General features: G+C 41.0%; 10 protein-coding genes and 1 long non-coding RNA gene across 17 annotated transcripts in view; 5 read left to right on the forward strand and 6 right to left on the reverse strand.

Annotated features, from left to right (window-relative positions):
- Positions 1-1093, reverse strand: part of LOC146717627 (toll-like receptor 1) — a 2474-nt gene extending 1381 nt beyond the window's left edge. The window contains exon 1 of the mRNA XM_085478610.1: positions 1-1093. This exon is cut by the window's left edge and continues 1381 nt beyond it. Coding sequence (XP_085334736.1) covers positions 1-1093 — 1093 coding nt within the window.
- A 9157-nt stretch (positions 1094-10250) lies between these two features.
- On the reverse strand, positions 10251-23123 carry LOC146717628 (toll-like receptor 1). Of its 3 annotated transcripts, none has more exons than XM_085478604.1 (2): positions 22889-23123; positions 10251-14226 (listed from the first exon to the last, which is right to left on the reverse strand). In XM_085478604.1, the coding sequence occupies exon 2, from the start codon at positions 14218-14220 to the stop codon at positions 11764-11766; it is 2457 nt and encodes an 818-aa protein (XP_085334730.1). In that variant the 5' UTR covers positions 14221-14226; positions 22889-23123; the 3' UTR covers positions 10251-11763. The 3 variants fall into 3 exon arrangements, with proteins under 3 accessions (XP_085334730.1, XP_085334719.1, XP_085334735.1); XM_085478593.1 differs by lacking the exon at positions 22889-23123 and adding an exon at positions 19890-20057; XM_085478609.1 differs by lacking the exon at positions 22889-23123 and adding an exon at positions 18797-19332.
- Positions 23124-24559: 1436 nt separating this feature from the next.
- klb (klotho beta) lies at positions 24560-30736 on the forward strand. Its single transcript, XM_085478581.1, has 6 exons — positions 24560-25464; positions 26266-26779; positions 26888-27156; positions 27258-27514; positions 27684-28615; positions 29002-30736. Exons 1-6 carry the CDS (start codon positions 24709-24711, stop codon positions 29421-29423), a joined length of 3150 nt encoding a protein of 1049 aa, XP_085334707.1. The 5' UTR covers positions 24560-24708; the 3' UTR covers positions 29424-30736.
- Positions 30737-31842: 1106 nt separating this feature from the next.
- On the forward strand, positions 31843-38019 carry ube2ka (ubiquitin-conjugating enzyme E2Ka (UBC1 homolog, yeast)). Its single transcript, XM_085478649.1, has 7 exons — positions 31843-32201; positions 32784-32877; positions 33036-33094; positions 33215-33297; positions 33618-33717; positions 36381-36509; positions 36609-38019. The coding sequence occupies exons 1-7, from the start codon at positions 32139-32141 to the stop codon at positions 36681-36683; spliced, it is 603 nt and encodes a 200-aa protein (XP_085334775.1). The 5' UTR covers positions 31843-32138; the 3' UTR covers positions 36684-38019.
- Positions 38020-39945: 1926 nt separating this feature from the next.
- Positions 39946-45056, forward strand: LOC146717631 (neuronal acetylcholine receptor subunit alpha-9-II). Its single transcript, XM_085466147.1, has 6 exons — positions 39946-40006; positions 40307-40452; positions 42213-42367; positions 42622-42802; positions 43149-43500; positions 44284-45056. The coding sequence occupies exons 1-6, from the start codon at positions 39967-39969 to the stop codon at positions 45054-45056; spliced, it is 1647 nt and encodes a 548-aa protein (XP_085322273.1). The 5' UTR covers positions 39946-39966.
- A 4651-nt stretch (positions 45057-49707) lies between these two features.
- Positions 49708-72102, forward strand: LOC146717632 (protein NSUN7). Of its 3 annotated transcripts, none has more exons than XM_085478661.1 (13): positions 49708-50221; positions 51297-51677; positions 57677-57735; positions 60097-60224; positions 60801-60953; positions 61609-61792; positions 62339-62573; positions 63038-63181; positions 63639-63764; positions 64894-65029; positions 65711-65834; positions 70968-71232; positions 71613-72102. In XM_085478661.1, exons 2-13 carry the CDS (start codon positions 51326-51328, stop codon positions 72050-72052), a joined length of 2346 nt encoding a protein of 781 aa, XP_085334787.1. In that variant the 5' UTR covers positions 49708-50221; positions 51297-51325; the 3' UTR covers positions 72053-72102. The 3 variants fall into 3 exon arrangements, with proteins under 3 accessions (XP_085334787.1, XP_085334791.1, XP_085334796.1); XM_085478665.1 differs by having other exon boundaries at positions 49712-50221; positions 63639-63740; XM_085478670.1 differs by lacking the exon at positions 51297-51677 and having other exon boundaries at positions 49713-50221.
- apbb2a (amyloid beta (A4) precursor protein-binding, family B, member 2a) lies at positions 71889-111710 on the reverse strand. 2 transcript variants are annotated; one of them, XM_085478655.1, is made up of 14 exons: positions 111460-111710; positions 107281-108566; positions 106545-106741; positions 105775-105927; positions 105577-105662; positions 105374-105434; positions 103711-103857; positions 102238-102365; positions 83957-84071; positions 81235-81310; positions 74714-74794; positions 74513-74628; positions 74254-74436; positions 71889-74104 (listed from the first exon to the last, which is right to left on the reverse strand). In XM_085478655.1, the coding sequence occupies exons 2-14, from the start codon at positions 108533-108535 to the stop codon at positions 73928-73930; spliced, it is 2775 nt and encodes a 924-aa protein (XP_085334781.1). In that variant the 5' UTR covers positions 108536-108566; positions 111460-111710; the 3' UTR covers positions 71889-73927. The 2 variants fall into 2 exon arrangements, with proteins under 2 accessions (XP_085334781.1, XP_085334776.1); XM_085478650.1 differs by having other exon boundaries at positions 106545-106744.
- A 330-nt stretch (positions 111711-112040) lies between these two features.
- On the reverse strand, positions 112041-117956 carry dele1 (DAP3 binding cell death enhancer 1). The gene is made up of 12 exons (XM_085478676.1): positions 117763-117956; positions 117082-117199; positions 116295-116397; positions 115533-115677; positions 115180-115365; positions 114977-115059; positions 114760-114853; positions 114459-114601; positions 114155-114313; positions 113488-113580; positions 113017-113170; positions 112041-112900 (listed from the first exon to the last, which is right to left on the reverse strand). Exons 1-12 carry the CDS (start codon positions 117791-117793, stop codon positions 112665-112667), a joined length of 1545 nt encoding a protein of 514 aa, XP_085334802.1. The 5' UTR covers positions 117794-117956; the 3' UTR covers positions 112041-112664.
- Positions 117957-119900: 1944 nt separating this feature from the next.
- Positions 119901-122104, reverse strand: LOC146717635 (uncharacterized). Its single transcript, XR_014921942.1, has 2 exons — positions 121979-122104; positions 119901-120531 (listed from the first exon to the last, which is right to left on the reverse strand). It is a non-coding gene; the product is annotated as an uncharacterized LOC146717635 (long non-coding RNA).
- Positions 122105-122260: 156 nt separating this feature from the next.
- bicc2 (bicaudal C homolog 2) lies at positions 122261-131949 on the forward strand. The gene is made up of 19 exons (XM_085478696.1): positions 122261-122604; positions 123748-123794; positions 124160-124229; positions 124353-124432; positions 124583-124744; positions 124837-124890; positions 125141-125356; positions 125438-125689; positions 125817-125948; positions 126146-126335; positions 126444-126577; positions 126654-126856; positions 127209-127314; positions 127783-127822; positions 129165-129328; positions 130368-130578; positions 130673-130842; positions 130980-131079; positions 131194-131949. Exons 1-19 carry the CDS (start codon positions 122328-122330, stop codon positions 131322-131324), a joined length of 2739 nt encoding a protein of 912 aa, XP_085334822.1. The 5' UTR covers positions 122261-122327; the 3' UTR covers positions 131325-131949.
- A 3708-nt stretch (positions 131950-135657) lies between these two features.
- Positions 135658-141376, reverse strand: part of spock1 (SPARC (osteonectin), cwcv and kazal like domains proteoglycan 1) — a 131726-nt gene continuing 126007 nt past the window's right edge. For both annotated transcript variants that reach the window (XM_085478710.1, XM_085478703.1), the window contains exons 9-12: positions 140191-140412; positions 139695-139757; positions 138974-139111; positions 135658-137097 (exon numbers count right to left, since the gene is read on the reverse strand). In XM_085478710.1, the coding sequence (XP_085334836.1) occupies positions 136901-137097; positions 138974-139111; positions 139695-139757; positions 140191-140412 (620 nt within the window). In that variant the 3' untranslated portion in view covers positions 135658-136900. The remainder of the gene's footprint in view (positions 137098-138973; positions 139112-139694; positions 139758-140190; positions 140413-141376) is intronic.

The following is a 141376-nucleotide window of genomic DNA, read 5'->3' on the forward strand; positions in this document are numbered from 1 at the left end:
CCGCACTTGAGAAGATGGAATCAGACATAGCACCAAAGGAAAAATCCAGCTGGCGTATTGGACTCTGTGACTTGGGACAGGTCATGTGTATCATTGGTGCGTCAGTAATCGCAACACTCTCCACTGGCATGCTGATGAAAAAGTTGTATAAAGCCTCCTGTGAGAATTGGAAACTTGTTACCACTGCCTGGCTGGCTGTGAAAGAAATCACCTGTGATGTTTTGATCACTTCAGTTGTGTAGTGAGGAGGATTCTTTACATTCATTTCAGAAACACGAACATGTTTCAAAGTTGTATTTAGAGCCACATTTACATATTCAGTTAAGTCGTGCCATTTAATTGTTATGTTGGTGAGATAAAAACTCGTTGTGTGGATTTTCACCGTCTCTCTTAGCTGCTTACTTAGGTCTTTGTAGCCATTTATCATATTCATCATCTCCACTTCAGCAAACAGAGACAGAGCATCAGCAGTCAGATTACGGTCAATTTTTTGATTATGTCCAAAGGCTATCTGCAGCCTTTGAGCATGAACATCCTCCAGGCTGCCTGCTTCATAATAAAGTCCATCCTCTAGTAATAACGTCAATGTACGTAGTTTCACTTTAGCAATGTTCTTGAAGTCACCCACGCTGATGTTTTTTGCTCCAACTGTTAATCTTTCCAGTTTTACAAGAGAGCTGAACTCACTCCCCAATGTCATGGTAAGAAATCTGTTAAAGGCCAAGTTTAGCACCAGGAGGTTCACTGTGTGTAGCAGGTATTGTTGACCTGAGAGATTCTTGAGATTGTTGTGCGACAGGTCCAGATGTTCCAGGAGAGGCGTGTCAAGAAAAGTCTGTGGATCGATCTCCTCCAAATTATTCCATGACACATTCAGGAACCTGAGGTGAGTGGTTTTTTGAAAGTCTCCATTGTGAAGCTGACGTATGTAGTTGCGAGAGAGGTCTAAAAACTCAGTCGTCTGTGGCAGGTCAGTTGGGACAGAGGAGAGGTTTTGGGATGATCGGTCTACAAAGTTGTCAGGTGATGAAGTGCTCTTCTGAAGTCCCACCAACACGGCTGCTGTCCAGAGTACGGCTGCTGTGACCCTCATTGTAGCTTGTATAAGAAAATATAGCCATTAAACGGGTAGCATTTGTCTGTGTGTCATTCTGTCTGTAAATATATAATAGCTTAAAATGATTTGAATAAATTCTGATAAATGTTTGTAATGTTAAAAAGTGGAGTCATGTTAACAATACATTATAATTTGGTTACATATACCAGGGTTATCAAGGTCAACTTAATAATAATTAACAATATTGATCAAAAATTTAAAAAAAAAGGAGATTCTAAATATCACGTTACCTTGGATGTCTGACACTGAAGAAGAAGTCAGAAGATATGTTTAAAATTCTACTGCTTTTGTTCGTATTGCCAACATTTAGGGGAAGATACTGATGTTGTGGGATTTTAACGATCACATTATAGTTTGCATCCAAATTTCATTGCAAATTTGACCTCTGATCTCACATTTACATTTCACATCTGCCTTTCTTTTCAAGAGTTTTGGAGTCAATACAGCATTGGCTCCAAAATGCATATAATAATAATGCTCGGAGTCAAGTTCGTGACATATATAATGTAGTATAATGTCATATAATATGATTAAGTGATTTGTGTCCAGTCAATTGCAAATAACTAACTTTAAATTTTAATAAACAACAAAAATAAATGCCACACATGTACTGCACCTACATGAATACAAATAAGAAAAAATAATTATACTCAAAAAAATGTCAGGTATATTAAAATGGGTTTCAAACTAAACAAATATATACAAAACACAATATTATATCCTTAAAAGTAAGAAACTACCCAGAGAGTGAGCTGCCTTAGTGGAGGTTTGCACTCTTGGAGTAGTTTTTGTTTAAAATAAATGCTGTCTACCTTTTTGTTGGCTACAATTCTCAGAAACTGCTGGGGAGAAGTAAGGATTTGACTTAACGATCACTTTATAGGAAGCAGTGTGTAACAGTATCCTTTCTAAACTTGTTTAAATAAGACAGGATTGATAAAAGCACAAATCAGGTTTTTATCATCTGAGTGATAACAAAAATCTGGTATTTGGAAATCATCATCATGTGTCTGTCATGAATAAATAAATGTGTAAAATTAAATAAATGGTTCTAGTAGCTCATCGGTCAGATGTCATGCAAATATAAAACAAAGTTTTTGTTAATTGACAGATGTCCCTTTTTCAGAATTGTCTGTAGTAGATAATGAAAAAATAAGAACTTTTCTCCCATTTATTTGTTGATCTATCAGTTAATGACTCTGGTGTAGTATGAAGTACCATGGTGGAGGTCTTTATACAGCTGACATTTCACAGAGCCACCCAGTGTGATGGATTGGTGTCTTTACTGGGTCGATTCTGCCCAGAATTTGATTTTATTTATTTCAATCTAAATCTTAAAATAAAGAAAACCCAAAACCACATTCACATTAATTCAAAGGAAAACACAATTTTATTCAAAGATGGTTAAGAGTCCACTAACCTGTGTTGCCGTCTGATGGTCACATTTTGAAGTCTCAAGTACCAAAAATATCAGAGTCACAATGGTTCAAAATCTCTATATGGGAAAAGAAATGGAAATCAGTCAAACAAAACTGACTGATAGAGGAACATGTAGCAGCAAATGAAGTCTGGCTCAAATGTGACCAAAAGGCAAGCATCAGCACTGAGTCAACAGTTGCTAATTTTAGTTTCTAAGTAACAGTAAAAAAAACATGAAGTTGAGCAGAAACAGGCACAGAAATAAAAATAAGTTCCCAGGCTCTTCATCCTCTTTTACCTTCCCTTTTTATGCAACAGTGCATTTTATGGAGAGAAACTTATACAATAATGTATATTAAAAAATAGAGATGGACCGATCCGATATTACGTATCGGTATCGGTCCGATACTGACCTAAATGACTGGATCGGATATCGGAGAAAAATAAAAAATGTAATCCGATCCATTAAATATCACGAAAGCACCTCACAAAACTTGCAACACGCCGTAACTCACCTCAGAACGTTAGCACGTCGGAGCAGTGTGGTCACGTGATAGAGCGGCTGTGGCATGCGGGACCTGTGGTCTGGATAGCATTTGGAGCTTCGCTAGCAACCTGGCATTTCATCTCCGACAAAGTTATCCCCGAGAGAAGTAAAGCAAGTGTGCAAGTCCATCTCTGAATGTTTAACGAGCGACTGCCTCTCGCTCTCCGGCTGCTACTTCAATCGTGAAACTGCTTAAATGATCAGCTGATCGGCTTTTCTGTCACGAGTCCGTCTTTGTTTTTGGCCCACTTTGCACCAGAAAGAGGAAACCAGCGGCTGAACAACAGCAGCACGTTTAAGCTTGATAAGCTGTTGTTAGAATTTATTTAATATTACTTTCTACACCAGGATCTTTTTCTACGTAGCTGACGCTGGTAACTGTGCAGGGGCGGATCTAGCAAAGTTTAGCCAGGGGGGCCGATAGGGCATTAACAGGGAAAAGTGGGCACAAAGACATACTTTTCTTTCTTATTCTCATTTAAAATGTCTAGCTTTTAATAAATAATTATCTGACACACAAAGTTTTAATTTGATGTAAAATGAATAGAAGTCAATTACTGTATATAGTGACTATTAAGTCTAATATATATACCCTAGTAAGCTATAGTACTTTTTCCTTTGGGAAGGTACCATCTGTGCAGTCTGCAATTTTGTTGAAGAAAGATGTTGAATCTATTTAATATTTCTTGAAAAATAATTGATTTCTGTGCATTTTTTTCACACTGCATCAAATTAAGGTTGATTACGTCGATTAAGCATCATGAGGTGGCGCGTGAGGGGTGGTTCCCTATTTTTTATTTATTTATTTTTGTTGTTGCTGGGAGTTGGAACCCTATTAGTTAGGTTGCTTAATATTTCTGCTAAGTACTCTTTAAAATACCAGAATAGGGAGGATGGTGTAGGTCTAAGTTTATTAGATTGATCAGTATTGCTGAACTATGAAATATTTTTTTTGTATACAGGTATAACAGAATAGCTTTAGTGTAGTTGTTGTTTTAAACTTGAGTATGAACTTGCAGACTTGCAAAATGCAGCAAGATATTTAAAAAAAACAGTTTTGTTGATTAAAAAACACTATATCGGATTCATATCGGTATCGGCAGATATCCAAATTTATGATATCGGTATCGGTATCGGACATAAAAAAGTGGTATCGTGCCATCTCTATTAAAAAATGGAGATAAAGTCCAGAAATTGGATTCAGTGTATATTATTGCCTTGAGGAGGGTTTTGCTCCTGGTCTCTAGACACATTTTTGTTTGTTTGTTTGGTTTTTAACACATTTTTTTTTGTGATGGGGAAGCTATGTGTGTGTGCAGACAGATAAACAGACACACACTCGCATTAACCCAGTTCCGAGCAATGTTTTTACTCTGGCAGTGCCAATCTTGCCTTGGGTCAGCGACTGCTACGCAAAAAGCAATAGGAGCTCAATTGAATATCATCTTATAAGCCAGTGTCACTAATCTCACCTGGAACAGTTTGATCAAATTCTAAAAGAACACTGCTGATTCGGTTATAGCAGCTTCTGGCTATAAGATAACAGAAAACTGGCTGTCTTTGTACAGCAAATGTAGTTATTTTGTCTTTTCATAACACTTGATTTCATTTGATATGTGAACATGTTTCATGTGGGTTTCATTATCATGATGCCATATTTTTCTTTTTTTAATTTGAAAACATCACGTTTTGCTAATTATGTGTGTGTATAAGGAAAATGGATCCTGCAGTATTTCTGACTTACTTTTATTGCATGGGCCATATAAATTTAAGCCTCTGTTTATTTTAAGCCAGCTCATAAAACCAGATTTCTGCTCATGTCTGTTTTCATTTATTACATGTATTTTTTTTTTTTATCCTTTTCCTCCTCCAGAGAACACACAGTGACTTGATGAATTACCAAGACTCAAGAAGGATTTCTGTTTCTGTGAGAGTGACTCAAGTGACTCATTATGCAAATGTCCTGTTTATCAGACCCGTTGCCCTGACTTCACACCTGATGAAGACCATGGAGAGTGTTATGTATTTAGTAAAATCAGTTTATAGTTTGTGGTACTACTTTCTGTTACAAAGTAGAGAACACAAAGTGTGGTGTATGTGCGCATTGATATGCCTGCGCCTTTCCTTAGACTGGTTATTAAAGTAAATTACTACAACTAAAGAAGGCGTCGTTACTTACCAGTTAAGTTATAAGAGAGAATATAACAGACTGGCGACGAGGATTAAAACGGATCCCTGATGTGCATTGGACGACAGAGAGGGGGAAATCCTTGCCAAAAAGACACGAAAAAGGTTAGGGCCAAAACAACTAACCCTCCGTGTGGATGCTAGCTCACCTGCCTGGCTAAAGAGAGGACGTGAGTAACATCAATTCTTTTAAGTGAAGGACGCTTATAAAAATACCGAGAAAATGTCAGGAGGCGTTGGACAAATGGACGTTTTTGATAATGGCACAGAGGATTGGACAACATATGTAGAGAGAGTTGAACAGTATTGTCGGGCTAACAAAGTAGAGGATGAGAGGAAAGTTGCTGTGTTACTGAGTGTGATGGGAGCGAAAACATACAACTTGTTGCGCAGCCTCATCACACCGACCAAACCAGCTGACAAAAGTTTCAAGGAGATCACAGAAGTGCTCCAAAAACATTTCCAACCGAAGCCACTGGTTATAGCCGAACGTTTCCGATTTCATAAACGAAATCAATTAAAGAATGGATTTGGCATGCCTGGAACTGTACACAATGCAAGAGAAAGATAATGATGCAATATGGCTCACACCTAAAATACAAGGGATTGAGTTACAGATGGAACTGGACACTGGGTGTGCTCTCTCACTGATTTCATATGAAGATTACAGAAACAAATTCCCAATCTGAAACTGAAGCACACCTCAGTGAAACTGAAAACGTACACAGGTGAAAGAATAACTCCTCTGGGAAAACTAAAAGTGAAAGTGGAATATGAGAAAAAGAAATGCAACCTGGAACTTTATGTTCTGAAAAATGGAGGTGTGCCATTATTTGGGCGTGACTGGTTGAAACACATCCACCTCAACTGGAAAGAAATAAAGTCAATGAGACTAGAACGAGGCCTGAGTGCAAATTCTGTAGATGAAAGACTGAAACAGATCCTTAATAACCATGCCCAGGTGTTCAAAGATGGAATCGGCACCCTGAAAAATATTAAAGCACAGATCATACTAGAGGACAATGCAAAACCAAGATTCCACAAGGCACGCCCTGTACCTTATGCTTTACGCCCTAAAGTTGAAGCAGAGCTCCAACGCTTGGAAGAGCAAGGAATACTTACCAAGGTGGAATGGTCAGATTGGGCTACACCAATAGTATCAGTAAGCAAGAAAGCAAGTGACAGTGTGCGGATCTGTGATGATTTTAAGGTTTCAGTGAACCCAGTTCTCCGCATAGATCAGTACCCACTTCCACGGATAGAAGACATATTCACAGCAGTAGCAGGTGGCAAACACTTTTCAAAAATTGACCTTGCCCAGGCTTATCTCCAGATGGAAGTAGAAGAGACATCCAGGAAATATCTGGTAATAAACACTCACAAAGGCCTATATCAGTACAACAGACTGGTATTTGGTATCGCCAGTGCCCCAGCAGTATGGCAACGTGCCATGGATCAGGTCCTACAAGGCATTCCAGGAACACAGTGTTTTCTGGATGACATAATCGTCACTGGTGTTGATGAGGAGACTCATCTGGCTAACCTAACAGCAGTCCTGGCCAGGCTAGAAAAATATGGAATGAGAGCAAACAAAAACAAATGTAAGTTCTTTAAGGATGCCATTGAGTATTGTGGACACAAGATCGACAGACATGGGCTCCACAAAACCAAGGACAAAGTTGAAGCAGTCCTGAAGGCACCAGAACCTAAAAATGTGAGTCAGCTACGCTCTTTCTTGGGCTTAGTTAATTATTACCACAAGTTTCTACCAAACCTTTCAACAGTCCTTCAAGCGGTCAATGAAAGCCAGTCGCACAGAGGGGAAGCCGCTACAACAGAAAATAGACAATTTCTTACTGGCTTACAGGAACGCCACTCATGCAACAACTGGACACACACCTGCAATGCTCTTCATGGGAATCTGAGATCACGTCTAGATTTGCTGAAACCAGACATTCGCAAGGATGTCCAAGATAAACAGTCTTCCATGGTGGAAGCAACAAGAAACAAAACTAGATTCTTCAATGTTGGACAAAAAGTTCTCGCCAGGGACTACAGAGACCCAAGTCAGAAATGGCAGCCTGGCACGATTCTGTCACGGACCGGACCACTGACATACACTGTAAATGTTGGAGCCAACTTAGTCTGGCGTAGACATGTTGATCAGATTGTAGATGCGGAAAGTCACATGGTTCCACAGCAACCTGAGAGCACATCTACACCTCAAGATTCAGAAGAGTTTGCCCTCGCTTCACCACCTGAGGTTCAGGATTTACGTAAAACTACCAATGCTCAAACACCTGAACTTCCCACACAGAGCACTATGGAGTCTGACCAAACAGGCAGACGGTACCCTGAGAGAAATCGCAGAGCACCTCAGAGACTGAACTTATAGGTTTCAAGTTAATTTTGTAGGAAAGCAGTTCAAATGTTTAAGAGGAAACAACCTACCTCCATGTTGTAAATCACTGAGTAGGTGTCATATTTCAGTTCAAGTTAAATTATTGGTTTACAGCATTTATCTGAAAATATTTTGATTGTTTGGTACCTATTGTGTTCATCAAAGTTGGATGGGAGGAACTGTTATGTATTTAGTAAAATCAGTTTATAGTTTGTGGTACTACTTTCTGTTACAAAGTAGAGAACACAAAGTGTGGTGTATGTGCGCATTGATATGCCTGCGCCTTTCCTTAGACTGGTTATTAAAGTAAATTACTACAACTAAAGAAGGCGTCGTTACTTACCAGTTAAGTTATAAGAGAGAATATAACAGAGAGTATCATTCTACACCACCTTTGCCCACTAGTCGGGAGAGATCTAGACTCGCTGCAGTTTACCTACCAGCTGAACATCGGGGCGGATGACGCTGTCACGTACCTGCTGCATCGGGCCTTCTCTCATCTGGAGAGCACCAGGTGCACACTGAGTCATGTTTTTTGATTTCTCCAGTGCCTTCAATACAATCCAACCCTTAGTGCTAAGGGAGAAGATGCAGGGAGCTGGAGTGGACCATCAGCTGTCCTCATGGATTATTGACTACCTCACCAGTAGACCCCAGTATGTGAGGCTGCGGGACTGTGTTTCTGAGGTGGTAGTCTGTAGCACGGGGGCCCCACAAGGAACAGTACTCGCCCCTTTTCGCTTCACCCTGTACACTGCGGACTACAGTTATAACACGGACACTTGCCATCTCCAGAAGTTGTCAGATGACACCGCCATTGTGGGTCAGGTGTCGGAGGGAAATACAGTGGGGTCGTCAATGACTTCGTCAACTGGTGCGAACAGAACAGATCTTTGCATCAATGCCAGCAAGACAAAGGAGCTGGTGATTGACTTCAGCAAGAAGCCACCCCCTATTACACCAGTGAACATCCAGGAATTGGACATTGAAACGGTGGAGGAGTACAAATACCTGGGTGTTCACCTCAACTACAAACTGGACTGGTCCACAAACACAAATGCACTTTACAAAAAGGGTTTAAGTCGTCTCCACCTGCTACGGCGGGTGAGATCCTTCAGGGTGAACAGGACACTCATGAGGACATTTTCCGACACTGTGGTGGTGTCTGCTATTTTCTATGCTGTGGTCTGCATGAGTGGTGGAATGGCAGAGAGGGACAGGGGGAAACTCAACAAACTAGTCAGGAGGGCCAGCTCTGTCCTGGACTGTCCACTGAAGTCCATCGAGCAGGTTGGGGAGGAGAGGATGTTGTCTAAGCTAATATCCATCATGGACAACACCTCCCACCCCCTGCATGAAACTGTATGAGCACTGAGCAGCTCATTCAGCAGTCGAGTTTTACACCCACAGTGTAGGAAGGAGCGCTACCGCAAGTCATTCTTACCAGCAGCTGTCAGACTCTATAATGCAGCTTAACATTCTTTTGGTCATCTTACTCACCAGCTTGTTTGTTTACCACCTTGTGTCTTCCTTTTATATTTTATTGTCCTTTGCTGTAAGAGTTCTGTAACACCGAAATTTCTCATCCGTGGGATAATAAAGGTTTATTCTATTCTATTCACACCCCGTTCTCTGTTTACCATCGGGGAAGGGGGTGTACGGAGGAATTGGCCATCTGATTGGGGTCTGGATGTGGGGCCTCCCTGCTGCTGGGGGCGGGGGCGGCCTGCTTGTCTCCACCCCAGGGAACAGGGTATCATCTCCTGGGTCTAGGTACCATCACCTCTCTGAGGGTGAAGGTGCCTGGACCTAGGGTATAGAGTATGTTTAGGGATTGTGAGTGTGTGTACAGTGTCCATTTATGTTTGTCTCCACGTTTGGCGAGTGACAAGTATTTGTATATGTGCGCATGAGAGTGGGAATGTACACTTGTGTCTGTGTGTGCCTGTTTGTCTGTGTCTATATGTCAGGTCAAGTCTTAGACTCCACCTCTCTGGGAACATCTCAGGCCCTCCCAGGTGTGGGGGCCTATCTCCCCCACCACACTATCTGTCGTTGGCTGATGCCCTCAGACATTGGTGCATTGGTGGTTCTGGGTGTCTGGGGCCGGGCGCTCAGGTATGTACCGGCTCACTCCCGGTGGCTACCTAGCGTGTAAACCAACTGATTACATTTTAACATTCTACTAGAGTTTATTCATTCATTCAAGTGTTAAAGTCTAATGTGAACTTCAAAGAAAGTTTCAATGACGCTGGCCAGCAGCAATTGACAGTAGCGTTGAGCAACTGAAAAGTTAAGGATATCCTCAACAACTTACCTTGGTACCAGAAAAGAGTCATTTTTGTTGCATCTTTGTGCTGCCATCCTGCCCTGGTTAATATATCATGATGACCATGCTATCTTACCATTTTTGACAACAAAAGTTTCTCATTCAACTTGAGGGGGTTTTTTTTGTCAGAAGATGCATGATTCTTCATGACTCTTCCATGGCAGCTGATATTTCACACACATGGTCTGGAACTGATTAGTTTCAAATTCACTGCACAGCAGGAACTGCAAAATGACACTGACCCTGATAATAACTCTTTCTTCAACATTAAAATCTGTTTTTATTACTCCCTGGACGACCAGTTTAATAGCACCATCACACAAGATAAATTTTCAATACTTCACAGTTTTACACTTTAATAACAACAGAAGCCTGTAGGCCAACTTTCACAACATCAAACATTACCCCAGTCACTTTGCACATATTTTAATACAATAGCTATATCATTTGAAATGTGTCACAACTGAAATTTTTATATGAAAAAAGAAAAAGGTTATTGTAATTTGTAGAACAACAGGCTCTAGTATAGTTGCATTTAATAGTTGGAAGAAAGACCTGGAATAAAATTTTACCAAAAACACCCACAAAAATAATGTTTATCTTTGGCAATGTCGATACTGATTTGTTGAATCCAAATTAGCACAAATCAACAGATGATTTTATCAACATATACAATATATACAGACTCAACTTATGTCCTAACCTCATTAGACCCGGCTGAATTCCTTCTCATTGTGTAACATATATTTACTAATAAAGAACATTCTAGAGAATAATATACTGAGTGCATTATTTAAAAAATTATATCAGTTACAACGTACCAGTATTTAAACGAACTGTTTTTAATGTAGCAATTTTCTACTCTGCTTGAGCACTCAAAGCACTTAGTACAACACATGCAGGCATCCATATAATCTAACATTCACTCACACTCCAGTGAATGCATTGCAGTTCAGTATCTTGCAGAATGATACTTTGGCATGATTTATTGGCAATGATTTATTGAATCCAAACAAGCACAATTTGACAGCCAAGCATCGAACCACCAGCTTTCCAATTGGCAGACAACTTGTCAGGGATATCCTTGTAAAGTAATTTCCCCTTGTGTTCTACATAGTTGTTAAATTCGCAATTTACAGTTTACAGGTGAAGATTTTTCCGCAATTTTTGTGAATCGCCTGTTTTTAACTTAAATAACTTATAGAATGCTAATAAAATAGTAAATCAATCAATCAACATTTCATAATTTATGTATATCATGTCAGAGCTTCATTGACTAGAAAAAAAAAACTATAATTTTTTATATTTTTTATATTATTATTTCTTCTTTTAATTCATGCTACCTAGAAGAGTGGCATGGTGGTGAACACTGTTGCCTCACAGAAAGGTTCTGGGTTCAAATCAACCATCTAACTGGGGCCTTCCTGTGTGGTGCTTACTTTTTCTACCTGTGTCTGCATAGGTTCTCTCTGGGTATTCCAGCTTCCTCTCACAGTCCAAAGTCAAGCAGTTATTGGTGTTAAATGGTGAATCGAAATTGTGTTTATGAGTATGAATGATTGTCTATCTCTATGTGTTAGTCCTGTGACAGGCTAGTGACTTGTACCCAGCATCTCACCCTATTTCAGCTGGGATATAGGGTAAACCTGAATTGGATAAGAGGAATAGATGGAATAGATAGGGTATTAGGTGACCATGTCTTTAAAGATTCAGGGTAGCTACGATGTATTTCCAGTGTATCCAAATGCTTTTGATGCCTCTTTTTACCCTATTAACCCCTGTCTCTCTTCAAGTCTTTCCTCTGCCCAATGCTCCTGTACTTGTGTGACTGGAGCATTGGGCAAGTCAGTCTGTAGGGCAGCTCTGAGGTTAGCCCAGAATAACCTTTGTTTTGCCCTGTCTTGAGGCCACTCCAGATATGTGTGGCGGTTCATCATGGACTTCAGCTGGTAGTACTTGGATGGGATTAGGTATTGAGGCAGAGGCTCAAGCAGTACCAGCACAATGCTGTCTGAGCCCAGAGTGAGACGTTGGTGGGTGGCGAAGTAGAGCTCGTAATGACACCACTCGCTCTTGACAAAGTGAGCAGAGAGGACAAACACAGAGCGCCTGCATTTCTCCACACAGCTGATGATGTTCTCAATGATCGTCTTTCCCGGCACAAAATCTTTCTCGTGATGACAGATTCTAAGCCCTCCTGCGGGGCCTTCGAGGTTGGGAAGAAGGGAATTGCGCACCCAGTCAACATCGTGCTGGCTATAAGACACAAACGCGTGGAACTCCAGACCCACCAGATCCTCGGGCCGAGCTTGTTGCAGTCTTGCACGATGTTTGGCTCTTGTCCACTGCCAGATCATGCCCGTGTACCAGGGAACATCCAAACAGTGACACAGAATCACAATGGAAATAATCAGTGTCCCTGCTGGAACCAAAATTGCAACCACTAGAAGGCCAATGCTGCAGGAGACCTCTGGGATCGAGATGTCTCTTAAAGTTGAGTTTCTAACGTCCTCGGGGTATGTGCAGTAATAGCCCTGTGGCCAATTCAGCAGCTTAATACCTGATTGGTTGTTGTTGCTCTTTTCAGAATTGATAGCGAGCTTTATGAAACCTCTGAGAGTGCAGGTACAGGTGAAGGGGTTAAAACTGACATCTAGGATATGCAGTTCGGGACAGCTTTCCAATATGTTCACAGATGGGGCATGGAGAGAATTTGACCTGAGCAGAAGCTTGTGGAGTGTGGGGAAAGTGCCACAACCTGGCAGGTCCCGCAGCCGGTTAGCATTTAGATTCAGAGTTGAAAGGTTTCTCAGTTTAAAGATGGATTGCGGAACCACCGAAATCTGGTTGTTCTGGAGGTCCAGTATCTGTGTCCCATTTGGTAGACATTGAAAAACTGACTCAGTCAAACTATTAGAAGACAGATTTATATTGGTGATGCTTGCTGGCCAGATGCAAGGTGATGACTGGTCATACCCTATGGAGTTGACGCTGAGGTCCAGATGTTGCAGGGACGACATATATCGAAAACGTTGGCTCAGTATCTCAAGTTTTTTAAGACTGTTGCCTATCAGAGTCAAGTTCTTCAGGTTACGCAGGTTCTGACATTCTACAAATTTATCATCCACCACACTTGAGAAGATGGTGTCAGACATAGCACAATTAGAAAAATCCAGCTGGCGTATTGGACTCTGTGACTTGGGACAGGTCATGTGTATTATTGGCGTGTCAGTAATCGCAACACTCTCCACTGGCATGCTGATGAAAAAGTTGTATAAAGCCTCCTGTGAGAAGAAGAAACTTGTTACCACTGCCTGGCTGGCTGTGAAAGAAATCACCTGTGATGTTTTGATCACTTCTGTTTCAACTCGAGGAGGCTGCATTATGTGCACATCAGAGGCATCAAGATGTTTCAAAGTTGTATTTAGAGCCACATTTACATATTCAGTTAAGTCGTGCCATTTAATTGTTATGTTGGTGAGATAAAAACTCGTTGTGTGGATTTTCACCGTCTCTCTTAGCTGCTTACTTAGGTCTTTGTAGCCATTTATCATATTCATCATCTCCACTTCAGCAAACAGAGACAGAGCATCAGCAGTCAGATTACGGTCAATTTTTTGATTATGTCCAAAGGCTATCTGCAGCCTTTGAGCATGAACATCCTCCAGGCTGCCTGCTTCATAATAAAGTCCATCCTCTAGTAATAACGTCAATGTACGTAGTTTCATTTTAGCAATGTTCTTGAAGTCACCCACGCTGATGTTTTTTGCTCCAACTGTTAATCTTTCCAGTTTTACAAGAGAGCTGAACTCACTCCCCAATGTCATGGTAAGAAATCTGTTAAAGGCCAAGTTTAGCACCAGGAGGTTCACTGTGTGTAGCAGGTATCGTTGACTTGAGAGGTTCTTGAGATTGTTGTGCGACAGGTCCAGATGTTCCAGGAGAGGCGTGTTAAGAAAAGTCTGTGGATCGATCTCCTCCAAATTATTCCATGACACATTCAGGAACCTGAGGTGAGTGGTTTTTTGAAAGTCTCCATTGTGAAGCTGACGTATGTAGTTGCGAGAGAGGTCTAAAAACTCAGTCGTCTGTGGCAGGTCAGTTGGGACAGAGGAGAGGTTTTGGGATGATCGGTCTACAAAGTTGTCAGGTGATGAAGTGCTCTTCTGAAGTCCCACCAACACGGCTGCTGTCCAGAGTACGGCTGCTGTGACCCTCATTGTTGCCTAAATAAAAGATATAGGTATTAGCTTTCATAATATTATTTATTTTTACCATCAGTTGTCAGAGTGTTGGATACATCAAAAAGAAATGTTCAAAAGTCCTACAATAAATTCTTTGTGGTGGTTATAATGCTTAGTAATTGCTGTAGAGAGGTGTGGATTTGATGTAATCATTTTAAAGGATTCAGTGTGCAATGCCTTAATTAAACAGTTTAAGTTTTTAATTAGGGTAGACAAATTGATAAATGTACAAATTAGGTTTTTATCAACTGAATAATGCAAAAATTGGAAACTGAAACTTCAGTAGAGTGTTAGAAATAATTGTTACGTCTCAAATTAAAACATTTTAATTTGAAGTCAGACTTGCACTGTTAGAAAAATCTGTAATTTCAGAATTTTCATATAAATTTTACAGCATTTTCCTGTCATTTTAAACACATGAAATATCAGTAAAATTACAAGAAATATTCTCTGCATTAACATATCTGATTTAATAAAAAATAAATAGAGAAGTGTACTTATGAATAAACATGTTTTTTTACATGCATTTACAGAAAATGTATTCATTTTTACACATAAAAAGAGTGTAAAAATACAGTTGCAAGCTTAACATGATTTATAGAAGAGAATAGAATAGAACAGAATGCCTTTATTGTCTCTATACATTTGTACAATGAGATACAGAGCATCTCCTACTCACTTGGTGGGGGGTGGGGTGGGGGCACAGTTCTGCAGCACTATATACAAATATACAAGCCAGTTTTAAAAAGTAATATGTAATAAATAGTGTTATTGCACATAGAATTTGGTATTGCACAGTGGGGAAACTGTTTTTGAAGAAAAAGAAACTGTGGGGAGTCGGTGCTCAGTGTGTGAGAGGAGGAGAGATAAGCTATGATACTGATCACTTATAAGCTATGTTTATTTAAAAAATATTACAGCTAAATTCTAATTTAATTCTAGAACTACATCCAAATTTTGATTCATTTAGTATAAAATTACACAAAACTGACTGATGAATGATGCAGGGTTACTTTACAGATAAATATGACAAGTACTGTAGTTAATGTCGTCTTGATAATAGACTTCAGGTTCTTCCCTCAGTGTTTTTCACTCTCCATGAGGTCCTTTGGTGTTAATTGTTATCATTATTATTACGTATTGTTATAATCTCTGTGTATTCCTGTTTCAAATGATTCTCTCTTCCAGTTTTTTGTTTTTGTTTTTTGGGGGGTAGTCATTTCTCTCCTGTGTCTTGCATTTAGTTTTGCTTCCTTTGTATCATTTCCTTTGTTCATGTTCAGGTCATTCTTTAACCTCCACTCATGTGCTCCCTGTTCTCCAGATGTTTTTATTTTTTCCCCGTGGATATTCTGCATACATTCTAATTAAATTGTAGGTTTCACTTTCATTTGAAGTACTGCATTTCTATGCCTCTCACTCGATCCTTCATGACAGATCACACATGCATATGCAAATGCTGCTCACGCTGTTACACAATATAATTAATTTAGACTTTCCACTTAACCTAAACTCTTTACATACACACTACTCTAGTGCAAGAATAACTCTACAAAAACTTTGCAAACTCTCAATGATTTGCTTGGTGATATATCAAAAAAATATATATTAATGTCAGTATCAATGTAATTGTAACCTGGACGTGTGTCCCTCTATCTATAAAGAGATGATCTATACTGCTCACCCAAGTGCAATGTCTACAATATCCGAATCTAGGTTTGGGAAGGAGATTGGCGGTAGCAACTCTGTAAGAGCAATAAGACTTCCAACCCACATAACACGCACAACCACAGGTTTATGAAACAAAGTTTGCTTTATATATATTTCCTTTGGATCAGTTCCCTTTACTCATCCTCAATGTAGGGATAACTTCAAATGCAGTAACTATCTCAAATGCATCACAAAAATAATTGAAACAATCAAAATAGATGTAAGACAAGAAACAATATTTCAACACCCCAAAGAAAAGGAAAAAGAAAAGAAAATAGCATGTGAGTGTCCAGTTCTTTATGGTGTCAGTTTATTCAGTTACCCACTGTCCTGGGTTAAGAACTGAAAACGACCTGAATCTCAGGCGGGGAAAAATTAGCAAAAGAAAATGATAAGGTATCTCTCAGGTGGGCTTCCTTTTGTTTTTTTCCCTACCGCCCTCCTAGTACGGCAGGCATCAACGTGTCGGCGTCCTGACACACAGAAGGCCTCCACAACAGCAACAGTGTCTTAGACTCATGATACCAGCTCCTCACTCGGCACACATGGAACTGTACCTCAAAAAAAAAAAAAAAAAAACAGTCTGCACACAAATACGCAGAATGTTAGATGTCCACATTCCTTAAATGTCCTTGTTCCTAATGTCCTTGGTTCTTTTTAAATATTAAAATAAATTTGCATCTTGTGACACCTTAAAAGTAAATACACCGGTATTACTGTGCATCACCCGCAGTTACAGCTACAGCACAGCTATTGCACGTGAACTGCGCATAACCACTTAGCTGGCCGCGGCTGAACTAGCAGGCCCAAGAAAAGAAAAACACTAGACACTCATAATAAACAAAACTGTCACAACGTCACAATACTATAAAAACACATCTTAAACATCATTAAACACATTTACTACTATTCTGACTGGTTAGTTATTTTTTTCAGTGCATTGAACTGCAATCCGGTTCTTCAGTCTGACGTCACTAGCCGTGTCTGGGTCTAAACTCCGCTGTAGGTCCATATATCAAATGATCACTATGGCATTACTGAGAGTTGAAAAACTGTCTAAAGTCTTTCATCTTTAATAAAATGATCAGCGTTCTGCTCTACCAGGTGTAACAATTGAGTTTAACATCCAGGCATCCATGAAAACGGAATTTATGACATTTAACGGAGTTAGAAGTTAGCAGGGAGTTAGCTCGCTAGCTTCTATCTAAATACAATATAGCATGTCCTGACTGCGGGGTTTTGGAAACAAATTAAAACGTACAGCTCTGTTATCACTTCCAGCATAAATGAAGACAGAAAACTAAACAGCAGTGACGTTTGTAGGGTTACTGAAGTTGGGCTAGCTGGTATATAATGATGTGCTACGTGACCGCTAGCGACACAGCTATGTTAGCATAATATAAACAAGCTAACCTTTTTTCCACTCGATAAAAGTTAACGTGAGTGTTCTCGGTGGTCAGGAACAAATGTAATCGCATGGCAGGATGCTGTAAAATGACCAAACTTCAGCCAGGAGAACAACTGAGATAATCCATCCACAATACGAGGTTAGTCCACATCTCCTCAGACCTGACATGGGCTGCCCACATTCAGGTCCAGACCAAAAAGGCTAGGCAGCGCCTGTATCACCTACGACAACTGAGGAAGTTCAGGGTCTCTCCAAAGATCCTCAGGATTTTCTATACAGGCGCTGTGGAGAGCATCCTCACACAGAACATGACATCGTGGTTTGGGAACAGCTGTGTGAAGGACCAAAAAGCTCTCCAGAGAGTGATCCGTACAGCAGAACGCTGCTGCAGGATTGCTCTCCCCCCGCTTCAGGACACCTACACCAGGAGATGCCGGACTAGAGCAGCGCAGATACTGAAGGACCCGTCCCATCCTGGCAACAAACTGTTCCAACTTCTGCAATCTGGTAGAAGGTTCCGCATCTTCCGGGCAAGGACAGAGAGACTCAAGAGGAGCTTCTATCCCCAAGCCATCCGTGCCCTAAACACACACACCCGCCCTCTCACATCATCTATAATTGACTGAGTCAGGACTCTTCCAGACACTAAACCAAGGCACAATGTACATTTCAATTCCTTTAATTTTAAATATGTTTATATTGTCTATCCTGTAAAATAGTCAGATGTCTATTCATATTAATGTACAGAATTCACCTGCTTGCTGCTACTACTGCACATTCACCCAATGTATATACTATATACTATATATATATATAATGTTCTTCCTCTACACCCCCCCCCCCCCCAATTTTTTTGCACATGTCGAGGAGCGTGTCAGGCTACATTTCACTGTGTGTTATACTTGTATAACTATGCATGTGACAAATAAAGAACCTTGAACCTAGTCATTCATATACTGCTGCATGGGATGGGCTGTAGTTAGGGCTGCTCAATTAATCGAATTTTAATCACGATTACGATCTGGGCTTTCAACGATCATTAAAAATGACTGAGCCGATTATTAGCCCCTCCCTCATTTATCCGCGACACCTTAAAGGCCGGTCCGTGAAAATATTGTCGGGCATAAACCGTCCGTGGCGCAAAAAAGGTTGGAGACCGCTGATTAAGAGGACCCGAGGGAAGCTCGGAAAGCTAAGCAGAAGTTATTTGGAGAGGAGAGTGACTGCCGTTGGTTGAAAAGAGAGGTAAAAAAAACTTCAGTGGTGTTGCACACTATTTTATATTATTTTTTAAAGTCATTGTTAACCCTTTAGATCTGGTCAGAGCAGCACGCTCCGTTTTGCATAACTATTTTTAAATCCCTGTAGAACCTGGACCGTGTAAGCTAGCGCAATAATTTGTTTTGCATATGAAACCGGAGGAGTTGTACTTACATCTGATGCCATCAGTTTGTCCTCGGTCACGGTTTCCTTCCACATAAAGCTTTGCAAAAACTGCATAAAAAGCGCTTGCAGGAACAAAAGCATAATATTCCAGAAACAGGCTTTGCCGATCCGATCAGCTGTTCGTAACACTTCCCACAGTTAAACAGACGTCAGCGCGAACTGTCACATGTCCGCCATTTCCTGCCCGAAACCGGAAGTGACGTCATTTTCGCGGAAATTGTAGTTTTTTTACTTGTAGGCCTTAAAAGCCTATACTGGTCATGTTTGACTTTTCTGAATAGTTTCTGGGATGCTTAGAACTTGAATTGCACTGCTGGAAATAGTTTATTTTGATGCTGTTTTCTTTGCAAATTTGCATCATAGGATTGTTTTTTCGTTTTTCCTGCAGTATATAAAAATTGATGTATCTCCAAAATAAAACTATGAAGACACTCAAAATAAATTTCCTGTTGTAAACTATTTTTTGCAACTTTTTTGTATTTAAAGTTTTGAAGGATAAGCCTCTTAAATTTCTCCAAGTAGAAATATATGCAAAAAAAACCAAAAAAAATTTTTTGTAGTTTATTGCACTTTTTTGCAATTAATGTAGTTACTATGGACTTAATGCATACATATTATTAAAATATGGGCTATAATAGTTGTATAGCAACTTGAAATGCTCCCACAAATGGCACTACAACATGTAAAAATATAATATAAGCTCTGGCGGACTTGGTTCTATGGTAGGTCTTAAAGGGTTAAATAAATATCGTCAAATAATCGAGATCTCAATTTCAGTGAAAATAATCGTGATTATCATTTTTGCCATAATCGAGCAGCCCTAGCTGTAGTTACATCGTAAGGTTTTAAAAACTGAGCTTAAATAAATGATTAGCGGTAATAAAAGCAGAGGGAGGTCAACAGTGATCACTGACTGTTTTAGGAGCTTTTTGAGATTAAATAGAAGAAAATACATAACATTAAACATGTTAACAACACAAAAGCCATATTAAACGCAGACTACTTTAGGCCCGGAAGTAGGATTCCTCACGTCATCACTTAACAATCGGATAGCGGTGCTAAGTGAGCTAGGCTAACTCACCAGAATAGTTCAAAAAGTTCAAAACACTCCGACTCCTTTGAGGTAGGTACCCGTCTGTGGTTCACCGCTAACGACAGCGCTCTCACAAATGTTAATAGAATCTCTTTTCTCTCTTTCAACTGGGAAAAACCGTGCTCGCGGCAGCATGGAGTTTTTCCTTGCCGTCCTTTCCCCCCTACACGTGGGCCAAGGTGGAATCGAACCCACGACCTTTGGTCTGAAGAGCCGTGTGATTACCAATCGCGCCACCTCTAACGGTGTTTCCCCCCTACACCACACCTTCACGCGCACCGAGCTGCAGATGATGTCTTCAGGGCAAGCCCGGAAATTAAACTATCAAACAAGAACTACGATGCATTCAAAGAACCCTGTACTTCTGATTGCTGTAAATCTTACCAGGGTTACATAATTAAAGTCAATGTTTACTTACTAACTACAAATTATTTTTTTGTTTGTTTTTTGTATTTAATTCAAATGATGCTTCTTGAAGATAAATCCTAGCACAAGATGATATAGAGAAGAACACTTTCAGCAGCCATCTTCCCTGAAATGAGAACATTTTCTCATCTTTAAGGAGAACTGGATGCTAGTCTGGTTCTGATATTCTTTGGAGAATGTCAGATGATTTTCACAGTGCGGTACTGTGAGCACGAGTCCCACTAAAAGGCTGCCAGCATTTATTCTGTACCTTTTTGCACAAAGAGATAGGTCCTAAGGCTCAGTCCTGTCCTGTCCTGCTTCCCTCATGCAATAGCCTCTCCCCTGGTATCCCCTCTACCACATGCAAAGCTTTTAAGAAAAAAAAAACTAAAAGCACAGAGCTGCAAAAAAAAAGAACTAGGTTGCAGGGCTGGCATTACCAAACTGTTAAATGGTGCGTTATACCCATTTCCCGGTGTGTACATTCACATGCATCTGAGGGAATTTTACCACACGTGCCTAGCCCCCACAACAAGCGACTGTGCCGCCACTAAAGCAAAATCAAAAAGAACCTAGAAGTTGTGGCATACAAAACAGCAAACAACTCAGGAAATAAAATATAAGGAGACAAGAACAAATGCACACACTCTAAAATACAACTCCTTTTAAAAGCACAATTACAATATAACAAACAGTTAAGATGAAAACACCATAAAACAATGAACCAGTCAATGCCAGTCCATAAATAACAGCAAAGCAACAACAAGGCTACAACAAGACAGCAGCAGTGTGTAGGCCTGTAACAAGAGAGGGAAAACAATCATCCAGTGTCCACCCTACGATAGATAACCCATGAGGATCCTACTTACCCTTTAATAGTTATACATATTATTATTATAGTATTATTATTATATTCCTCCCTGCAGCTGTCAGACTGTACAATCAGAACTGTACTGTACAATCAGAACTGCTCCCAAAAAACATAGATGTTTACATCTGCGCTGTAACTGCAATAAGTTAATTAACCGATTCGCACTACAACCTGGTTTGCCTCTTACCTGTAGTTATTTTTATTTAATTTAATAACTGTACAGTACTCTGTTTATAGTAACCATTGTCCTTAATGTAAGAAAAATTGTGTATGTTCTGTTCCGTGTCCTGTGTACTGTTTGTTTGTATATGTGTCTTTTTGGCTGCTGTTACAACCAAATTTCCCCTTGTGGGACAATTAAAGGATTATTCTATTCTATTCTATTCTATTCTATTCTATTCTATTCTATTCTATATTAACCAGTTGCCAGGGGAAATGAATGCGGTCTGCAATACTTAACAGGCTGTGATCTTTGCCACCTTGAACAGAAATTAGTGCAAACTGCCAGAGCTCAGGAGTAGACTACAGTTGTTCCTTATAACCAACATCTGATTAACAGCTAAGGGAGAGGTTAATGTTCATGCTGCATTCACAGAAAGCATGTTTGAACCAACATCCACCACATCTAACCCACTACATTTACTTTTACAAATTGTTAGGAGTTTTCTGTATTAGTGCATTACAGCAGTATTATGAAATTATTACACAAAGTAAATTTAGTGTTTTATTTAGCTAAACTCTTTCAATATTCACATCCATCAGTATGCACTTGATAAGATCTGTAATGTAATTACAATAACATTTTCTGTATATTTCTAATATTGTTTAATTTCCATTTACACCTAAAAGAACTGTATTTTAATGTAATACAACGTAAAAAAAAAAAGGACTTTTTTGTGTATTTTAATTATAGACAATTTCTGTGTTTTTACATGATGACAAATGTAAACACGGTAAATTTCAGTTATTGTGCGCTATTTTTCTGCTGCTAGAATATTACTGGGTTTTATGGGTTTAAAAAAAAATAGTTTATGTAACACTTTTTGATTTTAGTCAGTATACTAAAAATATGCCAGACGTGTATTAAAAGCATCAAGGCTAAAAAGAAATTTGGCTGAGCAGAAAGATGAAAGAAATTTAAGGAACAGGCCAGAGTGATGTGAAAACATCATTTTGAAAGGAAATTACCTGGAACAACACTGGTTACTTTCTTTAAGATCAGACTTACTTTTAATTTTTTTGAACTGGTTAAATTCTAATTGGTTTGGTTTACCGTTTTTTCTGGAAGTGAGTTTTTCCTTTGTGAATGTGGCTTGCTGTGTGCTTATCATGGAATTGTTGCTCTGTTTTCTTTAATTCCCGTGGTTTTCTTGGTGTCAGTTTTGTTGGAATCTTTATATATATATATATATATATATATATATTAGTGTGAGCAAAAAGGGAATGTTAATACTGTCATAAATATAAAATACTGCCATTTCATATCATGGTATGAGTTTATGATTATTTATGCATTCATAAATCCCACCAAAACTTTAAAAGCAGACATTTGACATCGTCATATTTTAGATTACTTTCAATTAAGTGTTTTTCTTGACTCATGTAATCTAGATATTAAAATAAAATAAAAAAATCCAAAACCACAATAAAAAAACCACTCTGGAAAACACCATTTAGTTCATAGACGGATAAAAAAAAGAGCACTAACCTTTATTGTGGTCTGATGGTCACGTTTTTAAGTCTCACGTACAAAATCATCAGAGTCACAGTGGTTCCAAATCTCTGGATATGGGGAAAAAAGGAAATCAGTAAGACAAAACTGACTGATCGAGAAAGGTATACCACCAAATAAAATTTGGATTAAATGTGACCAAAAGTCATGCGTTAGCACTGCTCCAGCAGTAGTTGCTAATAGTTTTTAAGTTACAGTAAAAACAACATGAAGCTGAGCGGAAACAGGCATAGAAATGAAAGCAATTCCCAGACTACTTATGCTTTTCTCACTTCAACATCCTCTTTTCACTTCCCTTTTTATGTAACAGTGTATTTTATAGAAGTAAACTGTGATAAAAATGTATAAATAAGCGGAGCTAGTGAAAGTAATGAAATCAGTTCCTTGGATTTAGTTTACGTTATTGTTTTAAGCAAACTAATAGTTCAGATTTTGTTTTGTTTTTTGTTTTGGCACCCTAAAAGACGTTGGTCTGTAGTTTGAGAAACATGAACTGATTTTAAAATATTCTAAAAATCAATGAAATGGGCCTTTACTAAGCAATGCCATGAGTATACTGTATCTTTAGTTTGTTCTACTATGTTGTGAAAAGTATGAATGAGAAGGCTAAACTACAGTGTTTCTGAGGTAGCTCTCTTGTATCATAGCGACCACACCGAGGTCACCTGGGTAGTACATGAACATTTTCCAACTCAATTGACTTATCGCACTAATGCCTTGAGGCAGAGTGGCTTCAGGTCCACTGTGTTGTTTACTCTAGACACTGTGTTAATGAAGGATGATGAGAAAGGGTTTCTTTTAAAATGGCTTTTTATTGTGATAGGGAAGCTATGTGTATATACAGACACACAGACACACACACACACACACACACATATGCATGAACCTTCTTCCCAGCAGTGTTTCTAGCCTGGCAGTACTAATCTTGCCTTGGGTCAGCGACTGCTACGCATACAGCAAGTGGAGCTTAATTAAATATTGTCTTATAAGCCAGTGTCACTAATCCCACCTGGCACAGTTTGATCAAATCCTAAAAGAACACTGATGTGATTAGAAGCTTCTGGCTGTAAGAAAACAGAAAACAGCCTGTTTTTTCAGTGTCACAGTGTAAGATTATCTCTTATTTAATAAATGTGTCAAAATGTGCCGTTGCTGATTTGTTAGAAAGCTGAAATCCCCTAATGCAAGTGATTACAAAATACAGTGTGTGTGTTTGTAATGTGCAGTAAGTCTTTCTTATGAAGCTAAGATCAGAGTACAAGCTAATTATTGACACAAATGTTCTTTACAGCAATCAGCATGTGCCTGAGAGCTCTGAGTCAGTCTCTATGCACCCTTTGAAAGATAGCTCACTATTATCTTTATTAGCTGTGTTGAATTATGACTCTTTATTTATTTATTTTTATTAATTTGGCTGAGATCCAAGAATAATCAAGCGCTTTTTGAAGGACGGGTTAAATTAATGAGCCGGAATGGCCTCGGTAGTAAAACAAGTATGTGAGGACATGAGTCAACCTTTGTATGTGTGAACGTTATGTGGTAGGGAGGGGTTGAGTGGGAGCAGAAGTACACTGGGAGTGAGAGATAGGGACGCAGGGTGTCAGATGGAGAGCGCAAAACCTCGAAGCTTCAAATGTTCCACTCTGCTCGCTTTGATCACTTCAGCCTCTTCTTCACCCACATTATGGATCTCTTATCGGTCATAAAGGAATGCATTATTTTCAAACGTGCGCTGACGGACTGACATCAGCTGTCTCATTAAGGTGGATTTTGGAATCAAGGTAGAAACCTTCAGTATGCTGAACCAGCCCAAATGTCACTTCCTCTTGTCTTCTCTCCTGTTTTCCTTATATTCTTGGAACAAGGCAACCTGCTCTCTTGGGAAGGGCAGGGATATTTGGCAGCAGCCCAAACCGGATCCCACACTCAAAGGGCAATCTTTTCTACATGACACCTTCCCTCTAGGCTTCCTCTGGGGCTCTGGAACTTCTGCTTTCCAGACAGAAGGAGCCTGGAACCAGAATGGGAAAGGTGCCTCAATTTGGGACAGTTTCACCCACTCCTCTGTCAGTGGCAGCTTGGACAGAGAGGCTGCCAATGTGGCAAGTGACAGCTACAACAGATGGGAAGAAGATGTGAAAGCATTGGAGTATCTAGGTGTAAGGTCATACTCTTTTTCTCTCTCCTGGCCCAGACTCTTTCCTGATGGAAATGCCAGAGGTCAGCCCAATACTGCCTCTGTGAAGCATTACAGCTACCTCATAGAGAGGCTTCTGGAAAAGAAAATTGAGCCCATCGTCACTCTCCATCACTGGGACCTGCCACAGGTGCTGCAAGAGGATTATGGAGGCTGGAAGAACGAAACTGTGGTGGAACTTTTCGAGGAGTATGCTACTTTTTGTTTCCACACTTTTGGGAGTCGTGTTAGGTATTGGCTCACAATGCATAATCCCTACCTGGTGGCTGTACAGGGATACGGGACAGGAGTCCATGCTCCTGGAGAAAAAGGGGGACCTGCCACCTCTCTTACTGTGGCACACAATCTGATAAAGGTCAGTTACACATGGGGACCTAGCAGATTTTGTCAAATTTCTCACAAGTATGTAATTTTTACTCTTCGTGTTCCTCATCTGTTTTGGTTGCAACGCCAGCGATATGAAGAATATCTCCAGTTACACACATACACAAACTGTGTAAACTTTGAACTCTCACAGCTTTATCATTTTACGATAGACAGTGAATCTGTATATTGCTCGAGTGATTTTAGGTCAGAGGACAGTGAAGCAAGAAAGCCCTGATATTTCATTTTAATACAATCAAATTGGTCAGGGCGTATAAAACTAGTGCAAACAAGTGCAAAACCTGGCTGCTTGCTTTGTTTTGTTTTTTTGTTTTATCTCCTTGATGACTCGTCAATTTTATTTATATTGATTGGCTTGTGATAAACACGACAGTTAAAGAGACACTGCGGTCAAAGTCCACCACATCAGCACTTGTCTACTGGAGAAAAATGGTGTGTGTCAGGAAGTCGGGGAGACATGCCTCATTAATAATCACTTTCAGTTTACGCAAAGAAGCACAGATGGTGTACCTGCAGCGCCCAGTGAGCAAACAAAACCAAAAAAAATTCAAATAAAATAACCATTTATATGTAATTGTTTTCATAATTACTCTCTTATCTCTCATTTTCCCTCTCCTTATCCAGAATTAACTATGTTATGTATACCTGTGCTTTTCATAGAGACACAGTAAATTTTGCTGAGTCAAATAAGTTTATTTTACAGTGAATATGTTCAGGAAAAAAAACAACAAAACTAAAAACATCATACTAATGTGTCTGCTGTTATTTCCAGGCTCACGCTAAAGCATGGCATGCCTACAACGCCAACTTCCGCACAACTCAGAAGGGTAAAGTGTCCATTGTTTTGGGCTCCCACTGGGTGGAACCTCAAAGAGGCAAAGCCATTGATGCAAGTGCTGAGCTCTGTCAGGAGTCAATAGAGGCAGCACTGGGCTGGTTTGCCAGTCCCATCTTTGGTGATGGGGACTACCCAGTCTCTTTAAAAACCAAGCTTGGGGCTCTTCTGCCAGCATTCACCCCTGAAGAGAAGCTCTGGGTGCAGAAGACAGCTGACTTTTTCGCCCTATCCTTTGGGCCTAACAACCTCCGTTTGGGGCAGAGTGTAATCAGCTACGGGCAGACGGTGACTCCAGACCTAAGACGACTCCTGGGCTGGATAAAGTTGGAATATGGGAATCCAAGTGTCTTAGTAGCTGAGGGAGGCTGGTTCTCTGAAGCCACTGTAGGAAAGGAAGACACAGTGGGCATCTATCTGATGAAAAGCTTTATCAACCAAGTCTTGCGAGGTAAGCAGAACGCTGGGAAGAACAAATAAATATGAGTTAGACAATAAAGTCATTGAGACACAAACATTTGTCTATCTTACTCTATTATTACTTTGTTTTCTTTCATAGCCATTAACCTTGACGGTGTACGGGTGTTTGGATACATGGCCTGGTCTTTAGTGGATGGATTTGAGTGGAATTATGGGTATAGTATTAGACGAGGCCTTTTTTATGTGGACTTCAGCCAACCAAACAGAACTAGGAGCCCCAAGAGCACCGCTCAGTACTACAGAGAAATAGTTAATGATAATGGCTTCCCAAGTGATGAAACCTCGCAAGAGGTGAAAGGCTATTTCCCCTGCAACTTTCACTGGGGTATTGCAGACTCCACTTTACAGGTAACATGACTTTATGATTATCAGCTAGGGAAGATGTTCAATAATGCTCCGGACGCCTAAAGAACACATTTTAATTGTATTGTTTTGTTTTGTTTTTGTAGGTCAACTTCTACCCTTTCTCCCCACAGTTTACTGACCCTCATTTGTACAGTTGGAACTTGACAGGTGACGGATCGTTGCATCAGGTCCCAGGGGTGAAGCTCCAGACCAGGCGAGCACAGTGCACAGACTATTTGGCTATCCGTGATCATCTTAACCTGCTGGAATCGACAAGGGCATCTCACTATCGCTTCGCTCTAAACTGGTCTCTGATTTTACCCCAAGGAGACCTCTCTAATGTAAACACAGAAGCTCTGAGGTAAAGATGCGCACACACACACAGTGACAATTCAAATAACACAATTCATGTTATACCTGTAACTTTACCTGAGTCACACCCCGGTTATTGACAGAGCAATTTCGAGTTCATACGCACTTACTTTGCCTGAATCAGTCTCTCTGTGTCTACACTCTTTACTTTTACAAAGATACTACCGCTGTATCGTGACCGAACTCAAGAAGCGGGATCTCGAGGCTCTTGTGGTTATTTATTACCCAACACACCGATCTCCAAATCTGGGTTTACCTGTGCCGCTGCATGCCTCAGGTGGTTGGCTCAATTACAGCACAGTGAACGCTTTTCAGGAATATGCAGCACTTTGTTACCAGGAGCTGGGTCCCTGGGTTCAGAACTGGATCACTATTAATGAGCCAAACAGACTTGTAGACGTTTATTCGAGTGGGGAAGACAAGCATCTGGCAGCTCATAACCTTCTTCTGGCTCATGCAAAAGCCTGGAGGTTATATGAGAAGGAACATTACAGTCAACAGCAAGGACTGGTATCGTTAGCACTACATGCTGACTGGGCCAAACCTGCTAACCCCTTCCTGGAGTCACACACAGTGGCAGCTGAAAGATTCCTTCTGTTTGAACTTGGTCGCTTCTTAGACCCATTGTTGGGGACTAGACGTGAGGAGAAGCACAACATGGGGGACTACCCACAAGAAATGAGAACGTATCTAGAAGAGAGAGCTCGAGTAATGGGCCTTCCTGGATCTCCTCTTCCTAATTTTACTGAGACTGAGAGAGAGGAACTGAGAGGGGCCTTGAGTTTTATCGCACTAAACCATTTTACTACCCGTTTGGTCTCCCCGCGTTCCCACACACAGGACAGTTTTCAGCAGAAACCACCTCCTGATCATGACTGTCTGATTCTTTCTGATCCAACATGGCCCTCTTCTAGCCTGCGGCAAGCTATTGTGCCGTGGGGCTTGCGTAAGATGCTAAAGTGGATTAGCCAGAGGTATGATGGAGCTATACCTATCATTGTCACCGGGAGTGGGATTGACGATCAGGCTCCTGTTGAGGATAAACTCCGGCAACACTACCTAAGGAGTTACCTGCAGGAGGCACTCAAAGGTAGGGCAAACATTTTAGACAATTTTCTACCTCAGTCCAGGATGTGTTGTGTAACAATATTTGGCAAGAATCAAAATAGAGTCTGCAGTGTTCAGGATGTTGAGACAGAGATACAGTTCCACATGTGATACAGGCTTAATGACCTTATTGCTTCCTACTATAAAAAGCTTTATATACTGAGAAACCATGAAAACCATAAAAGCAGAAACGAGGGACGAGGACAAACAGTGCCATAAAGGCCATATTGCCCTTTATGGCACTGCCCTTTATGACTCACCTGTATTTGCACATGGAAGCAGTGTAGTTTTCTAACACAATAAAAGCCGTGTTTTTTAGATAAAGTATTCATCTTACTTTTCTGTTGTTATATTTCTATTTCTTTGCAGCTTACCATCTTGATGGAGTCAACTTGCACGGCTTCTACGTGTGGAAACTCCAAGATCGACACGTACCGCAGTATGGCCTCTTCACCTCAGCCCAACACCAATCCAAAGCCAAAGCCTCCATTAATGTGTACAGAGAAATCATTGCTCTCAGCGGATCCCCTAACAATGACTCAGTGCAGCCCTGCAGGTTTAGCGAGCTGCATGAGCCTTGCTCTATATGCGCATGGATGTTCACAAACAAAGCAATGCTGGTTTTTGGGGGGTGCCTCCTAATAACAGCTGCAATGCTGGCAGCGCTAGTGGTTTTTGTCATAGTCACCAAAAGAAACCAAAGACATGGCAGAGGAAAAGCGAAAGTTGGGTTGAGCAGGAGGAGAAGAAAGGAAGGAGTGTGTTTGTGTCCACCTGGTGTAAAGCGATAACACTAGGAAAGACTGACTCATTCGTGTGTCATAAAAAACCCTGTGGCTCACTGACTGGGAAGGGCAACGACTTGTGTACGCTCCATTTGTGTCTGTTTCTGCTCATGTGACGAATGTGTGATTAGTTGTGTAAAATGTAAATAAAAGCAGAATGCAATGATTTGCAAATCTCATAAGTTTTATTCACAGCAGAGCACAGGAAATATATTAAATATTTAACAGTCCATTAAGATCTAGAAATCGAGAAGACCAGCTGTTCATCATTTAGGAGAGGAATATTGTCCCATTCATGTCTGATATAGCATTGTCTTGCTGAAATATGCAAGGCCTGACGTCATCTGGACGGGATCATATGTTGCCATAAAACTGTATATACCTTTCTTGTTTGATGGTACTTTTCCATACGCACTAATACACTTTCATACCATATGAGATGCAGGCTTTTTAAACTGAGAGCTGACAACAATACGATACTATTGGATATGTGAAGATCACGGGTCTTGTCTCTTGCACATAGGGATTTCTCCAAATTTTCTGAATCTTTTGATGATATGTAGTATAGATCAGTAGATATTCAAAACTTTCTGTATTTTACCTTGAGGAAAAATATTCTGAAATTGTGCCACAATTTGTAATCACAGTTCTTTTCCAGAGTGGTGAACTTCTACCCATTTTTACTTCTGAGAAACTGCCACTTTAAGATGTTCTTTTTATATCCAGTCATGTTACTTAACTGTTGCCAATGAAGTTAAACAGTTGTATCATGTTTCTCTACCTGTTTCTTAGTGGTACCACTTATTTTTCCGGCCTTTTGTTGTCACTCTCCCAACTTTTTGGGACTTGTTGCATTTTCACAAAATTGTAAAGTGTCTCAGTTTAAATGTCGGATATTGCCAAATCATTGCATTCTGTTTTTATTTACATTTTACACAACATCCCAATATTTTCAGAATTGTTTTTGTGAAGCTATTTTGTTTTATTGTTTCTACATATTTAAAAGACTGTAAAATGGCAACAGATTTAATGACTGTTGCAGTGAGAAGCTAGGGCATGTGTGAGTTTTTTATAACCTTACGTAAGTGATTACGTCAGCTCTATGTTTTATAATAAACAAATATGAGAAAACATACCAGTGCAAAACATCTCATAACAATAAAATCTAATAAAAACATGATCTCAAATCACCAATCAGTTTTATAAAAGTGGCTTTCTTTTCATAAGACAACAAAGGCATTTATTATAACATGTTTTTTTCATAGACTGGATGTTCATGGGGCAATGATGCCCCCTAGTGTGACTGTTTGCAGGTATGATGAAACACTATGAAACACTTCTCTGTTATTTGTTTAAAAAAACATGCATATTTCTCATGTGTGTCCTGTGATAAAGCAGTGTGGCTACAGAATGGGGTTTGTGTCTGATTGCTGCACAGCGCAGTTTAACTGACAAAAAAGTCACAAAAGCACAGTGGGGTACTTTTGGTGTTATTATATATATACATACATATACAATATTATACATGAAGATTAAAGATAAGTATTCCACCCTGATTACAGCATTTAGCCATGTTAGTCTGTAAAGGTTTGCTGATGCAGATATTTAAGACTATAACATAGTAGTTAATTTTGATCTGATTTTAACTGGGTTTTGACTCTTTTCTGAAGATATAATGAAAGTCCGATTTGACCAAAACGGAGCATAGCATTTTCCTTCTCATTAATAAACATATATTTTTTTAATGTTCCTATATAAAAATCACTTCTTTTTTAAAAAAAATAAAAGATGTAACGATCTTGTTTCTGATAAATTATGGTCCTAGGTACTTTGGACTATTCGTTGGGCTCATTTCAAACAAGTTACATTTGACTGATTGGTTTATAACTTTGTTAAGTTTTGAGTTATTAGTAAAAAGAATATTTTCGGTCTTCCTCAGATGAAGTGACAGCTTATTTTCCTCAAGCCAAATGTTAAGAGATTCTAATTCCTGACACAATTTGATATCCTTAGGATTTCTTCCCACTAACTCTAAAAGCAGAATTAGAATACAGCTAAGCAGGATCACATCTGAATGGCCACAGTGGCCTTTTAGTTGTTTCATTTTTGTTTTTTATTCTTTCTACACTTTTTCTACGCATATGTTTGTGTCGCCAAAATGCATAAGAGCTTTGCTCTGATCATCAGATGAAAACACCTCCTCATTTCTGTAATGTGTTAGAGGCAGTTTTCATACTGCATGTGGTGCTTTAACAGTAATAGTTATCAACAGCAGAGTTGTCAATTTTGACTAAAAGGAAGTTATCACATTTTACTGATTAAATGTAACCGTAAATGCATGCCCCCCACGGACACCCTAATATATTCATTGTAAGCCGATGAACCAATAGCAGAAGGGATTCGGGATGGCAATACTGATCACATGACCCCTCTCCTCCAGACTGCATGCAGTTTGGTATTAAAATGTTTTCAGTAGCCCCAACCATTGTGTTCTTATACATTTGAGATGACAGACAGACGTTGAGACATTTTGGCGAATTATAACTTTGTATAAATAGCGAGGACTGACGGCGCTCGGCGGCCAGCAGCCTTCCTGTTGTTATTTTTCAGAGTGTATTTAAAACGTGCAAAGGTACTGTAGGCAGAGCAAGCTAGCTTTAGCTTACGTTAGTCAGGTCGGACGGCGACGAGGCCCAAGCCGGACGGGAACACGGGTGAGCCATGGCTAACATCGCAGTTCAGAGGATAAAACGGGAATTCAAGGAAGTGCTTAAAAGTGAAGAGGTGGGTTGTCATGTTTGCCACTCGAAGCTGTGGCTTTAATTCTTTTCTTTCCTCTTTCCGTGACTGCGGGGGCTGAATGAGAGTGACGCGTCGCTGGCTCAGCTGTCAGACTGCTAATCACCGAACTGCTAGCTTGAGCTAGCAGCCTCGCCGATAGTTATTAATACACCACAGCGTGGAAGATAAAGCCAAGAAATTAACTTTTGCTCCAATTTGGAAGCATGACCGCATTAAATCATCCACAACTTCTTGTTGCTAGCAGTACTCGGTAGCTTACCATGCCTTCTGTGATGGTAAAGCTAATCGGGATAGCCATAGCAAAGAGTGTAAGGTGGTGTCCGCATGTTTTATTGAAGGTGTTCTTTGCACATTTACCCTGTACAAGCTCTTCCCTATTTAGATTAGTGTGTATATCAAACCTAAATCCAAAGGATTTGCGCAACAAGTTGATCAACTTTAGTTAACGCCTGTGGGGGGTGTTAACTTGTGCTGCATAGTCTTGTTTTATATTTGGTGACTTAACACCTTGCGTTTTCCTTTTCTACTTAAGCCATAACGCACATTTGGTTTTCCACCTTTCAGACTAGCAAAAACCAGATAAAGGTGGACCTGGTGGACGAAAACTTCACAGAACTTAAAGGAGAGATAGCAGGGCCACCTGACACGCCATATGAAGGTGAGGAGCTTTGGGGGACACGCTCTCGGCTCTCGTGAATACATGGTTGCATAACTTTTGTGATATTTATCATCACTGAGAAAAGGTTGATCCTGAAGTCTGCCAAACTCTTTAAATGCTTGAATTGTTCTGTATGATATCCCCATATTTTCTTCCAGGAGGTAGATATCAACTAGAAATTAAAATCCCAGAGACGTATCCATTCAATCCACCCAAGGTAGGGCTCAATGTCTCCTTCTCATACAGTATGAAATACTCTTGAAAGTATTCCCCTCAGAAGTTCTCATTTACTGTAAGAATCCAGCAATGCTTTTCTTCTGCGTTTTTCTCATCTCAGGTTCGGTTTATCACGAAGATCTGGCATCCCAATATCAGCTCAGTCACAGGTGCAATATGTCTGGACATTCTTAAAGACCAGTGGTGAGTAAATGTGCTCCAAGATTCTTGACATTCTTCATCTGTCAGACATCCATTATGAAATATTTTGTGAAATTTAAGGCCAACTGCAGGTTGCTTCTAATGCCTACATGATCAACAGTTGAAATTAGCACAAAGCTTTTGGATGGTAATTTAGGGAAAATGACTAGATATAAATAGGATTAAATAAAAGATTGTTTAATGCATTTTTTTTTTAGTCATAATATTTAGGCCTTCTAAGAAAACTTGCAAGTGTCAGAGGCCACGGTGTATAGGTACTATGAATAGTGGTTGCTTTAAAAACTGCGTGCATGTCATTTCAGGGCGGCAGCTATGACACTGAGGACAGTTCTCTTGTCATTACAAGCCTTACTGGCAGCCGCAGAACCAGATGATCCACAGGATGCTGTGGTAGCTAATCAGGTGGGTGTGTATTTATGTTTTCACTTCTTTTCCTGCTTGAACATGATGCATCTCTACTAGCAATTGTTACTAAATATGTATTCACATGTATACCATACTACAGACGTGCCTCATAGTGACTAACAGTACTACAGTATTGCTGTAATTTGGCTGATATATATGCAGTATGTTATTTATACTGAAAATTGAAAAAATGTGGGGTCATTGTGTAATTTTGTAGCGTTCTATTTAACTATTTAGCTACGTACTTTGAGGCCTGGTTGATTCTGCACCTTCTGATCACTTGCAGTGGAGAGTGTGTTCAGAATATATCAGTTTTGTTTTTAGCCACTTGTGTTAGCTTTACAGTTTGAAGCCCTGGATTCTTCCCTCAAAGACACAGTTTGGTGTTTTCTTACTGGTTGAGCAATGTTCAGTGGTATACCAATACTGCATGTAGGTTTAGTTTCTTTTTTGGTTGTCATAGTAAATAAAGTTTGCTACCAAAAACAGAGTATTATAAAACATGATCATTTTGGGAATACAGTCAAAATTTTAAGAAGAAATGAAATTGTATCCAGAAAAAGTCAAAATGTGCAGATTTCTTTTTGTTTATGTGCTGAAATAAAATTTTGTGTAACTGATTCTGTAATATGATTTCACTAACTCTCTAATCCACCTTGTAGAGGGTATAGCAGCCATGCTCTAATCTCCACATATAGGCTTTGTTTTTTCTCAAAATGGTATTTTCTTAATGTGGCCCTAATACTCTGTAATTTACTGGGATTTTTTAGAGAAAAGGAGGGGAAAAAAGGCCTCCCAAGCCCTTGGACTTTACATTATTTTGGCTTTGTATCAAATACTTTTATTCTTCCCATACACGGAAAATAGCAGCCAAACCCTGTAAAACTTGGCAGTTGATCCCTTCAAAGTTGATCGCAGTTATTTTTTAAGTGTAGGAAATGCATTATCCTGCGATCCTGTGAGAGGTTAGTGGGCAGTGTCTTGTCTTTTTATTTTAAAAGATTTCATTTTCTAGTAATCAGTGTAGCAATGGCATCCAGCCTATAATCTTTGGAAGGTATGTTCCTTCACCAGCTATTCCAGTTTTATAGTTAATAGCTTTTCTAGTTAACAAATGCAATCCTACTCTGAGCACATTACTAAACCTACTGTTACTAATCACTTGTACAGTTAATTTATCCTTTGGTGAACAAAATGCACTCCAATGAGAAACAAAGTAATGAAATGAGGTTAAATAAGAGGAGTGGTATAAACGTTTTTGATATGTATATCACAACAGTGAGTTTTTCTTTTTTAAGTTTACACTAAAAAGCGTTTCAAAGTTGATCGTCTCTTATAGTACACCAGTTTCAATGGCAAAGATTAATTTCTGTGATGTACAGTAACGGAAGTATCAGTTCCCTGAAATTGTTTATGACTAAAGAAAACTTCTAAAGTGCATCTGGGTAAACTTTAAAGAATCATATTACCATGTGGGATAGGTGACTCGTCAAAGCGCGTTAAAGGGATATGAATGCGCTCCCTATATGTATTTTATTACCCGACCCATCTACCAGCCACAATTGCATCAAACGATTTCAATAATAATCATGTTTTAACATTCACCAGACGTGAAGTTTGTGGTCTTGTTTTGTTTTTTGTTTTTTTTTCCGATTTTATTCATGAGATTAGAATTATTGTATTGCTTGAAAAAAGCGTGACATACTGCGCTGCTTCATCATGACTACATTCCTGCCTCCTTCACCTTTGCACTGTGGTGCATACTTGAATGCTTCTATTTTGATAGAGGTGCTTAACTTTCAATTTTGAGGAAGTGGAACTGGCAGAGAAAGAAGTCTAGTAAGCAGAGCTGATGGCAAATGATTATGCTGGTGGCCCTGGGAGACATAACTTGGTGATTGTCAGTACACACACCTAAAAGGACAAGCATCCTGATCATACTTCTGCTAACCTAAATCGACTTTAGAAACTGAAACTTCATAGCTAGGGACCTGGCTCTCCTCACCAGCAACAATCCTCTACATGTTAGTTGGATTAGCTTCAAAGAGAAGTTGTTTTCTTGCTGTTTGAGGTAAATGCTGAAAATGCATTTTTGCAAGTATTGATACAGATCCTCTAGAGAGCAAGAGATAAATGTCCTCACCATTGTTGGGTATTACCAAAAGTTTCCAATCCCCCCCCCCCCCCCCCCCCCCCCCCCCAAAAAAGAAAGAAAAGAAATTGTATTAACAGGAACCTGCGTCTAATGTCTTATTCACTTAGCAGCTTCGTTGTTAATAGTTTATAGTGATGAGAAATCTACACTCTAAATTTCAGCTGAATAATGCCTACACAGCATGGAAACGGAGCGCTTGGCAGAATTGGCTACCTGGCAAAGTACAGCTCTACCACTTCCTCTGGCCCTGAATTATCATGTTAGTAATTTGTTGTGTACAGAAGAGTGACTATAGCACTTGCCCCAAAATATATGTTAATTGTGACACTGAATATTTAATTTCTTAACACAATGCCAACATGGTGCTTTTTAAATGTTTCAAATCTAGATAATTCTTCTCTTGGCATTGATGACCTATATACAAGAGTTTCTGTTATGGAGGGTGGTGTGCATTATTTTAATTCAAATGTAAAGCTGTTTTTTTCCATTTGTTTTTACCGCGCAGTACAAGCAGAATCCAGAGATGTTTAAACAGACAGCGAGACTCTGGTCTCACGTCTACGCAGGCGCTCCCGTCTCCAGTCCGGAGTACACACGCAAAATAGACAAACTCTGTGCCATGGGCTTTGAAAAAGTAAGCGTCTCGAAATCTTGTCTCTCCTGCTTTGAATCGCGATGTGAAACTCTCGCAGAATAAATCAGCATGTGTGACTGGTTTTGTTTTCCTCCGCAGAATGCAGTAATAGTGGCATTGTCGTCGAAATCCTGGGATGTGGAGACGGCGACAGAGCTGCTGCTCAGTAACTGAGTACTTCTGGCACCTCCTTCATCTTCCACTTAATCCCAATCTCTCCTTCCTACCAAACACATCCTCTCTCTCTCTCTCTCGAATTCCCACTGTCTGAAGGCGTCTCTTCCCTTAATGTACCCTCTGTTTTAAAGTGGACTCCTCACATCTACACTCGCCCTCTTCTCCAGCCCCGCCTTTATCCCCTCTGTGTTTCATCTCTCATCTGCACACGTCACCATCTGCTGTACAACACTCCAATCAGCCGCTCTGTGAGCTCTTATCTCTGGTTTCTGAATTCATTCAACATTCCACTCAGAGCTACAATCAGAAATTCAATCACACCTCACCACCTTTGAAGCAAATGCCAGACTTAAGACCCCGCCCACATCCGCTAATCTCCCAGCTCTTACTGGCTCTGTGCAAGAAGCAGCTGACAGCAGCTTATCCTTGCCTATGCAGTGCATTTTACTTTAATTTGTGAAAACTTTGGTGGGAGAGAGTCAAGCCATTTAGGGGAGGGGCTCTTTTGGACCTGGTCCTGATTTAACGCACTTTTGGGCTGTTTTTTCTGGACAAGGATTAAGCTGAGATTTTGAACTTTTCAATTGGAGACTCAGTCAAAACTTTCTTGCACTGTTTCCAAACCATACCTTAATCCCTTCACTATCCCAAAATAAAAACTTAGTAATGTTGGCGTCATTTCTAACAGCATAGATTGCTGAACAGAGAATTTATAATTTTAGGTGTAATATTAGGATTTTGAGAATAAGTTACTGGAAGTATCTAATTACAATCATAGACATATTTGTTATATTGTGGGAGTTTTCAGGGCAATAACAGTGCTTTAATTGGACATAAAATTGAGGGGAAAGTCACAAAATGCAACAAAGTAAATGCAGAATGCGTGCATCAGCTTATTCCGTGTTCTAGAAATCAGTTCATCAAGTGTCAAAAGGTGTTCACACAGTAGCCATATTCATTTTCATGCCATGTTTCACCCTCTTAAGCTGTTGGCAATTGACCCAAAATCCAGGCAATCTTCAGTTACTGTCCTCACAACCTGTTCTTCACTTGGCTTACTTCCTTTCTTCCTTTACCCCCACATTTTTTATTTTTTTTTTTTAAGAAAAAAATTGTGTTTTATTTGGATATGACTTCTACAGGAATACATTTTGATTCTTGTTTTTAAATGGAGAGAAAATAAACGCATTCAGCAGTAACACAACCTGTCACAAGTCTGGATAAAAAAAATGGTTCAAAATGATAGAAAAATATAGCATCAACCTACCTAGGCCAACAGATAAAATGTCAATGATTCATCTGTAAATAAAATATTGAAGTCTGTGTAAATTAATCCACCCTCTGTCCTTTCTGTGTTGCCTCTCTCACGCACACCACTTGACAGTAATGTGAAGTTCAGTTTTAAGGGATTTTTTTCAATCATTTGTGGCATTTTGAACATTTCTTTTGCTTTGTGTGAATTTGAATAAAAACTAGACTGAGCCACTAAAATTGCTATACTAATGTCATATAATAGAAATGTAATTACAGGGATTCAAGTTCCATACTGAAATTCAATTTTCAGTGTTTTGGGCATTAGTATTATAGATCATTTGTCCTTGCTCAAGAAGGTAAATTTTCTGTGCAGTCAGATCTTCAACGAGCAAAAGGATGCCGGAATTCTGATAATATTCAGAGCCTCTTTTTCATAGTGCAGATAACAGGTGGCCTGCTTGGTACCATGTTGTGCCATGTTGAACCTATCCAAGAAACCCTGGCAGTAATCTGAGGGCTGTTTCAGCCTGCACATTTGCACCACAAAGACAAGAAAAAAGCAACCTCTGATATTTGTATTGTAATCCAAAGGGGATATTGTAGATTTAACTGTACAGCCTTCACTGCACAGTAAACCAGCCTCAGGCATCCTAAATAGCCAAAGCTCATTTTCTATCCTTTCATTAAAAGCTGACGTGTCTCTCGCATCTACCATCTGGAACTTTTTATAACATCCCCTAATCGACGGAGCCGCTCTAATCTGAATACGTGACACCGAAATAGTAAGCTTCCTGGCTCAGGTAATGGCACTGAGATAATCATTGTGTTATTAAAATGACACAAAATAAAGTAACTCGCTGCCTTATTAAAGTCCTGAAGGGTTCAAAGCAGCTGATTTCACCGCAGCTGCATCACTTTCTGTCAGTCGTTCTGCCATAGATGATGATCGGTGTAATATTCAGGTGCATGGGAAGCAAAAGGCCTTATTAAATATTTTATCATGGCAAAACTAAAGTGCACAGCTTTTAACATCCTGACGCGGTGTTTCAGCGAGTTAAGAGTAGTGTTTCCACTGTGAGCATGTACTTTCAGCAGAAACTGCAGGGGTTTCTTTTCGTGGTGTATAAAAGCCCTGTGCTGTGCTTTGTGTGGCTGCCATCTTTCTGGAAAAGGGCCATATTGCATCAAATTCCAATAAGACATTACCAGTGTGATATATGAAGCTAAAGGAAATCCCTCAGCTGTAAAGTGAAAGGTGACACTTTGTTAATTGTGGGGAATAGATGCACACTAACAGCACCCCAATCACAAGCATTTCAGGAGTGTTATAATAAACATACATATTTTTCTCTAATTAATGATGAAAAATGTATTTTTATATTTGTATTGTAAATAATTGTTTAAATTAAAATGAGTATGCCTTTCCTATTTAAAAGCCTGGGCCTTACAAAACCTGCTACTTTAGGTTCTACTTTAGCTGATATGAAATGTTCATTTTTTATGAAGTCGATTCCAGTTGAAAAAATGCTACTTCTCACTTTTTCATTATGCCTTTCATTAATTTCAATGATTTGCTGCCAATCTGTACTTTGCTTGATTGAATGATAGATTTACAATCCCCTGAATTTCAAATTCCCATCTTTCCTCCGTTGACATAACAGCAGCATGTTGCAGGAGCAGACCAGTACCCCACCTGACTTCACAGGCGAATAGCCCCTTGTGTGGCGAGGCGATGATTCGTGGGCATCCTGTTTCTCTTGATCTGCTGCTGCTATGTGATAGCTGGAGTTTTATTCCGTGTCTCAGTCAGCAGACATGCTGCCTCCCCTGCCAAACATTAGGAGCTGGCCTTACAGCAAAGACGGCCAGAGGAAACAGCTCGCTGCTATCTGCATCTGAGTTCAACTGGGGTTGAATGCTCATCATGTAGATCTTGAGGAATGAAACCAAGAACTGTTAGATTACTTGTCGAGGCCACCTTTAATTTCTTCTTTGGAGTTATTAGTTACCAAGAGGCTTGCTAGCAATGTTCCCAATAATCTTTCTGGTGATGCTGCTTCCCAAAGGTGAGTCAAACTTAAGCCTGTCTTCCTTTGGGGAAAAAAAGAGACCTCTCCATTTTGCTTTTAATTCATTAGACTAGATTATATCATTTAACTCAGGTTTACATTATTTTTCATAACTGTATAAAGTCACAAATGCTTGCACTTTTACCACCTATAATAGTTTAAAATATTTTCTTCACGTGGCCTTAAAATGTATTGTTTTAACAAATGGCAAGAAAAAGTAAACCAATCATTTGTGACTAGAAGGAGCTAATTTAACCTCCTGTATGTTGACAGATGACCACTTGTGTCTCCTCTCAGTGATTCACTCTGCTCAGGGTCACTATGCCCAGAAACTCCTGAATGATTTGATGGAGAACTACTCCAGTGCCCTGCGGCCTGTGGATGACACAGACAGAGCCCTCAACGTCACCCTGCAGGTCACCCTCTCTCAAATCAAAGACATGGTGCGTGCTCTCTCATCAGCAAGTCTTGGTTCGTGTGCGACGCATTCTGGTTAAAGGCGAGTTATAAATGGAAGAGGTTAATTATGTCCACGACTAAAATTAAACACCTCACTGAGAGTCATAGCATTTCTTTTAAATAGTCTAGCTGCAGAAACGTAAAAATACACTTTCTGTTTTAGCGGTTAAGGTGATTTATGCACACAAACGGGGCATCAGCATCTGATTTATGTATGTTGAATAATATGTGGTAATCACGAATAGCGTGTTCTGCTTACAGCATTACTGTGCAGTCAATAGTTGGCATATAATGTATTGGCCAATACATTAGCCACACTGCAGTAAAACTGACATCGATTTAGCAGAAAACATGCAAATGCGAAGAACTGAGTTTTTTAACTTGACACTGAGCCCAGCATGAAGGAAAACATGGAGGTGAACAGACCTTTTATTCTTAACGTTGTCCATGACCTCCTATTGTACAAGTCGACCGGCTGGTGGCTTACACGGCTGGGTCAGGTTCCCGTTTGGGTTCAGTGCTGCGTCACTCACTCCACAGTGAATTGCTAATTCACTGTGGAGTGAGTGTGGGTTTGGGCGTGCATAGTTGAAGACACAAAACCAGCTGCTGAATGTAATGTTTCCATATAATATCTGGGCATTTGTTGTCGTCACTCTGTCATACTTTGGAAGAAACGGATGCGAGCCAGACAGCAAATGAGTGTGTGTGCACCCTGGAGTGTCCTGTTACCAAAGCGGTTATGTGTTCCCCCAACCTCCTGTACTGTGCTCATCCACCTGATATTGACAGACGGGTCTGGATTTCAGCCACTGTGAGACTTTGTGTTTGTCCACCTGGTGTTGATGAGCAGTGAACCGAGAAGATCAAGAGGGATTTTTTTCTTACTGTCTGTTGTGTGTAGATATACAGTTATAAGACACAGTAACTGAGGCATGTGCAGAAATTCATAACCTCTTATAGACCTTAAAAGTTTTTAGCAGTTGTGGATTTGACATTGGGAGTCTAGTGTTAACTGGTAACTGTAACCACTCATCAACAATTAGTTCTTCTAAGCATCCGAGTGAAGATGCTGAGAGAAATTCAAAGTTATCAAAGGTATCTTTGATGGAAAAATAGAGGAAGTATTTAATGTTAGGCTTTGGGTTATATGACAGCAATATGCACACGCTGCAAGAGTCAAAAATATAAAACTAAAATAAGGCCATATCCTGTCAGAGGACGGTAACCATAAACAGGCCTCAAAACTCACCACAAACTACTAAAGGAAAAACAAGCTGTAGCTGGTGTTTTTCACAACTGCCATGACATGACCATCAGTGGTCATGTCATTCTTGCAGATTGCAAGCATGCACTATGTCACATGGTCTAAAAATATCCCAGAGCTCTAAGCAATGTGGAACTATAATAGAGAATTTCTAAATGAAGAAGCTGGCAATAAAGTTTCTGCAAGGTGTGATATACGTCAATGAGGCAAATACCACAGTTCCTCTTTTTTCTGTCAGTTTCTTATTATTTTCATGTAGTATAAATTATAAATTGAAATGATCAGTGCAATAACATTTAATTTAGCATTATGAGCTGCAGGGATCATTGTGTGTGTGTGTGTGTTTTTTTTTAATATCTTCACACTTAAAGTAATCAAAAACAAATTCTCCCAGAGGCACCAAAACGGTTGCATGCTAGTTTGTGTTTGCATACATTTGCAGGTCCTTTTTTGTGACTAGTATGACTGTGACCGTAGGATGAAAGGAACCAGGTGCTGATTGCCTACCTGTGGATTAGGCAGACGTGGCATGACGCTTACCTGAAGTGGAATAAGGAGGATTATGATGGACTGGATGTGATCCACATCCCTAGCAGCCTGGTGTGGAGGCCTGACCTCGTCCTGTATAATAAGTATGCTCACATAGATGAATTTTCCAGGAATGCAGAATGTGGACAAATCTTCTTGCTGCCATTAATGTCTCTTATATTATAATTCAATATAACGTTTATTCACAATGTTTAAAGACTACATGGTTATCTTTAAAGACTACTTGTGAGATTATAAATACTAGCAATTAGCAACAGAAGACGCTGAATCTGACCACTGTTTAACCAAATCACACACATGACTTGCCAGTTAGTCTCAACTTGTTTTCCTCCTCTAGAGCTGATGATGATTTCTCTGGGCCCATGGACACCAACGTGAGGCTGCGCTACAATGGGGAGATAACCTGGGATGCTCCTGCCATCACCAAAAGCTCCTGCGTGGTGGACGTCTCCTACTTCCCCTTTGACAGCCAGGAGTGTAACCTCACCTTTGGTTCCTGGACTTACAATGGCAACCAGGTCTGGAGAAATACTGCCCATCTACCATACCTTGTTTAACAAAATGTAGATGGAACAACATGCTGTGGAGGATAAACCCATATTGAGTCTCTGTAGCTTACATTTCCTTTCAGGATAGTGGCAATCTGGGACACCTAAATTTACCAGGCCCTTAAAATGGTTAAATAACACAAGACCCAGCTCTTGCTGTGACTCTGGCCTCTGTGTTAGATCAGAGAGTAACTGAGATTGACCTTTTTGACATGTAGATCAGGTACACATTGCTCATTGTATTTGTCATCATTCATCTGTGTATACGTATACATACGTTTTTCTCAGTAAATGTGTCCCTCCCCTCTATTTCCAGGTAGACATCATTATGGGCATGGACAGCGGTGACCTGTCAGACTTTGTGGAAAATGTTGAGTGGGAGTGCCGTGGAATGCCGGCCACCAAGAATGTCATAATGTATGGTTGTTGCTCTGACCCGTATCCAGACATCACCTATACAGTACTCCTGCAGCGTCGCTCCTCCTTTTACATCTTCAACCTCCTCCTCCCCTGCTTCCTCATCTCCTTTTTGGCCCCTCTGGGCTTCTATCTGCCTGCAGACTCTGGGGAAAAGGTTTCCCTGGGGGTGACAGTTCTTCTAGCTTTAACGGTGTTCCAGCTCATGGTGGCTGAGAGCATGCCGCCCTCAGAAAGTGTGCCTCTCATAGGTAAGAAGGTTTTGGTTTTTTTTAGAAATATATTTAATAACTTGTTTTTGTTGCATGGTTTATGTTTCTGTCACTCTATTATTAAAAAAAATATACCAGAAATCGTACAGGCATGCATAATTAACAACACTAAATTGTAAGTGTTGTTGCCATTGCACATTGCACTTTTTTCGATGGAATATCTAGGTTGTTTTATCAGGCTTATATTATATTATAGTATTTTTTTAATGAGTGTACGTGATGTGTTGGTTGTATGTTTGTTGTTTGTTTTGACATACTGCGAATCAATTTCCCATCAGGGACAATAAAGTTACCATTGACCATTGACCATGGTCCAAAAATGACCTATGATCTAGTGATGCATTGGTATGTTTTTAGTTTTCAAATTAAAGGTACCCTTAGGAATTTTACTGTTAAAACTTGGGCCATATTTATCTATGTAGCAATGTAGCATAGCACAAGGTTACACCTTTAAGGGTCACAGGGGCAGACACTGAATGAGAGGCAGGTGTACATGCTGGAGAAGATGACATTCCATATGTTACAGGACGAACATGTCCAAATATTTATAGCACACCCTATAATCTGACCTGGAGTTGGAAATTTTTAAATGTGAACAAAAAGTATTTGCTCGTCTGCTTTCATATGCATATGAACTTGAGTGACATCCCAATGCTAATCCATGGGTTTAATAATGATGTCGGGCCACCTTCTAGTACCTACAGTGTGTTAATGGTCATGGACTTGTCTTCCATCTGTTTTTTGTTCCTTCCTGTTACACAGGGAAGTACTATATCGCCACTATGACAATGGTCACAGCCTCCACATCTCTCACCATCTTCATCATGAACATTCACTTCTGTGGTGTGGAGGCCAAACCAGTTCCACACTGGGCAAAAGTCCTCATCATTGACTACATGTCAAAGATTTGTTTTGTTTATGAAGTGGGTGAGAACTGTGCCTCTGCCTCGTCTTCGTCTTCTCGCTCCACCCAGGATGAAGTCCGTCACCAGCAGTTCAACACTCACATTCATTCAAATGGTAAACCTGGTAGGCAAAGTAGCCGAGAGGACCGGCATAGCGACAAGTATCCCAGATCCCAGAGCTCCAAGCTGCAGCAATATCCAAGAGTTCAGCACCACATCACCAGAGATGAGAGCGCCCACATATCTACTTTTGAACCCGGAAAGTATGAAAGCTCTAATGGTAAAATTCAGATAAACGACTACTATAAAGAAGACCATAAGGTGCTGTATTGTTCTGAGGACCAGAAGATTCCCTGCTGCCCTGAGGATAAAAAGCCTCTACCTCAGGGTCCCACTGTAACCTTTGGCCCCTGTGTCTTCTGCACCCATGGCAGTGGCTTCGCTGGTATGGACACTAAGCTAGTGCGCAATGTTGAGTACATAGCAAACTGTTTTAGAGAGCAGAGAGCCACGTGCGCCAAGGGGGCAGAATGGAAAAAGATAGCTAAGGTCATGGACAGATTCTTCATGTGGATTTTCTTTATCATGGTTTTCCTCATGAGCATCCTCATCATCGGTAAGGCACCATGACCAAACTGTGGTTCTACAGATTTTTTTTTTAAAATTTGCATATTTATACAGAAGGTCAATTGGGACTATTTTCCCTTTTTTTCTAAACAAATGGGACAATCAAACATATGTGACCTTTCCAGCTTTTCTTTATTAATCATCGAAAAAACAAATTTCAGCTGTCATTCATTGTTTTGTCCACACGCATTCAAGCCACTCTGCATTCCTTAGCTTTAAAAATATGTTTAACCTATTATGTCTTCAACACATAATGATTTCATGTACTGTACATAGTGATATAAGTTTTTTGTTGTTGATCTAAAACGCAACAAAATAAGCCAGATCATGACACATTCAGTATGTGCAGGCAATGCCAAATAACAGATCTATTGAAACCACAGTTCATAACTCATTGCTTTCAGTTTACTTCATCTCGTTAATACATTCGATTTTACTACTTTGTCAGCTATACAGTCTATAGCATCTCAATGTGTAGCTCGCTACAGCCTCCATCAATCATACCTTTGATGTAGGAGTACTTCATCATTTGACCATTGAATACATTTGAGGGGATCAGCTGTCAAGTTAAAATATGACCGGTGGAGACTGCACATGTCTTATTCACAACTGTGTAATCAGACGCCTGGGGCCGAGAGACGCAGCGCCAGTGCTAGCTCCTGATCGGCAGAATCATTTTTCTGTTCAAAATCATCCAGTGAATAGTTAATGAGCAAGCTTTGTTTGTAGCACAGCCAGGGCCGTCAGGATGTAAGGTAATATGGAGCATCAATTATGTAACACAATGCGCGCACTCTGACACCCCCGTTCTCCCGAAGGCCCATCCCTTTAACTTTGAAAGTCAAGTGAATGTGTTTGTGTGTGTGTGCATGCCTGAACACTGGAAAGCCAAGTAGAAAAGGAAGAAATAAAAGAGGTTAAGGCAAAAGGAATGCAGGAAAAATGAAAAGCAATCAATAAGAGGTTGAATGCAAATAATTGTATTCATTTTCTGAGCCTTGTATAATTGAAATTATTTGCATTTTTGCTGAACAATACAGTTACTCATACTACATTTTACATGGAAATAGTCTCCCAGAGTTCTCACCATAATAAATAGAAGACGTATTATGGCAATTCTATAGTTTAATACTTCCTCAAAGCAATAACTGGTCTATCTCAGTTTACTTTATAAATGTCCTAGTTTGTTCCAGTTCAGGGATGAAATTAAAATACACACTACAACACTCAAGCTGAATGCAGCGATGCATTATGTCAACTGGCACAATGAATGCCCACTGATATGTTTTAATAACTTTGGACAACATTAGAGCCTTGGGCCAACACTTTGAAATAAACTTGCACTTTAGTAAAATTACACTGTGATATACTTATTTAGGCGTGTAAATGATGGCTGCTTCTTCTTCGTATGCATTCTCATAAGTTTTCATTATTCCTGCTAAGAGCTGCAAATATGAAGAAAAATGAGTCGTATTCTTTAATTTCACATTACCTTAAGCTCACAGTAGAGGGCGCTCACTTCCCGCATACCATTGTAGTGGTGGTGGATGCCCCAAAGCTTACTGTTTGAAGCTGCATGTGGCAACAGAAGTGTACAAGATCTGCAGCTCAGAAGCATCCCCACTCATTTTTCATCTTCTACAGAGACCCGCTCACATAACTTCACTACTGAGAGGAGGCAAAAAATATTTGGAGAGTATTCATTCCTCTGGTACTCTGGGGTAGAGTATGGCAAGTGGCTATAGCTCTGTGTCTCACTCACTTCCATTCTGTAACCAGTTCATTAATTTTAATTGACCTGGAGGCTAATAATTAAATTAATTTTCTAAGTAAAAAGGTTTTAGCAGTAGGTGGCATAACTTTTGATTGTTCTGTGGGCTCTGTTTGACAGAATTTGATGGAGATGGTGAGATAGTGTTGTGTTTTTTCCCTCCACCTCTCCAAAGTGATTGTCATGGTGAAGCGGAGAGAGAGGTGAACCATGTAATCTGGGCAGGCTCAGAAGCTCAGGCACTCTGGGAAACAATGCTTGGGAAATTACCAAGAGCCTGGCACAATTTCACTTGAAAGCATTATTTATCTTTAGGTTGTTTTGTACAAAACAACAGAAATACAAAAATAAGGATCACTGTGATACGGTTATTTCACCAGTGAAAAGTAACTGCTTTCATGGCATTTTGTACTACTTTGAGACACTTTACAAAAGCCTTTATGCATCTAATGCATTTTAAAGACTGCACCATTTCTGTTTATTAGAGCTTTACACAAATTACACACATAAATCCATCCATCCATCGATTTTCTTTTACTTATCCATTTCAGAGTTGAGGAGGGAGCTGAAGCCTGTCACAGAGTGAGAGGCAGGGTACACCCTGTACCGGTCATTAGTCTTATCACAGGGCTCAGTAATGACATATAATAAATGTTAATCATTAATCTTTGATGTAAATTCATCGTTTACATCAAAGGAATTACAAAAGACCAAATACCCCACAAATACAATTAGCAGTTTACATCCTGTATGGGCGACTTTTGGAAAAAAAAAGGAGGATACTTTTATTTATTGTATTTGTGTGTAGCAGGGAGGATCTGTTCTGGGTAAATTACAGTAATGTCTCTTAAAATGTTTAATAATTGTGAGGTGTTGTAAACTTGGACGTGCTCTCAGTAGAGTCAGATTTAGTGTGTCATAGAAAAAAATGGATTCTGTCATTGCATTTAAATACAATGGTCCTCTTGGTTATTGTCAGAGCTATAAAAATGAATGGTGTAGACTCCTGTCTTCTTTGAAGTATAGACAGCTCCCTGGATGACAAATGAATGGGCAGGGAGGGATGCTGAGGCTGACGATCTCTGATGGATGTTCATGACCTTTGGCCACAGTGTTTGAACCGGAGTGCAGAGAAAGCGATCAGTTGAATGTAGACAATGCTGACATGTTACTTGTGACCCATCTGGTGCATTTTTGGGGCATTGTCAGCTGTTCATTTTTGTCAAAATACAGAATACTATACAAATCCTTCAAGACAGAATCTGTCTGGCACCCTTGTAGGTGGCCTATTTAAATTAAATGGAGAGATCCAAAACTTTAATGGTCACAGTAGATAAAAATGTCAAGCGCAGATTTACCATTCTAATGTAAAACAAATAAATAAATAAACCAATAAAATTTGAGTGTGTTTGTTACAAATAACCTGCATTTATTTGGCATACGATAAACAGTACTGTGCCAAAGTCTTCATTATTTCTTTATATATTGCTAATATAAATCACTGCACAGGAACATGTATTCATAAATAGAATGCAGCATGTAAAAACTTGCTGGCATTCTAATGAGCTTGAAAATCCATAATTGGTATGAGCATCCTCATTCTCCAACACAGCCACAACTCTTTTTTTGGCAAGCTTTCTTATCATTTCTTTAAGTAGTCTTCAGGAGTAGTTTTCCAGTCTTGAAGGACAATCAAAGCTCTTCTTTGGATGTTGGCAGCCTTTTGTTCTGTTCTCTGTCAAGATGATCCCAATAATGCTGAAGTCTGCACTCTGGGGAGTCCAGTTCATGACTGATGGTGTTCCTCTGTGTATGTTTTCTAACTACATATGCTTTTTCTGCACCTGTAGTGCATTTAGGAACACTATCATGCTGAAAACACTGAGTCATTGGCAATCAGATTCTTTCCAGATGGTATTGCAATCAAATTTTGGAAAATCTGACAGTACCTTTCTGCATTAATAATTCCATTAATGTTGACAAGATCCCCAACACCAAACTCTGACAGAGCCTCTGAGTAGACACTGACTATTTGTACCTTCTCCAGACTTCTTCCCTACATATTCATGACGATTTGTACCAAAACTTTGCAAATTTGCATCATCAATCCATAAGACCTGTTGCTGCTGATTTTCAGTCTAGTTCTTGTGTAATTTAGAGACAGTAACTCACCATTAAGATCATTCACTGGTGAGTTTTCAGAGAATGAAGACCAGATGCGTCTCTCAGGTCCTGTTTCTTCTCTAGAATTTTTTTTCCCTAATTCTTAAGGCCATGACTTTCAGGTAATTCTCATCTGCTGTAGATATTTTTTATTTATTTATTTATTTTATGTCTGCCAGATCTTATTTTGTCCTCTATTTGTCCAGTTATTTTAAATTCCTTAAGCACACTGCATACCATGCCACTAATAGCTCTTTGGGAATTACCTTGTGTATGTAAATACTATTTTATGTCTCTCAAAGGCTTTGTGTTGGCATTTTTTGTAGATTTAACTAAACAAATGGAACAAATGATGTGTTTTTTGATGAGCTGCTGGTAACAAAGTACCAAAAGATTTACTAAGTTGTCTGTTATGTGTAGACACAACACTTGATTTGAGTGTCTTTTTGTGCTTGAATGAGTCTGTGTTAAGTAGCGTAACAAACAAGCAAAAAGAACAGGACTGGACTGAACATGAACAGAAACAAAAAAGCAGTTACATACAAAGAAAAACTTCGAAAAAACTAAAAAAAAGGTCCAGCTTATACAAAAGTATACAAAAAACATCATATGAGTTATTAAGTATTAAGACTTAAATGCAGGGCAGCACAGAGAGAAATTGAAGGTCGCAGAAAGTCCCCCCCACCTCCCCAGGGGGCAAAGGAACCAAGGCTTTTTATTTACGCCACTGCTTTTCTATTCACTTCCCTTGGATGAAACAACAGCTGCGTGCCATCTGCAAGCGATCTAATATTGTTAGCGGTTTTCTGACATAATGCCCTGTAAAATTTTAACAAGCCCATATGCTCTAGATAGATGGAGGGCATCCAGCGTTAAGGAGACTCTTGATCCGTGAAGAACGGGGCATTAAAATTAGCATGCTGTTGCCCTGGTGACGGAAGCAAGCTAACCCGAAGCTGCACCGTAATGTTGACGTTTAGAAAGTTTATTTGTAAGTGGAGACTCTGCGGTGTAGCATTTTTATAAATTACCCATTCAAGGCTGCCGGGGGGCTAGCAGTAAAACCCGAGGAAACCCCTGTTACTGCTTGGTAAGGGGTCAGGGTTTGTGTGTGTGTGTAGCGGGGAGTTGGCAATTAAAACTTGCTGAGCAGCTAGCAGCAGCGCCACTACCGTTAAGCTACCTGCGCAGGAAAATACGGAGAATCTCGGATAACGGGAGGCCGTCTCACAAGGTAACGAATAACCACGAATTTTCCAGCTCTGCTACTACAGAAAGTGAGGTCTGCTTTGTTAAATCACTGCTGTGGTAAATGGCGAAACATACATAGCAATTACACACGTGTTTTGAAAATTGTAAGCAACGGTGAAACATGATAACAATTACTCCATATTATTTATTGGTTCATTTAGGGTCATTTTATTGATAATCTAATCTGTAATATTTTTATTTAAACTGGTTAAAACGTTTCTCTTTTTAAGGCTAACTGAAACTATTATAGGTATTTATATATTCTATACATTATTATTGTTACTTAATAAAATAAATTAATAAATGTGTTTGTATTGGCTTACAAACTTTGCATTTGGAATTTAATGTTGCCTTCTTACACTGCAAAATGTCGTGTTTAACTATTAAATTCAACTAAACGTAATGTCATCAGGGAAAAAAGTTTTAATTAATACACTTGTGAGATCATGTTAATAAATCTTTAGTTTAATCATGTCCTTTATTCTGGCTGTATTGTGGCTTTTATTTACAGATATCCTGTTTCACTTAATTAACCATCATATGTACAAAATAAAATCTCTTTTTTTAGGTAAAGTCGAGTCCATTATGTTTATATTGCCCCAAATCAGAAAATCTCTGAGCTTCAAGTTTAAATTTTTCAGTGCATTGTTTAACTTTAATATTAAGAGAGTCCAGCTTTGCATAAAGACTTTTCTATTTGTGTCTATTTTCTTATAATAACTAATATAACCATAGTCCAAGAGTGAGTATTTGAGTAGGGTAGGTAAGTCTAATTGCCTGAGGGTAAAAGCTCCTCAGAAATCTTTCTGTATTGGCCGCTGGTACGCAGGAGTATCTTCCTGATGGGAGCATATGGCATGATGTTTTTTATAGTGAAGAATAACTAAAATCAGGGGTGAAAAAGTCATTATAGTTAGCTTTAGCTTCTAAATATAACACCTTAAAATGAATCTCTGGAAGCAACTGGAAACTTGAATAAATCAGAAACAAAAGCAACTAAAAATAAATGCTAATTTTAAAAAAAGAAACTATGATAACTCTGCACGGCATGCTTTCAGGTGTGCAAGAGAAAACCTGACCTTAGAAGATGGTGAAAAAAAAAAATGCCAAAGGGCGTCACAGGTGCCCTTTCACAGACAAGACACAAAAGTCTGTTTCTCACATCGCAAGCAGCAAAGACCTGATCCAGCTGGATGATGAAGCTGAAAGTGACACCTCTGCAGCTCCTCCACAGCCCCACATAACCATCCAAAGCTGCCAGGGCTTCCCAGACAGAGTTTACCTGCTGGCATCAGTAATCTATCAGAATAACCATCTGGAAAAGCCCGCTGCACAACGGTTAGTGAGTTATGGCAAAGAAAGAGGACTCCGGTTACCTGAAGTCAAAGATGAGGAGATGCATCGTGCAGCTTATGAGTTGGCCTTCAGCACACTAAAATGTAAGTTGGCAATTAACTGTTAGCTCAGGGTTATTTCTCGAACCTTTATTATTCCTTTTTTTGCCTTTCTCTGCCCGCCTGCCATATAAACATAAATCAACAATCTCATATGAGGAGCAGCTGATGTTTCTGTTCATAGTTTGTTTAGTTTGTTTTTGCCTTGAGATGATCTTTCACAACACTACAGAAGGGAAAATGTCTTAATAAACATTACTTTCTAGCATCTGATTGTTAGAATCTGACTGGTATTAGATCCTAATGTGGCAGTCTAATTGAGATCATGGGATGAGTCGTTTAAGGGCCTGAAACAATTAAAGTCTCATTTAACCATTAATAAAATAAGTCACTGTTTGCTGTGGGTGGATAACCAGTCTGTTACCTCAAGTGCAGCACAAAGCATACAATTTTTTATGATTAAGAAACTGAGATTGTCCTTTGATATAGTATTAAAAGTCATAAAAGTCAATAACAAAATACCAAGACTGCATCTTCTCTGGGCCTGTGAAGCTGTGCTGACCCTCGACTTAAAAGTGTTAAAAACCGACAGATTAAAGCGATTCCTAATTTTTGATTTATACCTCTTGGTAATGGTCTGTGGTTTGGGTAAATGTGAAGCGACATCAGGAAACGTTTTCATCAGCTCTCATTTTGAATCATTTCTCTTTCTAGAAATTGCAAGCAAAATTGATTTGATTTCTGGCAAACAAACAGCTTTGGGCAAGTTAATTGACAGGTAGAATTGCATATAGATAGACTGATGAAGGGCGAGTAGAAGAGGGGGAAAAAAATGCTCGAGTGGTCATGGGGGAATTCTGCGTCATACTACAAATCAATTTGTCCCTTAATCTGTTTGCTGGGACTAGGGTGAGGTCTGGGTGACCGAAGTCACAGGGTGTGTAATCACCATGGCAATAATGCAGAGGAGGCGAGCCAACAGCCAGGGCAGGAAGCCGGCTGGAATCGATTTAACGTGTTTTCAGTGGATGCCGAGGTCAGGTTGCTAGAACACCCCCATGGCCATGGATGATTTTTTTCATCTTCTCGCTGTGTGTCCACTGAATCTGGATGAATATCAGACATACATGTTAAACAATTAATGCAGATCACCTCAAAAATATCCATCATCACCAGCTCCAGCACCTCATTTGAGTAACTTATATTAGATTTGTAGCTCTAGGTCATCACAGCCTGCTTGCATTACCAGGCGAAACTAGGAAGATTGCTAAGGATAATAGAAGAGAAACTAGCAACTAGTAACTAGTTACAAAATTTAAAGAAAGGAAGGGTGACTCAAGACTTCTCCACAATTTACTCCACATTTTACTTGTTTTTTTAATCACTCCTTTCTTATTATTTTAAAGATAAATACTGTTATAAGTTTGGACTAGACAAGGTAAGATCATTTAAAGAAGCTGTGGAGCCTCACCTCCTTGTGTTGAGTACTTGAGATAGATCAAGTCATTTTTACAGTAGGTGTGTATGTATATATATGACTATTTTGTGTTGCAGAGACATTGCTACTGACATACTTTAATCATGTATGTGTTTTGGATTCGTGTTTGTATTTTTGTGATGTTTGCTGTGTAGATGAAGCGACACACCCTCGAAGCGTCTTAGTTTTTCTTCTTCCTCCTGCAAACACGCCAGCTTTTCGTGCAGAATTTGATTTTCTCCTGACACGCAGCACTAGGATGCTGGGAGTCATGACAACACACATGCATCTTGTAGGTACATTCAATGACCGATCCAAAACTGAACAAAGGTCAGATGTTAACCTAAAGAAGAAGCGCTTCACCAGCGAAAAGCACACAGAGCAAAATGTCAGTGAGTATGAACTGGTATTGATCTTTGTGATTATAACTCTTATCTGTTCTAAACAAAAGGTTCAGTGAGCTCCATGTCGGTGGCGGAAGACACAGACACTCCCTTTCGGGGTGTTGTGAGGAGTGTCGAGCAATGCTCAATGTTATGGGGTTGGTGTTGAGGTTGATCTTTACCCTGGTTTAGAATTGCCATTTCATAAACAAAAGACAAAGCTGTTGGGATTTTCTCCACATCTTCTCCTTCTCTTACACTTCATTCTCACTCTTTTCTTCTTCTGTGCCTTCTTTTGTCTCTTAAAAAAACAATTTTCCAGTGTAGCTCTGCTAGATCAGCGACCTAAAGGCAGGTTATGTTTTCAAGGTTTCATATCTTATTCAGTGGTCATGCAGTGTGCTGTCATTGCTTGAGGAATACGCTCGTGTTAAGCTGTGTAAAGTAATTTTTGTGGGAATGTGGTAGAAATTCATTTGACCTTGTCAGTAGCCATAAAAGTCCTCCCTCCTCCTCTTTTTTGCCTCTTTCTACTGGCTCCTCTGAGTATTTCTGTCTCATTGTCCACTGGCCAACTGGGCTGCCAGGCTGTCAAATGACTGAGGCTGCTCTTCTCTCTGTGCAATGAGAAAGGGCCACTCTGTGTGCTATGCTGGACTTGGAGTATAAGACAAAGAGAGAAAGATTTGTCTTTTTTTTTTTTTGTCCTTGACCACAATCAGGGCAGTTATCACCACTATGCCTCAGAAAATATTAAATTGTCAAGATGCATAATACGTAAGATAGATTGAGCATTTAGCCCAAAGGTGAATGTATAACTTACTGCAGGTACCTTCAATGGCTGTTCCAATGTTAGATTAATGTGCAATTGGGTGTACTGATGCAGAACACTGTGAGACAAAGACCTGCTGAAGAGGAAAAAGAGACGCCATTCAGGTCTGGCTCTTGTGCTGAGCATTTGTTTGACTACAGGCACCATCAGTCACTGCTCATTGTGTAACACCTGGATGGAAGCCACACGACACATAACCTCAGTTCTGCATCCTACAGTGCCTCCTGCTGATTGAGGATGCATCATAATTTATTTAATTTTTTTTTGTTAGACTCATTTCAAGCGACTGTTGCTTGTCAGACTTAAAAGAGTTTGCATCATCCCCCAGGTAAAAACCCAGCGTGGCGTCTGCTGTGCAAAGATGTCTCCTGTAAGTGATTTATAGCAGAATTCCCTCTGTGTTTTGCTCAAATTGCAGTGTGTGATTTATAGCATGTTAAAGACCATGACCTCTGCAGAATGAGGCGTCATGGCCTCTTTAGAGATCTGTTTTGCCGTGTACAGTGAGCGGTTATCTCTTAAGAGATTGTCTTTAAGGACTTCTGCAGTAATGGGGACAATTCTAAACCTTATTCACCTGCATCTGCAGTAAATTACACCACTGCTGATGTTGTAGAGTTCTGTTTCCTCAATTAAAGATAAGCTCTATCATGTGAAAACAGTTGTTTGTGTAGCCGCCTGTATGTGTGTGTGTGTGTGTGTGTACCTGCATGCAGATGCTTGCCTTGCCCTACACTGTATAGGGGTGCCCAGTGTGAATTTGTGATGTTGCGATAAGTTAACAGCAGTATGTGGTTTCCGTGGTGTCTCGGTGGATAGGGTCTGGTTTTAGATCCTTTTTGCAGTCTTAGAGGTGTGTCTGTTAGGAATAGGAATCAACCAAAAGGCAAACCACCCTTGTGACAGACAAAATTTCAAAACTGTGGTTTCACACTTGAAGAAACACATGCATCTTATTGACAGCTTTCGCAGTTGTCTGTTTCTTCACTAGATGCGCATTCATATTAGAGAAATTATCCTTTTGCCCCATTCATTCACTGTGCAGAGAGCAAACGCTACCTGCAGAGAAACTTTGGAAGCAGCGGTTCTTTAATCCTAACATGATAGACGGGCAAGTGTTCCTGTCTCTCCATCTCATGCATATCGAAAAGGAGAGCCTGCTGTTCACAGATGGGAATGGTAAGGATAAGCCTGTTTGTTTTTATGTATATTTTAAGAGAAAGAATCCTGTTGGTTAGTGGGGCAGTTGCTGCTTTTATGATACGATAGCGTGGGTATGGGGGTGGAAAACCACTATAAACCGAGGAAAGATATCTGATAGCGAGCTCTCACCTTTTAGCAGTTTAAAGTCAGCCCTTTCAGACTTCTGTCACCTTTTTCATAAAGAAGGTCAAGAAGAGTTTCCCTGGACTAAAATGACAGAATTAAGTTATTGATTGCACCATAGCGGTGTGCAAATAATTTTTATAGGACAGCAAAGTATAGATGAGCAGGTACCTCTGTAATACTCTGTATACAACAAATTACAGCATCCCCATAATCAGGATGGATTTTTTTTTAATCCTTTCTTATTCCTGTTAAAAATTAAATATAATCAGAGATCGTGCAGTCAAAATGAGATGCCTCATTAAGGAATAATTACTATAAAAGCAAAAGTGAGCAAAAGTAGTGTTATGGGAAAAAATATATATCCAAGGTCATAAATGTTCCCACACTACCTTGTGTTATCCTTGGTAAAAACGTTCTAGGAGAATTAGACTAAAAATATCATAATGACGTGCATATGGTTAGATATACTTGGGATCATAAATTACTTGGTTACTTGAGGGTTAATTAATGGTGTGAATAAAATGGAAAATTGAATCATACTGGCACATACTAGCCTGGTATGAAAAACACGCTTGCGCTCTATGATTATGTCTCGATCTGACCTTTTCATTATTTTATATGTCATTGGTGTCATTAAGATAAGCTAAGATAACTCTTTATTGTCATTGCACAGTCATACATAGTACAGTAGTACAATGAAATTGGAAAAAACTGTCCTACGTCGGCACTACATATAACACAACACGACACGATATGACACATCACAACGTAACAAACAACACAACACAGTATATTAACTTAGTATAAAAAAGAAGAATAAGTGTATGTGTATTGCACACTGTTATTATTGCACATTAATTATTATTGCACCTTGTTATAAATATAAATATTATTGTTATCGTTTTAAACATTGTTACCTCCCCCTAAAAAGTCCAGGGAGGTATCCAGTCAGGTCAGCTATTTACACTGATCAGGGCTATTGCCCTGTTGTAAAAGCTGTCCTTGAGTCTATTTGTTCGGGACCTCAGCAGCCTGAACCTCCTGCCAGACGGCAGCAGCTTAAACACCCGGTGTCCTGGGTGTGTGCAGTCCCGTAGGATGCTGTGTGCCCTCTTGAGACAGCGAGTGCTGTACAGGTCCTTCAGGGAGGGAAGAGGATGTCCAATGATTTTTTGGGCCATGTTGATGACCCTCTGGAGTGCCTTTCTGTGTGCTGTGGTGCAGCTGGAGAACCACACACCGATGCAATATGTCAGCACACTTTCAATGGAGCAGCGGTAGAAGACGGTCAGCAGCTCCTTCTTCAGGTCCATTTTTCTGAGGATTCTCAGAAAGTGGAGACGCTGTTGGGCCTTCTTTAAGACCGCAGAGGTGTTAGAGCTCCATTGGAGGTCTGTGTCTATGTGCACACCCAGAAACTTGAAACTGGAGACCCTTTCCACGCACTCCCCGTTGATACTGACAGGCTGCAGCTCGGACTTCCTCCTTCTGAAGTCAACTACCAGTTCTTTTGTTTTGGTGGTATTGAGGTCCAGGTTGTTATCTGCACACCAATCTGACAGCCTCTGAACTTCAATTAAATGGGCTCTCATAGCAAAGACACACTAAGTGAAAGAAAAGAACCAAATGAAGAATCAGATTAGGTCTAATTAAACACCAAATAAGCATTTAATCACGGGAAATTAAACCCCCGATCTAATTGAATTATCTTTTGAAATTAAATTGCTATCATTCGGGGTGCCTCTAGGAGACTCTTTTGTTCTTTGTCTTCATCTCCTTTAGCTCTTTTTTTTGTGTGTTTTCATGTTTTTATCATTAGATGTGGATTCATTAATGGATAGGAGTAATTTATTGTGCCTCCGTCTCCTCCTCCAAATGGAGGAGTCAGGATTGGTTTCGAGGGATAATTAGACATTGATATAAAAGATGCATTAATATGCATCATCGTTACTCACAATTAGTTATTGAAATCTCTGTTATTACATTTCTATCCTTTTAACCTTGTTTTTTTATTCCTGTGCAGATCAAGAACTGCTGGAGGACATGATGATTGACAGCTGCTGTTATCTTACTCAACCAATGGTAAATCATTTCATATAATTTTATATGTCCGTAATGTTATCCCTCTGTGTATAGTTTTGTTTACCTTAGTGCTTCCACAAACACTCTCCAGTGTTCATGTCTTGCTGTTTACACTCCACATATTGTTTGTTCTATTCTCTCTGATGTTATAATCAGTAACAGTAATATTGATTTATTGCACTGACATGCTCCTCTCACCAACTCACAAAGCGTCTCGTTTTGTTCATATTCCCTCCTCTAATCAATGACAATGTCTCCCTTTGGAGTAAAAAACATCATAAGTTACTATGTGGCAGAACATATCTGGCTGTGTATTATCCTTTATTACACCCCATTAATTAGCGATGAAATCAAAACAACCCAGGGGCAGTGAGTTTGTATGTACCATCTGAGTGTATTCTGCACAGTGTGTATGCTGTATTTGTCCTCTAACCAATTTTTATTTTGTTATGATGCTGTGTACTCGTAAAAGAAAGCTTTGTAGCACAGCCGTGAACCTACAGCCTTCTTAAATGAAGAGGTATCCTCTGGAGGAGGCTGGCATGTACTTTTGCCCTACTTTTAACACACCACATAAAAGATTCTGAGCAAAGAGGAGGGCTGCTTAAGCTGTTTTCTCCGACGTTCTGGATGATGATAAAACATGGGCAGAATACAGAGCGACTGTGTGGCTGGTGAAGCAGGTGAAAGAGACGCGAAATGAAAGCGAGCGGCGGTGAATGTGCAAACAGAAAACAGAGCTGTCATAGAGTTTACAGATCGAAGATAGCCAGTGTCTATTTCAGCGAGGGCCTAAGCATATCCGGGCACATTAATACACATGAATATATGTGTTTGCAGTGTAATCCCCACAGGCACACAGATGTACACTTGCATCGTAGCCTTGTGAAATATGGCCCTGGGTGAAATGAATGGCTCTCCCTACGGGATAGTGGCAGGTCGTTACTCTGCATTTCTCTAGCTAGACAATAAAGCCCAGACACAATGAGACAGTCTTTAGAGCTCACTCTCACCTTCTTTTACACTCCTGGCATCTATAAAGTTCAACCTTGGTAGAGAAATAGAGACGGGAGAAAGAGGTGAATGAGAGCGAATAGACTGCATGTAAAAAAGGGGGTACATGAGGGTATTGGATAGGGAAGAAAAAAAAAAAGTAGAACGGAAAAATGAGGGTATACATAGGCTTTGAGCCTAAAGCACATTTGATCACAATGGAGGAGGAAAATGAAGCCTAAATCCCACAGAGGATGGAAGTAACCTGAATAAATTCTAGTCAGGAAGACAGAGAAGGTAGAAAGCATTTGACATGACAGAGTTCCAATCCACGTGTAAAATGAAGCATATGAAACTTTAATAGATGCATTCGGGATATTTCATCTATAGTTTGTTCATTTGTGTTATATCAGTAATACACTACTGAATTGAAATTAGCCCTGAAATTAAACAGAGTGAGATGAAGACAGTCTCAAGAGACTGGGATAAGAGTTGCTAAGCAGAGCTGACATGTTTACTGTTTCCCACCATGGGACACTGTTTCCAGGCAAGCTTAGTGACTGGGAATTTTCCCACACCCAAGTGTTTAACCTTGGTGAAGGACAAGTGGAATTTGAGGTAATGAGGGAAGTCGAGTGAGCTAAAAAGCAAAGCGCCACAACCTGTCTCAGAAATCGACCTTTCAAAAAAAGAAAAGAAAAAAAAAAGAAATTAAAGGCCTCTGTACCGAATAATAAGGACAACCTAATTCCTCCCCTAAAACAGAAACCTTTGTAGCGTTCTAACTTCTCTGCCCATTAGCCCAGTTGTGAGGATGTGGCAAGCTGTTTCTGCAATGGAGCACCATCTGCCACTAATGCGGCTGGTGCCCTCCCACCCTCAGGGGGAGAAAGGTGGGGTTAGAGAGAGGAAAGGACAGGGATATGGAAAGAAGTGGAGAGAGGAAGATAGTGAGTTTAAGGGAGAGCGATAATTGTAGGGGAGTGGTGGAAACATAACTCAGACTTCCTCCGAGTTTTAATTAAGTACCAAACTTTGGGTCATGGCAGGACATCCTTGAGCTACTGTGTGTGTGTGTCAATTGTGTAAATGAGAAACAGTTCAGTCACTGAATCAATACAGATAAATAGTATCAGTCCACAGTTCTCCTCATTATGTAGCTGAAATAGGGCCATTTAAAAACCACTGAACTACACCGATGCAGGTGTAAATTCTGGACATGCAACATATGCTGACTTTTGAGCCGTTACCACTGAATAAAAACAAGGTTGTTCCTCAAGTTATTAAAATGAGAAATATTTCTATTATGCCTCTGCTCTTGTTCTTGCTTTTAAATGAAACGTGGTGCCTTTTGCTCTTACACTCTAGCCAGACGAACAGATGAGCCTTGTTGCCGTCATGCTCTATGACTTCCAGAACAGGAAGTTCCTCCCTCGGGAATGCAAGGTGGACGAGATCGTACAGGAAGTTAGACATGTGGAGGACTACCTCCTCAGGTGAGGAAAAAAACAAACCAAAAAACAAAAGCACAAAAAAGCTGAAATCACTGCGGGTGAAATTATTAAAAGACAAACACAATAAAACATGAGGAATTTTAGATAAAGTATTTAAAATCTACACAGCCTGGCTGGTATTGTCTTCATGTACATTTGCCTGTGTGTGGGTTTGTCATCACGTGTTTCTGTATTTGTTTTGTTTTTTTAAATCTGTTTCATTGTCTTCAGAGAGATTTTGTAAAAGCAAACCCCAAACAAACCATGATAGCTCTGCAGCTGTGCAAAACACAGTGACAAAACTTTACAGAGATAAAAGAAAAGGTCAATTTGGCAGATGGAAGTAGTCCAACCCATGAGTACTGAGCAAGGGGAGTCAGAAGAAAGGAAGCCAAGAGCTCACTGGTTACCATTCACACATTCTTTTTTTAATCTGTAATGTATTTGTAACTTTCCATGTAAGGTATCTGGTGGATAAACATAAAAAATGTTCAAAGTTCAAAGAGAAATCTGGCCTGTGTGCTGTCATCACAAGGATGCCCCTAGTGTTTTTTTTTTGTTTGTTTGTCTTGTGTGCAGGTTTAAAACCAAACTGGCTGCCTCTCTGGCCCGCTGCAGGATCAAACATGATCTCTTGTCCATTGAGTGTATCCTGCCAGAGAGTGTGAAGAAGAAGCAGCAGAGGTCGAGCAACCTTCCACTTTACGCATGGGTCAACATGCTGAAGAGCAGGTCAGCTGAGCATGCTGAGAGTACATGCTCACCTTCCCAGAAGCAGATAGCACACACTTATACATTTACACCTGTACATAAACACAGACGTGCACTGTAAGCATACCCAGGATGTGTCCACACACACCTGCATTTACACAGACCTTTAACTTTGGGCGCTATCCAGTGTTTTATGGGCCAGGTACCCGGCTGACATCCAATTAAATGCTCGCCCTACACGCTGTGTGTGTGCGAGCGCTAATGTGTGTTCTTGCCTGGGCCTGACAGCCTGATTCAGTTAGGTGTAAATCCTGCTGCTGTAGACAGATTCAATCAGCAGCAACCCTCAGTGAGCTCTGGGACTGTAAAGGTCACCTGTTGGGACTAATGGTGTGTATGTACATGTGCATGTGTTTGTATGTGTATGTATGAATGTGTGTGTCTTAATGGCTTTTATAGACCATATTACTATTAAAGACTCTTAAAAGGCCAAATAGCAACTCTGACACTCTAACATTATTATTATCGAATAATGAGAGATAATAATAAGGAGAGGAGAGAGCCTTCCTCTTTCTGCTACCTCTGACCTTCGTCTTTTATCCCTTCTCTTGGGCTTCCGCTAATCTGCTCTCTCCTCTCTCTTCGCCTTATCGCTCCTCTCCTCTTTTACTTCCAGTCTTGATGAGATCCAGAGTGTCCTGAAGAGCGCAGGTTTCTCTCAGGTCAAATCGATTGGGCAGTTGGAGGGCCAGACCTTCTGCCAGGATCCCCACTGTGGGGATATACTGGTCTTCCCTGCACAGCTGAAAGCTCAGCTGTACTCCACCAAGCTGCTCAGCGATCACAAACTCATCATCCAGGTACTAGGTGCACTGAGAGACGAGGTTTCTGACAATATCAGCCTCTTCTCTGAATACTCTAATATAGCTGTGGAATCTCTTTAGCTCCATCAGTCTTCTGTGATATTTATGATTTCACTTTGATAATGGACTTTCTCAAATTGATTGTAAGACTGAAATCGCTTATGCCAAGAAAGATTAGTTTGCCCAGATACAAATATTTCACATCACTTCCACTCATATGGGTGTGCTTCACTTTGAGCCATAAAGAATTATCCTGTTTGGGAGGATTGGACAGTTTAATCATTTAATTTCTGCTTCATAAAAGTCAAGCTGCCACATAAACTGTGAACAGTACGCAGCACCACAACACAAGTAAATCAGATTTTTGTGGCCAGATTCAATCAAATATTTACTGCCTCTCCCTAATTAATCATCTCTCCTTTATATTTGTTCACTGACTCTCCATCACTCTTTCCATTTTCTGTTTTTCTGCTTTTTCTCCTCCTTGGTTTGTCTCATAGCATTGCTGCAACAAACTAATACTTCCACTCCCTGTGCCTGTAGGATAAGTCATGCAGCTTGGGCCCATATGCTGTGTGCTCCCTGCTACACGAGGAAGGAGATGTTCTCATGGTGGGCTCCTTCTCCAGCCTCACTGTCTCCCACACTGCTGCCCTAATTGCAGAAAAGTATAAAGCCAACAGCATCAATTGGCCCAGCGTCTACGTTTGTGTCAACAACTGCACAGATGCTCAAAGGGAGGAGCTGGAGCTCACTGTCTCTGCAATGGGCTGCAACAGTAAGAGAAAACAGATGTATGTCCTTGAGTGGGCTGTCAGTATCGGTTTGTGTTTGTGTTGGAGACAAAAGAGGCGACAGAAGAAGATGGAACAAAAGAAAGCACCTGGCTGTTAACTGTCTTTGTCTTTAAATGAAGTGAAAACTTAATATAGACCAACAAAGACTGGGCGAGTTCTAGTGAGAAAAATGGATGTTGCTGTCAACAAAAATCCTAGGGACTCATATAAACTCAGTGTGCTTTAAACCAGGTTATTTTGCTGATAGTGGCTGCCACCTCAGCTAGTCATTAGAGAAATAAAAAAGGGGAAGGAACAAAGTTGACATTTTTATGATTGCAAACGACGCCTTCAGGCACAGAATTTTTCTATAAAGAAATATAGTGGGACATCATGGATTTAAGCACGGAGAACATGTGCATGCCTGGTGCTGATTATCATTATACTGTCTGTGTCTGGCGCTCAGATGTGAGACTGATACTGGAGGAATTCCAATCTTTGCACACCGGTGACAAGCGACTTCAAAGAGTGCGCGTTATCCTGTTGACCCCCAAGTGTTCTGTGTCTGCAGTTAGCAACCCAGTTGATTTCATACTACAAGAAAATGGAGGTAACCATTTAAGCACTGAGCCATACACTGTGGGCTTATTTACTATACTGATATAGACCTGGGAACATACAGTTGGTTAATGTGCACAAATCAAGATGTTGTGCACACTGGATATACTGTAGGATGTGATATATCAAGCTTACATTGTTTAAATGCAAATTATTGCTATTGCTTATCCTGTGCAGTTGTTGCAGTTGCATTCATAAAAAGTAAAAAACAAAAGCATGTCCTTAATGTTTTTATGCAACAGCTTAAAAACACTAAACTAGCTCTAAACTAGCCTTAATATTATATATTGAACATTTTCACCCTGAACAAATATCTGATGGAAGTCTTTCTTTGTGGCATAACAACTAGCGGATAACATACTTACTTAAAGATGCTTTTATACCCACTCGAAGGCAACATTAATAAAGTAAAGATTATTCTCTTCTGAAGCTCCTCTTTGTTTTTTCAGATACAGACCTGCTGCAGGACCTGTCCCAAGGCTCCATAGCCCAAAGCAAACTGGAATCCCTGGTAGCACAGCAGAGGAAGGATATTGATCATGCCTTGATGTGTGAGCGTACAACCACCCGCTCTCGTACGCGCACCACATAATCTGAGTTTCAAGCATGCAGCCTCTCTGACACGATGTTGCTTACACTTCCTAATTATCTAATCTCCTATGCCATTAGGCTGAAGTCTGTGGTGTTCCTTGGAGATTCTCTGAGTTTTAATTAAGGACCCTAATGTTACACTGTGCTGGTCATTCGCTGTCTTCTGCAGCAGTCTTTGCATATTTCAAAGTGTTTCGGTGTCCCGCTTTGTGTTGTATAAATTGTCTAGAGGTGATCGTGATAGAAGTATTCTGTTTTATGCCGATGCTACTCTTTTAATCTGCTGTCAGTGTGTTTTTGCTCAGTTGTATTCTACTGTATATATTTATACGCTGCATTTTCCTCTGTTCAGCAGTCTGTATCAGCGAGTTATGCTCATTAGCTTCAATCCATCTTGTTTTGTTCAGGGGATCCTTCTGTCTCTGCTCTGGGATGTGTTCATTGAGCAGGTGGAGTCTGTAGGTTGGGGGAAATGTAAACTAGCTTCTCTAATTAAGGAGCTATTGATCAGCCCTTGTCTGTGGTTTTGCCAGTGTAGATGCTTTCTAATAGGACTAGTAATTAATGGCGGGTATGTATCGAGTGCCGTGGTTCAGTTGTGTCGATGGTCTCATTTCAGCGTCTCTCACACTCACACACACAGACACACACACCTCCAAAGCCTTTTGTGTCTGTTGTGAAGCATCTAATTGCAGGACACCTGAATGACATTTTGGCCTGGTTCTAATCTTTTTGTCTCCTTTTCACCTCTCTCCAAGTTATATTTCACATTTGATTGGAGCCGATTTGCCACATCTGAGCAGGTTTGCTTCTTTATCAGCCGAGTGTTAATTATTTCTGTCTGGCAATAATTAGCGAGCAAGAAAGAAATCAAAGCTCAAATAAAGGGAGTCAGACTGCCAGCAGCCAAACAAATCTTCAAGCCAGTCGCAGTTAAATAAAATGAGCAATGTACATGCATAAGCAGCGCGAAGAAATTAATATTCAAGAGCATATTTCTTCAAAGCGAGCAGTTGATGAGGAGGACGGCTCAGCTTGAATAATCAAATTTAATTGTTGTAAATAGGGATGAAGGGATGCTTTTTAACTAAATGTGTGTGTTTTTGTGTATAGTCCCCAAAGTTTTGGCAATTGTCTACGCCACATGCTCGTCATACCCAGAGGAAAATGCGGACTTGGTTAGAAAAGCGTTGCAGCAAGCCCAGGCCCGTGCAGACCAGGAGGGGGAACCAAAACAAGCAAAGTTCAGGTCAGCCTCACTCTCTGCACCCCAGTGTGCTTTCTGCTTCTGTCTCCATCATTGCCTTTCTTTGTCTGTTTGCATTGCTGTCTGTCTGTCTGTCTGTCAGCTTTGCAAGTTGTTTGTCTGCTTACCTTTAGACAGGCTTCTGTCAAAGCCTCAGCACACCTCAGACAGGAACAGAAGGAAATTCGGTGAAAATATAATCAAAGGTGCCATTTCATGTCTTTAAATGCTGTGTAAAGGCCACGGAAGAAACGATTTTCAGTCAGCTCGCCTTCCTGCTTTTTTTTTTTTCCAGGATTCTTTTCTTTGTTTGTGGGGTTAAGAGCTAGAGTCTGGTTGAAGTTTTTCAGTCCTGTTGACTTGAATGCATCAAGGCTGAATCCTCTCTGCAGCAAGCTGGCCTGGTGTGCTGACAGTGCCTTAGGCTAGCGTAAATAAAACAAAGGTAGTATTTCTGGTAGGGATCATACTGGTTTTACCCAGACATCTACTCCTGTGTGCAATGTTTGTGGATTTCAAATAACAAAGTAATAAAAAATTATAATTATAAAACGTTTATGTCAGTAATCAGAAAAAAATATCTTCAGCTGTTATTCCAATGTGTTTTCTTAATGTCACTGGTTATGTTTTTTTTAAACTGTATTTTCCTGTTTTGCTGCGTATGTGTGTGTGTGTTTCATTCAGGCCAAGCCCTTCCCCTTTCATGTCCTCTGAGTATCCAAAGGCCATGGATGAAACAGACAGTTTCTTCATGCTGGAGCCAACAGAGCACACCAATGGCTCCTTTCTGGCTGTTCTTACCAGAGTGGTAAGCATCACTTTAGCAGATGAGCAAAGGAATTCTCTAATAAGCCACAATATACGCACCCTTGTTAGTAACTACTTTATTTATCCTGAGAATATACTGATGTACAACAGGACCTCCGTTTTAATAATGTGTTAAGGAGAGTTGTGACCACACAAAATTAACCATTTAAAGCCGGTTGGAGTAGACACGCTCCATTTTGTGTAACTATTTTAAAATCCCGATAGCACTGCCACCACGTAAGCTAGCGCAATAATTATTTTTGCATATGAAACCGGAGGAGTTGTACTTACATCTTATGCCATCAGCTTGTCCTAGGTCACAGTTTCCTTCCACATATAGCTTTGCAAAAACTGCATAAAAAGCACTTGCAGCAACAAAAACATAATATTCCAGAAACACGCTTTGCCGATCCGATCAGCTGTTTGTAACACTTCCTACGTCCATCAGCGTGAACTATCGCATGTCCGCCATGACCTGCCCGAAACTGGAAGTGACGTCATTTTGCGGAAATGTAGTTTTTTACCATCAGGGCCTTATGAGCTTATACTGGTGTTTTTAAAAGTTATGTTTGACTTTATGACTTTCTGTGCCGTTTCTGGGATGCTTAGGACTCATATTGCACTGCTGGAAATAGTTTATTTTGATGCATATGCTGCTTTTTTGCAAATTTGCATTATAATATTTATTTTCGTTTTTCCTGCAGTATATAAAAATTGGTGTATTTCAAAAATAAAACTATGAAGACACTTAAAATAAATTTCCTGTGGTGGGAAACTATTTTGTGCAACTTTCTTGTCTTTACAGTTTTCAGGGATAAGCCTCTTAAATTTCTCTAACTAGAAATATATGTTAAAAAAACAAAAATGATTTTCAATTTTTTTGTAGTTTATTGCACTGTTTTGCAATTTATGTAATTACTTTATGTAATTACTATGCACTTAATGCAGACATATTATTAACATTTGGGCTATAATGGTTGTATTGATGTATATCAACTTGAAATGCTCTCAAAAATGGCACTACAAGATGTAAAAATATAATATAAGCTCTGGCGGACTTGGTTCTATGGTAGGTCTTAAAGGGTTAATGTACATGTACACAGAAAACACTTCTCATAACAGAGCAGCGCAGCTCCTATTGCTCCTTCATGAAGTCAGTTTGAAATCTTACAAAGCTGCTGTTTCCTTGTTGATGTCTGAGTGCTGCAACCACACTGTAAAAAGCCGCATCTGTCCTCGCATGCAGAGTCAACACTTTGTAATGTTAGCTACATTTTGCTTCTTACATGGGATCAGTGATAACTAAGCTCTGTGAAAATGAAATTCCTCCAGGCCACTGCTGCTGCTACTTTTAGGCAGTGCAGCCAAAGAGATAAGTACAGGCAAATGTAGCTCATTTACAGTACTGTGTAAATTCTCGAGTGACCCGTCGTGTCTTTATATTTTGTTTCCAAGGAGTCAAACTTTTTTGAGGAGTAAATCTGGCAGCTTAATGGTTTTTGGTTCAAATCAATGACCGTAGAAGGTCAGGAGGCTCTGTCACGATTTGGGGCTTCATTTCACCCGGTGGTGTTGGGGATCTTGTCAAAATTGATGTAAGTATTAAGACAGTAAAGTAAAGTCAGATTTTGATCCACTATGCAATACCATATTGAAAGAATCTGATTGGCAACAGCTTCATTTCTCAGCAAACACACACATTTTAACAGGGAAGGGAAGAAAAGGCACCAACATCCAAAGAAACGCTTTGGATGTCTTTCAAGAAGCCTGAGAACTATACCTTAAGACTACTTAAAGAAAGCTGCCTAAAAGAGCTCAGACTGAAAGAATGAAGGTGGTAAATTGACTGGTTCTTATGTAGTGCTTTTCTGCTCTAACTGAGCACTCAAAGCACATTATTCCAACATTCCACAATCACCCATTCACGCAAGCACTTTTTTTTCTATGCTTAAGCAACTTGGTGTTAGTGTAGTGTCTTGCCCGAGGATATTTGGCACGTTGACTGGAGCAGGCAGGGATTGAACCGCCAACCATTCGATTAGTAGTACTGCTCTGCCTCCTGTACTACAGCTACCCCAATTATTGGCTCTGAAGCGCATTAAAAAAATGTCTATTTTTGCCTTATATATTCTATTTTCTTTGTACATGTTTCAATTACTTACTGCAGCCTTTTCTAATTTTACTAGCAAACCATAAAGAAACAAGGAATGGCTCAAGACTTTTGCACAGCACCGTTAAAATGATAAACTGTTTAAAAATAAAAGATAAACAGATGAATCAATAATGATTAAAGGAGATGCTGTGGTGTGGTGAATGTCACTCTGCCATTTATGACTGTCTCAGTATCGTGTAATGGACTTTAAATGTCTAAGTATTAACACATACTTGGCTGTATTCCCAATACGCCACTAAAACACACAGATGAATGTTTTCTCATTTAGGGTTAATATAAGAAACAGTAGAGAAATGGGAACAGTAAAAAGAGGAAATGATAGTTTCCTACAATCTCTACATATATTTCTCATTTTCCTAGCAAACTATAGAGACGTAAAGGGTGTCTGAATACTTTTGCACAATACTGTAGCATCCGTCACTGGCAAGCTGTCTGGTTTCAAGTGACAGATAAGTTCCATCATTAGTCCTGGACCTGACTGTGTGCCTCGCCGGTATGATACCAGGGTGTCATGCTGCTGACTTTTGTAAGACCGGCTGACAGTTTATTCAGCCTTCAAAATGAAAATGCTGTGTACCGACAGAGGTTGTGTGTGTGTATGGTTTTCACAAGCACAGACAGAATAGATTGGGTGATCCTTTATTTATGTCTGCAGAGAAAATATCTTGTTCTTCTTCCCCTGAGTCAGTCAGCTCTCTCATAGATAAACACAGACAACGGTGAAATAAGTTTAATTGGCGAAGCTTATTAGTGTGGGGAATTGTGATGAAGTAGATACACTGAGCTGGCTGCAGTCTGTCAAAAACAAGCAACTACCGGGAAACTGAAGCATGAACCATTTGAGTTGTTATGATATTTGGAGAGAAGGCAGGCAGTGCATAGGGACAAAGCAGCAGAAGCTGAGATTGGGTGAACATGAGGATCACAGTGTGTGACGGGCACTTGGTGAGACCCTTGAGGAAAGGGAAAAAGAACGGGTGGAAGGAGGTCACGGTGCTAGAGGAAATGAGAATGTCGAGTCAGAGATGCAGGCGTCTTTTCCTGGTTTACTTGGCATCTAGACCGAAGGTGTGACACGTAGGTGAAGAAAGAGAACATTGCCTGAACACAAACGCATAAGTCTGAACATGAGAGGCCAAAGTCAGTTTGAGAGCAAGTTGTTAAGAGTCAAATCTTGGGTTTTGCAGCCCAGAGGAGAAGAAAAAAAGGGCAGAGAGAGGGATTTAGTTTTGTTGCTATAATGTGTTTGAGAGCAAGCTTTGATAATTTTGGGACTTTTCTGTGAACACTGGTAATTGGGATGCACTCTGTCTCTCTCAAATTCTTTTGTGGTTTCTAGTCACGGGCTTTGATTGCTTAATAAAGACTCTCCCTCAAACGCATCTGCTCTCCAATCCACTTTCATTTTCTTCTCTTTGCCTGTTCTCCCTGTCTTCCTCACCCTCGTTTATTTGTGTAGGTGTCTCTTTAGAGAGACTCTGTCCCAACTGGCTGCGGGTGCGCTGTGTTGCACTGGATCTTCAGGGTTGTTTTGGTAAAGGTGCATCAGCAATTCTCATCAAGTGTTTGTGACCGTTCTTCCCCACATCCTCATAATTCACAATATAGACCACCCCTCCCCATTACCGCCACAATATTATGAAATCTGCTTTCATGCTTTTGATGCCAGCGCGAGGTTATTAAGCCATCTTACCCCCACCGGGTGTGACGGAGCTCTCCCGCACCGTTTCCCTCTGACCATCCATCATGTTTTATACCTCCACAGATAGGAATGAAAAGATAATCAAAGTGCTGTAATGGTGCCTCAAACATGATTTTTTTCTTCTCGCCATACCTGCAATAAACTCAGCTAATCAAAAGTTATTGTGGCACACTGAAAAGCGTCATAAAAATAGCAATTATATAAGTGTTTGAATGCTGTCTGGCATATATTGCCTGTTGTAGTGGTGCCCACTGAAGTTCTTTATGAGCGGGAACAGCTGGGGACAATAAAGATATTCAAGTGATGCGTTTCTGGCCTAATTTCCCGAGAAAGCGACCCACGTCACAGGTGGACCTTTATCTAAAAAAACAAACTGCTGCTGCTGATGGATTAATTTGGACAGTATTAATGGGAGAGCCAATGCCCTTCAACATTGTCTTTATTTTCTTTTTTGTTCATAAATTTGGAAGCTGTTGACGAGATTCATTTCGGACGTAAATGTTAACAAAAGAGTGAGTTCAAATCCAGGAACTGCTGTGGCAGCTGAGTTTGGCAGAGAGTAGACGGAAGCGAGAGATTTACAGAGTATGGCATAGTTGGTTAGTGGAGATGGAGTAAGTGAGATTTACAGAGGTGAAGGGGAAGAAAAGGAGGCGAGGGAGAGAATCTGTTGAATAATTCAGCGCCCCCTCCGTCTGTATGAGTTAACGTCAGTGAAGTTCAGGGCGTCCACCAAAGACCGCATTACTGAGGTGCTTCTAGAACCATGTTTACCTGCCTAGAGTGCATCGAAGCACGCGGTGTCACACAGGTGCAAGATTCCCACCTTGACACAGTGTGCATGCACACATACAGAGAAATGATGTAGACTTATGGACAGCTTGTACAAACGCCTAAATGCATTTGCATTAAAGCACAGGCAAACACTCAAAAACTAAATACACACAAAGACTCACGCAGGCTGCATGTCCCTGTAGTGTGCACTGTGCTTGTGAATAATTCAGGCATTGAGGAGAGCAGTGGGCTGCTGCTGAGACAGCAGGTGACCCTGCAGCCAGCAGCAAGGACATGGTGGCTTCCTTTCCTGTCCTCTCTCCTTTTTCTCTCCTCTCGTTTCCAAAAATTTGTTTTTTGAATAAACATTAAATACAGTTAAAATGTACCATTCAGTGCACTTCCCCTTCCATGCTAATCACTTGAAAGAACAATGTCCATTAACAAATTTTCATGTCCCTATTCTTTTTTTCAATTCTCAAAAGCCTGAGCCAGCAGTCAAAGAGGCACCAAACGAGGTGATCGCCAGGGCAAATGCAAAAGGCATACTGGACAAACTGGGCTCCAACCACCTTACTAGAAAAGAACAACACGAAAACAGCAGCAGGATGAAAAAAGCAGCCAGTGTTCGCACTACCCAGTCCCAGCTCTCTGTCAGCATTCAGCCCAAGCATCATCAGACCAAGAGGAGTGACAGCGCTGTGCTCTGTGGACATCAGGATTTTACTAACATGAAGCAGTCTTCACAAGGTGGGTGTGCACCCAACAGTCAAATAACTCAAGTCAACTGAATGTGCAGTGGAGAGAAAAGACAGATACCACTCTCATGTGCCCATTAAAACTAAGCTAATGACATCTAAGTTAGAATAAAATGTGGAAATGAGGGCAGAGCTTGCCTACATCTCTAAAAAAGAAAAGAAATAGGCTGTGGATAATTAAGTGTCACTGATTGGTTGCATCATCTCTATTTAGTAAATTTTTTTTTCAAGCTGGGATTTATAGATGTTGTGTACCAGTAGTAATGTTTAGTTTGGTTGGAATGAGTTCAGCCTTTTCTCCCTAGCCTCCTACACTTTATTTCAAAATGATAAATTCCTTTTTTGTCCCATCTTATTGTTTTTATCCTTTAGAAAAACCCAAATCACTGCGCTTGCAAGCCACAAAGGGCACCACATCAAGCTCGTTCTCTTACTCCAGACCAGAATGCAACAGCGCTTCCTGTTCCTCCTCCAAACTAGAAAAAAGCTTACACACTGCTCCTGTCACCACCACTCTGCGTTATTCTTCTTCTTCTGCCGCTCCTGCGGTCCCAGCGGCCCGCTCACGTGGACCTCAAAAGGAGGTGCTGAAACCTGTGCTCTTCGTCCTGCCTCCCGTTCACTTCCCCAACTTTTTTCCACCCCAGCACAGCCGATCCAGATTCAGCCCCAGCCTCAGCTGCAAGTGGAAGAGACAGACTCCGATCGTTTCCTCCTGCTCCGGCGGCAGTCTCTCCAAAGATGTTCAGGAAATTCCCGTCCTCACATGTTTTGACCTCACAAACACAAAGAAGAGCATAAAGAAGAGCTAGCCTTTGTATCAAACGTCTAATGAAATAAAGCTAGCAGTGCCTAAAACCTGCACGAGAAGTTCTGCGTTGTTAATGAACTGCTTCATGACACACAGCATGTGAATGTTGTCTAACTCTAAACATTATTACTTATTGTAATTTAAGTGTCATTGTGTGCCATAAAGAACAACCTAGTCAAGTCCAGTCAGACTGTATATATTTATATTTCTGTGCCGTGTCATTTCAATGTCAGTACATGATGAAGGCCTATATTTCTGCACTTCTACTGACCTGAAAAATTAAAAAGGACATTTTTTTTTTCTTTTGGTAATGCATTTATTGTCACAACAGCTTACATTTACATGGTGTGGAGATGGGTGAAGAGCAGAAATGAAATGATTTATAGCATCTCTCTAGTTTGTTTAGTGTGGTTTTCATTTAGATCAGACTGCATTCACAGAGTTCACACTGAGTGCAGGTGGTGGCCCCGGGCCAAAGGAGCGCCGTTAAAAACTTTTGACAGCAGTGACAGCTGACACTCTCTCTCTCTCTCTCTTTTTTTTTTAAAACTGCTATGAGTGCATATCTGTGTGTGAATACTTGTTTGTGAGTGGGAGGACACTGGCTGGATTTACTGAATTTCTCCTCAGCTTATGGCACAAATCTGATCTTTTTTGGTGTCCAGCAACATGAACACGCTTCACATCTGCCAAGTCGAGCGGAGTTTCTTGCTTCTTCGTACATTTTAGGTATATGTGGTAAAGTTTCCTGAGGAATTTAAGTTGAAAAGAAGCAATGTTACATTCCTTTTCATAATGTATGCAGGAAAAAAAATACAATCTTAACTGATTTATAGCACATTAAAAACTTTCTTTTGCTGATGGACCCATTTGTTAAAACTCATTAAAATACAATCCTTATTTGTGTGTTGTAAATTAGGCAGAAAGCAAGCTTTTAATTATGTTTGGTAAAAGGCCGGATTATTTTTATTATTTTCTTTTTGTGCCAGTGTGTAAATCCAGTTATGGTCAAGTGGAAATGAATTGTGCCGATAGCATCTATTTTTCTTTTTTTTGTCTTCCCAAATCATCAAGATAAAACAAACCCCATCAAGAAAACATGCAAAATCAAACTCTGCTTCTGTCTCATTATTTTAGTCACCAAAATCTTATGTCACTCTAATATCCACAAACTTTATACCCTAAATTGTCTCTTCCCCCATACAATCATTTACATATGCTCGATTATTACAATCACTTCATTCGTCGTTAAAGGAGATGGTAAGTTTTTGCCTTTTCTTTTTTTTTTTGAAGTTTCTCATTCATCGAAACGATTGAAACATTTTTATGCCATTTGGTGGGCAGCTGCCAGCTGCATGATCTTGGTGCTTTTCTCATTCATCTGTCAGATATCCGTGACCACAGTCCTGGGAGGCTACAGCAGCTCATCCAGTTGAGTTCAGAAGGAGACAGAAGTGGAAAGAAAAACTGGCGAGGGCTTCCGTTACTAGTTTGTAAATAGAAATGTGATTTTTGTTTTCATCTTCTTGGTAATCCCGTATCCTGTCTGTATGATGCGCGATCGAGTAATCCATCTGTCTCAGAAATCCACATACAGGAGGAATTATGTTCCACGTGGACAAAGTAGTGTCAAAGTTCAACAGTTGACGCCAGCTTTTCCCTTCTTTCACACAAAACAGGTGAATTTTCTTTTTTCTTTTTTTCTTTTTTTTAATCGTCAGGCAAGAATGGTTTTTCTTTCCTTTAATCTGTGTTGATGTTTGTTATACTGTATGTACATCGTTGGTTACCATGGCTGGTACTGATTAAGTGCTATTGTGGCGAAAGTGTGAGTGGCTTCCAGGCTGGGGAGGGGTGCAGTGGTCAGAGGTGACGGTCATTGCTGGGGGAGTTCTGATGGCTGTTTCTTGGGTTTCAGAGTGTCTATGAGAGACTGGACGCCGCGTTTCACGCTAGTGGTCACCCGCCGGGTCACTGAGTCTGCAGACGGCGAGGAGGAAGAGCCAGCACGCTGGGAGGGCGGCCGTGCTACCAGGCACTTCTGGTACCGAAGCTGAGAAGGAGAAGGGAAAGGTTTTTGTGAGGAAGTGTTGGAAATATTCCAACCAATGTCAAAAGTGCTAAACAAAGAAGAAAAAAATGTGAAACTAGCTGCAACAAAATCCAACACATACACTTTTACACTTCATTTTTAGTGCTTACCACACAAGCTGCCTGGACAGCCTCAGATACACTGCCTGCATTGGGTTCACACCAGAACACGTGACACTGGAAATGCTGGCTTCCAGTGTCCATAATGAAGGCAAATGAATGAACATCCCGTCCCACGCCCATGAAGGACAGAAAACGGACACGACACTCCACCAGTACCTCCTCTTCCTCCTCCTGCGCAGCCATGAAAGAGGACAGTTAGACTTTGCTCTCTGCCTGACAAGTACATTCACAACAAATATTCCCTTGCCTTTTCTTTGATGACTGCCAACGTGGTATCAGCGATGCTCAGTATAACAGGAGTCCAGTCCTCTTTGCCTGTAGAGGAAACGAGGCTGTCTATGGCGCCATTTATGATGTCCATACCTGGTGACATAACGCAGGAGAGTCTCAGCAGTTTAGGATCTAAGAATCTACTACACGAGGTCTTCCAGTGGGTGTTTGAGTTTACCTATAGGTCGAGACACAGACGTCATCCCCAGATAGTGCACATGAAACTTTTGCACCAACTCGGTCTTTGGCATGGGAAACTCTGCAGGGAGAAACACAAAAACACAAATTTTAACACACACACACACACACACACACACACACACCCCCCAAGAGATTTAATCACGTGACAACATCTAAAGCAAATTTTCAAAAGAGTAGTCCACACATGATAATTGGCTTAAAGTGCAGAAATAAACAAACACTGCTGAATATTTTAATATACTGGGGCACTGTTCACATGATTAGAGCACAAAAAACACAGAAGCATGTAAGCTTAAGCGAGCTGGAGTGGTTTCCCTATGAAAACACAGCTTTGCCTGCTTATATGATCGCCTTTAGGCAGAAAATAGTGTCGTACGCAATGTTGTTGTATCACCTGCATCTCAGTTGGCACAAATGTTTGCATCATCTATCTAATAATGTGTGTAATTAGCTTTAAAAGTTATGGAAAACTCTTTGACTGTCAGTACGGGGTTTAAATTTGTACACACAGAGGCTTTAATGTGCAGTACTGTACAAAAGCCTTGAGACATCCCTCATTCCTTTATATTTTGCCAGGAAAAAGGAAAATATTTGAAAACATACATGAAAATACAGTTTAACAGGCAAAAACAGACTCTGTACAATACTAACTGGCTTAACAGTCAATATTTGGTAAGAGCACCTTTATATTTCTACACAGTCTGAATTCTCTTAGGGAAGATTCCTTCTAATTTCTGTAAGTAGTCTTCAGAAATAGTTATCCAGGCTTTTTAAAGGACATTCAAAGCTCTTCTTAGGATTTTGGCTGCCTTTTGTTCTGTTCTCTATCAAGGTGCTCCCACACTGATGATCTGGGGAAGCAACTCCATGACTGATAATGCTGCATTGTGTGTTTTCCAGTTATGCCTTTACTGCAATGATAGTGTGCTTTTATCATTATCGTGCTAAAAAATTATGCCATTGTTAAAGACTTTCCACATAGTATTGCCTGATCAATAATCTGACGATACTACTCGTACGTTCAGAATTGCATCAGATCTCCAAGAGGAGCTCCAACAATAATGGATAAAATAGCCTGCATTGTGTTTTACACAGTCCTGTGTCATGTCTTTGCTAGATATTTCGCTTAATGAGATGATTTTCACGTACACGTCACTTCTTTTTTTGTTCTCCACTTGTCCAGTTTCTTAATTATTAATGATTAAGGAGATTCTGCACATCATGCAAAGATATGCAAAGTTTTCAGCTAATAGCTCTTTGGGAATCATGTTGGTGCAAACGTACTATTTTATGCCTGTCAAACCATATTATTTTTGGCATTTTTCACAGATTCAACTCAAGAAATGGGAAGAAATGATGTGTGAATTTAATTTGCTTCTCACATAAAAATTCTTGCATAATCAGGCCCCATCTTCTCTTAAAGACCTCATCAGCATATCACCCCAATAGAGCACTTCACTCTCAGCCTGCAGGCTTACTCGTGGTTCCTAGAGTATTTAAATGTAGAATGGGAGGCAGACCCTTCAGCTTTCATACCCCTCTTCTGTAGAACCAACTCCCAGTTTGGATTCAGGAGACAGACACACTGAATCCTCCCTTAGTTATGCCGCAATAGGTCTAGGCTGTTGGGTCTTCCACTGAGTGTTTTTCTTCTTCATTCCCCTTTTTTCACTTATTGCATGTTTATTCACCACTCTGAATTTATTCATCAATTATTATTAATCTCTAGCTCTCTTCCACAGTATGTATTTGGTCCTGTCTTCCTCCCCTCACCCTCAATAGCTTGCAACAGAAGGCTGCTCTTCCATGAGCCTAGTTCTGCTGGAAGTTTCTTCCTGTTAAAAGCGAGTTCATCTTTCCCACTGTCACCACGTGCTAGCTAGTTCGTAAGTGGTTGTCTGATTACTTGGGTTTTCGCTCTATTATTTTAGGGTATTTAAAATACAATATAAAGTGGTCTCCTTGAGGCGTTGTTGCGCTATATACATAACACTGAATTAATAATAATAATAATGGATTGCATTTATATAGCGCTTTTTCGGGACCCCTCAAAGCGCTTTACAATACCACTATTCATTCACTCTCACATTCACACACTGGTGGAGGCAGCTACAGTTGTAGCCACAGCTGCCCTGGGACAGACTGACAGAGGCGAGGCTGCCATATCGCGCCATCGGCCCCTCTGGCCAACACCAGTAGGCGGTAGGTGAAGTGTCTCGCCCAAGGACACAACGACCGAGACTGTCTGAGCCGGGGCTTGAACCGGCAACCTTCCGATTACAAGACAAACACCCAACTCTTGAGCCACGATCGCCCTGAAATAGGAACTAGGGCTGCTCAATTAATCGAATTTTAATCACGATTACGATCTGGGCTTTCAACGATCATTAAAAATGACTGAGCCGATTATTGGCCCCTCCCTCATTTATCCGCGACACCTTAAAGGCCGGTCTGTGAAAATATTGTGGGCATAAACCGTCCGTGGCGCAAAAAAGGTTGGAGACCGCTGATTAAGAGGACCCGAGGGAAGCTCGGAAAGCTAAGCAGAAGTTATTTGGAGAGGAGAGTGACTGCCGTTGGTTGAAAAGAGAGGTAAAAAAAACTTCAGTGGTGTTGCACACTATTTTATATTATTTTTTAAAGTCATTGTTAACCCTTTAGATCCGGTCAGAGCAGCACGCTCCGTTTTGCATAACTATTTTTAAATCCCTGTAGAACCTGAACCCTGTAAGCTAGCACAATAATTTGTTTTGCATATGAAACCGGAGGAGTTGTACTTACATTTTATGCCATCAGCTTGTCCTCGGTCACGGTTTTCTTCCACATATAGCTTTGCAAAAACTGCATAAAAAGCGCTTGCAGGAACAAAAACATAATATTCCAGAAACACGCTTTGCCGATCCGATCAGCTGTTCGTAACACTTCCCACAGTTAAACAGACGTCAGCGAGAACTGTCACATGTCCGCCATTTCCTGCCCGAAACCGGAAGTGACGTCATTTTCGCGGAAATTGTAGTTTTTTTACTTGTAGGCCTTAAAAGCCTATCCACAGTATTTCTGATTTCGCGCCATTACCCCGATTCATAGCGGAAGTCGGTTTTTTACTTCCGCTTGCGCTGTTGTTGACAGTTGCGGGGTTACACCTTCACTGTTGATAAAGATTTCTCTCACTGCAGTTTCTTTCACCTGGATTAAATGGCAACACATCGAAGGTGGATACACAGTAGAGCTGTTTTAAAAAGCAGCGAGGACAGTTCAGTTGCAGTGCCTCACCCGTCACTTCTCACGGAGTGGGTAGATGACATGAAACTATGGCATCGACATTATTAATAAATTAATTATTAATTATTATTAATTACCTTGTATTTTCCGAAGGAGTTGATGGCGAGGAATTACGTAATTACAAGAGCAGCGAGGCGTATAATTACCTGCACAGCAACAAAATTGATAAAGTACTGCTCAACAAACAAGGCGACTTTATTTTTCTTAAAGCAGCTGTAGAGCCGAGCCAGAGTATTAATCAAGCGAAACACTTAGCATGGGCAATGCTAAGAGAAAGTGGAGTAGTGGAGACAGTCGGCTGTTCCTGTATCGCCGGATTAGGGAGATCATGTAGTCATGCGGCTGCTATTCTGTGGAAGGTATATCACTTATCTGGATATCACAATGTTTAAATCACTGAAACAGAAACACTGGACTGGTCAAAGGCTACTGTGTTTTTGTTCGTATTACTGGAAGCTGTCACACTCAAAGTGGTCCGAGTGAGCTTTCTTCTTTTCTTCGGTGGGGGTCGGTCATAGCCCAGATAAAGCTCCGGGTCGGAGTGTAGCTCTGTGGGCTTTTTATCGATAAAATGAAAGGAGCAAACATAAACTCTCTTTGGAGGGTGTTTGAGTTTTAAAGCTGCCAGCCACGCTAGCTTCCGATCCTCCTTCCGTGGCATAGAGTGCAGTGCGTAGGGCGGTGGGCACGGACAGGCCTTTCTAAGTTGTTGATGCTCAAGGCAAAATGTTTCTAATGCGTTTTTCAGTTTTCTTGAATTATTGTGGCAGCCGACGACAGCACACGTTGAACCCGAGCTCATCTTCGAACAGGTAAAGCCACTTATTACCGCACAAAGTAACTGATTTTGTTGTTAGCAACGACTGAACGCTGGGTCTCGCTTTGAGAAACCGGAAGTATAAAACCGGACAACGGAAGAAGTGGTCTGTCATGGCAGCCTACGTACGCTCTTACAGAAACCTGTGGATACTGGTCATGTTTGACTTTTCTGAATAGTTTCTGGGATGCTTAGAACTCGAATTGCACTGCTGGAAATAGTTTATTTTGATGCTGTTTTCTTTGCAAATTTGCATCATAGGATTGTTTTTTCGTTTTTCCTGCAGTATATAAAAATTGATGTATCTCCAAAATAAAACTATGAAGACACTCAAAATAAATTTCCTGTTGTAAACTATTTTTTGCAACTTTTTTGTATTTAAAGTTTTGAAGGATAAGCCTCTTAAATTTCTCCAAGTAGAAATATATGCAAAAAAAACAAAAATGATTTTCAATTTTTTTTTGTAGTTTATTGCACTTTTTTGCAATTAATGTACTTACTATGGACTTAATGCATACATATTATTAAAATATGGGCTATAATAGTTGTATAGCAACTTGAAATGCTCCCACAAATGGCACTACAACATGTAAAAATATAATATAAGCTCTGGCGGACTTGGTTCTATGGTAGGTCTTAAAGGGTTAAATAAATATCGTCAAATAATCGAGATCTCAATTTCAGTGAAAATAATCGTGATTATCATTTTTGCCATAATCGAGCAGCCCTAATATTAGGAACTTTTGTGACAGGCTGCTAGAAACAAAGTGCCTAAAGATATCATTTAAAATTGGTTCTTTATATGTAGAAGCAACACTGGTTCACCCATGGAGTTTGTTGTATTTTATGTTTATAGTTTATACTTGAATGATTCAATAAACAAAAACATTCCTCTGAAAATGAGGGAAAAAGCAGTCAATGTTCAAAGAAAACCTTCACAAAATCCTGGAGATCTACTGCTGCTTTAAAAAAACTACAAAAAAGCCACTACTGGCTACTTCGAAGCAACATAAAGAAATGAGTGCTGACTCTGACGTTTTGCACAGTATAGTAACAATAAAAAAAATAGTGTTTTAATGGCCTTTGGTTACATGTGACCACACTAAGCCAAATCGATGTGTTCAGAGTTGAGCGCTCTTGCACCTGAAGCCAAAGCCAACAGTGACATCATGGACACAAGCAACTTAATTGCAATAGGAATCAGATAACATGGGAAGGTAGTAATTCAGAAATCTGAGCATATAGATTTACATGCGCTTACGTTGTCTCACCTTTTCAGGGCGCTAAAGCTTTCCGAACTGTACTTACACGAACAATGAATTGTGAAAGAGTTTTCTTACATTAATTCTGTTTTAAAGCAGAGCTCAGACAGGCCTGATCCGATGACAACACCGATGCGATTATCCTAGTGCTGGTGCTCATCCCAAATCATTTGGTGCTAATCTCCTCAATTGTGTCCCAACACAGGATTATGCGCTAACAGCTACCCAAAAAAGAGATCTAATCCAGGCGAAAACTGTTCCACACACAGAAGGAAAAATAAAAACCCAGCCAAGTTTTCAAGCTAACAGGCCGTTCTATCCATTTCAAGGGCAACACCTTACACTGTACCAACATTTTTAATGAAAAGTGTATGAGTTCAATCTATGAGTTCACGCAAGTTACAGCTACAAAAGATGTGAGGGATCCTCCACCATGAAGTTCTTTGATCCTGGGTTTGGGATGGGAGCTGTGGAGTACCAGGCCTCGCCTCAAAGAAACACTAATTGGGTTTTAATGAGGTCGACTGCCTCTGCGAGTGAAGAGCCGATATAGTTCTTTTATATTCTGATGTCAGAGCATCCCCCCCAACCATCATGCTCAGCAGATACGCATGGCAGCTGAAGTTATAGCAAAGGATGAATTGTGTCGTGGCTTTTTCTGCTGTCTTCCTATAATTATTTGGGACTAAAAGGAACAAGCAGTGGGAATTAGTGAAATGGAAAACAGTGAATAGAATTATTGTGAGGATAAAGCTCTGTTGAGTGAGGAGTTTATGGCGAGGAGTTATTCTGGTGTCAGCGTTATGTGAATGTAAGTGAACCTAACACTGCTGTCTTTTCTTTTAACAAATGTTCACAGCTGATTCTCAGGCAGTGAGGCCATTTTTTAAGAAGCATATACGTGGTTTCAGATTTGGATAAATGCTATAAGAGAAATGATAAGCTTACAATTCCAAATGCACATAAATCTCCTTAGAGAGTTACATGAAGTTACTTTTTTTTCTCTCTTCTAAGGATAAAAAAATCCTTATCATGTAATGCTTATGTTGAAGTTCTTGGCATTATGGTTATAGTTACCCTAATTCTTTTTTCTAATGTCCTCTGAAGTGATAAACACATGACTGTGCATGCATGTACCTTGCATGGGTACGTCGGAGCCGTTCTGGGAGGAGCTGCCAGCTGCAGCCTTGGCACTTTTCCTCTCAGCCATGATCTAACGAGGAGAGAAAAATTGAAGAGTGTTTGGGTGAAAACAGGGTGAGAGGAACAGAGTGCAAAGGAAAAAAGAGGAATTTGAAAAAAGGGAACACAAGAGGACTGCAAAAAAAAAAATGGAGGAAAGTGATGAAAAAGGTTTGGTTTTAAAACAGGGACAGGAGTGATAAATATTAATAAGACTAGATCATCTGACAAATCTATTTTTATCAAAGATTTACAGCTAAAACACACCAGTAACAGACTGGGTATTAGTTAGTACTAGCAGTAAATAAGTGTTTCTACTAAAGACTGTATAATAAAGATAGTTGTAACCATCATGTTTTTGCCGATCAGTTTGTGAAGACTTGTTAACATCAAAAGCAAAGGGATGATCTCAATGGAAAAAGATAAGAAGCATTTCTTACTCATATTGTAGCTAACAGTCAATCAGAAGGTAACCACTCCCTAAATCATATTTATTTTTTATTCTAAATGTGATCATAAACCATAAAATGAACATCATGCTGTGACAAATAAATTTGAAACCACCAGCTGAGACCACAAATTAAATGAGAATAGTTTCACTAAGCTCATAAAGCAAGTAAAACTTTGACTATTTGAAAGATTTTAAAAATGCATTAGCTTCACCTTTGCAACGTCCTTCTTTTATATACAGTCTGTGCTGACAATGCACTCCTTAAAAACAGGCTACAAATAAGCAGTTTCATGTCCTTCAAAAGGTAAAAAAAAATCTCATAAAACAATGAAGCAGCCAAATTTTTTAGCAAAAGGAGTAAGAATGCTATTTGCAAAGGACTATTTTCAGCCTTATAGTTGGTGCACTATTCTGAATATTTAGGTAAGCCAGGGTGTGTGGGACTGAATCCAAGTAGACTGCAGTGCTCATTTGATTGCAATGAAAGATGTCACTTCAAATAACAGTGCAGCATATTGATTTTGGAAAAAAAAAAAGTTAAAACATAATGGAGAAATCAGTATTTTACATCAGTTATATGTAGCAGCTGTTTTGGTCTTCTCAGTGACATCACCTGTTACTTCTTTCCCAATTATACTTCAGTTCTGCACTTAAAGAATGGTCTTTTCTCTCTATTTTCTTGCTTTCTCTTGTGCTGCAGTGGACACACTCTTTAAAGAGTGTTGAATATTTTGCATGGTCCCTGCACTCGAGCTGCTGCACTCTTTTCCTGCTACAGATACTTGATTAATTGGAGGTGTCATTAATCAAAGTCTGTGGTGAGTCTGCAACTCTGCTCACAGGGGAACATGCAAGAAGGCACACTCACTCCCACCCTCACACACACACACCCACACACAAAGGAGGGCCATTCAGCTTGCTGCGCAGCTGCAAGGCTCAGGTCACCAAGTTTTTCCCCTGCAGTAAAGAGAAAACTACCACTGTGTTTAAAATAGGTGGCGTAAAGGTGTGAAGAGTCATGGTCACATCCAGATGCACTGATGCACACTCTTCCTTCGGTTTGGGGTTCGAGATAAGAAGAAATTAAATCTTCTCTCTAAATGGGTCGATGTGCCTCAAAGGGAGTAGATCTGTTGTTCCGGGTACAGTCATTCTTCACAAGGTCAGCGCTGGCCTGAGGACACACTGATTTCTCTTTGTACATAAAGCATTATGAGTCAGTGTGTGTGTCAGTGTGAAATCTAAAGTCTCTAAACAAGTGAACTATGTCACTGACTAGGAAAAGTGCTGTGTTAGTGTTGAAAATAGTATTTGCTCTTTATGCATTACACTGCAGTACACATTGCAAGATAACACACAACTCTCCAACCATACACTCCCTTGTGGATGAGCACACGGACACCTTTGGACATCACAGATGCGCAGTTGTTCTTATTATACTTCTTTCTAGTTGGCTTGGGACACACTTGCACGTGGTGCCCTGTTAGTGAAACAGCTATGCTGGCAGCTGAAAGGTATGCGGACGTCCATGAGGAGTCACTTATTTACCCTCCGAGCTAAAAGTATGATATAAAAAGAGAATTTAGAGCTCTATAAAGTTTCAGAACTGTATTCTGTGATGATGGATGTTTATGTAGTTATGACTATGACAGTTATCAGCAGGTTGTTCTTTTTTAATATTTATTTTTTGGCCTTTTTACTTTGTTTTACTGACATAGTGACAAGCAGCAAGCAAGCAGGTCAAACCTTGGCCACTGTGGTTGCATGCAGCGCACGTTCTAGAGGATGAGTTAAGTTTCTGCGTTTGTACATGTAAACATTAGCATCCATGGAGTAGGCTAAGAGCAGAACTTATGTTGGGTTTTGATTAGGAATAGCTGAGGTATTTATCACTCTTTTATGGACCAAAATGTCCATAAAAAAATGTCCATTCCCATCCCACACTTTAGGGACATATATTGAAAACTAGCACTGCACATACTCTGCAACTGCAATCTTATCATCTCGCTGTAAAGGCTTTCTGCTATCTCTCCTCACAGCCCTACTTCTCGGGAAGAGAAATCAGAAATCTTATCAGGGCACTGGAACACGCATGTGCGAATATCATCTAAGATACAGGGTTGTTATAATGACCCCCCCCCCCCTTTATAACATCTGAGCTGATTAAAACTTCCTAGCTTGTTTCAGAGCAGGAGATAAGGAGGCAGGAGAGGTTATGATACAAACCTTGGAACAGATTTCGTGGAGACTTGTGGCGATGGCTGCGGCAGGGGTATCACATCGGAACACGTGGCACTTCAGCACCCGTGTGTTTTTGTCTCTGGCCACATAGGCGAAATCCCTGAAGCACAGACAGAAGACACATGCAGATGTGACACTCAAAGTTTATCTCAAGGCACCCTAAAAGCAGTTGAACCAAACTCTTGTTAAAGGGACAGTATTTAAAAATCTTTTAAGCTTTTTTACAGATGCTCTCTAACATTTATGATTAGAAGACAAAGGACAACTTAAAAAAAAGTGGGACAAGATAATGAAATGAAAAAGGAAGGAGCATCCAGAAAATTGAGGCACATATCTTGAGGTGAGCAACAAAGCCATTAGGGAAAAGAAATAAGCCGTGGGATGCTGAATCACTGAATTAATTTCAATATGATTCCATCTTTTCGTTTATTTACATTTTTGCTGCAGTGATATTTCAGTCTAACGTGTCTTAATTCCAGATATTTGTATGCAGGAGAGTAAGGTTTTATCCACTTAGGTTTAATGCACTTAATAGCTCCTGCAAGATGGATTTTTATCAAATAGATGATATTTTTCTGCTCAAAGGCGCCTGGTATTATTCCTTGGAGATCCATGTTTGAAAATTGTTGAATATTGTGATCAAACACTCTTTAAGGGCTTCATACATCCCCCTGCAGCCACTTAGCTCAGGGACAATATGGATTCATGATCGCTAATTTGTATATTACTGTTCCTTTAGCCGTTTTTGTTTTGTTGTTTCTTGGGTTCAATTTTATCCTCATCTACAGTGTGAATATATTTGGATTACTTGCGACATCTAACACAGTGTTTCAACCAATTGTTTTCTCTCCTTTGTAACAACAGCTTTTTACTGAACTGGGTTTTACATCTTTTCCCTCTTCTGTGTTGTTAGGAGGTGATGCTTGTCCTTGGACCTGTCCAGCCCTCTCCCTGCACCTGTTTGCTTTATCTTCTGTTCAGCGATGTAAAAAGGGGCTAGAAAAGAGAACACGCACAAGAACTAAAATCCACAAATGACAGCAACATTATTATGCCCATTTTGCATCATGATGTATTTACCTCTTCTCTAAGAACTTCTTTTGGGGCTGTGTCTAATTAGCTGAGTCACAAACTGCAGCTTCATTATTTGCGTCATTTACATGTTGCCTCGAGCTGTGCAGGCATTCACGTTAGGACCAGTCTCTTCATAGCAAAAACTGTATATAAAAGATGGGCATGTATTATGGGGTCTGAAAAGTGAAGCTATTACAGGAAGTGTTTTAAATCTGCATTCTTTTGCAGATTACGACTCATTTTTCTTAATGTATTACCTCAGTAAACATGCTTTTGATGAATTTATGATGTCATTCAAGTCTAATTTAGTATAGTATAATATGATTTCTGTAAATTATTACTCAACTAAGTGTTAAATTGATGCTAAACCATTGCGGTGTGGCTACCTTGCGATTGACTAGTTGCTACCAAATGCACATGCAGTGTCCACAGCTTTGCTGGTCATATCCACACCCTGCTTATAATGTCTAACAACCAAGATGGTGACAAGCAAATAGCTTGCTGTGAATATGTCCATCTTTTATATACAGTCTATGGTTCATATTGAACTGAACTGGAGGTGGCAGTTGCCAATATTGGATAAAATGACAAACACTTGGGCTTATGCAAATATTTAGGCAGACGTGTGTGTGTGTGTGTGTGTGTGTGTGTGTGTGTGTGTGTGTGTGTGTGTGTGTGTGTGTGTGTGTGTGTGTGCGTGTCCTTGAAGAAACTTCATGGCAAGAGCTTCTCAGTGGTGTCACACTGCAGCGTAAAATGAGGAGTATGAGGGTGATATTGAGGGAGGAAACTCGGCTAAGAAAGAAACTTTATTCAGTGTGGGTGGCAGATGAAAACCAGCCACATGTGGGAAATGCTACATACACACATACGCGCACAGACAAGATGAAAGACACATCTCTTCCCCATTAACAGGTGAGACAAGCGGAGGAACAAAAGGTAGGAGGATGTGTTTCCAGCTAGAACAGAAACAAATGAGTAATCGGTGAATACAGAGTGAAGCCAAAACAGATGGCAGTGTCACCAGATGCACACACATACATTGAACACTTCAGAATAACCACAGGCACAAACAGAAATACGCCAAACACTGCCATTTATCACAGCAGGCTCTTTGTGTTTATGAGTCCATTATCTGGCCCGTCTCTTCTGCTTAATTGTGTGCTCACACAATGTAAGTCGATAATGCTCTCTGATTGTGGCCACAAAGGAAAGTGCAATATGATGTGTGACTGAGTGTGTGTGTGTGTTTGGTGTCCAGTACACTTCATTCTGGGACATCTGAGCAGTGCGTCACCAAAGCAGCATGAGTGGCCTTGCTTCGCATACTACAAATGGTTCTTTTATGACTTCTGTATCCTCTCTCAGGGATCACAATGCTATAAAACAGCATGCAACTCTTAATAGGAAACAGCCCGTGGCCAGTCTGGCTCGCTGACGATTTGACACCAGTGATTTAGACTTTCAGTAGTCGGTCCTGCACTCTTGTAAAGAGCAACAGTGACTCTAGGCGAAGCAAAGCCACTGATTTGAAGCCTGAAGTGACAAATGTGATCGCACACAAGGGCGGGAGCCCTGACACAACGATTACAGAAAACAGCTGAAGAGCAAGATCGCACGTGAGCACGGCACAAAGAGCAGTTACCTTTCTCTGTGTCCCCGGAAGCAGAAGGAGGCAGAAGGAGGGCAAGAGGGGTTGTTGAAGAGATGGTGGTTAAAAATAGAAAGAAAGAAAATAAAGGTGATGGTTGTAAAGGAAACATAACATAAGGAATAAGAATAAATGTGTTAAAGGAAGAGTGTGGGACATAAAAAGACACATAAGAGTGGTGGGATGGGAAAGTTATATTATGGGAGAAGATGAAAACCAACAAAAAAGCAAAGTGAAAATGATGGTGAGGATAGGGAAGGCAAAGACACAACAGCAGCGTTAATACACAAAACATACAGAGTCAAAAACAGAGACAATGTTCTTTCGCTTCAGTCACTGCCTTCCCGTTAGGTGATGTATGTGTGTACTTTTCATTTCAGCGGATTAGCATTCTGCAACATTATATCGCAGGAAACCTTTCTTGTGGCTGCATACTTGCGTACCACACACACACACACACACACACACACACACACACACACACACACACAGGCGCGTGAACCCACCCTACCCCATTTCCCTCTACCTTTTCCTTCTCCCAGTGTCTTTCATTCAGCTCTTTGCTTCTGCTCTTTAATCTTGCTTTCACTTCCCTGAGCCGTCTCCATCTCTCACTCTTTCACTCACTTTTTCTTCCACACCAGGAGCCATCCACCTCACAAAAAACCCCCAAAACAAAACATGCAACATAGAATGATTCACATCGAGAGCGTAACTCATCACAGCTGCACGCAATATAGGCTGTGATGCTCTACTATCAGAAACACTACAAAGAGGCACAGGCTGAATGAAGAACAGAGGGCTAATTCAAACATTGACTGCCTTTGATTCTTTGATGATCCACTTTGTAAGAAGCTGTGCATGTGTGTGTGTGTGTGTGTGTGTGTGTGGAGGGTAGAACAGCTGGTAGATTATTTCAAACAGGAATCCTATCTTCATTGTCAGAGCATCAGAACTGCTGCTGATCTCCAAACAGCCTTTATTCATGCAGACCTACTAACACACACACACACACACACACACACACACACACACACACACACACACAAGTAGAGACACATGGAGACTAAATCAACACTTGTAGAAACTACCTAAAAGCTCTAACTCACCACATGTAAATGCATCTGCACACGTTTTAAAATGCATTGCTTTCTCATTGTGTTTGAATTTCATTCATGATTTTTTTCCTCACCCTGTTCCCATTATCTCGGATTCTACGGCCTTCTGTTCCATTTCAAATTCAGGCTCCCTGCTTTATTCGCTGTCTGTCACTTTGGAATTGCATTTCAGAGTCAGAAATTCTGAATGGCCCAAAAGTGACTGCTCTCCATTTACTTCAAAAATGAAAGCCTGTTGTTCTCGCGCCAGAACTAATTCATGTGTCAGTCTCAACTAGTTACAAGTGTTTTATTACTGATGAAAAAACTACATGAAAAGCCAAATAGAGTCTCACATTAACAAAACCTACAGTACTGTCACGATCACACCACATATATTTAGACTTTTACAGCCAGTCTGAGGATAACTTGGCTACATTTTTCTTCCTGCGGTGTCATTTCATTAACACTCAGCTGCATTTTTAACAGTTGCATGTGTTGTTTTTTAAAGAGGAAAAGATGACATTTTCTGATGTAACTTAAGTGTTTCGGGTGTCTCAGTTCTACAGTCACTCATTGAAAATGTCAGTAAAGCCACTGACCCACAGTGGGTGTTTTTGAGTTTGGCAGGTGACTTTTGGTAACCTTTGTAAGCTGTAATCACAGCACTAGTTTTAAATTACACATCTGTTAAACTGTATGACAAACAGAGACAACTAACATGTGAACTTGGCTTTCCTCCAACACTGTGCGAGTTTCTAAAGCTAGTTTAAGTGAGCCAGAAGCAGATGCAACTGACTTTAACTGGAACCCAGTCCCTGGAATTACCACCTCCAAGTCTAAGGACATGGTTCTCAGCTGTTAAATCATGAGTTCTGCCCTAAATTTTAATCACAAGTTAGGAATATGCAGTTCACTATTTAATGAGGATGTTTAACTTGTCAGTAGTGGTGAAGACAGAGTTGGGCGAGGCCAAAATATCTGGGTAGTGACCAAAAAAATAATAAGATTGTGGATTCAAGCAGCAGAAATGAGTTTCCTCCAAAGGGCTTCTTGGTTCGAAGCTCAGTCATTTGATAGGAACTTAACAACTACTCCACATCGAAAGCTCAGGTGTTTCAAACATGTCGAACTTAGAGGAGACCCCAGGATAGAACTAGGACATACAGGTGGTTTGGGCATGATTAGACTTTTGGCCCTGCAACCCAGATGCAGGTAAGTGGTAAAAGATGACTCAATCTATCCATTTATCTTGTAAAAAGGAAAAGGATGAGGATTGTTGCTTTTAACTGAATGACACACAGATTTCATGGACGTCGGAGGGCATTTTAGAGGGAAAAGTTAAGGAAGAGGATAGAGAGGTAAGATCTCAAGAGAGGAGAGTTATTGGCCAGAAAGTCAAAATGAAAGTGGGAGTGGAGAAGAGAGGAATGGAAATAGGGCTGGATGGTGAAGGAGGAGGTGGAAAGGGGAAAAAAATAGGTAAAAAAGAGGTACGAGATGAAAGGTGTGAAAGCACCAAAGCAGAAAGATGAGTTAAAGCAAGCCTCCCACCACTCGTGCGTTCTTTTTTTCTCTCTCTCTGTGCCGCACACACCTCCAGAGCTCAGTAAAGGATGACTGACTCACTACTACCAATCGCTCTTTGATCCTGATGGCTGCGAGGCAGCCTCGGCTGAAGACGATGTGTAAGACTCCGAGAATAAATGAGGTCACGGCTGCAGATGTGCGCTGAACTGGGTTTGAGAACGTCACAAAGAACTGTCAGTGTCTGCAGAGATGACAACTGTCACCTCCATCATGGTTCTAAGAGCACGATGTGTAGTACTAGTCTACAGCCGAAGGAGAATCCCATCCTGGCATGCCTAAACATGGCTTAGGTTTGTCATATTAATACTGGGATCATATCTCCATTTTATAAGATTCTGATTAAAAATGTAAGGGGAAAAAAGTTGGATCAAAAATGTATAATCCACAACAGTCTAGATCTAGTTCCAGAGGGTGGATGTACAACTCGTGTCTTAGGATACATTTATAATGGGTAAAGAATTTGCAGTCAATATGGTTATTAATTGGAAGTGTAAAAGCCATACATGTCATTAACCATATTTATTTATTTATGCTAATGAGTACATTTAATGTGACTTTGCAAAGTTTGTGGTTTTGTACACATACACACACACAAGTGAGGAGTAAGGATGGCGCAACAGGACACAGGAAGCAAGAGAAAGATTTCAAATAGAAATGTGCACATCCACAGTCTTTGTTATCTACACACACACACACATACAGTAAATCAAGTATTGAAGGTAAATTAGCAATAACTTCTTTCAAAAGTGGGGCTGGGAGAATAATTTCTTTAGATTTTTCGTCAAACAGCAATCAAAATGCTCGATAATTTTGCTGACAGCAGGATATTATTTAAATTTAAGTAGTTTTGAAAACTTTACAGTAAGCAGCTTCACAATGCATCTTTGGTTGCAGGAATGGTGTAATAAAGCTAAACTGTCCCAATACTGGTGCAGTAAAAGAGGCTGTTTAAGAGGCAGTCAAAACAGCACACATGTAACTAGTCCCCGACCAGCTCTGCAGCTCTTTCTTCTGCTCTGTAGCTTCCAGTATCGCTCAGTAGAGACTCATGTCTCCTCCAAACCATCTGTCACACACACACACACACACACACACACACACGCACACACACACACTAACCCTAACGCACAGAGCACCGTGGCATCACACAGACTTCAATTATCAAACGGCTTTGCAGAGTGTCTGCATACTGCTGGCCGCTATGCTAATGCACTTACATATGCTAATTGCAAAGCCAAATGCTGATTTGAAACGTCTGGGCGCTCCTGTCAGCAAAAAAGTCCACCGAGAGCCAAGGTCCACACCGAGGACCAGGTGTGTGCGTCGTATGCATGTGTTGTGTTACTCTTCCTATTGACTGCAACAGAAAAACTTCCTTTTATTATTGATACTGTTGTGACGTTGGCTGGAGTCCAAAGCAGACGTGGATCTGATCCATTTTCAGCCCCGAACTGTGACAGATGTGCGACACTGAAACAACAGCTAGAAAGCGATTTAGAGGATTGCCCTTTCATCATGCTGCAAAGAGAATAACAAAAGAGCTGTCAGGTATATTGATATTTGGAAACAGTTTCCTTCCAATTATTCTACTTTTTTTGAACTGTTGAGTGAGTCTCTTTGTTTGCTAGCTTACTTGAAAATCTGATGCAAGATAAAATCATCCACAGTAAGGAAATGCACAATTAAACCTGACTAATTTTATCAGTGCAAATTCTCGACTTCCATAAAAAAATTGATGTTAATACTGGAAGACAAATTTAGAGATAACAGTTCTGTTTACTGGTCTACAAATGCTTTCATAGCCATTCTAAGCTGCTTACAGACAATTATAATCTGCACATGTTAGTCAAAACTCAGTTAACTTTCCAGCACAAAAGCTGTTTTGTTTTTTTTGTTTTTTTAAATTGGACCCCTGAGTGTCGATAATTGTGTTTGCAAAAAACAGCAAATGTGGCTCATCACGGCAGTAAATTGTAGTTTATTGTAATGGAATGCAGAATATGGTGATAAAAAAGGGCATAAAAATCAAAGATAAAAACCAGATACATGAGGCACAAAGTGCAAACTTTACAAAGCCATTAATAGGACTGTACTGAGCTGCTGACAGTAATTAGCTTAGTTTTATTGCAGTATTGATGCTGTGTTGTGGTGCGCAGTCAGGTATTTACTGCACCGACTTATCAACAGAACATCAGCATTGGCTGATATTCGCCTTGTTGACTGCCATTTACTGATGGCAGAGGCTGCCGTTTATTTGTTGTGTGTCATCAGTTTTGTAGTCCTCGTGTCCGTCCGGTGTTTTAAATAGTCACAGTCACGTAAAAAGGGAAGTACATCCTCTTTTGATTCTAAGATTTTATGCGTCTGGGTGAACAATGATAAATGACATATTATAGTATACCGTTACTGCGCGCATAGAAACTAACAGGGTGAATCAAATACCTCTGATTAACTGATCGTAAGGAGGTCTGAGCACCTTTATAAAAGCAGATGTTTTGGAAGTTTGTTGTGTTGGTTAATAAAATGCCAAGAAACAGAGAAATCAGCAGCGATCTTAGAGAAACTGTTGCCGCCCATCAGTCTGGGCAGGGTTATAAGGACTTTTCTGAACAATTTAACTGTAGATTTTCCATAATTCTACAGTAAAAAAGAATTTTCACAAGTGGAAAACATTCAAGACAGCTGCCAAACTTCCCAGGAGTGGGCATCCCCGGAAACACACCCCGAGGTCATGCTCAGACTGTACAGGCCTCAGGTAGCATGTTAAATGTTAAAATTCATGATGGTACAACTGAACAGGTATCGGTTGTGTGGAATTGTAAACAAATATCAACACAGTGTTTTAAGTTATGTGTTCGTCTGAGGTGGAACCATATTTTAAACCTAGTATAAAATCCAGATAAATCTAGATAAATTATTATTATGTCTTGATACATAAAATCTTAGAATTTCTTTTTCACATGATACAATTTATGAGTCGATAAATTAGTTGTGATCAGGATTTGTTTGTTTCACCGCACAAAATGAGAAAAATGGGAAAATCCAGTTGTAGAAAACATGCATCTCCAGTATTTTTAGTTGTGTATAGATTAGTAAAAAAAAAATCAATCATTGCCCATTTACACCTTTGATAATTAGTTGATATAATTTTGCATAATGACTTGGATGAAGTGGCCCATTAGATATTTTATTTAGAAATATGTGGTTAATAGCAGCAGTTTTTAACAGAAAACTTTGTGCTGAAATATAGAGGAAAATAACATTTATAACGCTCGATCTTATAAGTGTTAAAGCTCCCAGTACATTTTTTGTTACTACTTGTGTACTTTTCCTTTGTCATTCTTTTTCTTTATGTTGGATTTCGCTGCACTTTCCGCCTTCTCTTACCTACAGAATCATATCTTTCAGTTCTTTGGAGAAGACATAACTGTGATTTAGGACAATGTAACTAAAGTTGACTTGCTGACATGTAGCTACCTCATATATGTTGTTGGCATATGCTTTTGCATATAAACTGAAATATCTGAGGTGATGAGCAAACACTGATATACATGTAGCATCGGTCTCCTTATTCCAGAAAACGTGGAACTGCTCCTTCTAATAGCAGGCATCAAAGTGATAAAAAATACAAAAGAGAGTCCATGTTTTGAGCTAATTTGGAACTAAGTGAAAGCAGCATCACTTAAACCTCTTCCACAGTTGCACTCCGACACTTAAACCTGTGTGCGACAGCTGAACAGGGTAAACCCCTCTGCGACCTGGTGAATTAGTCATGACCCACAGCCATTAGAGCCTAATGTAAAATGTCTGCACGTAATTACCATCCTACACCGTAAACTTGTTTACAGCACCAAAATGAGAAGCAAAACGAGCACCCGGGGCTTGAGTCCCCCCCCTCCAACCTCCTCTGCATCAGAGGTACCACATGATACATACTCCTTGTTTCTCTAGGCACACATATACACACTCACAGGCAGAGAGACAAGAACACACTATCACCAATATTGCCAGAGGCGGCAAAGAACTGGGACAAAATCAAGTCGAAATAAAAATAAAACTCTTGTCTACGGTGTATTAAGCAGCGAACGCGGCGCACGACGCTGCCTGTGCGAATTGAGCAGCCAGTTGATGTTGTTTACAGCAGCAGCTACGCCTGCATTTGATTCATCCTCAAGCAATCTGAACACATGTAAAACATTTTACAAATGCACAAATGACAATCTGAATGGTTATTAATATTTTACGCGCAGAACGCCAACTTCACAGATCTTCAGACGGCTTTCTGCGCATACAAACGCCTCAAAATATTTGAGCATCTTCTGCCTTGGCGGATAAATATGTGCACGCTCACACATATCCAAAAAAGCTGCGTTTAAATTGGGTCATATAGAGTGGATTACAGAGGGGTGTAATTTCTAGGAAGACTTTTTTTTTCATCTAAATAATAAACATTTTCTCCCCCCTTGATTACAGCTCAGACATTTCCCCCCTGTATACACTCTATACGGCACTATATACAGCATGGTTTTAAATGACTGAGCACAAGGATAACTCAAAATACATTTGAGGCCAATTTCTCTTCACAAAAAAAAAAAAAAAAATGTTATACTGAGAGGAAGGAAAACACGCAACCCCAGTTTATTTTGATGCAGCTTTGTGACCCAAATCCGAGCATTCGTTGAGGCAGAGAGGCAAACGAGGGAGGGAAGGAGGGGCAACATGCAGAGGGAGCACACACAGTACCCATGTGTCAACACTCGTCATTTTTCATTACATATTTAAGAGTAGAGTTAGGTGGGTGGGTGAGACAGACAGACAGACAGAGAGAGAGAGGGGAACAAGAGATGAGTGGGGGGAGGAAAAAAGAGGGATGCTGGGTGGACGAGAGAGCAGGGGAAAGATGATGTCCTGCTGTTCTCTCTGCTCTTGATCATTTATACATCACAATTCACTGGTGTGTGCAACTATGGGAGCGCGTGCGTGTGTTTTCGTACATGAGCGCAATATTCTCGACAAAGCTTCAGTGAGATGTCACATCAGTGAGACGCCCCTCTTCATGTACCCTACCAACATGTGTCACAAAGTGTGGGAGAGAGCGCAGGGATTCGGTGACTAGTGGAGTGGAGTTACTGTGCCGTTTGGATCATTTGCATGTAACCTAATTAGCTGCATGTGCCATAAATCACTACATTTCCTGCACATGCGATATAGTAAACTGGAGTACACTGGATTTGCTGAATTCCTCAATGGAGCAAACACAATGCAGATAGTTGTTTTAAAGATACAGGATGCTGTGTTCAGCTTTAAAGAAATGTTGCTGCTGTTGAATTTTTCAAGTGGATTTTTTTTTTTTTTTAAAGAACGGATCATCACTATTTCATTCCCATCTTTTTTAGCTGCAGGCAGAAATATCTGAGACCTAGCTCTTTAAATCATTGGTTCTCAAACTGTGGCATGGGCCCCACTGGTGGGGCATAGAGCCACTGCAGGTGGGGCAGGCAAAACCAGCGAAAAAATACAGAGTGGTAGTTCTTCTTGTTCTTCTTCTTCTGTTGGCTGTTCCCTTTAGGGGTCGCCACAGTGGATCATCTGCCTCCATCTCACCCTACCCCTCGCATCCTCCTCTGTTACATCAGCCCTCTGTGCGTTCTTTTTCACTACATCCATCAATCTTCTCTGTGGTCTTCCTCGTTTCCTCCGGCCTGCCAGCTCCATATTTAGGTTTGGCCAACCTAAGCTGTCCATCTGATAAATTGAATTACTAATCCATGTCCATTCTGGTCACTCCCAATAAACACTTTAACACCTCCAGCTCCACCTCCTGCCTTTTTTTGTGCTATCGTCTCCAAACCATACATTATAGCAGGTCTCGCTTTCTCTTTCCCTTTTACTGCTATCCTTCTGTCACAAGTCACCCGTTACACTCATCTCCGCCCACTCCACTCTGTCTATACTTTTCTCTACCTCTCTTGTGTACTGTCCATTGCGTTGGGTAGCTGTCAGCCTGTCCATCACCACTGCAAACAACAAGAAGCTCAGTAGGGAGAATGATCGATATTCTCTCCCTAGGAAAAACAAAAAATCACCTGGATGCTTTTATCAATAGCAGTTGTGATGTTAGACACTACTAATGCTATATTTGTTGTAATTTAACTAAAAGGCCTAATAGAAGATATAATTGAAATGATTAGAAAGTCCATCTGAAATAGTTTCATATAATATTAAAGTTTGTTTGATTTTTTGGGTATGCATTATTGGTAGACATCTAAAGATGTCACTGTGAGCATAAAGAACACTTTCCAGCGTTTTACTGGCACTTTGTAGATAAAAAAGATGCATTTTAGAAAATAATAATCATTTTTCATTCATAATGAAAAGAATCGTTAATTACATACCCACTGAATTATTTGAGCTGTACAATTAAATGCTGTTAGATTTTCAGAGCAATTAAAACTATACTTGATTAGGGTTCCTTTATAGTTGGCTTGTAAAAGTCCACACAAGCAACAAGGGAAACAGACTCTGAGCTTTCAGAGCCGACCAATTATCCATTTAAAGTTCAGCTTAGTGCTGTTATCAAATCAAGTGGACCACGAACATGTTTACCAATTAGAGGTTTTAAATCATTTCTTTGAGTTTTTGTGAGTAGAGGGAGCTGAGGTAATATTTCTAAGAAACATTAAATGTGTAAACTTTGAAAATAAATGACAGGAGGTTAATTTACCACCTGATATAGTCATCATAGTAGACATGTCTGCTGCAGGCCGGCTGAAAACGTAATCAAAAGCTCAAACAAAACAGTGTTAAAGTATTCAAATATATTCAGCTTAAACAGTCTCTGTAGTCTGAATAAATGGAAGAGCTACAGGCAGACACTGACTGCACAAGGGTCCCGCTGCGTTCAGCCTTGTATGATCAGCTAACATCAGCTCACATCTGTGCCCACCATGGCTAGGACCAGGGAGAGTTTTATCTGTGAGGAGATTTATTGGCTGGCGGGGCCAGGGAGGGAATCTATAGGGGGAACGGGAGGAGTAATCTGTCAGGAAGACAAGGATTACAGCAGGTGTGCCTAACAATGCTAATGTAAGACAGAGAGTGAAAAAGCAAACTGAGAGAGAAAGAAGGAAGCTTTTTTTGCAAAGCTTATTGTTTGTAATTCTCTGTCTGTGTGAATGCATGTGTGTGTCTGTGTGTGTGTGTGAGACATTGGACTGTGGGTTGGAGAGAGATGAGGGGACACAACATCATAATGACCCTTTGGAGAATGAGGGTTTCTGGGTTGCTGGGTGGACACATCCTGACAAGGGCTGCGTGTATGTGTGCGGAGAAGTGGGAGTGATGGATTGTGGGTAAATGGAAGGAGCTGACGCAGAGGAGCGATGACTTGCCGGGAAAGAAAGACGTAGGCATAGGGCTCAAATCGGTGCAGGACTGGGGAGGAAAGGTCATCAATCACTCTGGCGTCTATCGAGTGGGTCTAGGTGTTCGGGCTCTGTCCCTGTGGGCCATCAGTGGGGTCTTGCATGTTAATTAAAGCCACAAAGGCCTTGACATCAGCAAACAGGCTGTGGTTACACTGGGGCATCATGACTGAAACAGCTCGAAGAGCGGATATGAAAAGTCAAACACGCACATGCAAACTCATTTCACTGACATAAATGGAGGAGAACGCAAGAGTGTGTTCAGCATTAAAACATTTATGATACACGGGCTCTCTTCTCTTCTCTATGCCATGCCTGTCCATAGAAGGTCAAGCAGTGGGGGGAAATAAGCGAGCGCTGGAGGGAATAGGCGAGCAGGGTCTCACTGCTCCCCACTAATGAATATGAATGAAATGTGGAATCAGTGTGCATTTGTTGGAGTGTGTTGGTATGATATGTTTCTGCTTGTGTGTGTGGGTGTGAACTCGAGCATCTGCCGTTGAGCCATTAGTGAAAACAGGTAACATTAGTTCATTTAAATAGTAGAAAAAGGGACATAGACAGCAGGCTGGCGCAAAGATACTATTAAAAACGTACATTATTGGGTTTTCAACGGCGTTGTCTCAATCCTAACAAGTGTCACATGCCAAAGACACGAAAACAAGAAGACAGGGCCTCTCTGATGCCATAAATCATTTCTCTGTGGCTTTTTGTTCTACGCTTAGTGCTTCCCTGCTCATCCCTCTTCCCGCTTTCTCCTCCTCATCCTCTGCTAGGAGAGAGAAAGGGAAATTCCCTGTATGCATATAGTAGCTTCTGCTATGCACACACACACACACACACACACACACACACACACACACACACACACACACACACACACCTAGGTATTTAAACTAATTAAGGTTTAAGCTCATGATGTATATGTCTGCAGAATACACACACACAAGCCTACACACCCATACACACACATATCAAACAGCTCCAAACAGCCATGACAGACACTTTAAAAAAATCCCTGCAGCATATCCAAACCCGTTAATCCTGTCTTTCTCATCCCTCCTTTGCCTACTTCATCTTTTTCTTTTCTCTTTTGCTCTTATGCCTTTTCTTTCTCATCTGACTCCCTGAATGAATGTCTTGCTCTTGTCTCAGTGACTCTGGCTGCAAACCTGCTGCCGACAGCCTGCATCCCTACACCTGCTGGCAAGCCAGAGAGAGAGAGAGAGTCAGAGGGACAAGGTACACAGCTTGAAGTCAAACACACAGCAGGAAGCTGAGACGTAAATGAGTGAAAAAATCAAGGGAAAGCTAATTAGAAAAAGTAGGGCCAAGGGACGTGTGCTGTGTCCTTTAAAAAAACGGAGCAGTTAGAAATCATCAGAAAGGCTAGAGAGGGTGATAGTAAGGTGGAAAGAGAGGTGGTAATGGGTCACTGTAAGTGTATAGATGGCTTTGTGGATGGATGGATGGATGGATGGATGGATGGATAGATAGATGGGGAATAGAGGACTGAATGAACTACAGATCAGAGTACTCACACAAGCAGGCATCCTCGACCCGTTACCGACAACTACTTCTCTGCCTCGTTAGCTCCTTCGCCGCGGTGACATTGCTACAGCCCCTTCGCAGCAGTACCCCAGGGTAAATCTCTTCCTGTCTGCTTCCTCTCTTTTTCTTCTTATCCTTTTTTTTAATCCTCTGGGGCTTCTTGCCCCTTCTCCTCTCCCTCTTTTCTTCCCCTCCCCCTTCCTTCTCCCACTCCTCCTCCACTTTTTTCCGCTACACCTTTTCTCTCTCTATCTTCCCCTACAGCCGGCTTCCCTCGCTTTGCTTGCCTGGTCCGGAGAGTGTCCTGCGAGGTCCTGCTGTGTAAAGTGCAAGCAGGGAAGCATGCCTCTCTCCCTTTCTTATTGGCTTTCCATCACGCTGATCATTCCCGACACACTCTCTCAAAAGCAGTGCCGCGCTTTATTCCCCGTTCTCTCACTGTTTGTCTTGAGTATCTTCTCGCCTTCGTCCTATCTTTGTCTCTCCTTCTCTTGTCTGAGTGAAACTGGGAAAAAAGAGGGGGCTTCAACCCCACTAAAGTGCAGTGGCAGGACAAAGAAAGAGAGTCAGAAAGAAGAAGTAGAAGAAGAAGAAGAGGCAAAGCTGTGCAGCCAATGGCACAGGAGGGAGGCAGAAAGAGCGCTGGAGACAAAGAGTGGAAATAGCACAGACAGAAAGATGGGATGGGAAAAGTGGGGGAAAACACATGCACACCCACTCATTCACCATCACACACAAACAGAGCGCTCCGGATTTAGACCTATGACTTCATCAGTTCAAGTCCGCATGCATACACATAAATGTGAACAGCGTGCACGCGCAATTTGGGCGTGCACGCGGTCAGACTTGCTGAGTGCTCCAGATATAGCCTCATGACTTCATCGAAGCGCTAACCCCTCCTCTACCATCGTCCCGCCCTGCTTACGAGACGGGGGGACTCATTCATATTGAATCAAGCTGAAGGAGAGCGAGAGAGCGAACATTCGGGACAAGACTGGGAATATTCCACAGATAGATGGTTAAAGAAAGAGACAGCTGATGGAGAGAGAGCAAAGTGCGAGCTATCTTCTATGCTTGCTTTCAGAAACAGCCTTTATCTTTCACCTCTGCCTCCTCCTCTTTCCCTGTCAATTTATGGCCTTTTAAACATAATTAAGAAAGACATTTCTCTTCTGCATGTCTTTCACCGCCTACCAGCTTCAGTCAGTTAACAATATTACCAGTCTGACTTTATACACACACAGTGTGCAGGCAAGTAAGTCAACCACTTAGGCAGCACACTGAGCTGCCAATCATACAAAACATATAGTGGACTACCAAAACCTGGCTATTCCTAAAGTTTTTGCTATTACAATCTCAGCTCTATGGAGACTTTTCAAACCTCCCTGCAGGAGTTGCTTCTATACAGACCTGGCTCCAGTTTAACCACAAAGGGATTAGATGTGGTTAATGTTAGGGTTTTGTGTGGGTCAGTCTTTTTTTTTTTTAGATAGAGCACATAACATTAAAAATAAGAAGAATAACCAAGCAACGCATGACACGAAGAAGCTGACGTCAGCAACATCTCGCCAACGCTTCACAGGATCACAGTATCACTCCAAGACTGTCACAAAATAACTGAGCAAATTAACAAATGCAAAAATATTAATCACTCAGTAGTGACAGAAAAAGCACACTCCTACAAGAATAAATAAAAATCACAGCTGTAAAACAAACAACCAAGTTTTTCATTTTTCTACTAATGCTGTTTAACAGGCACTGTTTAAAATAATCAACCCGGGAGAAAATGATCATCTCAGTCCACAGGAGCAGGGGTGCTCACATATACTTTTGAGGATTCAGCTGCAAGCTTCTCTCCATGAGCAGGCTTTGATTACAGTGCACTCTAGTGGCAGGACTAACAGAGCAAAAATTCCAACCTGTGGCAAAATAATCTCAGATACAATTGCACACGCACAAACTGCAATGCAGGTTGCTGTAAAACAATTTGCTGCATACATGGAAAAGCTTTAACACCCTGTGCTGGTTTGAAGGCCAAGCTATCCAGTTTTTCACATCAGTCCCAAACAACTTATCACCATGAAAGCGGCTTCACAAAAAATCCCAGTGGATTCATCCTGTCCCCTGGACCACATGCTAAGCACTTTACTTCTTAAATGGATATCGAAAGCATTGAAGAAAATATTGTTTTAGTTACTTATGTATGAACATGTATCTAATAGAGTGAATGTAAATGTTTTCCTTTTTGTGACGTATGAGAGCAAGAGTGTTTCTGACTTTTTCATTCTGATTGTGGTACATCCAAAAGTCATGAGCGTAAAACCAAGCAGAGGAATGCAAGACTGCACCCTGCAGATTTTAAAGAGCTGCTGGGTGAGGTGGGGGTGGGGGTGGGGTGGTGGTGGTGGGGGAAGCTGTAATGTTATAAGTGAGAGAAAGAGATGCAGTGAGGGAATAAAGGATAAGAGGGAGAGCTATCCTGAGATGACCCTCCCCTCCTCTTTCCACTACACGCTTTATCCATTACCGCTGAGAGAGACAGCCACTGAAAGTTCCTCAATCCTCAGAGATGGAAGAGGGTGGAGGGACTTTCTTTCTTTATTTCACTCTCTTTATCTCACTCGCACACATACAGCTAATGTTGCTGTAGTGTTGTTGTTGGGGGAAGTCAAAAAGGAGGAAGACAGGAGGGATGGAGAAGAGTGGGAGGATGAGAGGGATGCTCTGAGAGAGAAAGAGAGAGAGCGAGAAAGAGACTATAGCAGTACTTAAAAGAGAAAGACGGAAATAAGATAGACAGAGAGACACTGAGGCAGGAAGAAGGAGAGGGGGTAACAAGCATGGCTGAGTGCGAGTGAGCCTTTTACACAGACTCTATTTTAAACTCCATTTTCACCCGATTCTTTAACAGCTGATTACACATGTCAGGACCCGACCGTTTCTTGGACTGAAACCTCCAGCCCATCTTCTCGTTTGATTTCATTTGACACATCTTTAAAGTAAATCCTCAAAAAAAAAAAAAAAACGTTTTAAAGTGCTTAGATTTTTAGCATTTTGTGTTCACAAGACTTTTGCTCTGTCTGTGCTAAGCTTCCAAATGCACATAGGTGTCTCATACATATGAAATCCATGCATGCCATGCATCAGCGCTAACGTTTCCACACGAGTGTATAGGTTAATATGCAGGTTAATGGAAACCCAGAGCGGCTCATATCAATGAGGGCTTGGCCAGCTCCCCTCATTAGCAGCTACGCTGCCCTCAGCACACTGTCAGCTCAATGGTGAGAAGTGAAAACCAAGACTATGGGATATTGCCAAATGACTAAAGGCCCCATAGGTCCTCAGTGTGGAAGTGAAGCATTAGGAATAATTGTGGAGTTTTAGCACAGTCTGTGAAAATACAGACTGAATAATAACAAGGCTGATGCTGTTCTCTGATGATTAGTTAAAACTCCTGAGTGTTTTACACACATGCAGTTTAAAAGGTTCCCGTATAAAACTGTGTTTGCACATATACAGAAGGATTATCTGCTCAACATGTTTGTGTGGGTTCTTGTCTGTTTCACTAAGAATGGCAGTCATTAACTCTTTACTCATGTCTATTAGGAGTAACCCTTGAAACTCTTTTTTAACTGAACAGTTTCTGTCATATTTCAGGGCTGCTTATACAACAAGATTACTGGGTTTGTGTCAGAAGTGAATGAGGGTGGCCCTTCCAGTTACCCTTTGGAAAACCTTAAAACTATTTTAATGGTTGTTAAACCACATGTTTATTGAAATTCATCAGGGAAGGTCATCAAAATATCGCCTCCACAACGGAAGAGTTATAAAAACAGAACAGCATGGTTTTAGTAAAGATTTCTGTAATGTCCTCCCTACCTGTCATGGTCTCTGCCAACACCCCAGACACGGATGCTGCTGATTGGCTGAGAGTGGAGCAAGCTGCGATCATCAGGGTCAACAAGAGTTAACATGCGATCCTGAAGCACTAAAAGCATCCCTTTGCCCTGCAAGATAGCAACCAAGGATACATCAGTGCTGTCATCCACAAGCCAGCCAGAGGTTTTTGTGAGGTAAGTTATATAATTTGTTGCAACATGATTTAAAAAAACAACTTGACAGTACTTTGAAAACTATAGAGCCGGCTCCTTCGGCTCCGAACCGGCTCTTCAGGTTGTTATGTTGCTTTAATTAATTTATTAATAACAATAATATAAAATTATGCACAAAAGGAATTACTAATGTAAAAAAAAGTGGTTTTATTTATATATGTTTATATATAAATATATGCGGTGGCCCCTAGAGACAAAACACATACAAACTCCAAAACACATTTCTAGCTTTAACTGAACTTCCAAATCAGAGCTACCTAGATCACTTAAATTACACAATTGAAAGCATGTGTGTATTGTTTGTGTATTTATACACAAGCACTCATATCTATTAAAATAATTAACTACTACCACACACCACGTGCTTCAGAGTTCGTAACTGTTTTGAATACAAAAACCAACTGTTCACATTTCAACTTTTAACTATTTAAATTTTCAGCTTTTTCCTTTTAAACAAATTTAAAGTGAAACAACACAAAACACTGCAAACCACAACACAATTAAATATAAATTTAAATATGAAAACAAAAAGAAGATGCATATTCTCTGTCATATGGACCTGCATGAATAAACTTTCTGAATCCTTTATCGTCTGCAACTGAAAATAGTTGTGGATGATTACTATACCTTTCTAATGTGATGCTGTTGTCCCTGGCTCTCTTTCTCTCTTTCCCTCCTGCTCTGTTTCTGTGCTACTGCGAGTGAAACTACCGCCCCTCCCCCTCTTCCCAGCGCAAAGCACAAGGCTCGCATGGGGAGTGAAGCAGAAAAAAAGTGCGAGAGAGAGGGTGAGAGAAAGGGAAAAAAAAAAAACGGCTCGCGATAAGAAGCCGGCTCGCGTCGTTCACGTCAAAGATCCGGCTCTAAGAGCTATTTCGTTCGCGACCGACACATCACTAATAGCCAGGAACAACAGTTCACTGACTTCACATATACATCAGAGGTTGTGCACTCATAAACCTTCTTCCTACAATGTGTGCCTGCGAGGCATTTTCAGTTGGACTCAAGGAACTATTATGATTTCACATCACACACACACATCACTGTAATTTAATTTATGCACTATTTGTGACATCATTTCAAACAAATGTCTAATAGCACAAAATTATAAATTGATGGACATCAATGTACAAAGCAGCCGGCAGTAACGCCGGTTCTCCACTGACACGCAGCAATACTGACTCATAAACATGTAAACAGTGTAAATACTGTATGTTGAGCTGATCTCTTTTGGACTGACCTCTCCCCAGACACCGGCCGAGTCTCGTATGTCCCTCCTGCAGTAGGACAGCTGTCTGATACAGTGGTGGACAGCCACGCTGCTCCTCCCTTCACACAAATCCTGCTCGGCCATCTCCACCCAGCCCAGAGATCTCACTGGAAATGACTGGAAGAGACACAGACTCTGTGATATCGCTAATAATCAGCACAACAAATATGTGTACGTGTGTGCACAACTACAGCACACGAGTGAGGTCCAGGATGTCACTCCACAGACTGTCATGATCAAGTTTACTGGATATGTTTGGTGATCATTTTAAAATAGGTTTAAGCACTCTGGTTGTTTATTTAAAACCTGTGTAAGTGCTCGTGTTTCTTGTTGTTGAATGCTACCATGATTAAAGATCTCAGGATGTAACATGATGGTTATAATCTTATTATAAGTACAAACAAAGGTGCACAAAACACTTCAATGATTACTGTTATCATTTATTTAAATTTTAACCAAGGTACACAAATCCACACAGCGCATGAATATGAGACACACACACAGAAGTTTCAGCTGTAATTTAATAATGCTTACAGTGAGAGAGTGTAGTGTGCAGGAACAACTCAGCAGTAACTGAGAGCTGCCTGACGTGAAAGACAACACATAAACTATGAAAGACTGTGTGTGTGTGTCTGTGTGTGTGTGTATCCGGGGGGGGGGGGGGGGGGGGGCAATTTTGATTGCCTCAGGTCAGCAGCTATCACCATCCTCTCTTCTCTTCCTCACTCACTAACATATCAAGGAGGTTTCTTTTCTGCTGAGGAGAGGAGGCATCTCTTAAGCTGTCACACACACCCACACGCACAATCTTTTTTCCACTGGCCATAAAATTCCCTTTGGGTTTCTTCCTCAATAAACTTTCACACTTTCTAAGTCCATATCTTAATCCCCACAATTCCCTCAGAGCTATATAAATGGGGTGGGGGATATATAAATATAAATAATTTTGCTGTAATATACTCAATTTTGTTCCATCTGAGCCAACAACTTCCACTCAAAAGACTGCTCTTTCTGTTGTTCTTTATCTCTATTGTTATATGTTAAGTAGCATCCCCTTCCATTAGACTGCTCTTATATTCAGGCATCACAGCATCTCTATGCTTAAGCATGTGTACGTGAGATTCGTCCACAGGGGGGCAGCTAAAAATACTTTTGCTGTGAATGCGTTCACCATGTGTCAGTTCATGAAGTGACCACTGCGTGGCACTGCAGCAATCAGAAAGAGAGAGCAAGGAGCAGGTGCATTACATCATTGCATGCACTGCCTGGTGACTTCCTCTCATTAGCAGTATTTTCTTTTTTTGAAAGGTTCAAGTTTTTAAAGTGTAAATAAAACCACACACATGCACACACACACACACACACACACACGCACACACACACACAAATGTAAGCTATTCATAAGCCTCCTCACAAATGACATTACTTGTTTTGGGGCCTTTAACTGTATTGTAAATGCCTGTAACTTCGCCCCTGCTGGCTATAGTAAACCACAAGAAAACAAATAATCAAACTATAAAGAACGCTCTCTATTCAGTGAGCATTTTTATTTAGAAAAAATCCCAGCATATTATAGTTATTTCAGATGCCATTATAAAGCCTGTGTTATTATATGTTGTTGTTTTGAACTTACCATTGCCTCCGGATCAGAGAATGTGCTGTTAAGGTCCACTGTCTCTAGCTGGGCAGGAGGGCTGCAGAGAAACATCAGGGATTAAAACAGCCACATTAAAATCACATTTTACACGTGAATACATGCAAAATATCATGACTGAGTCCTTGCCACACAAGAAGAAAGTCTGTAGCACTAAGTGTGAGTATGTCTGTGACTATTACTTGAGCTTGAGTGAAGCATAGCGAAGAGTAGCTCCTTCAAATGCCTTAAGACTGGGATCAGGATAGACTGGATAGTCCTTTAGATCCTGGAGCATGAAAAAAAAACAGATATTCAGAAAGGAAATAAATCTTTGTATTTTTAAACAACCGACTTCTTCTCAAATAAAAAAAGAGACAGTTTCAATAATTGTGACTTACGGTGGCTGTGCAGGTGGTGGTGGTGTTGAGACTTTGTACAGAAGAGGTGATGTCATTGAAAGGGGTGGAGGAGGAGGAGGAAGGGGAGGGGGAGGATCCAGAGGGCGAGGGTACCGGCTCCACGGAGCTGTCGGATATCAGGCTGCTGGGGCGCTGTGGGAGAGACAGATGGGTGATGACAGAGAGACCGTAAGGGATCCAGGGTGAGAGACACAGAGCTGCACAAACAGACTGATGATGGAAGGTACATCATTGATCAGCAGCAGCTTTCATATATGGAGGATTCTTTCTAAACACAACACAGAAGATGGTAAAGCCTGTCTTTTAATTTGTGTTGGGGTTTTTTTACAAGCCACTACATGGACTTGTTCGAAAAAGCAACATTTTTTTAAAATAAATTTGTAAATTGAAGCTTTTTCAGACCTTTCAACCACATCTTACTGTTCATCAGCATCTGCTTGTAGTTATGTAGTGTAAAAAGTGTAGGGTTGACATCTCCAAAGGACGAAAATCCCATATAGTGAACATCTAAACATAAATTTCTCTCAAAGAAAACGCAGGGAACTTTTTAAAAGTATCTGCATTAATACATTATATTTAAACATCTGCATCTACATCTGTTTGCTGCGGTTAAAATTCAGCAGAATTAAATCCTGACTGAGAGCGTTAAGATACATAATGCTGTTAAGATCTTATACATAAAAGATCTCATTATACTTTTAAACGTGCTTTTAATCTTGAAGTCTATTTAGTTCTCTGGGTCGTCTCACCTCATTGGGTGGCTTAAGGGAGTCCTGTGTGACCTGTTGTGGGTCATTCTCAGCATCATTGCTAGAAACGGTGTGTTTGCTTGAGGCAACAGGTCGGTCGTACTGCGTAGTGCCGGTGGGCACGTGCCAAAAATAGACCTCTGATGAGTCTGAGATCTCCCGCCAGCCTGGGGGCAGCTCCCCTTCAACCCATACATCTGCTGCAGGATGACAGTGACAAATAAACACATACTATCATTCAGATAGTATTACACACAGATGGGCTCTGCAAAAATAAAGCAAACAAAAAAACAACAAGATAAAAACACATATATAACACAAGATAGATGTGGTCAGCCTGTCCCTGAACTTGTGCTTTATACTCTACAATAATATTTTACTACAGCCAGCCCTCCTCTTCTCTTCTTCCTGAATTCTCTTCCATCTTCGCAAACTGCTATCTGCACTATCCTGTCATTATGCCCATCCTAATCATCTCTGCACCACATGGGGTTTACAGGGGGCTTAAAGGTTCCAGCAGTATTTCACTGGAGTAAGTGACTTGCTTACAGTCTGTAGGAGGTAGAGAAATGGAGAGAGAGGAGGAATGAAAGGAAGGTGTAATTGAGGCATGATTAAAGGCTGACACAGCTATGGAAATTTTTCAAGGGAACGATTAGATGGCAAGACAAACACACACACACACACACACACACACACACACACACACACACACACACAGATATATATACTGAACCTGTCTCTTTTGGAGTCTGTGGAGAGGGTGACTCCTGAGATAGGGTGGTCCAACTGGAGTCTTCATCTTCTGATGGAGTCTCAGGAGTGAGATCCATTCTTAAGCCCACTTTTGGAAGGCCGGTTTCTGGTTCAGGCTGAGGAGGGGGCGCACGATTCCTGGTAGGCGTGGTCTTCTCTGCAGCTCTGGCCTGTTTAGGTGAAGAGGGTGGGTACTGCTGAAGAAACTGGTTCTCGTTGTTGGGGTGTAGCTCCACCTTGATCACCCGGGGCTGGGTGCTTCGGGGAGGCTTTGCAGGGCTGCGTGGGCTAGCCTGAACCTGGGCGCAGAGCTCCTCTTTGACCTGGGCTGGAACTTGGTTCTGCAGGTGGTTGTGGTTGTCTGGAACCCACTCTGGGCTGTTACTAGAAGAAGAGGGGGTGGAGGAAAGAGGGGCTTCGACTACCACAGGTAGCAGTGGCTGTCTTGCCGTCGGTGTGGGCTCATCATTTTCTTCATCCTCCTCCGCCACCGGCTCAACCTCCTCCTTCTCTTCCTGGCAGGTTTGCTTGCTGCTGGCCTTCTCCTCCTTCTGACTCTCCCTTTCTTTCGCAGGACTAGCCTGTTCCTTCTCTGGGGAGGGCTGCTGCTTCTTTTCCCCCTTGTCCTCTTTGTTTCCCTGGTTTAGGTCCAGATCCCAGCCCTTTCCATGGTACTCCAAGAAGCTCTTGGTCCTTCTTCGAAAGGGCGGAAGCTGCGAGTTATCTTTCTCAAATTCTAGCCAGTCTGAAGTGGGATTATTGATGAGATCGTTGTCAATTTTGCCCTCTGTATTGGCCCTGCTGAGCTCCAGCTGCTGGCTCTCAGCTCGTCTCTGCATGTTGGCGCCATTCTTCACCAGTTTGGGGTTAGTTGTATTAAACAGCGAGGAAGAGGAAGAAGAGGAGTAAAGGGCGGAGCTGGAGGAGGACTTGGTGGGAAGGCCGCGTCCTCTGGTTACAGGTTGGTTTTTAGACAGCAAAGCCAAGTTGTCACTTATCCCCATGGCGCTGCGCACGCTGGTCATCGCGTACCTCTGGCGGCTCTTCGGCAAGGTGGCCGAACTTCCGGTTTCCATGGACTCTTTAATGACATCTCGTCCAAGCAGCTGATTGTATGATGAGCGAAGGCTGAGAGAGGTCGGAGGGGTGGCAGAGGCCCCGCTGCGATTCGCTAGACCAACGGTGGAGGGCGAGGAGCCAGAGCGGGAGAGGGGAGGAGTTTTTACTGACATCATGGCTGACTGGAAAATCACTGCAGAGATAGAGCTGATGATAGAGGAGATGGCCTGTTAGAGATTAAGTAACACATTATAACCTGACCTACAGCTTTATATGTAATTATTATTATTTTTGCCAGTATTGATTAAGCATGAAGAGGAGCTATTTTTGGCTTCTGCCACGTTTGCCGCAGCAGATTTTTAACACCGGATGCTCTTCCCGACTCAACCCCAAAAGGGTTCACTGACTATACTACCTTAAAAAGTCTTGGTGATGTTTTGGTCTTTCCAAATGAGGCACTTTGAGCTATGTAGTCTAATTTAAAAAGGTTTATTGGGTCAAATAATATATGGATTGACAAAAACATAACATAAAACCACATTAATGATACACTTATTTTACATATGTTTTTAAAATAAAAGATTTATAAATATCAACCAGCCTTGAAGCCTTACTGCTCACTCACTTTATTTTAAGAGCTTTTTTTGTGGTTGCAAGATTCTTTTACGCCCACTTACTCTACAACTGCCTATTGTTTAGTCACTGGGTTATTATATTTTTAAAATCCTTGTTTCTCTGGACTCTCCTGCTTGCATGCTTCCCCAAATAATTACTTTTACATATAACATGATATAATTTAGTTTTTTTAACGTTACTTGCTTAGAATAACTGCTCACTGACATCATTCAATGTGCAGCATTATCACGCTGACACATTTCCCCAGCCTCACAACTGATCATCTCTCTTCCTGTGGCTTGACCAGTCTCAGAGGCTTTGATCAATGCACGATGGTGCAGATCTTCTTCCAGCCTCACACCCCTTTTACACACAAGGTGTCACTTCTGAAGTGTTAAAAAGAAACACTGCATCAAAGTCATGTAGCTGGAATGCATTTATATGATATCTGGAGTGAGTCAGACCCTCAATTTATTCAACTAGGACTGACATTCAAAGCCCGAGCTGAGCGGTAAGCTGGTCTGTGGGGAGGAGAAGTGCCAGCCAACTCCTGCTAACTAGCTAGCCGTGTCTCTTTTATCTCTGGGTGGATCAGCTTTGTGATGCGGAATGCAGACAGATGGATAGAAACAAAGACAGCGGCGGCAGAAAATCACCTTGCTCTTAAGATGTGACACGTAACACGGCTTTTTAGATAATTTAATTAGGCTCCCACCCTGCAGAAAGCTTGTAAACAACTAATAGATGCGGGGAAAAACATGCCCAGACACGCAATCTTAATGTATAAACATCTTTTCACAAATGCACACATCTCAAACAATGCTGGAGTCATCACTGGCACCTCTACTTAGAAACATGGAAAAGTCAGACACAGCAGATTTCAAAGCTTGACAAGATCCTGGGAAAAGATGGAGGCGGTAAGTTAAAGAGAGCAGATTCCCCGGACAGTGCACTTTTGTCCATGCGGGGACCCCTATCTGCTCTCCTCCCTCTGGGTGGTTGTTGTCGCCTCTGTAACCCAGTTTGTGCTGAACCTGCACTTCTCTCTTCACGCCTGTGACTCAGACATAAACACAATCAAGTCAGGTCAACAGGTGCAGACTGTGCCATGCCATGTCTCAAGCAATGCTCTTTTTCTACTGTCATTTACAGGTCCATAAAGCCACATTTTAATGCTATGTCCTAAATTCTCTTGCCTGTAGTTTCACATACAGACGCACTAATATATGACTAAAACACACAAAATGGGACATCTGAGCAATACAAGCCTTAAATTAGATGGAAACAAAATATGCTGCAACCTACTGAATATAAAAATCCTAACAAATACACTGATTGAATCAACACAACTCCAAATCATCCCTTTCACCCATATTTGTGTCGGGTATGAGCCGCAGACAAACTGGATCATCTTAAACAGAGATTACGGCCTTTTCTTTTCCTTCTCCTCTTCCTCTACAACAGCACAGGCAGGTCTCTGTGCCGCTTAAATAAAAGTGGAGCAAGGAGAATATGTGAAGTGTGCGGAGGAGAAAGGATGGTTATAAGAGGGATAAAGCGGGGAGGATGACACAGCAGTTTGCTGGACAGTGAGGGCACAGTTAACACACGGAGGTAGTGAAACTGTTGTCCTCAATAAATCTGTTGTGCTGTGTAACAGCAGAGGTCATTCATGAGATGCACAAGATGTTAGCAGCTGGTCAGCAACGTGGATCCTTATTAAACAGTTGGGTCTCAGTCTAGTTGTTCATGCTGTTGACACTTGCCGGGCGCTGCATTGTCTGTTGTGATGATGCAAAATGTGAACGTGACACCAAAGTTAGTGAGGAAATGAGCAGATTTACATGGATGACAAAGGAGACTGCTAAAAAAAAATTTAAAAGGTACTGACAGGAAAAGCATACTAGTACTAGTTTTGGAGGTAAGTGTTAGATTATGACTCTTATTTGCTCATTTGTTGCATAAAAGTGTTTTCACCTATAGGTCATCAAAAAAGGAAAAGATCGGTTTCCTGTGTGTTATAGCTTTAGACATTAACACATAATTTCTAAATCTATATATATGTATATACATGTATAGATATGTTGGGAAACCAACTTGTTATGGTGGGCCCTCCTTTCCTCAGCGCAGAAGCAAGTGCAACAGATGAAAGCTCAAGCAGGAGGGGAAATGAACTTGAAAAAGTCGATGATGTCATGGGTGGAGTATTCTAGCTCCCCGCTTCTTGCTGCCTCCCTAATAAACTCCCCTCACTGACAAATCGGAAGCACCCCATCTTTAAATCTAGAGAAATACGCGGATGGATCGCCGTAAATGCCATTATTGCGGAAGATAATCTGTTAATATGTGAACAGACGCAGTGAATCTTTAGCATCCAGCCTCCCCTCCTCTCTCTCTAGCCCCATCACCACCACCAGCACCACCGCCGCCGCCGCACTGGGAGGGGAGCGCATCCCATCGAGAGCATCTATTTACATCCACTCACCGCTTCGGTCAGCCTCCGGGGCTTCTGCGCTTGCCTTTCCTCCGACGACACGCAAACACAGTAGTGAGCAGGGCTGAAGTCAGCGGCCGCTTTTTAACTGCCGAGTCCGCCCGTAACAGCAGCCGGCCGCCCGTATTATCATATCACATCACATCATAAACCCTCCCAGCCCGGCTCCTTGCTCGCAGGCGGCCAAGCTGCGCTTTCTCTCTGCGCCAGAGGATCCCGGAGTGGCGTGGCGCTGTGGAGCTCTTCAGCCAGCCGACCAATCGGAGCCGAGAACGCAGGACGCTCGGGTGCACGGAAGGAGACGCAATCGCAATCAATATACCGGTGTTATTTTGCGACTCAGGTAATGGAATCACACATCATCCGACTCTTACGTCATACACAAGTCTGAGGAAAAATGCATGGCTTCTGGTGCTCGAGCACACCTGACTGTGATAAAAACAACAACAACAGAAAAGCCATTTCCAAATCTGACAACGTTGTTTTGCAACACCGAACACAGAAAAACTACAATTTGAAGCCAGTTTTATGATGAGTATTAAAATAACGATAAAAGAAGCCAGGCAGCCTTTAGGATCTTTTTTTTTTTTTAATGTGCGCATTTGACAACACAACATCCTCCTCACAGTGCATTAATTTTCCCTTTGGTTGGTTTATCACAAGCATGCAGTCTTTCTTTTACAACGGCAAGCCACACTGAACCGTTTAACCTAAAGACATAATTATATTATTTAAGGTTAAAATATAACATTCATGTGAAGCACTTCCTCAGTTTCAGAGGTTTAAAGTTGGCATTATTCTCTGCAGTAGACAGAAGATATCAGATACCTCATGATTAAATCCTTATTAGCAAGGAGGGAAATAAGTAACCACCTGATCCACCCAAAAGGCACATTTCTGGAGAACTTAGCAGAGAGAAGATTGTAAGAAACAAAACTGTAGTGTACAAAAACAAATGACAGATGGCTTCTTCTCTGATTCCAAGAGCTTTTGCTCCACAGCTCTTTCTGACATAAAAAAATAACTCACATCTTTTAAAAACTAAATAAAACTTGTTTCTTTTTTGAGTATAAAAGCAATTCGCTCCGATTCAGACCTCACACACCGAACACACTTTGACCTTTCCCAGGTTTCTGAAAACTCATTCATACTTTGAAATACATTCCTCAATCTGTAATGCGGCTGGCTCTCGGTATTTATCCTATTCCTACAGTCCACTGGCAGCTTCTTCTCTCAGTGCTCGGAGAATGGAGATGGAGGGGTACGGAGGACAAAGATGGGAGCCCGCTGAGGCTCCCGGTGCTCCAGGAGTGAGGCAGGAGAGGGAGGGCGGTGGGTTGACTTGTGGAGGGAGTGACACAGCTTGACAGAGGAGAAAATGTCTTTGAGAAGCATGGAGCTGAATGGATGGACCGCAACACTGATTCTTTTGCTACAGATGGAGACAGAAAAATAAAAATAAAAGTATTATCACTGTTGTTTGGCTCACTGAAACTGTACTACAACAATGCAGTGACTAACATTAATGCACATTTTTTGCATCCTTACTATAGGTTTCATTAGGAGGCCTCAGTAATCTCTCAGCTTGCTTGTTCCCCGCTCGAGCGGCTTGTTTGTAAAATTTAATAGCTGTCCTCAAGTTCTGTTGCACAACAAAGCCGCTCTCATAGCAATTTCCCAAGAAGAGCTGAGCAGTGTCATCCTGAGAACAAAAGGAAACATGCAATTCAAGTAGGTAAACCTTCCAGGGCAAACTTTAAATGTACAGTCAGCAAAACCAGCCCTAAACGAATTGCAAAAACAGTAACTGATTATAATCTTTAACACAACTACACCAGAAAGTTGCAAAACATCTGTAACTGCAGATTTTTTTAATTATCAAAAACCAGGAGACTGTTGGAATAATCTTTTCCTATCGGATATCCCGACAACCTCCAGCATGATCGACTCTAAAAAGGGAGGCGATCTCTGAGATAAAGCATTGATTAAAGTCTAGAAACATCTAAAGGAAGCACTCACGCCACTCTCTGCTGCCATCTCCAGGTTCTGGATGGACTTACAACCATATTTCACTGTATCCTGGGCGTAGATGGAGGCCAGGCTGAGCTGAGCCTGAAGAGGAGAAATGGAAAGTTGATTTAATTCAATAAGGAAGCGCCAACATCAGCAAAAAACAAAAACAAAACCAAAAAAAACCCTGATACATGCTGATAGCAGTAAATGTGCTTGAATAACAATTAAGAGATGCTTAAAGATAGAAGGAAAAAAAGACTCCAGGTGGAGTTTGAGCCAGTTGTTTGATGCTTTCAGCTTATTTAATTTTAAAAGGCAAAAATCTTGCAATGTAAGAAAAAAATGGATATTATCTCTCAGTGCTCAGATAACAGAGGTGGAGAGAGCCTGCAGAGGTATCAATATCAGCATGTTAACAAATGCTTTACTTTCTCAGAGAAGTTTTGTTCCAGGGAAAAAAATATGAATGAAAAATTGTATTTACATTATCAGCTATTTGATTTCTACATTTTTCAAATGTAAGTGGGTACTTTTCCAAATGCAACATGCTGAATTCTTCTGTATTGAAAATGTTTTCAAGTTTGTTTGTTTTTTCTTTCAAATTACACAATATAATATATAAATGTACTAGAGTTGCAATGGTTCTCTGGGAGAAACTGATCATGACTTCTACCTTGGTCAGCCCAGCTGCAGCAGCTTGTTCCAGAAGGTCGATGGCTGTGCTCAGCTCCTCTGGACTCTGGTGCCCTCTGCTGGTCAGGAGCAGCTTTGCACAGCGGTACTGAGCTTGTCTGTGGCCACTCGCGGCTGCCTGCCTATAATAGTGCAGAGCCTTAAAGAGAAAGCACAGGAGATATTACAATAATGCAATTAGGAAATTAAATATCAGAAGTAAACAATTCATGCTTAATTTTATACATTTACATGGTCCACAAAAGCAAAACTGTTTGCTACAAGAGTGATGGCCGGGGTCTCACCTTCTCCTTGTTCTTGCTCACTCCTCTACCTTTCTCATAGCACACCGCCACATTAAACTGGGCTTTGCTGTAGCCCTGCTGAGCTGCAGCGAGAAAACAGGTGAAAGCTTCCTGGTGGTTTTCCCTCTTGGCATTTTCTAGACCTGTTGTACACAAGGAGATATAGAACAGGAAATAAGGGAACATACAGGAGGAAAAAAAATAACCGTGCAAAGGCCATTTCATTTGACTCCAACAGCAGTATGTGTTAAGTTTATCTGATATATATGTTTTTTTTTTAAGTGCGCTGATAAATAATGACCAATTATGTTGAGGACAACAGGAACGCAGACGTCTTCCACACTTCTGAGGTTCAGTGCTGCCGCTGCCAGCCTCTCTTCATCAGATAACATTTCCTGGAAACATTAAAGAGGATAAAAACACAATAATAAAGATAAGACAAAAGGTCAAGTCTGTTTTTTGAAAGTACAAAAAAACCCCTTTCTTTAAAGTTGACAAACCAAATGATGAAGACTCACCTCATCACTGGTGTCGGGTTTCTCTGCCTTGTCTTGGCTGGCATCATCCTGCAGCGGACAGGAAGCTGACAGGAATTCATCCTCTACAAGTCAAGGAGGAAATACTTGTTGATTTTTCTATTTCATAAAATATAAATTAATAAAATGTATTTTTTTAAGATACTTTTAAGCAATCTTTAAACTATGACAAGCACAGAACCAACCTGGTATAAGTGCATCCTGGATCAGGAGTTCCCTCTGGTGGTCAGAGATGGCAGTCAGCTGGTCCTGTGTGCTGCTGCTGTCACTGTCACTGCTCTGAGTTGGGGACTGATCTTGGTTCTGTCTCTCTAGCACCCCCTGCAGACACAACACATTCCTTCCTCTGGGCAGGACATCATGTCTTGATACTGCGTAAAAAGAGCGAAAGCAACAAAATAGCCAGGACACAAGTTAAAAGATAGAAGTGGGGTTTTTTTGTGGAAACGGTTACATGTCCACTGTATGAAACTATTTTGCCAAGGGATCTGCCTCGTGTAAATCTACTCCACAGCTACAACAATGCAGAAGAACTCACAGATCTCTAGTAGGATGTGATAGCCACAGTTGTGTAGAGTGGAGGGGGCTGACAGGGCTCCGGGGCTTGGACTGGGCTCTGTGCTTGAGGAAAACTGGGAGTGGATCCTCCTGCAGAGCTGCATGAACAGAACTGCTGCTGCACCCTGCAGACAAACAAATGAGAACATCTGATGTAGTGCACCCTCGCCTGGAACGGCCAACCAAGTGTGACAGAGGTTTCTATTTCAGCTAAAACTCATGAGTAATCAGTCCATGTGTATAAAACATGAACATTTCAGAGACAGTGGACATACGTATTATGATAAAAGCATAGTGCAGCTATTATTCTGCTGCAGCAACATGAGAGCAAAATGTCCTCTGGGGTAAACAGCTGGGTCTGACCTGCTGGCCCACTGATGTCTGCCATTGCTGTAGCTTAAAAAGCAGTTACAAAGTGAAACCACTGAGCTGCGCTAAAGGAGTCAGAACACACTGAGTGCAGATACTGTGGATTTCAGCAGTGTGTGCAGCAAACTGTGCAGCTCCGGTGTTGATGATGTTGATGTTTAGCAGTCGTTTTAGTGGCTTTTGTCTTCAGGAATGTTACCATCTGAATATATTAAATCAACAGCAGCCCTCACATGTGTCCTGACAACTTTCTTATTAGAACATGAAGGCAATTCCTGATAAAGTTAATGACACAGAAAAAGTGATGCAGGACATGCTAAGAAATATGTTTGGTTACATGTTTGTATTTTAAATGCAAAAACACATGACTTACCCATCCCACAGCATCCAGAGCCGTGTAACGCGGAAACTCAGCATACTTGGACTGAAAGGTCCTCTGCTTCCTCCTCCTCTCTCCATCCTCCTCTTCCTGAGATCTGCAATAAACAAAGCAGAGAGTAATGAGAAAAAGAAGATTTGCACAAGATTCTGTGCAGCAGTCTGGTCAAAATATAAGTACACCCTTTCAACAGCTAGTACAACCACCTTTAGCAGCCGTAACTTGAATTGTTTTCTGTAGGACTTTATCAGTCTCTCACATCTTTGTGGAGGAATTATGGCCCACTCTTCTTCCTCCTTCTACTTCTACCGCTCACTGCATGTATTTATGCACAACTCTCTCACCACATCCCGCCACAGAAGCAGTTAAGGGTTTTTTTGTACAAAATCCTGTGAAAACTTTCTTTTCCAAATGTCTGTATTTCCAGTCTACTGTATTAAGGCACTGCATGAATTGGCTTTGTTTCTGTTCCCTTGACTTGCATTGTTCATACACCCACACCCACACACACACAAAGCAATTGCTTCTGGATGATGCAACCAGCTGAAAGGGCAGCAGCAAGGGCAAAATAGGTTCAAAGTGGGGCTAAAGAAACAGGAAAGGACAGCAATGAGGGCAGAGTCTGAGGTTTTACCCTATTTCAAAGGTTCTTTTTCGTCACCTGATGATACGGCCTGCATTTTGAGGGCAATAAAATTTGGACATCAAAGGGAGATGCTCAAAGCTCGCCTTGTAAAGTAAACAGGTAAAAGAAGAAAGGAGGCGTGGAGAGGAGGAGTACCTGTTGTCAGGGGAGTGTCGAGACGTGGAGAGGACAGCTGAGCTGTTGATGACCTCGTCCTCCACATGGTGGTTTTGGGACAGTCGCAGGGTGCTGTTGCCATGATATCGATGCAGAACTGAGCAGAAAGTTAGACAATGTAATTAGGAGACAGTCTCCTCAGAACTACAAAGCATTCTCTGTACCTTACTTATCACAGCCTAATTACTTCAGTTGTTTATAAGCATTGAGAGACAGAGATTTTGCACCGCAGCTGGACCGCTATGCACTGAAACCACAATAACAACAACGCATTTCTAAAGAACTGACATTGCCTTTAATAAATTTTCTGAAACCTTTTTCTGAAGATCTAGATCCGATAATGAGCTAATTTTGGAAAATTAAAGCAAACTAAGACGTGGGCAGTGCAATCCAGACGGGAATCCAGATGTCTTGGCGTGTGGCACACACGACAGGTAGTGTTGGTGTATGGGAACTCTCCATAGCATTGACAATAAATGGATTAGCACGTTTTGCAACAGGAGCTAACCCTAGCTTCAGCTCCGTACAACAGATTAGTAACTTCAATAACCTCAGTTTTCTGTTAATAAACGCTTGGTAAACTCTGAAATGTTGATAATAATTGACGTCAGTGTAGAAAGAGAGAAGAAGAAAAAGGGGCGTTCTCGACTTTTCTCTCACCTCTTCCAACAAAACCGTGGAGCCTCCACATGGTTTGTCTCTAACGGCTCCTTTAAATGAAAGGCTATGTCCGCACTGGCCTGTTTAAGTTATCTGGGGTCCGTATGGCTCCATACCGCTAACGGATTTCTTCCAGCACTGGTGGTAAATAAAAACCTGTCACGAGTTACGCCGTAAAAATACCGACCCGGAAGTGGAGGGTGGCGGGGTTTACGCAATCGATGCATTTGCAGTTGCATCTTCACAGCACCCACTTGCGGTGTATGAGGGTATCACACTTTCAGACGCTTAGGTTTCTGGAAATTTGAGAAGTTAATTGTCATGTGATATTTTATTTCATGTTATAAAGCGAAAAACAATATATATATTTTTTGTGTTCATGAACTGAGTCACCCACAGTTTTTTGTATTGCAGGAACTGTGCACTGATATTATTATCATTTTTATTATTACTGGACATCTCCTAGGTACTACATGAAGACTGCAGATTTGTATGAGGCCATATTATTGTTCTTCTCTTACACCATGTGAATGTACTGGATATTTTATGCATTGCTGTTCTATGTGTCTTAGTATGGACCATCTCTTTATTTCTCTTGTCGTTTCACAAACAACCTGCACTTTTTTATCTGGGGATACATGAAGATAAAATTGAATTACATTAACTGATTTTAATGCCGAGGCAAAATTATTACTTAAAGAAATGCAAATCTGTGATCACTGAAAATGATCTTCTTTTGCTCTTAACAGATGTTTTTAAAGGTTTATCATTTATCGATACTAGTTACTGTTGTTTCTATTGTTATAATCATTTTTGTTTTGTCTTTTTTTCTTTTTGTTACATTTTCTTTCATATTTTTTATTGATATGTCATGACTTTAAAGCCTAACTATAGTCAAGATCTGCAAGTGAGCTGTGGCTAGAAGTCCTGTGTACAGTGCAGTGCTTGATGGTATATTATAGCAATCTTAATATATCCTCACTGAATACAATGAAAAACATGTTTTGACATTGTGGGTAAGCAAAGAAGGCTTAGACTACAAGCAGTAACCTGAACAGAACTAGAACTAGAACTAGATCTGTTCTGCTTTATTTAGCTTTAGATTTGAGATGATTTTCTGCACAAAGACAATGTAGATTGAGACAAGCTGCAATGTTTAATCCTGGTGCTTGCATCAATAAGCCATGCACACATTCACAACAGATAACATTAATGCTTTCCTTGTAGTAGATCATAACACCATCCAAGAGACAGACGAAGAAATGGTACTGCAGAATCCAGCCATCAGTGAGTAAATGAGTTAATCATTTACCACAACTTTAATTAAAACGCCTCCAATGAGTTGTGAAGTTAACTGACAGACCAGAGAGGACAAGGGGGGAGCACATGTACACTAGGAGATCAAAACACAACCAACAACAAAAACTCAATTGAAAGACACCCTCAATCATGTCACGGTTCTTGGTAAAGTTTTCTTTAATCTTAAGGTTCAGTGGCAACAAGACTTTGTAGAAAGACTATTATCTTTGCAGTACACTGGCAAAAGTGTGAGCTATATTTCATATTGCATCCACAGCAACACACTGCTTGACTTTTAAATAAGAGGGCACACGTTGCGATATTGACTGAATAAATAAGCCAATGGATGTGATACAGTCCATACTTCACAATTTATTAGTTTAATATTGCAGCAGGGCTTAAACATTTTTTAAATAATTCTAAAAATTACAAGTTTTTTAAAGAGTCTGCTCATTAGGAAAGCAAAAACTGACTTTTTAATGAAGTCCCTGCCTAACTGATAGTATCTGATTAAGGATTAACTGCACTATGGGCCTTTTTTATATTATTATTATTTTTGCATCTGTAGCACTTCTCTCACACACATCAGCACTTGTAAGACCTGGTTAAGATTTCCAAGGATGCTTAAAAATGTAATATAAGAAACACTGGACATAAGTTATTATTCAGAAAGTTTCATGAATGTGAACAACACACATGAATTTCAATACTTGTCTGCTATGCTGAGGCTTGACCCAGGGCCACAATAGTCTATAGTAACAAAAATCTGTCCGGTACATTTTTATTATTATTTTCAGGTCAAAGTGACTTGCAGGTCACATTAAAAATTCACGTCACGATGCTGTTTGAAATGTTTATTTACATCAAACTCACACAATTTTCATATTGATGTCATTTTATGACAGCAGTGTCATTGTAATGTAAATATCCTGTCAGTTCATATATTTTCTCATATTAGTTTTATTCTGGGGTCTTCTACAAACACCTACTATACAAGCCAAAGATCCTTGCATCTAAAAATCTGTTAAGACACAAGTAAGTTGTTTCATCACCTTCAGACTAATAGCAACTAATCTAATAACAATCAGTGCTGTGCAGAGATAAAAACTGTATATAGTTTTCACAGTTATATTTCAGTATTTTATTTCATTACTGCTATACCCTTGAAATCAAAATAGACAAAAGAAAAGAAAAGAAAAAGAAAAAAGATTTCCAAGGATCAGAGTGCCCTCTTGGTAAGGTGGTCTCATGAATAAGGAGAATAAGAAGCTCCTGATCTGAATCATTGATGAATTGAGGGGCTGATCTAAGCAACCATCCAGAGCTCATCCTCATCAGTCACTCTGCAGGAGCGTTTGGCCTTCTCTGCCCTCCATGTTGATCAAACGGTGACGCACACCCCTGTGCTTTACTGGAAACCCACATCCTTCCCGTCAGATGGGTCTAAACAAGGGGCGGGAGGTAAGAGGTCTGCAATTGTAAAGACAGATTAAACTTTGAATAACTCACTCCCTGACCAGTTGCCATGGTGACAAAGTCTTCATGTCTTTCATTTACGATCCCCCTCAGGCAAATAAGTCTAGCCTGAAGTAGTTTGTAACGTTAGCAAGATCGCTGCACAGCCAGATAGTGTTTGCTGCTTCGCCTGGGGCCAGATTTGTCTTGGCAATATGGAAAAACATCAGGGTGAGCTGGAAGCACAGTCCCACAAGTGCTGACTAATTGAGCAGTTTGTTTTTGCTCATAATACAATCTGCACTTCAGCTCTCAAATGTGAGACATTTAAAGCAGTGAGGGGACTTAATAATAAGTGCTAAACAAATTCAGAAATCTCATTTGCTCTTTTATTTTGTCCATTTTAAACAGTTTATGACAGCAGAAACGTGCTTCACCGCTGTTATCTGATAGCTACATTTATTTTTAGAGATTCATGCCTCGTGTTACAGCAGTCCTAAGTATTTTTAGTGGTTCAAAGACTAATCAGAATCCGACTCGTATGAGTAGCTATTAAACGAAATACAGCACTGTGTAAAGGTTTTGAGCCACTCCCTCATTTCTTCATATTTTGCTTCCAGTGAGCCAAATTTCATTTTTTTTCCAGGTGTTAGAAGGTCTTTCAAAGTTATTCTTTGAACATTGGCTGCTTTTCCTTCATTTTTCACCTGATCCCATTTGTTAAGCCACTTAACACAGACCTTTGACTCGTCCGAGCATGAAAAAGGTACCTAACCAAAAAAATGAACAAAGATAATACAATTTGACAAGCTTAAATCAGTAATTTTACACCAGCAAGGTGATTCCCAGAGAGCTGTTAATTAAAATTTTGCCATATTTCAGCATGCCGTGCAATATGTCTTCAAAAGAAATTAGGGAAACAGTATCTGAAGGAAAATAGGACAAAATCCAACAAAAACCTGATACAGGATCTGAGAGATGCATATGAAGTAGTTACAAATGTGTTACCTGGAACAGTAAATGACACTACTGACACTAACGATGTGATCATACTTTGACACAGTATATATATGTTTTCTTATTTTACAGTATTCTGTTGGTAGAGTTGCAGATAGTAGGACTTTTTCTAGTACAGACAGGAATTGAAAGCTTCTTTTGAAAAACTGCTGCATTACACCCCTTTGATCGCTTTCACCCCGACCTCTGGAATCTGAAGCCCCCTGTGTCTCATTTAGAGGACGGGGAGGGAGTGCAGACATGATCTGAGGTGGCTGGATGACCTGTTTATTTTGTTAGCTGTGTGCGTTGATGTGAAGCTGGATGTCAGGATGTGTGCGTGTGTGTCTGTGTGAGAGAGTTTTGTGTCCTGACTTATCATTGGACCTTGACTATCAATCCAGATAATCTGTGGACACTGAAGTGAGGATTACTGAGGATTTGTTCTGAGAAAAGTGAGCCTTACTTGAAGTTGTATTGTCTTAGCCTTTCTGCAGTCACTACGATAGAGCAGACACTGTGTGCCGGTGCAAAGAAGCTACTTTTATCCATCTGTGCAATGAAAGCCAAAGAGACAAGTCCTTCAAGGCTCCTAAAGCTTGAACGGGCAGAGAAAGAGTTTTGTGTACCAAACTAAGTGAAGGGGGCGGGGGATGTTTAAAAAAAAAAGACACAGGGGGTGTTTCTTGCCCCTCTCTCCCTTTTTTCTGTCCCTGTTGGTCTCCTTGGTCACACACATGCACACATACTCCTCGGAAACACACACACACACATACACACACACACAAAACCACTGACAAGGGCTCAGTCCTGCTATGGCCACCACTACCACAGAGGAAAGCTCTCCAGTCCCGACCACTGTAGCACCCCAGCAGCCTGACTTGGATGACAGCCTAAAACCAAACTCAGAGGCAGAAGCTGAGCTGGGCGAGACCCAGTGTGACAGAGAGGAAAAAGAGGATGAGGAACATGAAGAAGTGGGAAGAAGCTGTGATTCGGAGCAGGAGAATACAAAAGGGAAGAGTTTGGACTCAGAGTGGGTGGAGGAGAGGTTCAGGATCGATAGGAAGAAGCTGGAGACCATGTTGTATGGTGAGTTAAATGGGATTATCAATTTTTATGGATGGAACTGTCAGTGCTATGTGCCTGAACTTCTGGGCTTTCTTATCGACTTCATTCTCACAGTCTGCCTTGAACTCTACAACATCTGAATTTTGTGTTATTTTGAAACCTATCCTATCCTGTGCTCCTCATTGACCTTGTTATCTACCTGATCCCACGCGCCTCTGGGGGCCTCCAGCCGCCTGTGCCCTTGTTGTCGTCATCAGTAAACGCCATCCACTAAACCCCTGTTGCTGCATCATTGTGATTTATGACCTGCAATTGCTTATGCATTCGCAGGTCCTTTTGGCTATTATCATTCCCGTCTGTGAAGCAAAGGTAACTGCCTCTGTTAGTTATGGCTGCTTGGCGGGTTTATGACAAATGCCTCCCCTGTGTCGCCGGGGAAACTCTTTCTGACAGCGTGCCACCGCTGTAGACACAAGCTGATGTTTGCGCTTGATGGGAAAGTGCTTCAGCTCTGATAACCGCGGCTTGGTTTTTAATGCGCGCGCAGCTGGGACTTCTGCTTTTACTGCTGTTTGAGCAGCCTCAATCAGGCAGTAAACATCCCATCTCAACCCTTTAGGTAATAATCTGTCACACCGCATTCAGGCCTTCACACTGATTTTCGTACACCCCCCTCCCTCCCCTTGGTTTTGTACTTTAATTTTTTCTTCTTTTTGTTTGGGTAAAGTGGGAGGTATTTGCGTCAGCAAATGCCATTGATGTGATTAGTTGTCTCCAGGCTAATTTGTGGCTGCCTTTCCTAACCACCACCTTTTGCTCCACCCCATAGTGTTTTCTTCTCATTCCTCAGCTCTGGCCAGCGTAACCCGTAGTGATAAAAGGAGGGGGTTGAAGGCGTTCCTGGGGCTCCCCCTGAACCCTGTAAATGTCACCATGGAGCAATGGCCTTTTAAACTTGTTTATGTTCCCAGCAACCTCTTGTTCCACTGGCTTGACAAATTTCAGCCAAGTCAACATTGAAATGCAGACTTTGTGTTCACATGCGTCATATTGAACATTGCGTGGCGACCAATACAACCTGACAAATCTCTCTGCTGGGTTTTATTAGGGGTTTATTTTATCTTTATCTGCCTTGTTTTTACATTTGCCTACTTCTTCTTTCAGCTCCAAAGCATGAGGGTGTCGAGACGGGAGAGGAGTTTTTTGAGAGAGTAAGTGGCTCTACACACATTCAAACACTTTATTCATAAACCAAACAACTAATAATATTTGGCCATTTTCCTTTGTAAAAACCACTGACAGTGTAATCACTAGTGTTTTAAAGCCTCATGGTGAAATTTATCTTAGACCAGTGAAAACATCCCTGCTGCAGTTTTATTACTTGTTGGATGCTCTTCATTCAGTGATTACAGATTTTATGGTGGTGATAATTGGAGGTGGAGGCAGCTTTGTATCCTAAGATCTGCTGTGTTCTCTGAATGTGTGTGTTCTCATTGTATCTGTTACGATCTTTCCTGCATAGAGTGATAGCAGCTTCTTTGTTTCTCACTCTCTTCTATTGTCCGTGCTTTCACAGGTAATGAGAGAAACTAACACTCAGGTGAAATGGCCATCCAAACTGAAGATAGGAGCCAAATCAAAGAAAGGTGGCAAATTCTTCATGTTCCGTTCACACCAAAATCAGTGCTCTTTGTTTTGTGTTTTTCCCACAGCTTTGTGTGTGTGTGTGTGTGAACAGAGATTTATCATTTTCCATCTATTGTTTCTAGATCCACACGTGAAGGTGGAAGGGAAGAGAGCTAATGTCCTGGAAGCCAAAAGGAAGATACTAGAAGTGTTGGAAACCAGGGTGAGGTTGCTGGTGCCTTAAATTTACAATGTCAAGAATCCATAGAGGAATGTAAGCTTTTAATAAAAGTAGTTTTATGGGGTTTTTTTTATGTTAAGGCCAGTATTGAACTGAAATCTGCTCAAATAACCAGTGTTTATATAAAACCAGGTAAACAAGGTGACTCTAAAAATGGACGTGGCCTATACGGAGCATTCTCATGTGATTGGAAAAGGCGGAGGAAATATCAAAAAAGTGATGGAGGTCACATCCTGTCATATTCATTTCCCTGACTCCAACCGTCACAATGCTACTGGAGAGAAAAGCAACCAGGTAGGTGGCATTTTAATTCCACTAACTGCTGCCACTATGACAGGAAACTGAAAACCAATTTGTTTACATGTTATTTATTTATTAATTACCAGGTCTCCATCGCTGGGCCCGTAGAAGGCGTAGAGGAAGCCAGGAGGAGGATAAGAGTGAGTTGTCAATGTGTAATTTGAGCAAACTGCACAGAATAGATTTTTATTTGTCTCAACACTCAATATTTTCACTCCTGTCAGACGGAAAGATCAATAGAGTGATTAAGAGGATGGCTGACACAAAAAGGACAGGTATATCTGTCAATGCACTGCCTGTCTTGTCTCTGTCTTTGTTTCTCTCCCACCTCTTCATTATCCCTCCCTTCTGTGTCTCCTTCTCATCGAACCCTTGCCCTTCTTATCCCAGGACCTCCAGCCGCTATCCTTGACCTTTGACCTGCCAGTGAGTCTTGTGCCCCAGGCTCTGCCAGATCCGGGTTCACCACTTATCCAGCAGGTAGTACAGACTCTGGGGGTCAGTGTGAGCTTCAGGGCCATGCCACCCCAGCCTCAAGCCCAGCCGCCCTTTTATGGAAGCTGCTGCACCGTCTGGGGTCTGCAGGGCAATGCAGATGTTGTAAAGGTTAGCATTAAAGATTAAGGAGACTACTGGGTAATGAGGGTTAAGTATCATGTCGTGACTATATATACCATCACCTCACAGAAGGCGACCTGCATCTTGATGGACCTCCTGCTGGGAGCAGAGGTTGCAGGCGGTATTGTCAACAGCCAGCTGGACGTCACCTCCCAGCAGCACCTATTCCTGCTGGGACAGAATGGCGCTCACTTCCTGAGCGTTATGCACCAGACCCAGACCCAGATCATCCTACCGGACCTCAGCGCCCCTCAGAGTCCTCCCTCGCTGCTCATTCAGGGCAGCCCTGATGGGGTTTGTCTGGCTAGGCAGCATCTCATGGTACAGCGGGGCTGTTTATTTTGTGTGCACATAACTGCTAAAAAACAATGCTGAGAAAACTTTGCTGCTTTTAATGTTTGACACTTTTACAATCTGTGTGATGTTTGCATATTTGTGTACACAATAGGACTGTCTGCCTGTGTGTTTGATGTTTGACATGCGTGAAGATGGGGAGGCCGATCCCTGTAAGCTAGCTCAGATGATGCGAAACCTTGGAGTCTTCATTAGCGTCAAGCCCAAAGTAAAACAGACCAGCAAGGTACATTTTACCTCGTGGCTCTGATGCTTATTGTTTGAGACACAACTGAAAAAAGAATGCTAATTTGATTGGGCTTTGTATTGATAAAAACTTGCCCTGAAATATTTCTTTGATTTTGAATGCAAAATATTCTCCCCTGTAGTTTTCTGCTGAGTTGAGTACTGATCTAAAAATCTGTGTTGGTTTATAATTGTCAGTCAGTTGTGGTGAAAGGTCTGGAAAGGAATATTTCCTGCCTCTATGAGGCCCGCCGTCTACTCCTGGGGCTGGATTCCTCTGAGACTGTTAAGATAGCTGAAATGACCCCTGGCTCTCTGCTACCTGGCAGTGGGCTGACCAATTACTGGCTCAATATGTTGCTGCAGCAGCTTCGCCTGTCTGAACAGGGTGAGAGCATTAACACATGTGATTTGTTTTTGCAATCAGAATAATTCTTTTTAAAATTTTTCTGCTTCATACTGATTCATTCATATCACCCTTCTTCTTGATGATCAGGCCCCGTGCCTGTTCCTGCTACAGAGATGCCGAACGGTACAAAGCCACGTCCCTCACCTCCACCAGGCCTCACCTCTCCCACTGAGGAGGGTAGGGTAGGGCTGAAGGGAACAGATGGTCGACCTCTGGAGAAGGTGTTTCACTGTTAATGTTCAAAATGACAAAACACAATGGGAAATTCTTCTGAAACTTTCCAATTCTCTTTTTCAGATTCTGGAAAATGAGGACCAGTTTGGTCAGCATGAGAGCTCTGAGTGTGTGGCGATGTCATCGTCTGAGACGTGTGACGCTTTGAAGAGCAGCATCAGCAGGATCGGACTGAATGGTCGGAGGGGGAGCCTTCAGGGTCCTGAAATTGCCAAGGTTTTCAGCCAGGGCAGGCGCCATTCAACAGGGCAGGTGTTAACGTACAGGTGAGCGTTTTGCAGGTACACACACCTACTCTCTGATGACTCTTCATAATCTTTAAAGTCTTAACTTCTGGAAAATTCTTTTGTTGTTGTTTATACTTGCTCTACTTTGGTTTCTGTTTGATTTGATATAAATCAGCTCTACAGAGCGTGCAGTTTTAATGATGCAGCTCACATTTAACACACTCTATATTTAAACTGCACAATGACACTTTGAAAGAACTGCTGCAGCCAGGTGAAAGAAAGAGTTAGTAAGAACTCAAAGATTGCACAGAGCCATCACAGTTTCACCTAACCTTGCGTGCGTGTGTGTGTGTGTGCGCGCGCGCGCGTGTGTTCCTCCTGACTGTGCCAGACTGCTGAACGCAGACACTGAGGGGGGGAGGAGTGAGCGGAGGAACAGCCTGAGGAGAGATGTGACTCTGGCTCAAAATGTTCGCGCTGACTCATTCAAGGCTGAGGTGAGAAAAACAGGAGCTGCAGGTTTCTTCCTTGCTTGTTTCTTCACGAAGTTATGTACAGATCTGTGGCAGACATTTTGGTCACGGATGATGCTCAGTGGACAGATAATCACATCTCTGTAGGACAGTGGATGAGCGAACGCTGAAAATGTCACGTTAAACTGAAAATGGGAAGATCATTTTCTTTGTCACGGTCTATAATCTATTGATTTGCAGTTTGATTTTGAAAATTGGGTTCTCTCTTTGTTGGTCTCCCCTCTTATTTTTCTCCCATCTCACATACGCAAAGGTTATGCAAAGAAGGATTAACAAGTTTACTGCCACGGCAGCAGGACGTGTTTTCTTATGCAAGTGTTTGTTCCTGCTGTAAATTAGGTTCCCGCTATCCTCCCATCTCTCAGTAACCAAAGAAAAAAATTCAATTTCATGCATTATTTACCTACTCCATTTCCTGTTTGTACTTTGTAGGATTATGACTATGAAAAGAAGAAACTGCTGGCAACCAGAGGTTAGTCCTCCTAAATGTTTAATATTTCTTCCTGTCTTGCTGCGGTTTCAGAAACGTTCTGCAACAATGATTAGCACTGCTAAGCAAGCGTTCCTTCTTTTTTATTGATTCACAGTTGCTGTTCTGCAGATAGTTGCATGAAAATAGATTTTGGTGAAGTATATTGTTGTTTTGCTCATCAGCACACTTTTTTGTTTTGTTTTCGGAGCTGAACAGGAGCAGGAATAATTTAATTTTGCTGGTAACAATCACGTGTTTTGCTCACATCATTGCTGGGAAAATACTTAATGTCAGTGGATTAAGCCAGATGAAGTAGGCTTTTAAGTTTATTCAAGCATGCTATAGGGGAGACACATTAATATCCCAAGCAGAAGTAGGGATTTGATAAAGGGGTGCCATTTCCGCAGTGCTCACTGCCAAGACAACTGATGAAGGGGGCCTGTTTATGGGCTGCAGTGTGCCAAAGTTATAATAGAGTAGCACTGGCACTCCCACTTAATTCACCAGGGGTAGATACACAATGCAGACAACCCACGCACACATGCATCCAGGAATGGTGCGTGTGCTCTCATACACAAGCGTGCGTGGACACACGCGTAGCATCCCTCACGCAGAATGAGAGATACTGAAGAGATCTGCAGCCAAATGGTACCAAATTCCCTCAGTGTTCCTTTATGGGATTATGAATTAGCAGTTTGAATGGGCCATCTGCCTCACAGCCATTAAGACACCCGTATGCCAGGATATGAATGGGACATTTACGCCACAAATACACACAAAGACACCCGAATGAAAACCTACCAGTAATAATCCTGTTGATATTGCACTCTTTATGGAGTACTGTTGCAGTTTTTATCACACATTCACACATGGAAGAGGCCCAGGGTCACTTGTTTGTCGATTGAATGCGTATGCCAGTCTAAGTCTTAGCGCTCAGAGTTTTATTAAGTATGCCACATGCTGGCAAGAGAAGTAACACTGTTCGTGATTCATTATTTAACACATGAACCCAGCCTGCTCACATCAGAGTACCAAAGAAGACGTGGAAAACCTGCAAAGCATTTTTATGATAGACAGACTGCGGATATGAGTATTGATGCTTGCTGCAAAATCCATTTATGTGAATTTAAAGCTGTAAAGCTTTCTGAAAGTGTTTCCTTATTCACTTCTTTTGCCACAGCACTACTACAGTCAGACTTTCCGCATTGAACATGCAACGTGCTGCATTTATGTGAAAGCTGGCAATCAGATTTCAGACAACATCACAGACGGTAATGCTTTTGATACCAGTTAGTCCCGAAGTCACATTTTCTAACTCTGTGTTTATGTGTATTTATGTTAGCCATGCAGAGGAAGCCTATAGTCACAGAGGTCCGCACGCCCACAGACACGTGGAGTGGCCTTGGCTTCTCCAAGTCTATGCCAGCCGAGGCTGTAAAAGAGCTTCGCAACATCAGCAGACGCAACTACAAACCCTACCTGAGCACCGGTAATAACCAGCAACAGGTACAGATGAGCCTACTGCTTACTTAAAAGCTGAAAAAATGGTCTCACAGATTAACATTTTGAGTTTTCGTTCAAAGTTATAGGTAGAGTTCATGATTTATAGGTACAGCTACTTTTGTTGGACTGAATTCAGTTGAAGCTTTTACTGCAGTGCAGTGAAACAAGCGCTGCCACGGTGGCCCTCTAACACAGTCTCATTTATTGGTTTTGCCCCCTAACAGTCTCGGGCATTTATCTCACTGTGTGGTAAGCACTGCCAATTTGTACGCTCAATTACCTGGAGTCTGATACCATCAGTGTGGTCAACACAGGCACTCTTTGGCAACCTGTTTACCTGAGCTGGTTCAGCTCATCTCCCCTGCTCTTTTAAAGCCTTTTGAATAGCTGCTCTCTGACTGCCCACTGGCCATTGATGTAGAAGCAGACTCACTTAGGATAATGAAAGCAAGAGGCATTTCTCCAATGAGTTCAATTTTCCTCTGAGACCCAGGCAACTGGGAGGAAGCATTTGCTATGCCCGCTGCATTGATAGATTCGAGTGAAGGACTTTTACTGTCACAGATCAGCCCACAGTGGCAAATAAGCTGGTTTAGAGACACGCTAAATGGATTTGGCTAAATCCTTGGATCTACAGGCATTAGAAAGTTTATGGCCGCTTGCAGGTATTTGTCTCTGGGACAGAGACAGGGGAGAGATGACAGTAGGGCATGGTGGCAAAATGACACGATGATGCTATTGTGCAAAACACTGTCAGAAGAAAGCAACATTAGCCTGTATAAGGGAACTTATTATAGATTCCCATATTTTCAGTTTGGATACAAGAACAGCAGTAACATCCACCTGGTTTTCAAACCTGTCAGACAAAGTGTCAGAGCAATACAAGAAAAAAAAAAAAAACAGACAGTGGATGAACGGAGGGGATGCACCAAGACCCAGTAAAAGATAAATAAGGAATATCTTTAACCTTGCATCATGCAAAGTTAATAGAGTCCAAGAGCAAAAATAGGTCCACTTTAATGCTGTTACTATCTCCTTCTAGTCTTGGGCTGCTCAGACAGGAAAGGTGGCTAATGGAAGCGACTCTGAGAACTGGAGGGACAGACGTGGATCCACATCTTCATCCCAGCCCATCTCTTCCTCTTCGTCCTCATCCTCATCTTCCCCATCCTCACCTCTGACTACTTTCTCCTCATCATCCTCTTTTCCTGCATTTGCCTCCTCAATGAACCGCAGTAGAAGCGACAAGCCCTGTAAGTCTGACCTCTGTGCACTCAGCTAAACAGAGATCACCTGCTCCCTGCTGCGTTTAACCTTTTCCTCTAAACTTTGGCCTCCGGTGTTCAGCGGAGAGCTTTGCGAGCAATGGCAGCAGCTACTTCGAAAGTGTGTGCTCACAGAGGAGGGGGTCGACCTGCAGTCAGCGGAGCCCCAGCCCCCACTTGACAGATGACCTGCCCGAGCTGCTCGGCCAGCTGGGCCTGCTCAAATACATCGATGTGTTTGAACAGCAAGAGGTAAACTCACACACAGAGTCGCACTTGATCATTTTTTGAAATCACTTTTTTTTTCATTCAGCTTGCAAACACAAGCCGAAAGAGTTAATGCATTATAAATGAGCATCATGATGCAACTTCGGTCTACACTCCTCTAGATCGACTATCAGACATTCCTCACTCTGTCTGATGAAGATCTGAAGGAAGTGGGTGTATCTACCTTTGGAGCAAGGCGCAAGATGTTATTAGCAATCTCAGGTGAATCTCTGAAGCCTCAGCCGGGATTTATGCTGTATCCGCTTCTCTCTCTGTTTTGGCAGTATGCTGTGCTCCTCTCCTCTTGTAAAATTGATTATTTTTCCTCTGATACAGAACTGAACAAAATCAAGAGGAGGCTCTCGGATACACCTGCTGTGAAGTCTGGCTACCTGGAAGGTGGTGCTAGTGGTAGACTTCCACGAATCATGGATGTGGAAGCTGCAGCTCAGAGTAACCGCTGGTGAGGGAAGACGCCAAATATGTGGAGATATTCTAATGGGAAAATATACAACAATGATGATGCCAGTGCAAAAGTCTTACTAGCTCATTTACTACAAAGGGAGAGGTGCGAGATTATCCTGAGAAACTACAAAAATTATGTAAAACATTTAAACAGGGTGCCTTTCTTCTACAGCGTAACCCAAAGCTTTTTTTATATAATAATTCAAAACAAGGAGGCTTTCCATCCAAAACTCAGTTATGACAAGAAACGAACTACACAAAGCACACAGGAACAGGAGAAAATGTTGATTTTTTTTTTGTCATAAAGTGCCTTTCTTATGCAAACTCTATATTTTGACCATATTAACCACAATCTTTATGCAACTGTAACATTTACCCAAGAAAAAAAACATGTCATAGTGATGATAATTAAAAGGTTGCTGTAAAAGACTGTTTTCTTTTATGAGAGTGAAAAAATAGTGAATGACATATTTAAAAAAAAAAACACAACACGTCTATGGCCAGACTCAGTTATGTGTTCAACGCCTTAAATTGATAACCTCCTATGTCATCAGTGGAAATGTGTGAGGCAAGTAAAAACTGGGAGCAGACCACAAGAGGGCACTAGTGTCACACACAGTCTTCTTTTTACAAATTCACGTCACATTTGTGCTGCATGGAAAATAATGTCATTTGTTTCAAAGTGACAGCAGCATCACAGCTCCTGCTGGACAAGGTGGGGTTTGGTTTTGAATTATACAGGGCCTAGTATCAGATAAGACAAATGATTTAGAAACCATAAATACATTTATTTGTTTGAGGGTAATATGAAACTCCTATTATAGTGGTTTGCATCTTCTGACTTCTCGACAAAGAGTTTCAATTCGTTTTATCGCTACTCCCTGGAATGAAGCCAGTGCAGCCACTTTTTGCTACCTGTTAATATTATCTGCAGAAGGCTGCATGCAGCAAAATACGTGCCATCAGGGAGAAGGCGCTGACAGAAATGTGCAAATTTGGAATAGCAGTGCTGCTTATCACATGGAATTGAATGGGCCAAGATAGCTCCACTGGAGGGCATGAAGGGGTCTGATCTGTCTCGAGGCTCGACAAGCTGGTTGGTACAGTGGCAGCCAAGCATGAAAGAGAGCGTGAGTGCGATTGGTGGGCTGTGACAGATTAGGGGGAGATGATCCCTACTTATTACAATGTGTCTGCCAATTACATAGGCAGGCTTTAGACTGGTGATCCTCAAATCTGGTCCTTGGGCTCTGGAGGGATGCTGAATTTCTGTCCTGTCAGGTAGTTATTTGCAGTCCCCTGGGGTTGTGAGCGTGAATTGGTCCTTGATCACACAGCTAGAATGAAAACAACCTGGAAAAAAAATGAGCAGTGCTCTCATTCCTGAGGACTTTGGAGATCCACTTTGACTTTTAACATGTAAAGTGGCAATCTTGACTTATGGCCCAGTTAAATATGTAAAATGAAGGTATGAGTGACTCCAATAGCAGCTTGCCCACTTTAGAGAAGTCTGGTTTAGTACTGGACTTAGCTTGTCGATATTAATAACTTGTAGTATACCCTGCAGCTTTTAAATGGAAGCCCATGGATTTAACTGACGTGTATGTAGGGAACCTGATACCAACAAACAATCTAATTATTTCAGTATGAATGCATTCAAACATCACCACATCTTCATAAGCATCTCATCAATGAAACTACATGCATGGTGCTACATACAATCAGCTTCCTGTCATATTTTCCCCAGTGGGAAACTCCAAAACTGTGCAAATGACCTTTAAAACTACCAGTCTTTATTGTTACCAACACATACATGGCAAAAGATGGTGACTTATTAACCTGTGCTTGAGCCATGATGGCAGCTTTATCTGTTTTCTTCACAGCCATTAGATAAAGACAGAATGTAGGAATGCATCTGTGCCGCACTAGTGAGTTTCATAAAGTGGAGCAAATCCACATGTAGGACATTGTCTCCAAATGTGGGATGAGGGAAGAAAAATGCTGTGTAGTCCTACATAAATGATGACCCCTTGTCACTGTGGATCAGTCACATGGCCATTTACTGAATACATCTTGTGTGAATGTATGTATACGGGAAGCAGTTTTGGAAAATATGCTTTGTTACATTTTTGCCAAGTGTTAAATAACAATCTTTCAACTTCAATGTGAATCTCCATGCAAGCATCTTAATAAAAATTCACTAACAGAAAAACTACATGAAGAAACAAAGTATAGGTATAACATAAGGTTTTATGTGTTGGACAAGATCCTGACTAAAAGAAATTCCTTTTTTTGCTTTAACTCTTTAACTCCACCCAGGAGCTTGATTTCCATACGATAACTGCAGCCAACTGCATAAAGCCCCACTTGTGGCCATCACCGGTCTCTATGGAGACGCTGGGTGGATACGAGGATCCACCCAACAGGAAAAGTCATTTGGGGATAATAAAGAAGCAGCCAATAGAGAAACGAAACAGAGCAGTGAAGTGCCCTGAGGATAGAATGCAACCAAGCTTTCCCTTTTCTGAGATGAAGACAGAGCTCACTACAAGAGGAGTGAGTTTCAGTGGGAAAGCAGAAGAAAACAGAAACAATAATGAGACAGCATGTGAGTGGCTGAATGTGAGCCGTGGTGTGCAGTACACCACGTTAGCTGAAGTTCCTAAACAACCTTCCGTGTGTTCAAAATATCCATCATACTCCTGAACCCAGTGATACTTTGTCTGATTACTCCTTTTAGTAAAATGGCATCTGCACGAGTTGGAGTTCTGTTGCAGGTGGCTGGACGAACCCATGCTGTGACAAAAATTTCATAACAAAGATACCGAGATGTCTTCAAGCAAAAGCACAGAGTGAGAGGAAAGATGAAGAAAACAAGCCGATTTCACCTTAATTCTGAATAAACAAACCATTTCCTCCTTAAACATCACTCCGAATAACAGAAATTAAACACTTTATGTAACGGCTCTAAAGAGGAAGAGATGTTTTTCTGAAACTGCAAGGTCTTTCTCCTGAAGACAGACAAGCATGGCCTTGGTGCCACAGATGCTTAAGTAGATGCATTCCTACTTATGACTATATTTAAAGGTTTTCTTGGAGACCTTACCAAGGAGAGGAATCCCTGCATACAGGCAAGCTGTTTTGCATTTTATGTGAAAAAAATTAGCTATTATAATGCTATTTATTTGTAATAGGAATTTGAGCAAAATGTATTTTCGTTTTCTTTATGATTTGATAGACTGTGTTATCACTAGGGCGATCGTGGCTCAAGAGTTGGGAGTTCGCCTTGTAATCAGAAGGTTGCCGGTTCGAGCCCCGGCTTGGACAGCCCAGTTGTTATGTCCTTGGGCAAGACACTTCACCTACCGCCTACTAGCCGATGGCGCGATATGGCAGATATGGCAGACCACCTGTTGTAGCAGGTGGTTCGTCCAGCCACCTGCTACAACTGTAGCTTGCCTCCACCAGTGTGTGAATGGGTGGATGACTGGGTGTGTAAAGTGCTTTGGGGTCCCTAGGGGGATCTAGTAAAAAGCGCTATACAAATACAGACCATTTACCACTAATTATTATTAAGGCTCCAGTGAAAGGAATAGCTGAGAGCCATATAGCACTGCAACTGGGAATATAGGCGGATACAGTAAAGACACAAGAAGCAGACATTTTCTTTCCAACTTTTCTCATGTAGCCTGATGACAGCAGAAGACGCACGAGCCAGGGTCCCAGAATCGGGTGATTATACACCCTCCACAGCTTCCAGCATAATTTGATGCACATAGTTAAGCCCATTGTCTATTCTGTGTGACAGAGAGTCCTGTGAACTGCTGAATAGGCTTTTTCAAGCCAGAAGATTCAGTTGTCCTTTTAGCTTCTGATTGTTGCTACAATGTGTTTTCAAAGTGCTGCGCAGGCTGTTTCAAGCCAGTGGGGTCAGCTGTCCCATTAGCCACTGATATTACAAAAACACTCATTAAGCTTTTATGTTCTTATGGGCACCGCTAGCTTTGTGATTCTCCTCTCTCAAAGGCAAGTGATAAGAGTATTTTCTGCAGCTACCATTTATGTCTGCTTCTAACAGGGACGACGCTTTCTCAAGGTTGGAAAAGGTCAGTATTGATGGAGGGCTTTGATTGTAATACTGCAGCGAAATCCGGGCTTTGGAAAAAAATAAAAAATCTTATGCAAATGTGTTTGTGGTTTCAAAGAGAGGCAAGAGATGTGTTTTTATTCATCTTTTTTTTTTTATCACGATTTTGTGAAATGAGATGAAACACATGACGTCCTGCCTAAAAGGTTTCATCACGGGGGAGCAAGAGACACATGGACGCAGACCTGTAAGGTTCAAAAGACACCCAAAGTGCCACTTTACTTAAATTCTCAAAGTTACAAATAAAAGTTCACGTAGTTGACATGGTGAAGATTTCAATTTCAAATCACTGAACATATCCAACGCTTTGACGCACAACTGAGCCTCTTCTTCTGCATGACTTCGTGTGTCCTCCCAGCTCAGGAGCAGCTTAGTGTCCATGCGCAGTCAAAAATCCTCAGCAGCCCTATTGACCAATTAGTAGAAGAATAGCTGGCTGAGAACCAACCGATTTGGACTGTAGGTTTTGCAGTTTGCTTTTCTTAACTGCTATCACACTTTGCAATGCAACTTCCTACCTCCTGAGATTGGGAGAAGAACCAAAAAGACACTAGACAGCATCAACATAGCAACAAAGTATTGTAGCAGCCAAATAGGCATCACTTTCTGTTTGAGATGCATAGAGCTAGACCTGGCCAGGTAAATCTCTCTTTTATAGAAACACGATGAGAAACATGCAACAACAACGACAATACATCATTAATCTCATTGTTTCCTGGGCTTCCTGGAACATTCAAGATCAACAAATATTTTACAATCCTCCTTAAAACAACAGAGAGAGAGTGAGAGAGAGAGGGAGAAGGAGCATCTCAGAGCCTTAAACTGTGGCAGCAATTTGCAGAAACATCATTGAACACCAGAAGGAGCCCGACGGTGGAACACACAATATGAAAATGAGCCGCTGATGGAGCAACAGGGAAGGTAGTCCATAGCCTGGCCTCCCTTAAGGAAACATATTTACATCCAATACATCAGCTAACATATCTGGGCTCATAGACTGACCAGAGATTCTGACATGGACATACAATGATAGGAGAAAGGGAGAACGACTGAAAGAAGATGGAACGAGTGACAGAGATAATAGAGTCCCTGTTAGAAGGTGTTTACGATCACAGGTTTGGGGGAACGTGGAGGCAGAAAGTGGACAGCTCGAGCAGAATTCTAAAAGGGGCTTGACAGTTGTTGAAATCTAATAGTCTCTCTATTTTCTGTCTGAGGACAGAGTGAAACGCTTGAAAATGAAGAGGTCAGATGAGGTTCACTGAAGAGAGAGATTTGGATGAGAGACAGAGATTGCAGTAGCAGGTTGAGGGGCCAGGAGATGGACTGCTGCCAAGGTAACTGGAGGAAGAGACATTGGAATGGCTTTAGATCTGTGCTGAGTTAACGGAGTTTCCTGGTCAGCTGATGGCAAAGGAAAATGGAGCGGAGCTACCAAACGTAGCCGATTTCGTCATCCTTGTCCTCTTCCTCGTCCTCGTCGTCCTCGATGGTCCCTCGGGGATGGATGCGGCCCCGTCTCTTCTTCTGCCGGCTCCGACCGGTCTGTGATGGCTCCTCTTCTTGATCGTCGAGGAGTATGACCGCACCGCCGCTGCCAAAATCCCCCGATGTCTCCTGATCCTCATCTGTAGAGAGAGAAAAACATAATAAAGAGATTACACAGATATCCCCAGATTAACATTAATTATGATATATTAATGATTTCCCAGATTATAAATTCTTTGCCAGTGGGCTCCCTGAAACTTGAAAGCCTACTGGAAGTAACCCTTCCAGCACTTTTCTGAACTGACAGGTTTCTGTCATATTTAAGGCCTGCTTACATAACAAAATTAGTGGGTTTGCTTCGGCAGTTAGCAAGGGTGGTCTACGCTTCTGCAGCTACCTTTGGAAAAACCCGGAAACTATGCTAATAGTCATCAAACCACATCTTTATTGATATATACAGAGGTGTCAAGACTTTCATTAGAGGGCACAGGAGGTCATGATGCAAAACAAAACATTCAGTGTAACACTTCACCCCCAAAGACCTTCAGAACTAATTCCACTCTCATTAGCTCCAGCCTTATTTTGTTTTGCACTAATTGCTAATGTTAGCAATTAGCCTGGGTGTAAACTCTTGAAATAGGGCACAGAATCAGAGTAGGCCATCATGAGCTAACTCTTTCCCTAACCAATACATTCTTTTCAGGGGAGCAAATAATCTACTAGAAAAAATAAATGAAAAAACAACAACTTTTGCTTTCTGTTGATTTACCCAACAAACAACATGCGGCTACAGGGAGTTGATTATACTGGATGGTTTTAGTGGTGTTTGGTTAATGGGAGGCTAATGCTGAATCCAGTGGAGCTACAGTGTGAACAGGAGTCATTATCAGCTTCTGCCTCGAGCATTTTTTGAAGCTCGAACTTCAAATTAGTCTGTGTTCAAAACAGCCTATTTACACCTGGGTACAACTGCGCTGTGGTTGAGTGGCACTTACGCTGTTAAAATCAGTTTGGTGTCCTTGTGTTCAGGCTATTGAGTGGAGAGCTGCTGCATTGCTACCTGTTTGTTCTACGCAGGCCAGAATGGGAGAACTCCAGGCAACCCCTGCCTCAGGCCACTCAGCCAGAGTTAGATGAGCTTGTTAGGACTGGTGTTGTCTACGCGTGTGCATGTGTGCATGTGTGCATGGAGGCTGGACGGACATCAATACTGGAACCTGCATTTACTGGTTTTCGACTAGACTGGCATCCGTGCGAGGTGCAATCTGCCAGTGAGTTGGCTGTTTGATTGGTAATTAGTATGTCTGCCTGGATTCTTTCCTCCTAATTATTGTTCTTTTTTCCACAGTGCAATTGATTTGTAGCAAAGTGCTTTTATTGGCTTTTTGACCATTTCATTTGAATTTCCATGGCTGACTTGTTAGGTATCACTATAACATGTCAAAAAACTTAATCTTGTATATTCTTTGTCAAAATATAATGCAATAGGCAGTAGTTTATTTGTTTATTCTCCCCTGTGAGGTACGCCTCAGCACTGCTTCAAATTCATATTCATAACAGATCTTTTGACATTGCTCCCTGCTGACAAGTGTGACAAATTTTCTGTCTTGACTTGCAAGATGCTGGTGTTTTATCAGAGGTACACGAGCAGGATATCAGAGGCAGATAGAATCAGGCATATTAGAAACAGCTGAATTGGCTCCAGAGGCATGCCTAATGTTATCTATTTCCTAAATGATAACTGATCCATAGATACCGGTACAGATAGAGACACACGGGGAGAATTACTGAGCAAAGAAAGAGAACAAAGTTGCAGCTGCAGTGCTCTCTGTGTTTCAGTGTTGTAAAGAAGAGATCGGCAGGCTTTCTAATTTGTAGAAGATTACAAATGAAACAAAAAAGACAGATGTTCAAGCAGACAACGTGGATCAAAGCACTAACACAGAAAGAAGGTCAGAGAAATGGAGGAATAACAGAGCAAACTGAAGAATATCTACATGTGTGGCTTGGTCTTACCACAGTTGGGATTGCCTTGTTTTCTAGAGCCAGCTATCTCGTTGCCATATTTGTCCACACACCAACACTGGCCAGTGCTGCCGTGACACTGAGTTGGTTTGAAGTAGCCCTCGTCAGTACAACGGGGAATATAAGTGCCTGGAGACGAGCAAAGAAAAGCAGGAGGAAATGAGAAGGAATGACGAAAAGTCACAGAAAGTTATAGAAAGCTGCTGGAAAGGTTAAACAGACAAAAATTAAAAATAAAATCTGAGCATATAATGCAAACTCTGCTCAGCAGAGGTTACATGTACACGTCCTCAACTTGCAGCAAAGGTTCTTGTGTATTCACACAGGGAGGGAGATCAACAATCAATTACTGCTGTGAAGGTTGCAGACAGGAACCATACATTCTGCTTAAGGAAAAGCAGTCGCTTGATAACACACATCCACAAACGCACACACCTATTTTCTCTTACCTTCATTTGACCCTGTCCCAGCTCGTTTTTCAAGCTGTTTTGTAGTGAGCTGAAACACTACACGATCTGCTCAATGGGTACAGATGACATGTGTACAAAGTGCCTGGATGTGTTTTATAGTGCTGGTGCAATATCTCCTTTTTTCCCCTACTCGAAAATATTTATTAAAATAAATCCAACTGCCATTTCACTCTGTGGTCGTGAGTTTTCCTCCAAGGGCATTTAAAGGAGCGAGCAACTGACAGCTGCCACTTCAGACTGACCTATGAGGCTCTTTCTTCGACTTTGACTCTGGATCCTGCTCTTCTCAGTTTGACAAGGCAGTCCTACAACAACAGAAGAAAGTCAGTATCATTAAATTGAAAACTGAAACAGCTCTAGTTGTATCTTAGATTATAGTTAATAATCACTCAAACCTGTTTCCCTCCACTAACAGCTTAGTGACATATTATACTGGAGACATCCTCCTTTGCTATCAGGCTCAATACCCATTATCCTTACATTCACTATTGATTTACAGTCCTTGAATGACGTGACTATTTATCCTTCTTAATACATTATTAATTAAAAACATGTTTTTATTAGTACTCCATTACTAACATTTAGTTCATTACATTATATCAGAACTACTGTAACTGGTCTTAAATGAGGTAATGCAGGCAACTCGTATCTGTGTCACTTAAGCTTTCTTTCCTTCCTTACTTATTCATATGTTCCCTCCTTCTTTTATCCCTTTATCTTTCATCCCCCTTTCCTCACCATCGGGCTTCTGGAAACAGTAGCACCACTCGTTATTAGAAAGCTTGCCATCCTTGAACGAATCACAGGAGTTGAAGAGAGGCTTCATGCACAGTTCATACTTGTCAAGGTAGATGGCACTCAGCTCCGACTGGTCCAGGAGTAGGTCAAAGTTCATGTCTAGCTTGTTGAACATCCAGCCCAGTGAGTCCTTACAAATGGGCAGGATGCTTGTATCAAAGTCTAGAGAAGAAAAAATGGAGACGCAAAAAAGAAAAAAAGGAAAAAAAAATCACATCTGATACTGCAGAACATGTCCAAGTCACCGACATTTCCTTTTTTTAAAGTAACACACTGAGTTTCGAGTTCGAGTATGTGCGCAAGAGTGTTTTCAGCGGCAGAGAGCTGAGATGTGTTCAGACTAGAGATGGCACGATACCACTTTTTATGTCCGATACCGATATCTTAAATTTGGATATCGTCCGATACCGATATAGTGTGTTTTTTAATAAATAAAACTTTTTTTAAAATATCTTGCTGCATTTTGTATAAGTTCAAACTCAAAAAACCCCCACTAAAGCTATTCTGTTATACCTGTATGCAAAAAATACACTGCACCCAAAATATTTCATAGTTCAGCAATACTGATCAATCTAATAAACTTAAACCTACTTCATCCTTCCTATTCTGGTATTTTAAAGAGTAAGCAACCTAACCAAACTCCCAGCAAAAAAATAAAAAATAGGGAACCACCCTCCACCTCATGATGCTTAATCGACGTAATCAACTTTAATTTGATGCAGTGTGAAAAAAATGCACAGAAATCAATTATTTTTCAAGAATAATTAAAGAGATTCAACATCTTTCTTCAACAGAATTGCAGACTGCACAGATGGTATCTTCCCAAAGGAAAAAGTACTATAGCTTACTAGGGTATATTAGACTTAATAGTTACTATATACAGTAATGGACTTCTATACTTTTTACATCAGATTAAAACTTTGGGTGTAAGATTCAGATAATTAATTATTAAAAGCGAGACATTTTAAATGAGAATAAGAAAGAATAGTATGTCTTTGTGCCCCCTTTTCCCTGTTCATGCCCTATCGGCCCCCCTGGCTAAACTTTGCTAGATCCGCCCCTGCACAGTTACCAGCCGTCAGCTATGTAGAAAAAGATCCTGGTGTAGAAAGTAATATTAAATAAA

The sequence above is a fragment of the Copadichromis virginalis genome, linkage group LG2 (assembly GCF_057382275.1).
Source record: "Copadichromis virginalis isolate Kocher_CV1m ecotype Utaka linkage group LG2, C_Virginalis_male_GT1.1, whole genome shotgun sequence".
NCBI lineage: Eukaryota > Metazoa > Chordata > Actinopteri > Cichliformes > Cichlidae > Copadichromis > Copadichromis virginalis.

Excerpts from the sequence above, each read along its gene's own strand:
- apbb2a (XM_085478650.1), bottom strand. The coding sequence starts at position 108,535 with ATGATGTCAGTAAAAACTCCTCCCCTCTCCCGCTCTGGCTCCTCGCCC. Across the intron at positions 106,745-107,280 it reads ACAGACTCCAAAAGAGACAG|CAGATGTATGGGTTGAAGGG; the intron begins GTTCAGTATATA and ends GTCATCCTGCAG. Across the intron at positions 74,795-81,234 it reads CTCCGACGTACCCATGCAAG|AGTTTCCCATGCCAAAGACC; the intron begins GTACATGCATGC and ends TTCTCCCTGCAG.
- LOC146717631 (XM_085466147.1), top strand. The coding sequence starts at position 39,967 with ATGTTCCCAATAATCTTTCTGGTGATGCTGCTTCCCAAAG. Across the intron at positions 42,368-42,621 it reads GACCTCGTCCTGTATAATAA|AGCTGATGATGATTTCTCTG; the intron begins GTATGCTCACAT and ends TTCCTCCTCTAG. Across the intron at positions 43,501-44,283 it reads AGAAAGTGTGCCTCTCATAG|GGAAGTACTATATCGCCACT; the intron begins GTAAGAAGGTTT and ends CCTGTTACACAG.
- dele1 (XM_085478676.1), bottom strand. The coding sequence starts at position 117,793 with ATGTGGAGGCTCCACGGTTTTGTTGGAAGAG. Across the intron at positions 114,854-114,976 it reads AACCCGACACCAGTGATGAG|GAAATGTTATCTGATGAAGA; the intron begins GTGAGTCTTCAT and ends TAATGTTTCCAG. Across the intron at positions 113,171-113,487 it reads AGATGGCAGCAGAGAGTGGC|GATGACACTGCTCAGCTCTT; the intron begins GTGAGTGCTTCC and ends TTTTGTTCTCAG.
- bicc2 (XM_085478696.1), top strand. The coding sequence starts at position 122,328 with ATGGCCACCACTACCACAGAGGAAAGCTCTCCAGTCCCGACCACTGTA. Across the intron at positions 124,433-124,582 it reads TAGAAGTGTTGGAAACCAGG|GTAAACAAGGTGACTCTAAA; the intron begins GTGAGGTTGCTG and ends ATATAAAACCAG. Across the intron at positions 131,080-131,193 it reads GATGTTATTAGCAATCTCAG|AACTGAACAAAATCAAGAGG; the intron begins GTGAATCTCTGA and ends CCTCTGATACAG.
- ube2ka (XM_085478649.1), top strand. The coding sequence starts at position 32,139 with ATGGCTAACATCGCAGTTCAGAGGATAAAACGGGAATTCAAGGAAGTG. Across the intron at positions 32,202-32,783 it reads AAGTGCTTAAAAGTGAAGAG|ACTAGCAAAAACCAGATAAA; the intron begins GTGGGTTGTCAT and ends TCCACCTTTCAG. Across the intron at positions 33,298-33,617 it reads GACATTCTTAAAGACCAGTG|GGCGGCAGCTATGACACTGA; the intron begins GTGAGTAAATGT and ends ATGTCATTTCAG.
- LOC146717632 (XM_085478661.1), top strand. The coding sequence starts at position 51,326 with ATGGTGAAAAAAAAAAATGCCAAAGGGCGTCACAGGTGCCCTTTCACA. Across the intron at positions 65,835-70,967 it reads TGGCTGTTCTTACCAGAGTG|CCTGAGCCAGCAGTCAAAGA; the intron begins GTAAGCATCACT and ends AATTCTCAAAAG. Across the intron at positions 71,233-71,612 it reads CATGAAGCAGTCTTCACAAG|AAAAACCCAAATCACTGCGC; the intron begins GTGGGTGTGCAC and ends TTTATCCTTTAG.
- LOC146717628 (XM_085478609.1), bottom strand. The coding sequence starts at position 18,889 with ATGCTTTTGTTCCTGCAAGCGCTTTTTATGCAGTTTTTGCAAAGCTTT. Across the intron at positions 14,227-18,796 it reads ACAAACTGATGGCATCAGAT|GCAACAATGAGGGTCACAGC; the intron begins GTAAGTACAACT and ends TCTTTTATTTAG.
- klb (XM_085478581.1), top strand. The coding sequence starts at position 24,709 with ATGCTGAACCAGCCCAAATGTCACTTCCTCTTGTCTTCTCTCCTGTTT. Across the intron at positions 27,157-27,257 it reads TTGCAGACTCCACTTTACAG|GTCAACTTCTACCCTTTCTC; the intron begins GTAACATGACTT and ends TTGTTTTTGTAG. Across the intron at positions 27,515-27,683 it reads GTAAACACAGAAGCTCTGAG|ATACTACCGCTGTATCGTGA; the intron begins GTAAAGATGCGC and ends ACTTTTACAAAG.